The 144,179-nt window shown below is 40.6% G+C and overlaps 1 protein-coding gene across 2 annotated transcripts; it reads right to left on the bottom strand.

Annotated features, from left to right (window-relative positions):
* Positions 1-40,546: 40,546 nt before the first annotated feature.
* elfn1a (extracellular leucine-rich repeat and fibronectin type III domain containing 1a) lies at positions 40,547-109,505 on the bottom strand. Of its 2 annotated transcripts, XM_035179753.2 has the most exons (3): positions 108,895-109,505; positions 63,608-63,690; positions 40,547-43,934 (listed from the first exon to the last, which is right to left on the bottom strand). In XM_035179753.2, the coding sequence occupies exon 3, from the start codon at positions 43,553-43,555 to the stop codon at positions 41,183-41,185; it is 2,373 nt and encodes a 790-aa protein (XP_035035644.1). In that variant the 5' UTR covers positions 43,556-43,934; positions 63,608-63,690; positions 108,895-109,505; the 3' UTR covers positions 40,547-41,182. The 2 variants fall into 2 exon arrangements, with proteins under 2 accessions (XP_035035644.1, XP_035035645.1); XM_035179754.2 differs by lacking the exons at positions 63,608-63,690; positions 108,895-109,505 and adding an exon at positions 45,556-45,903.
* Positions 109,506-144,179: the final 34,674 nt, after the last annotated feature.

The raw sequence follows: 144,179 nt of genomic DNA, 5'->3' as shown, positions 1-144,179 counted from the left end.
TTACAGTAAATTCATCTCTGTAAATCTGGTAAATCCCTTTATTCTTGGCCCGAAGAATAAAACGTGTTATACCATGCATATGCTTCTTTAGCTCATTTGCCAGGCGCATTTTTCTTTTAAGAAGAAAGAAAGAATAAAAAATAAATGCTACAAGTGCACAAAGTGAGCTTAATCTGGTGCAGTAACACGAGTTATAAAACATTACAGAGCTGAATGTACCTCTCTGCTGGTTCCCTGTCTATCTGCTGTGGCCTCTCTGTAACTTTGTTCCACAGACAAGTGCGTATTTGTCCAGCCCACATCAGACTTGTTATTTCACTTGAGGGCCATACGCTCCCTTTAATTTGTAGAACTCCGGCAAACTATCAAACACATCTTGGTGTTATCTCTTTCCACTTCACGGAGCCCTCTCCTGTTGTGCCCATTGCAGTAAACATCTCTGAGCTGTAACTCCGAGTCTCTCCTCTAGTAATGTGCAACCAGGGAGCAACTCCAAATTGCAAAGCACACTTGTTTCTGCTGTTTTAATGTGATTTCCAGACGTTCTTTAGTAAGGATATACGAAACCAATAAAAGCAATGTCAACAAGAGGAATGGTGTTATTAAACGCTTATAAATATATAAACAGATGTTAGCCTTTGATTTATTCAAATAATTGTCTGGAGGCGATCTGTTCAACTTTAAATTACACGTGAAGAAATAGAAGTCAGGGCTCAGATGTGTCTTGGCTCCCAAATGAACTTTTTTTTACTCCACACACGATCATAACCTATATGTTGTGTGACCATAGACCTGTTGAAGCAGCAGAGCCTGTATTAACATGAGAGGAGCGTAAGCTGCCGAGCATATGTTGCGAGTACGTGCGTTGGACTATGATGTCCACAGGCCTTATTCCAAAAGATTTGAGCACCAGACAGCCATAGCGCCTCCGGCTGTGCTTTGCTTTTGGATCCAGCTCATGTGAAATTGATGTCTGGCGGACACTGATCCATGCTGAAATGGGACAACACCCGAAACAAATGTCAAATTCATTCTCATCCGTTCCTTCCCTCTAAGCACCACCATTCTTCTCGTCCATATCTCTGGTAGCGATGGGAGGTCAGGCATTCAAATTAAAGGGCCGCATGAAGAGTAAAGGGCCCCGTTTGTAAACAGCGTCACATGCTTCATGAATCAGGCGTATATGCCAAGCATGTACATGAAAGTGGTTGGCCTCCCTCCTTCAGGGGCATCTGGCGTGAATGTGCAGACATATCATTCTTCCTGGAGGACGCTCTCAGCTGCCGCATGAGTATTACAACACAGCTTAACGACAACACGACATATGATTTCCTCATCTAGAAGATCATGTCCTCATGTGGCCTCTTGTTTCACAGTGTCTCTGAAAGCACGAAACAAAAGTAGCCCTGTCACCAGCATCCATCTCTATAATAGCAGATGCGCCACATGTTTTTTTAATGGCCTTTTTTTTAAGGATATTAGGTTTGAACTAGGCTGAGCCGTCGTTCCCAGCATGGCCTCAGACATTTGAGGACATTCATTCTTTCCAGTGTACAGATTGTTTTGCCGTTCCGCATCAGAAATAGAGAGAGCTTTTTGTGCAACTCGTCAATGACCTGCAGGTGAATGCTTTTTCCAACTGGCAAATTCCAGTGTTTATATAATTTCTGAAATTACCTTGTGTACTGATTAGTTATGTGATGATGAATTCAGTCTGACACAAATAAAAAAACAGCCCTGAACTAAATCGTGACAGTTATTATCAGTTTTTGTAGAAATAATTTAAAACAGGTTGATTTGTCTATATGATCAATTTAAAGGCTGCAGTTTGTGGCGTTGTTGGATCATATTCCACTGTGCGAACAGGTGTTTCTACTATTTTGTGCAACTCATTTATATGAAGGAGTGTAGGTTATATAACAGGAAATTATCTCTGTATAATACAGTGTAGTTCCACAGTACCCTGACCTACATCCTCCCATCCCTCTCCCTTGTGTTTGACCTTTAACCTGGTCACCATCCAAACACCACAATTATTCGCTCTAACAGTCATATTTAATTGCTTTTAACACGTGTGTGCATGTTAAATAAGATAAACATAATTAGAAAGCTGTTGTGTCCTCTCTCACCCGGAGTTTCTTTGTGTTTTACTGTCTCACTGTCTTTCTGCACCTTCTGTTCGCACTCACTGACCCTCTGAGGCCCCCTCGTCCCTGCAGCTGAACTGAATCTTTACCACCTGACTCCTATTGTTTGACCTGGTCTCAATTTCACTGGTGCTTGGTATCACTTCATTTGATACTCCTGTCGCTGGCAAGTGCCAGGTGGATCATTGCGTAAAGCAACAAAAGATTTATGTCATCAATCCTTGGAAAAAATGTTCTTTTTGTTTTATCCCCCCTAGAGGCCAGAGGTCATGGTCAGGATCAGTTCTGAAATTCTGGACCGGGCAACAGAGCTGTTCTCAGTAACACTTGAGCTGTCTAGAGCTGCCACCAGTGGTATGTCTGTCCAAATGATCTTTTTTTTCTTTTTTTTAACTTTGTAGAAAAACATTGAAAAACACAGCCAGCAGTCATATTGACAAAATCATTTCTCTGGCTAACTTACTCTATGCATGTATGAATTATTCATTGTATGTAAATGAAAGCGATGACATTGATAGTGAGGACAGGCTTTAAGAAGCCAGGACCCCTGCTACAACAGTTGAGCTAGAGACAAAGCAGCGTTTCCAAAATGTGGCCTGCTGTGTGGAAGCATTATCACCTGCCATCTCAGTGCATGGCTGAGTCTTCTGATGAAGCTGCCATTGCCTGAGAGCAATGGAGCGGTTTGCTGGAAAGCAAGCTTTTATGTGATGGCCACTGCAATAGCGGGCAGCAGATGATAATCTTGCCGAGTCGATGATGAAAAGGATAATGATCTCGCTTATGGCCATCATGAGAGGAACAATGCACGGAGAGAGCCTTTTTAATTATTAATACTTTTCCATGTGGGCAGCGTTAACCTGCTGCTCGACCATTCACAGGCGGAAAGAAAACCATAGGAGGTTCTCGTGCACTAATGCGCTCCGCAAAGTGCCACTGCTCAGACCACAGAGGAAAACTCATCTTCATCATCATTATGACAGGACTCATGTAAAGTCTAGCTGGGGAAGATGGCCCCAGACACTTGTAAACTGCCATCTGGCCTAGTTGTCACTAACACAATGAATAAATAAGAAACCCATTCTGATTTCCTGTGTCCTTTGTTGTGGTCTCTTTGTTGCATTTTGTTTTGAAGCCTTTGACGCATCATCTTAGCAAGTCTACATATTTACATAATAATCACACTATTTACATAACCCATCTTTAGCGAGATCCTCTGCATTTGTATTTGTTGTTTTTTTTCAGTACAAAGACTTTTATTTAACCCACAAATTATTTTGAAGGAGCGACACGAAGCAGGTTGGCCTTAAATAAAAAAAGACACTTAATTTAACAGACAGAAAAAATCTAACTGGGTAGAAAATAAATAAAAAGGAATACATCAAGGCTAACGGATTGGTTAGGTAAGATGAGGCAAAAATGATTATGAACCAGGCTGATGGTGCAGAAGTGTACGTGTCACAAAAAGAGTGCAGAGTGCACCGAGCAAATACAGCTAAGAATGTAGTCAAATGAGCGGACTTGACATGAACGGCTGCCCTTAGAGGACAAGGAAGCAAAGAACAGAAGCAGCTTTTACAGATGACTGGATCTGCACATAAAGCACAACATCAGCAGAACCAATAAAATCCTACAACCGAGGAAAAGGTGATCAGTGGATATAAAACAACCCTGTGGTAAAACAGCAGGCGATGCTAAAGGAAGAAAAGAACATCGTTTTATCTAGTAAGAGAACACAAGCCAAATAGCATGATAAATACAAGTCTGTATTAGCTCCTAAAGGAATTATTCAGTATTTTAGAGAATATATGCTTATTCGCTTTCTTGCTGAAAGTTTGATTAAGCTTAATGAGCAAGCAGCCAATGAGCTTAGTTTTGCAGAAAGGCTGGGAACAGCAGCTGTGTCCCAGTTCAGGGGGTCACATCCTTTGGTGACTGCATTTGAAGACCACTGCGTTGTCACAGCGGTGCAACCGGGGCTGTCCCATGTCGAAGGCTCATTCAAACATGCCCCACAAATGCCAACCTGTCCCAGGATTCATTTATGCTGCTGAGGAAGCTATCGAGCTAGCTATGTGAGTGTCTAACATGAAGGAAGTGCAGTGGCAAGGGGCGGGATAAACTTGTGACACAAATATGTAAATCCTCCGTAGACCAGACCATCTCATTTTGGTTCATCCTTTGCTGCCTACTCGGTCTACGGAGGCCTGCCGTGAATTAGGGCACAGCTCCCAGAAAAAGCTAGCCTGGCTGTATCGTAGCTAACAATGTTTCCCCATAAGAACTTCTAAAGCTAACAAATTCATTTAGATCTATTTCACGCAAACACAAATTTGTAATTTCACGAGGATATGTACAAGACTAGTTCCTGGCCCGAACCTGATTGCCTGGCAACTACTCGAAGCAAAGAAGTTGTCCAGCGCATGAACATCAATTTCCATTTGTATGTTTTGTTTTTTAATGATCAACAAATGGGATACAGTGCAATGAGTCGAAGGGTTAAATGGCTCAGGATAGTTGATCACCCTGTTGCCAATCTTAATTCTAATCAAAGGTAAGTGGCTATATACCGTATTTACTGTACAGACTAGAGGGTGGTTTCAATCTCCAAGTAATTGTATCGTATTCACCAATAAGTAAAACTATTCCTTTAAGTTTAATTAACGCTTAAGGCCGAAAAAAACTCTTAGTGACACAACTATTTTACGACTTCAAGTTCGCTGCTTTACTAGTGAGAAGACTGGGGCGGTGAGACGGAGCCAGAGAAGAGTGTGTGACTGTGTAGTGTCAGGATGGAAGCAGCTGCCACACTGGCTGACCCTGCAGGGTAGCAGGAGGCCTGGCCCCTGAGGTTAATTAGCCCGGACAAGCTAGTGGTCTATCAAGCCCGGTGCTGGAGTTCACTTCTCTCCGTCTCCCTGACAGCGGTCTGGCAGAATATTGACATAAATATACATCAGGATGTCCTTTGTTGTAAATGGTGTTAAAGTAAAATACAATACAATTCCTAAAGTGTGGAACAAGCTGGAGGAGAAACATGAAAACCCTAGTGACAGCTCAATTATCCACACATCAATCAGTGGGGGTTGTGATTGGTTCTGTAAATGGAGCTGGACTGATGTGTTGTGCTAGATCGATTGCCCAGCAGTCTGCTTCTCAGACAAGTCCACCGCCATCATCATCACCTTCACCCCCCCACGGCTGCTTGCAACCTGTTCCTTAACATGCCGACATCTTAAAAAAGAATCCAGACTGTGCCGAGCGTGAAGCTTTGGTTGTATCGCTGTGTGTCAGAAGTTGATATGTGTGCGCATATTTCTTTAGTATCTTCATTGGAAAATGTGTTCAAGTGACAGATGCAGTACATGCTCTGAACCAGGAGTGGTGGCTTTAATTCATGTCGACTAGTCTATTAAATCTTCCCATAGCTCAATTTAAACCTGTTAGAACAGTTTGTTGGCCCCTTGACAGAAACACAACATCAACCTCTAATCACCTCTTAAGTTGACGCAGTGAACTTGTTAGCAAATTGCTTGCATTGATGACATTATGACTTGCTTTGCTTTGTGTTTGTGTCCATCGGATGAGTGTAAGTGCAATGGTCACTTGCTTTTAGCTCTGTTTTTGGTCTCTACCAGCTGCTGAGGGATATATCTGGCTCAGAATTGAATCTTATCATTTCAGTTTACATTTCTAATTCTGCATCATTAAAATCCATAAAGTCCATGTGATACAAATTGTTTTCTCTTCTTTGTACAGCATATTAGTAAATGAGAGATATTGATCTTCTGTTTGTTGTCAGAGCCCAATTGGTGACTAAAGGCTATCTTATATTTGCAGCACAGGCCCCCCCCATCTCTGTACTTTTTGTTTTACATAAATCTATAATCCCTGACTTGATATAAATCTATTTCATTCAATGTTTATTCAGTTCGATTGTTGTTTTATCCTTTTGTGTTTCACTTGTTTGTGCTGTACAAGTAAAGCTTATATTATTATTATTATTGTTATTATTATTATTATTGTCCACAACTTTAATAGTGATGGACATGAAGTTTACAGAGGCTCATTTCTTACTTCTCATCCTAACCTGGGAGATGCTCTGGGACCCTTCCGTGTTCTTTGGCTTCGCGTGTTCACTGTTTTGTTGAGAGGTTTTTCAGACAGCACAAATGTGACGGTAACTATTGCATAAAAGCCATAAAAGCCCAAAAGGGCATTCTTGATGGAGGCTATGAGTGTGATGTAGTGGAATTGAGAAGAGGCAGAGCTATACATATTAGTGATGGGAGGTTGGTAAAAGTGCCTTTATCTATAATGGCTGAGAATGGAGAGCTCTCACACCCATTTCTATCATCACCCCGCTCCCCTCTGAATCCTCAGCATCACTCTGATGTCCTCTCCTCCTGTACATCACAGAAGACAAGGGGGCTTTTAAGGTATAATTTGCTGCTTTCTTTTTTATAAAAATATATATATATATATCTTGGACTCTGCCTGTAGTGACCCCAGGGCCCGCGGCTCCTGTCATCCAAATTGTCTTCCTGTTCATGATCCGCTTTGATATTAGGGGGGCGCTGGCTTTTAATTTGAAACTGAACAAATAACTCACGTCTCCCCACATCAGCTATCATTCTCTTGCTTCGAATGCAGCTCCTCCCCGTTCCCCAACCTTGCTCATGCATGCGTGCCCATCACTCCCCTCAGATAGGGTGTGCAGAAAAATGGCCTCATTTAATTCCCGCTGCGGAAAAAAAACATCCACAACCAATTTGAACAACTTTGTTCCTGCTCCGGAGGAAACAGAGAACTTGTGATTCAAGTAATCAAAGAGTGTCTGTGGCTTATGGAGTTGTCACACATACTGTACCTGTTTGAAAAGTTTTCAAATTAGGATTTCCATTTGAAGTTCGGGGGGGTGTTTCCTGCCTTTCTGTCGCTGATAATCAAGTGCAGCAGGTGGCGAGGAAATGTGCATCTCAGCAATCATCTCCATTGACATGTGTTAATAGCTCATCAGACTAAATTGTACTAATAACTGCTTACAGGAATCGTGATTGCACATGCCTCTAGGTCCTGATGTCTAGTAGAGCCGCGTTTAATTCCCGAGCCGAGCATCTATAAAATACTGATGTCTGACAGATAATTGAAATGTAGTCAGATACAGTGATAAGTCACATCGATGCTATTTATCCTGAATTGTTACATCTCCTACTCTTTAGCTTCTTCTTTAGCTTCTACTGTTGCAGATGTAGACTCATGTCACACGCCCAGAGCTGTATTTTCATTCATCTCAGTGGCTGTTGCACCAAAATCAGAATTTGGCCTCAAGCTGGCAATCCTGGCCGCTGCTGCTGGCTTCTTGTGGTTACATGGCTCACAAACACACACACACACACACACACACCTGTGAGAGAGGAAGCAGAGCTGAGGCACCGCCACATCTTATCAGTCAGCTTCTCTGGTCATTTCTCCAGCAGAAATTGATGGTTGGGCACTGGTGGATTTCAGTTTTAAGGAGATGTAAAGCGTGCAGGCTGGAGAAAGTCTTTATTTATCGTCCTGTGGATTTCAAGAACACGAGAAGCTGAGTGAGGGAAGAGTGGGTGACTGCAAATCTGATATGAATTCAAACATCCATCCCAGTTGTGATCATATAAAAATACTTTGGTTTCTGCTTGACGGTAAGGGATATTTAGAGTTTTGTCATTGAGCACTGCAGTGATCAGTGCAGTGAGAATGTTATTGTTAAATTAAACAATGAGCTGAAACATAAAAAATATTATTTGTGTTTTTGGACCATGCAGATAATGAAGATAATGACAGAAATTGTTAGTTGCAGCCCAATGAGGGGCACTTGAATTATGTCATTATTATTATTATTATGTAATCATTTAATCTCCATGTAAAAAACACAGAGTGTTAAATATTCCTTTGAGCCTTTCAAAACCAAGACTCATTAAGGAAACACATCTATCTATCTTTCTTAAAGGATGCTCATTTCTTTCCCATTTTCTTTCTCTCTCCCTATAAGACACACATATCAAGAACACAGAAGATATTCCTGAAATACTCCTTTGACGGAGAAGAAGAGTATGTGTCTGAAATATTATGAATCCCCAAATATAATGATTCAATTATTCTCTTTGAATGCTTCACTATTCATCTGTATGTCAGCTTCAGCCTCAGTGTTTTCCCTTTAAGTCAGATGAGCACAGTCTCAGTCGACTCTGAGATCGCACTATACATCACAGTTTCAGATTATCTCTGGCGGCAGTTATGTACAGTTTGCACAACACACTACTTTATCACCTCCCCAACACCAGATTCCTTTTTTTATATCTGCAGCAGAGGCGAAGTGTTCAACTCCGCAGCCCATCTGCTTTCATTAAGACAGAGTGGTGCTCTCCCTTTTCTAAAGTAATTGACATGTGGGTGAGCAATGACTTACAGTGGAGAGTTGCGCAGACAGGCCAGCTGAAGGGAATATCAAGAGCCAATCAATATCGATAGCAAACATGCCAAATTAGCAGAGCAGACAGTGGGAGGAGGGGATGGTGGTGGGGGTGTTCCTGCTTAGCAGTCTGCAGGCGAGGCCTGAGAGACTAAGTGGGGAGCACTGGGAGTTTTAATAACGCGGAATCAATGTGTGCTGCCCACAAAACTTTCTCGGCAAAGTTATTAATTGGGGAGAATGAACAATGCAAAACTGTCACTGCAGAGTTGTGGACTTTGAGCACTTTAAACAGGCTCCATTTACCAGGTGCAGCAGAGCTCCCATCCTGCTTTGTATTTATGTTTTGTAGTACTTAGCTGGCCGCTGCCGCCGCCGCCGCCGCCGCCGCTCTCTCTCTCTCTCTGCCTCATCTCGAGTTAACGCCCATGGATTTGGAAGTGGTGAAAAAATTCAATCCAGGGTCTCCTGTGTAAAATGTTGCTGCGAGAGGCATCCTGCAGCATCTTGTTAGTGCTTTACATGATGTAGAGGTTACAGACTATGGGGGCTTTGTCCCCTGTTATTCTGTCAGCACAGCATTACTCACCAAACAAAGCTGCACGATTTATCTCAAAATCTATTATCAAAATGAGTAGGCAGAAACCATGGCTCATAATTCAATTGACACTTTATGGTGTTTGTTATGGGCGGCAGAGGAGTGGGAACACATGCGGATACTGAAATATGGCCGCTGACAGTGTCACTAATAGAACTACTAGCCTACAGAGTTTTTGAAAAAAAAGCAGAGTGCCCTCACTTTGGAAGTATCCAGCTGAGCGTGGTTGAATGTGACAATATAAATGAGCCACTCGGCGTGTTTAACAAAGCTGCAAAAAAGCAGCTGACATAGCTCTTGACGGACAGGCACTTGTGGATGTAAATGAGGACGGATGATATTTAGAGCAGCACCTTCATTCTGCGCTTGTCAGCTGATAATGCAGCTCAGCATAATGCTGAAGAAAAATGATTAGCTCCTGGCGTCTTATCATCACGTTCTTTATAGCAATCTGAGATACACATTTCTGCAGCATGGCTATTACAACCTGATGCTTAATCACAGTTACACTGCCGACACGCTGGTCTGACTGCGCCGCCGTTTGAAATACATGGTCAGTTCCTTGATGTGTTTCGGACCTGAACACACTGTACGATGACAAGATAACATGGCAGCCATGCGCAGCAAGGCACTTTCTGTCTTCTTCACTTGTGATGTGTGATGTCAAAAGTGTAAATCGCTCGGGCTTTCATATGATTATTATATAAAGTGAAATAATTATATTAAATGGCTTTATTAGGTTTCGTTTGTAAAATTGCGAAAACCACCTATTTATTTATTCTTTATTTGAAAAGGGACAATGTACATTAATCTACATTCATACAAATGTAAATGCACAGCAGGCATCCTGCTTTGGTAAGAAGAAAAGCATTCGTCATTATAATTAGACAACAGTCATTTGCAGCCAATACAGCTACATTCAGTCCTGGTAAAAAAAAACAAAACGATATGATGAGGACTCATCTCTCCTCAAGGGAAATGTGACGGGTGCAGTGGGTACACCTACAGTGTAGCTCAGGATGTTGAGTGGTTTGTCCACTAACCAGAAGGTCAGAGGTTCAATCCCTGGCTCCTCGAAGTGTCCTTGGGCAAGAAATTAAACCCATTGCCTGTGGCAGCTGGTGTAAATGATCGAGTGATATAAAAAAGTGCTCTCTTGTGCTTTAAATGGTCAATAACAAGAAAACTGTAACACAGTCCATTTCCATTTGTAATTGTGAGGAAAAAAATGTAATATACTGTTTAAATCCACTGGATTCAAAATGGCAAATTTTCACAATAATGCAAGATAAATGATCAGATGAAAGATAATTAGTTGGCTCGACTGTAGGAAATTCTCTTAAAAACGTAAGAGATTGAGTTGTCAAATCTAGTTTCCTTATTTTGCCCCTTGTGGTCTTTTGTGAGTAATGCAGTGTTAGTTTTTACCCACTGATTTCTTGTCATTGGTTATTTTAGTCATGTGACACAGCCAGGTCATAGTTGAAAGATGATAGACAGGAAATCCGAGTTAAGAAGTTACATGTGGTCATTGTGGAGCTCCAGCTCCTTTCCATCTTTTGTTTGTGTCTTGTAAGTACTTTTACAATTAAGCAGCACACAAGTGTCATGTGCTGATAGTGTCAGTGTCAAATCAAAATATAAAATTTTAATCTAAATGTTAAATGAAAATCTGAATTTAAATATTGCATCTGAATCTAAAGGTTAAATCTAAATATTACATGTATACGTGAAATGTTAAATATGAACATTTAGATGTAACCTTTAAATTTAGATACAACATTTAAGATTCAACATTGAACAATAATATTTAGCATTTATATTAAACATTTAACATTCAGGTTTAACTTTAACATTTTGATTTAACTTTGACATCTTTCATATATTTTGATTTACAAAAGTATATATACAACAAAGTAACAAATATTGCTACATTTAAAAATACACACCACTTGAATGTAGATTTTGTGTTGTAGCTGTTGTTTACATACTTTTATGTTTGGGTGTATAGTTTTTTCGTTGAAATAGCATTTACTAATCGTTATTTTCTTTTGTGTGATTTATAGTTTTACAGAAATCTCTTCATGAGAAAGATGACAACAGAAAGGAATTTGCAACTTTACTCCAGCCCCTGACTTACTCTTGACGCCTGTTAGCTGTCTGTCGATTCGTGTACAGACACACACAATAAGGACAAAACAAATTCCGTAAATTCCCTGAAATTTTTAGTTTTTCTAACCTTTTCTTTTTGCAGTGAAGATGCTCTCACCTCTAATTTCAAACACTAATTTTAGATGATTTGTCTCATGACGTTATCTGTTCAAAGGAAGCGTAGTGAGAGTTTTCTCTTAGTTTTGTGTTTATTTTATGCACTTTTGCTTAGTTTCCTTCGTGGATGTAAGGGGCACCATCGGGGCTGGAGCCATTAATCTTCTTGAGGGATGTAATGAAGGCAGCCTTGCCGGTCTTTACGGTTTGATGTTCAAGTAATGAGAAGAAACCCAAAGTGCACGGGGGCTTATGAGAACCATGATATTGACTACGCAGGAACCAATGCATTTTATGAACTCTGACACCTGGCATTTCGTCGGCGTGACACGATCCAATCTTGAGAGAGTGCAGGTGTTGCAGGAAAAGCCGCTGCGACGGCCGCCTTGGCCCAGCCGGCTGCAGCAGGAAGCCTGATAAACTAAATGGGCTTTGGGCTTAAGTCATTCGGCTGCGCTGTTGTTGAGAGAGAGAAAGCCAGCAGAGGTGAGAAGGGTTGCAATGAGTGTAAGCGAGTTCAAATCCCGAGCTTAAAATAGAGTTTCAGCATAAATTAATGCTACTGTGCTTGAGGGAATACTGTATAATATAAATGGTTTTCATAAGGGCTGAAAAGGTCAACGCGCAAAAAAAAAGTGGGCCAGCAGTGTGATGTTGAAACAACCTAGAGTGGTAATTTCCTGAGAGACACTGTACTTAAATGCAATGTGAATGTTCAGATAGTAAACATAATCGTATTGGCACATTTGAAATGACTCCTGTGTAACTCAGATGCCTCAAAGGTCCCAGGAAATGAAGAATGTCTTTCCTGCCGTGTTTCTTTGTGGCCCTGGGTGTGTTGTTCTGCTGTCTGTCAGGATATGCCAAGAACATATCCCCCCCACAAAACACGTGTGTGGCTTTTTATATCTAACATTTTTTTTTTTCCTCCTGATAACACGTTCAAGCAGTAAAACGTGGGTATAGATGACAAAACATCTGGAATTTTTTATGTGGAATCCAGCAACAACAGCAACATCATTTTGTTTTAGGAGCTTTATTGTATCTGTTTGGAAAATCATTGTTTTCATATAAGAATGATGGAGTATATCCAAGTGTTACTTTGTCCCTCCTACATTTGATGTCCTATTAATATTCCACTTGAGTGTCTTTGAAGATAAAGCTCTCACCAGAGACCATGTTTCATGTAGGAACACATCAAACCAGAGATAAAGATCTACTCTATCTATCCAAAACCCACTGCGTGGGATCTTTTAAAAGGCACAGCTTGATATGTGAAACATGAAAACATGTTGGATGTATTGAAAGACAAAAACTAATTTGACTGAATTTGCTCATTTGTTAGGGACTGTGTAGAAATTATTAGTGGGCGAGCGGGGAGGAGAGAAGGGGGTGTTTTTTTTCAGATTTTTGAGTAGGACAAGTCTTTTAACTTTTTTTTTTTACTTTTCTTCTCATCATTCATTCATTATATAGAATGAATATTTAATTGTGCACTCTTTGCCGGTTGTACATCATCTCAGGTGTCGTGCATTTTGATTTGACAAGTCAGACATCAGATCACGCATCAGCCCGAAGCATCATCTGATCTATTTCATACATATTTTAAATCAGTGGGAGGATGAAGGTTAAGCCAGAGAGCTGCTGTCTGTGCTTGTTCTGCTCATTCTGGGGCAGTGCTGTTCATCAGACATGACATTTGTAAACAACTAAATTGTGACAGCAAATGTTTTGGAGGAAAGTAATCTCTAGCTGGATTTCACTCAGAGGTGATATTTATTTTTGAATGGATGACATAGTTATTAGCAAGATTCAAGGAGGTGGTAGGGGGAGGATTTTGTGTTTGTATAAATGTTGCTGGTTTGGCAACAAGAGATATTTTGTGTAAATGGACTTTTCTTGCATTGAACCAGTCCACAATCTTTACCTAAACCTAACCCAGGGCTGTGAGTTCCAAAACATATGCATAAATATAAAATGTTGTCACGGAAATTTGAGAGTATGTGGAAGATAACAAATGCAACAAATACTCTCAGTATCAACATATTTGCCAAATATTTTATTTAAATAACTTATCCTCATTACCGTAATAGAACATCCAGCCACAGTTGTATTTCCTGTAGAATGTATTTGGCCTTTTGCAGGTTATAAAAACCTAATTGAATTTCTAAGAGACAGAAACGGTTGCCTTTGGCGGCAACTGTTTACTTATATTCACCATTTTGCAATCTTTGCTAACACAACAAATAGAGATATTGGAGGTTATTGCACTTGTGAAATGGGTCTAAACAAAATACATAAAATGCAGAGGAGGATCCTGCTGTACAATCCCTCATGCAAGTGTGATCATGTGTGTCAGTCCTTTTTTTAAAGTCGTATTTCAATTTCAGCTTGAGCTTGAGTTTGGTGTTGAAAGAGGCAGCCAGTGTCCTTTCTTTGAGCAGCATCGAGCTTCGGGTTTGCTACAAACTGCCACATCTGGGAGCTGCCTCAGAGAACCATTGTTTTCTTGTGTCTACTTTAGACCAATTAGCAGCTCCACTGGAGCAGTTAGTGATGCTAATACTTTGCTCAAGAAAACTTTGACAGCAGACGCAGAAGAAGAGGTGAGCGTGTCTCTTTTATAAGGCGGCGTGAGGATTTAAATTTGTACCTTTCTCTAGTCTGTAGCTTCCTTGTTCTTATTTGTTTATTTAAAGTTTGGAAATGACAAAACATTATATAGTGTGATTAGAAACCTATTTTCACAACATTTAAAACAATAAGGACTCTAGTAAAAACAATTCAAAAGCCCTGACTTTATTTTTTGTTCTTACAAGTTTGCACAGAAATGCATGTCTAAGGGGCCAAACCAGACATATTAAGTTCTAATGACTTTGATGAAAGATATAATAAAAGGCAACATTAATTTACAATGTGATAGTCATTGTTAAGAGTTAAAATGTAAAATCAAATAAACATGTACAAGGGAAAACTTCACAATAAATTGACATGAAAACCAACCCAACAACACAGTTACAGGTTATTGAGACCTTTAACATTGGCCTTCTGTAGCTTGGTCTAACAGTTGTTCTGTTGGACAGCAAAACTCAAAACCTTTGAAACAGCTCCAAATTTGATGAATACAGCTAAAATAGGTTATGACAAAGTTCTGTTAAATTAAATATTTGAGGGAATATTCATGATGGAGATATTCATTTCTTCCTGCGGGAATCAGGTCAGAGTTCATTTACAATAAAGTGGTGGAGGGTCTTGAGGAGAGAGGTGTGGATATGAGCCAAGTGACAGGCCCTAGATCAGACAATAGCTAGGGCAAAAAGGGGATGGAGGGGTTGTATCCCCCGCACTAATCAAAAGCAGCCTGTAAGACCCCCCCCACCCCCACCACTCATAAATCATGGAAAATATTGACTGTTACAAAACATGATAAAGTGGTTGGTTTTCTTTATTCAATTTAATTTTCAGCCCGAAGAAAGAACTTTTTTCACCTCAATGTTTATTGTACTACTTTCGCTACTAGCTAATTGGTATTATCTGGCAACTATGACACAGGAAATGATTATTTCTATGGTGTATAAGCAATTATTCACTGGTAAGAAATAGTAATTTAGGAATTATCCAGAGTATTTGACCATGCCATTTGACCTCAAACCCCCCCCCAGTGTTCAACCCAAAGTTATGCCCTTGGACTGACGCTATTGTTACGACAGGTTTACACTGTGGAGTTGGCTCCATCTTGGTAAAGGAGAATCCATTTGTGTTCCAAGTGCACTGTGTTGCCCGATGTGAGGCACTGGCCACAGCTGATGCATCGAAAGCTGTTCAAACAGATTTTTACAAGTGCGCAGTGAACTCAGTGTTTTACAAGCCCTTGGCGAGCATGACGAATGGTCTTCGTCAGCCGAGTTTCACCTCACGCAACAAGGACACGATGAGCCTAAAACAACAATGCACTGTGCCCTGGCTCTCTCTCTCTCTGGACAGTGGATACCACAAAGCTTTACTGGCCAACGATCATCATGGAGCAAAATGAAGCATACAGATTTACTGCCCTGACCTATACACCATCAGATAGCTGCTAGCAATGAACTGGCAAAATTTGTGTCAAAGAAATTTCAACATCCCACTGATGATTAAAAAGCCTCTGATCCAACCTAAACACACCCCAGGCCCTGAGGAACAGGACTCAAAGCTTGCGTTTGTTGACAATAACTTTAAAGGCATCAAAGTGATACAGGCTTCAGACATATTTGTGTGGACATTCAACACTAAGCAGAAGCAGTATATTAAACATCTCAGATGCTCTTGTGAAGATATTCCAGATAATAACCTGGATATCCTCGAGGAATTTGCAACCTTTGCCAAGAGGTTGGACGGTTTCAACTTTGCACAAGTAGCATGTAATGAGATGAATAATGGGCCAAGAGTGAACCCCTGGGGTACTCCACAGGTAATAAATAACACTTATTGGCAGATAGGGGAATTTTGTTATTCAGATTAGCATTGAACCAATGAAAATCAGTCCGTGTCAGTGTCCACATTCGTTATTCAGGGATTATATGCAGTGATCAAATGTGTTACAGGCATAAGTGAAGTCTGACAAAACAGAAACAGTAAAACCACCATCATATAAACTCAAATTTTATTAATAGCTCTTTAAAGTGCATTTTTGATGCTGTGGTAAGTTTTCAAAGTGATAATTCAGAAACAATATGCACTTTGTATAGGGCAGCTCCTCCAACACTTTAGCAAGAAGGAATGATTTATATATTGGTCTATAATGATTTAGCTTATCAGTGTCTACACTTTTTTATTAACTTATTGACCTGAATCTGAAATTAACAAGAGCTTGTGCAGTTGTGGTGGGACACTAAAACCGTATACCAAAACCTTTTCTAATAACTCAAGTTCAGACAATCAGGATGGAAGGCTACTTAAAAAAATATGTTTTTCCGGAAACAAAACCTATTGTTTCTTGGTTTTATTTCCTTGTGAAAAGCCAGCATTGGTCGTCTGTAGGAGACAAAGAGAGAAGTTTCTCCAGCTTCTAAATCACGTATTTCCACCCCGACATTCTCTCTAACAGTTGGTAGTGGCAGTGTATCACTGTCATGTTTTGCCTTTGTCCTCGTTGTCTCAAAAATATGACCAATACTTCTGTATCTCTGGAGAGGACATCCACACACACAAACATTGGGTCCCTTGCCAGGAAAACCTTGGTGTGTTCAAGCATTTAAACAAGAAGCCATGTCTTTTGAGGACAAGCTCCATCCGTGTAACTATTCTAAAAGTACACAGCATTCATCATACAAGGAAATATATGATTCTCTCAGTGAATACTGCTCAGTTGTGAGCCTGTGGCGCTTGTATTTTTTGGGTCTAGACTTTGGAAAGTGTTGACCCGAGGTCATCGGCTCAAATATGAGAATCAGACAACCCTGTAATTTTCTCTCCCCAGTCAGTTCTTATTCCTTGAAGTCAAGCTGCTAAGACTTCACAACAGAAAGGTTAAAACTAATTCAGTGAGACAAGGTCATAATTTTTGCCACACACGATTAAGCAGTTTGTTCTGTGCAGAGAAGAGCAAACACTGCTGGACCTTATTGCAGATCTGCTCGGGTATCTGTCTCAAAGCAAGTCCTGTTCACAGCCCATCTAACGCTGCTCCTGTATTTCCAACGATTCAATATCCAGGCGTTTTAATGTAGTGGGTGTTAGATTGTGGTACAAGAGCACAAGGGAGGTGTGGGAAGTGACCACAAAGAAAAAGTGAGGAACGAATGAAAAAAATAAAAAAAAGACAAGAGAGAGCTGTCCTCAGCTTCAACTCAGACAGATAACAACTTTGAATCTCTAAAACTGACTGTGGATGACATGTCGAGAGGAAAATATACAATTCCTCTGCTTTAAAAAATTGTATTTTTAGCTGTCTTTGTTAACAAGCATTTGTCCGAGACGTAAAATCTATAAAGGAAGCCCAACACACATCTTAAGATCTACTGTCGGTTTAATCACTCGCAAAACACAATATAAGTTGAGTGTTGGGTGGACACACTGTTGTGAAGAAACATGTTTTTTCTGTTATTAATGGACTTGCATTATAAAGTCATTAGTGCTTTGACCGTCCGGGAAACGTGCTGTGTGATTTCACGCTGGATATAAACCCCCATGTAGATCAGAGCCAAATGAACTAATGCATTTTCGCTTAATTACACTCTTATTTCCAATAACAAGACTTTTATATTCAGTGGAACTCACACAAACTTTGCTCACTAAGCCTTTTATAAGAAGTCTCTGCTGCTCAACCTTTAAATATTGAATGATAAACTCCAACATATGTCATTTTAATGACTAACAGAAACTTTCATATTCAGTATTTTAGATATTGAAGCCAGTAAATATTGAATATATAATATTATGATATTGAAGCTCTGTAAAGATAGTGTTTTTTTGTTTGTCTCATTTTGGTTTTGTTATAATATGCTGTTGTTTATTTTAGTCATCATAATGCTGATTCAATGCATTTCTATGCAGACGATGTTAACTTTATTGCCAAATGAATAGCTGTGATAAGTAATGTGCCATCACTTCACTGTGAGATGCAGTTTGTGTTATTCTTTTATCTTAGGCCTTGCACCTTTTATCATCCAGTATCTTAATGATCACAATTACTGTAAACTTAACTTCAATGTACATGAACCTGTGTCCCTCTCCTTTTTTCTTACCTGTCTTCTCTTTTCCTCTCTTTGTACCTGGTTCCGATCGAGGTTTCTGCCTCTTAAGATCACGTTTTTCTTGCCGGTGTCACAAACTGCTTGATCATGGTTGGAACTGTTGATGTGTATCATAAAGAGTTCGGTCCTGCTCTCTATGAAATGTTCCCTGAGTTAACTTCTGTCATGATTTCAAACTATATAAGAAAAACTGAAGTGGCTTGAATCAAAATGAAGATCTCTAATTTGTTTCTTGTTTCTTTTTTTGTTATGTGCACTGTGTTATTATTACACCCAGATCAAATCTACAAAATTGATTATTTTGCAGTAAAGTCCAGAAATGCCTTGGCCAACAGCTCTGTTAAAGGAGATGTTATCAAACTGAGGAGATATTGGGAGAGTTTGCAACCCAGCATTCATCTTTACTTTGCAGACGCTGTCAGCCGCTGCCAGTGACCATGAGACGATGATTCCCCTGGTTTCTGTGCTTGTTTTGAAACTGTGTTTACTGCTGCCCACCAGGGCTTGAAATTAGCACCTTCACCCCCACCTTCAAATATGGTTAAAAATTCATCAGAGCGAGTCATGTCGTCAGGTTACCAACCGACTTGGCTCGTGACAACTTAAATGCTGGTGCTCCTGTTTCAAACCGAGTAAACGAAATAAAGTGTGCACAAAATGTGTGAAATGACAAATAGTTGATTATAATGATAAATCCTCAGCTTGTGAGGGATTGGTCCTCTCTCACAGAATATCTGTATATTTGATAACTGGATATATGTTATTTTGATGATTTATTAATCTGCAAATAATTAATTTAACTAATAATTCAATGTTAAATTCAATTTAAAATAATGAAAAAAAATCGTCCAGAGAGTACAAAAACATTTTTTTTTTTTATTCAAAACCCATTGACATCTGTCCCACAGTGATATAAAATGAAGACAAAAAGAAAATATCAACATTTTTAGAAGCTGGATTAAGAGAATATGTCTTGGAAAAACTTCCAAAATCATCAGAATTTTTCAACTATGGATTTACTAATTAAACTACTTATCATTTCAGCTCTATAACTTTTAAATAAATATAATGACAGCCCAGGACCCCAACAATAACATGACAATGTGTGTTCTGTTGCATAGAAGTTATTATGCAAATATTTAAGTTTATATCAGAATATTTCTTTCATTGTGTAAACAGAAATCGTGAAGTTTGTGTACCTTTCATTAATGAGAGCAGGGTCCTGTCTCTCAACATTTATCATAGACAAGTGCTATGACACCGGAGACAGTGATTACATATGTAGCCTGTTGTGTTTATATTGAAATGTGAGATTGTGCAGCTCTGTCTTATCATAGGAAACATAATTGTTTTCCTCATTCATACATGACTTTGCAGCATGCTTACATCACTGTGGAGCATTAATATGAAACAGAGATAAGGTTACCCCATCAAAGGCGCATGGTCTTATCCGAAATCAATCAACACCCCTTGAGTCTTTCAGAATCGATTATTCATTGCTTCCATGGGGAGAAAGTGTAATGAAATTTATTAGATCTAAAATGGGTTTGACTCTATAAGGATAATAGCAGAATTATTGAGGTTTCAGAGGATACAGATAGTTTTCCTTCTACCGCAGACCTTTCAGTTCTATTCACTGCTGCGCCAGGGGCTTCAAGCTGACAGGTATTTATCCAATATCTCCCAGTTCCCACATGGTGCATTTGAAACATTTAGGAAATTTTGATTTTGTCAGAAGTTGGTTCTCTGGTTGAAAAATGCTTATTATTGCTGCTGCTTCACAAGAATATGATTTTTTTATTGCTGCATTTCACCTGCAAAAGAAGTTTTTTAAGAATCGAAAATTAAACTATTGTGTTCAGAGAGTTGATAAAACCAGGTCGACTCAATTCTCCTCAGTGACTGACACACTGACCTAAACAATGAATTCAAGGCAAATTTGGTTTCCATGGTTCTGATTTGGAGACAGTTGACACTGGTCATCATATTAGTAGAAGACTCAACTCTCTGTGTCATTATTATTAATTAGCAATGTATTGTGTCTTTTAGCCTTTGTAGCCAGAAGCAGGACATTGTTTTTGTCTTTGTCTGTGTGTGTGTGTGTGTTCAAAATAACTCAACAGTGCATTGACAGATTGTCACTAAACTTAGCAGAACTCTCACTTGGGTGTGTATCTCTAGATGATACAGTTTTGGAGCTGATCAGTGGTCAGAAAACCCCATTTTACGAGATACCTCCATAAATGTAGAAGCAATCCAAAGCATCTATTGATCAGAAATGACTCCCCATCATAAGATGCTGTATGATAAGTAGATTATATAGATCGTAAAATAAGCAATGTGCAGCTCATTTAGATCAATCAATCTTTTGTAATCATGTGATATAAATGGCATCAATATGGCATCATTATGAAATGGTATTGTGATGATATAAATCAGTTAGCTTTGCCTGATCGGGTACGATGCACACAGAGGGTTTATATTGTCTCTCCTTTTCTTATCAGCTGTTGTCATTGAAGTCGTGAGGCGCTCTGTGGCTGATCTTGTTTAAATGCACCACAGCGTTTGATCTGTGAACTTTGTTTAATGTTTTTTTTATGTTACTTGATGTTGGAGTCAAAGCTGTCATTGTGACAACATTATTCCCCATGCTAATTACTCCCAGTAATTGCCATAAACAGTTGGGGTTAAAAGTGTAAATGTAAATGTGATGTGTTTGGAGGTATGTTGAACACATGGGGGATTTTGGCCTGTAAGTCAGAGCTGAAGCTTCTAATCCATCTTCTAGCTCACAGATGTGAATCTGAGGCATTTGTCTTTGTTAGATCTGTGACAGACTGGCAACGTGTGACGAGTGTTTCCATCCTCTGGTCCACGTTGCACAGGTACCAGGTATAGATTTCTGTCAAAGGCTTAGCAAGAATATCATGAATTATTGTTTCACCTTTTGAGATTCTTTTTCTCTCAATCTGCGAACGATCTGCATGTTGAACACGACTGCTCTCAAAGTTTGGAGATTACCCGGAAGAGGTTACATGCCTCGAACTGCCCATATCCTGGATGAGAGGGGAAAAAGAAAAGTCCAATTACAACTCCTGGAGAAACCCCTTTGTGTATGACTTGAAGTCCTTGCTCGAAATATACATACAAAGATTTTTTTTTTTTTATTGAAGTCAAAGTTAAAACATGCATAGACTTAAGCGCGTCTTAAGTCTATGTGTTTATTTTGAATAATACAAGCAGCGGAACAAGTGTCTTTCATGATATTACATCTTTTAGCAGATACGCTCAGGGGGAAACAGACTGGCTTTGACTCTAATGCCTCCTGGCAATTTATCCACTGCTCTTCATTTGCTTTTCTTATCAGCATATGTCAGCTGTTTAGAAGTTTCATGACAGGTGGAAAAGAAAAAAACTGCAAGGGAAACGTTTATCTGAACCATATCGGTGAATATTACCTTCAAAATAATTCAAAACAATCAATTTATATTAAAATCTGGATATTTTCCTGGTGTTTCTGCTTTTTTTAAAAAACCTTACTGCAACAAACAAACAGCAGGTTTACACTTACTTAGAGTTATCGTACTCGGCTAATGATCCTTTTAATGAGGACTTTTATCACTTTTTCCATAATTTCCCTTCTGCTGAAGGGATTTGGGATTTTAGCGAATATATGAAAACAGTGGGACTCTGTGAGCTGCTGGAGGTAAATAAACCTGCAGAATATCAGACACAAGCAGACTGTTGCAGTACATTAATATAGGATTACATTTTGAGACTTTCATAAAACTAATGGGAAATAAATCTTAGCCAAGTGTTGAATACACTGTTTTTGCACATTCGGTAGTTGGTATATCAATATTTTCCAACTTTAAAAATATGTACGTGAATGTATTAAGGATGAACAGCAATAGTTTGTCATTATCATTGCGATAAGAGTCACAATTTGACTCTGAATGGTAACATATGCATTTCGTTTTCTCAGAAAAAAAAAAAAAAAAGTGATTTATGTTTCTGTACCAAGCAAACATGTTCCCCTGTGTCTGCCTATAGGATTTGTATGCGAGAGCATCTCTGTAGGAGCGCAGCGGTTCATTTATAATAGTATGTTGTGACACTTTTTACCTTTATCAAAAAACAACAACCCCTGCAGCTTCTGCGAATCACATATTGCACTTGGCCATATTGCAAATTCGATAATAGCCTAGTTCGATTAATTGTACGGCCCTGCTGAATGTTTTACACAACGCCCAGTGCAATGTGAACAGACCGGATTGAACAAGACGGATTAGCCACAGGAAAATATTTAAGTGCCTCTAGTCAAAGCAGGTCATTGAAAAATGGATAAATGTGAGACCGATGATCTGTGTTGAGTGCTGCTGCAGTGAAGGAGTCAAAGGTTAACATGGAATTCGTGTTTGAGTTGATTAATTGAAAAGGGACAATGCACATTAATTAAAATGTTAACTTAAGTCCAATGGGTAAATGTGCCAGATTTTTGATTTATTTGCTGGATAGTTTTCATCTGCAATCTCTGGCAGGTTGAAGATAATGCACAAACAAATAACATACAGAAGCATGTATACAAATATTTGTACATACAAAGACACAGCATAAACAATTAGAAAATGAATTGCCTATCTGTATCCCATTTAAAACACGGAATACAAGGTGACATATTTAATTAGTTTGTGTGGTTCAAACTAAATTCTAAAATCTAACTATTCATTTTATCATGATTTTTAAATATCATTGTTTGAATATATTATTTTTAAAGAAAAAAACAAGATGAACAGAATGAATTTCCCGTCTTTTCCTCTGACTTGTCTCCCTACGTAACACCAGCCACACTCGAGAGGGGATCAATCAATCAGTCAGTCTGGACTAACATATGCTGCATAACCTCGACTACCTGAGGGGAAAAACACACTTTTGTCAAACCCGTCTGCTGCTCAGTTAGAGAGTGATTTGCGCTGGGCCTCTGATCGCAGAGTGTGGTCTGGTTTGGGGAACATTAGGGACACAGGGGACGCTGGAGAACAGGTGGATCTAATTGTCTAAATGATATACAGCGCCATCCCGGCACACATGACATTGAACTGTTGAGATTGTTATTCTTACTTTCTCATTTACGTGACATAACTGCCGAAAGGAGCGATGGTTGTCATTAACTCGAGTTGTTTTACTTTTCTCACAGCCCTGCTCTGCTCGCCTATGGAAAAGATCAGAACAGGACTAAAAACATTAAGAAGTGTTCTGTTACATTTAATTTGTCCCAGGAAAGTGTCAGCGATGGAAGGGGAACGGGGAATTGATCCACCTCTATCGTTCCGACACTTTCAAATGTCTGGCCATTTTAATGTTTTCGACAGATTGAGGATTGTTATTGCACAGTTTACTCACTTTTGTTGCACGACTAGTAATCACTGTCACTCAAAACTGCACAGATGTCCCTGAAAACATAAATGATGGCTCTTTTATTTTGTTTTTGTCTGACGACCTGTTAGTGAAGACCGAAAATTACAATGATTCATTACTGCCCCCTCCCCCAAAAATCTAAATTAACTTCACACAAGAAGCAAACTTTTACATTATCTATTATATTTTATTACACATAGCCCATGACAGTGGGACAGCGTGCACGGTGTTAAAAAACCAAATCGGCTAAATGGAATTTAGGCCTCATTAATTCGATTATTTACGACTATGCTTTTCCTGCTGTGACGTTTCGAGAACTCTTTAATGACAAAAGGCAGTGAAGCGATGACACAACAACGTGGAGACAATCCAAGACGAGAGGCGGGGTACGAGACCAGGACAGGTCGCTGGACAGAGTCTCTCACAGAGCCGACATACAGAGACCAGCATCCAGTCAGGCTCCTGTTTAAATTTAGTGTCGCTAATTAATCCATAACATGCACGTCCTTAGACTGTGGGAGGAAGCCACAGCATTATATCGTATATTGTTTTATATTATGTCAAATCCAGTGTGACTCTTTTATTGAAACACCACAGTTGCATCGCCAGGTTTGAGTTTGATAGTATTTTGAGAACTTTACAACTTTCAGGAACTCGGCAAGAACTCCCACCATGGTTAACCCTGTGCTCATGGTTTATTTACCCAAACTGTACTTTCCTGTCTAGGTTTATTTATTTTTTTATTTTTTGGTAAGTGGGGGAGAATGTTCCCAAAAAACAAAACAACAACCCCTCCGACACATAGGTCTCTATTTTGACAATCTGAGCAGATGGTCTAAAGAGCATTTAGGGCGTGGCCATGTCCACCTTCCGTCGTTTGGCAGAAAATAAGGTTCCATCGCCGGGTGCGTGGTTCACAAAGATTTTTGCTGATCTCCCGTTCCCTTTAGAAGCCAGATGTGCCTGCAACTGGTGTATTACTGTTATAACGCTTCACACGTTTCAACTGTCACATGTTTATACAACAAGCAAAGTGTATGCACATTGTGCACGATCTATAAATGCATATTACTGTCTCGATAATGCACCCTCAAAATAATGGGCTTATGCATGAATGGATGAATGACTTAGGATCTGTGAGGTCCTTCTCATACAAAAGGTTGGATAGTGAGTAATTTGAATGGTTTTCTATAATATATTTAGAGCAAATAGCTTTTAATGTTTATTCACTAACCTATTTGAACCATGTTACTGGACTCATTCTGTCCTAGCAGCGCCTTTGTTACTCATTTTTTAAATTAGAAGAAGTAGTACTCTAAGTCAACCTTGGAAAACTGTATTTTATGAAACTTCTATTATGAAAGAAGAAAGTGGTTTAAAATGATATTTTCTCTGTATGAGTTCTTCACAGCTAAAGAGTGTACAAATATTTTAGATGTCTCACACCATCTGTCCATCTGTACACCCCCATGCTGCTCAGGGTCAGGTGGGGGGGGGGGGAGCTGAAGCCGATCGCAGCATGTACTGCAGGGTGATAGGTGGGGTACGCTGCAGGAGAGGTTGCCAGTTTATGGCAGGGCTAATACATACAGGCAGACAAGCACATTTCACACTCACGTTCACACCTACAGGCAATTTAGAGTTCTCTCACCTGACCGGCATGTCTTTGGACTGTGGAAGGAAATCGGAGCACGCAGAGGGAACACACGCAGAGAACATACAAACCGTCACACCAAAACAGGAAAAACTAAAATTCTCATTCTGAGACACTTTTCTCACATTTTTATTTTTGAAAACCCAAGAAATGGTGGAGGAAATTCACTTTTCCTTCTTTGATTTTACATAATCATTAAATAATAATCCTGTTGGACACGAAGCTGAGGGAGCTAATTTTCTTCACCGCAACAAGAACAAAAAGCTGGGATCTCTTTTCACGCCTGTTATTTTACTAAAAGCAAAGGATTTCTTCACAGCCACCTACAAGGAGCTATTTCCGTAGAATTCCGATTTCCCCCGCATGCCAAGGATGCAAAGCGGAGAACAAAGCTTAATTTCAGTCCCAATGCATACTAACACACCATCCCCTGGTCTGATGCATCTCATTATCTATTCAGCAAGGGCGCTGTTGTTGAGCAGAAGGCAGACAAGGTTCAGGTCCAAATTATCTCGTTTTCTTTCTCCACACTTCATCCTTCAAAAACAAGTTTCTGCTGTTGTGACGAAGCACCTTCTTTAGTGAAACCATGCAAATGCACAAAGTGTGATTTCTTAAAGGTCCAGTGTGTAGGATTTAGGTGAAAAGGATCTTTTTGCAGAAATTGAATATAAATTAGTGTTGTTTTCACTAGTGTGTAATCCTACGAATTGTTGTTTCTTGACCCTAGAATCTGCCCTTTATATTTAGATACTTTATATTTACATTTAGAGCGAGTTCTCTCTATGGAGGCCACCATGTTTTTTACGGTAGCCCAAACTATACAAACTAAACACCTTCTGAGTTTTTATAACAACTGAAGGCTACCACAAGTTCTCTTTCATGTTTTGAAGAGGAAGGTGAGGTGACGGGTATTCAGCTGCAACATGCAACTTCACCACTAGATGTCACTAAATTCTACACACTGAACCTTTAAATGTTGTGGCTACACGCTGAATATTTTCTTATATTTTTGGTTATAATATTCGACCATAGTGTGAACGCCATACATTTTTTTCACATCAGATTTCAATTCTTCCCAACTAAAGTACCCACAGGAAGGAATACAAGAACATCTATCTGAAACATAGTCTACATAAAGATGGCCGCCAATACAACTCCCCAAAAGTGAAGCCAAAGTGTCTCGATCACCCCCTGGTGGCTGGCTGCAGTATAGGTAATAAACTCTACATCCTGCATGTTTACAGGACACTGACCAAACTTAATTACATTTTGATGATGGTTTCTGTCATTATAGGTAGTTCTTATCACACTGATGTATGTTCAAGTGTTCAAGTATTTTCCAGTTTGACTTTAATTAGTTATTTGATGCTATGAAAATGGGGTGAAACATCATTCTTGACAGCTGAGATGGAGTCACAGATGGTGTCCAGCACGTGTAACATCTACTGTGCAGACTCTGGCTCCAAATAATGTCTTGGGCGTAAGATGGCGGCGTCTGTATCCAGGATATTTTGGCTATATTTCTGGATAGTGGGAGGAAGAGGAGGCGTTGTCTATCTTTATATACAGTGTATGGTCCAAAGTGGCTGTTAAAATGTCTGTAGGGAACTCAGACAAACAACCATAAAAAGACATAAAATGACTTTCAAATGATGGAAAAATACACTAAAGAGACACCGAACGACCACAAACAGACCCAGCGGGACCACAGAGGAATGTAAAATGACCACAATGTGATGCAAAGTGAACACAAAGAGACGTAGAGGGATTAGTGTTGTTTGGAAACTATTGCAGCTCAGGTGTCTTGCTACTGTGTAGAAGGCTGGAGGCTAGTTTGAGTTTGGAGACAATTGTTTATTTTGCATTAATTTATTAAAATGGATAAACAGTGTTACTATTAATAATGTGCAGTTTATTATTGCAATTGACGGTGGCTTTAAATGGGAAATAAAACATGCGTTTGAGTGCAAAATGGGCCCCAGCTTCTTTGAACCCGGGTCCCCCCTAAAGTTTCTAAACCCCTGCATACGAGCAATGGTCATTTTACTTGATTTCATTTTATCTGTTTGTCCTGTGACTGACCGGGAACCTGTCCGAGGTGTTTCTGGGCCCTCAGCCCAGTGCATGCTGGGATACGCTCTAACCCCCATTTGACCCGTGGGTCCGGAAAAATAAACGAGTGAATGACAATGTGCTAATACGAATTTAATTACAAAACAGCTGCATCACATCGCACACAGGTAGTGATTCTCCTTCAGTTTGACTCAGTGCAGATGTTCCATTCATGTTCGTCAGCCTCTTCACTTCCCAATGTCTGATTAATGCTCGGATTCATCTGTTACAAAGGAGGAAATGATAAACTGGAATGGTTAGTGTTCGGGCACAATAGGTCGCAGCCTGCAGAGCGAGAGAAAATCATGGCACGTCCTTACATTTCTGTGTGATTAGAGTCAATACAACTGGCATAATAAGGTATTGTTTTTCACTGAAGAGGTACAATAATACACCAAAGTGTTACGTATTCAGAGGATTCTAAAACTGTATGTAATGTACGACGGGAGGCGTCATTTGGCAAATCTGAGCTATTTAAAGTTGTGAAGCCTCCGCCTAATTGCTTTCTTCTCTGCACCACAGTCACGTCTCGTGTCAAAAGCTGCATTTCAGTGTTAATAATACCAAAAAAATGCCACATTATCACTTATATAAATAACAATTGACTTCCTGTGCTTTAAAACGTGAACATGAGCAACAGAAAATTCCAGCCATGCCCTGGAGAGCAGTGAAAACAAATTATATTTATGTTTATTGTAAATATACGGTTATTACCAAATCCATGGGGTGTTGTTGGACGTGAGTTGATAGTGGTTTTAAGTGGCGTTCAATGACAGCGACTGAATAATTCCATTTTTCACATGCCTTCTGAAATTATGTCACTATCAGGGCAATCAGTGACAGCATCCAGAGACTTTATGATTGCCGGACAGATTAGAGGACTGTAGTATGCACCAGAGCCTCATTCAGGAAATAACAAGTGCCGCCGCAATCAGAAAGGCGTCCTCCAGGAGAGAAAGAAAGTACGAATGAGAGAGGAAAAACTGTGATTGCAGTGTTGTGAGATTCAAAGATACCACACTGAGGACAAAGCTGTGGTGAATTCCCAGCCGGGACAAAAGCACCAACAAAGTGTGACAGAAGAAATCTCACAAAGTGGGGACATCATTGCTCAAGATCTTGCAGTGACACATTTAAAACAGAGCACAGCAGCAGGACATCATTTCATTCACACAAATGATTTACTCCCTGGGTGTAATCTGAAATGTTCCTGTACAGCAACATCTCCGAAAGCATTTTTCATACTATCTTTTATATATAAATGCAAAACTCCGTGAAATCCCAGTGAAACGGGCCAGATATTTTGTATTTATGTACATGTCAACATTTAATTTTTTAATATAATTTCATCCGACCAAAATACCCACTCTGTATCCCTGAGGCCTGGAAACAAGTGAAACGTTTGTGAGGTCCTTGCTTGTTAAATATTTGGAACACCAATATTTAAAATGCTGCGTTGCTTGAATCCGTAGTTAACTTCTGTTTCACTGTCTTTGCTGGAACTTTGCAGCATTACTTAGCTTGTTACAGCCACTTGTGGATCAGTGGCAGGACTGTTTCAAGAGACTTTGGGGGCCCCAGGCAAAAGGGACCTGGGGGGGGGCACAGTGAACCAAACCAAAACCCTCCACCTCCACCAGCTAAAACATGATAAGACAAGTGCATTCTGTGCACTTTACATAAAGTAAAGTAGCAAATCCCCACCACTATCTCAGGCACAGCATGCACACATTCAGACATCCTAGTTCTTGCATGGTGCCATGTTGGGTGGTTTCAGACCGTGTTGTCATTGCAGTCTCTTGTAGCATTGTAGCATCATAATATTTTCGTTGTCGTGGACCAAGATAATTAAAGATGTTCCGATAAAACTTGCATATTGGCCAATACAGGGTACAGATATGATAACTTCGCATTCAGAAAAGATCGACAGCAATTCACATTATGTATCGTAACAGCTGTGTGCTACTAACCATGTATGTAAGGCATGATTGCTCTCATTGTTGTGTGGCCTGGCTCGACTTTAAACCCTTTGATAATCAATGTGTTCAGGGAATGAATGCCACTGAACATCTCTTGTCCTAGTTTGACTAGTTTGACAGAACGGACAAAGAACACAAGCAACTAAATCCGGGGGCAACATTCTTCCTTTAAATAGCTCTAAACCGAAGTCTTGCATATGGTACACGTCAACGTTTTACTGGGGTACTTTCCAGTGTGAGCTCTGGCTGATGTCACATTACTGGGAATCATTTCCTCTTAGCCTCCCTGAGAACGGTACTTTCCACCGGCAGTACAGTGCAGCTTCTGTCATGGTGAGGCGAAGAAGTGATTTTTAGGGTGAAACTAACATACTTTAAGGACACGGTATCAGATCAGTACACTGATTTGTGTATTTGCCGATACGTCTGTAAGTGTAATAAGGGGTTCTCGTGGGTAATTGCCTGCTTTGCCTACCCTCTTGCAACAGCCCTGATCAGTGGGTTAGTTGAAACTACAGGCACGAGTATCTTCATGTTTTTTTCATATTAATGTCTGTGCATGAAAACAAACAAACCAAGGACCCGCTCATAAAATCAATACTTCTTAGTGGTACTTGAGGTCAAAGATTATGGACACGCACCAGTCTAATGATAAAGTTACTCGATGAATAAAACATTTAAGGTATTTTGAACCCCTACAGATAGTTTCACTTTTTCGGGAATAGTTGATATTTCAGCTCAGGTTGATGTTTGGCAGGGTTATGCAGGAATAACAAGTGGTGATCCAATTTCATGAACCAATATGAATAATAAATCCTTGTCACTAACGGGTGGAACAGGTCTAATCAAGCAAAATAGGAGAAATCACCTCCACGGTCCTTTTTAAATTGAACAAAAACAATCCCAAAACAATTTAAAGTCGGTGTGAAATGACTGTTGGAGCATCTTTACCTCCACTGATATCACGAACAGTATTTTTTCGAGTGAGACGAAAGGAGAGTATGTGGGTGGAGTATAATTACAGCTGGAGCTGAAGAGGACTGCTGGCCTGCACCCACACCTCCCTCACCTGCATTGTTAAATCAGGAGGAGGAGGATGACAGAGGAATGACTAAATTAGACCTCAGCTCCATATCTTTTGGGAATGTACACAAGGTTTTTGCCGACAGACCCGAACATGCACCTCTGCCCCCGACGATGCTCCGCTATAGCCACCGACGAGCCAACGGTCAAGAACTGTTATATATTTCCCCCCCGAACCACGTCTGATGGAAGAAATGTATGCACACACCCCCGCTGGTCAAGATGACTCATGAGGGTTCTGTAAATGTTTTACAGGAAGAGAAAAGAAATGACTTCAGACAAAAAACAAACAGTCTAAATATATGTTTTTTTTAATTTAATTTTAGATAAAACTAATTTGATGATTAGCACAGCGGGGCTCAGGGTTAGATTTTGTGCCTATGGTGTGCAAACATGTTTCTCTGAGAGATTACTTTCTTTAAAGATTGTTTTTGCACAATTTCAGAGACTTGACATTTCACCTCCACATAAGTAAGCGTGGATGGGACCATCAGCCAGTTGCAGTTAGGCTGAGTCAGTCTGATGTGTCATCTCCACGTATCAGCTCACACCCATTACCTTTATTTTAGGAGACACATCTAATAAACAGACATCAATGGTCTAATATGGGTGTCATATTTGATTCTGATATTTAATTTGATTCCACATCAGACATTTGACTCATGGTTGTAGTAGGAGAAGCCCAGGTGCAACCAACATTAACAATGTAGCGCTGCTTTATTCAGGTGTCTCAGAAAGTGATGTGACAGTCAGCCAGCATGAAAAAATACAAGAACCCTGAAACTGCTAAATGGAATTTATTCATCCATCAATCCGTTATCATTTATTCTTTGAGGGTCGCGTGGAGGCCGGCGCCGATCTCAGCTGACACTGGGCGAGAGGTGTGGTGCACCCTGAACAAGCTGTATCGCAGGGGTGAAACAACAATTCACACCCGCATTTACACCTACGGGCAATTTTAGAGTCTCCAATTAACCAAAGCCTCATGTCATTGCACCGTGGGAGGACGTCAGATTACCCAGGAACCTTCTTGCTATGCTGAACCACCATTCTGCCACGATGGCTACCCGGGCCCTCCTCTGTGGAGTTTGCATGTTTTCACTGTGGCATTGGTTTTTCTCTGTGTTCTACCGGCTTTAAGATGCATCATAGGTTTATTGGAGACGTTAAATTGTCCATAGATGAGAGTATACATGTTTTTTTGTCTCTGTCAGTCCTGTGATATGCTGGCGACCCCGCCTCTCATACAATGTCAGCTGAGAAGACCCTCAAAGGATGAGCAGGATAGAAAATGGATGGATGAATGATCACTGAGTTTTTTGCATCCAGATTTTCTCTTGCTTATTTAACGTTTCGTTATATTCAATTTTATTTAAATTTTAAGTTTCTTATCAATTATTAAGTTGTTTAAGAACAACAAATAATAAATATATACTTGAGGACTTTCGTTTTGTTTATGTCTCATGATATACGAGTTTGTGTCAAAACAGACTGCTCGTCTTTGATACAGACAAAATTAACATGGCACTTTTAATGTGGTGAAAGGAGATGATGTGATCCAGGCTGTTATAAGTGTGTTCAAGAGAGTCCTCACCTCTGAATCGAGTGGTAAGCAAATTCATAAAGCTACAAGAGGTTGTTAATTAAAGCCTAAAAGCCTTTTATCTTCCACAAGAATGGAACCATTGATTTTTTTTTCTCCCCCCTCTTTTTTTCATGCTCAGCCTCTTCTCGATAATACTTTGCGATGATCAGAGCCTTCTTTGTTTGGCTGGGGAAAAAAAGGAAGAGGACCAAAGATGTGGGGAAGAGACAGGCAGGCTCATTAACGCCAGAAGCAAAAGTTCCAGGAACAAAAGTCACGTGACCTGTGTGGGCACATGTCTTATATTTTCTAGTGTGTGAAGACGCTTTGATTTGCTCTCACTTTCATATCGTAATGAGCCATTCGGTGTCTCCTGCTCCAACATGCAGCGAGCTCAGTAGTTCTTCTTCTTCCTCTTCCTGCCAGTAGTGTTGACTGGTCCCTGTGACCTGCCTGTGCGCAGCCCTCATTTGAAGGATCATTCACTTGTTCTGCTCGCCGATCACCGGCGCTCTCAGCTCAGCCGCCGTTCCGTGTATTAATGAGGGGGTCCTCGGTCTTTGCGGCTCATCAGAAACATCCATCAGCATAAATCTCCTTTAACAAGACTGAAGAGTTTCAGCCCGTCAACATGAAGGTGCACATAGATCACAGGATTCAGCACCCCTCGTATATTCTCATATACTCATTCATAATGCTCTTTCTGTGGGGATGAGCCACCGCACCAAACACATCAGTCACTTAGCTCCATGTGATGGTGTTACTGTACTTTATTCAAGTAAAAGCACCGACACCGTGATGTTAAAATACTCTGTTACGAGACAACGATTTCCTGTGAGAGTACTGACTGTTACTGCAGAAACATCAAGCATCACTTTACCTTTTATTTTACTCATTGAAGTGAATCTAGTTTTGATCAAATTCAACAAGGTTACTTATAAATCAGTGGTTCCCAATCTGTGGATCTGGGCCCTTTCAAAGGGTCGCACAAAAATAATACATGCAAGCTGCAATAAAAATAAAAATGTTTGATCTATTGTCGAGTGACACAAAACTTGCATTGTATTAAATTGAATATCTTTGGGTTGTAGATTGTTGTTTTTCCAAAATTTGACAATTAGTGACATCATCTTTACAACATGCAAACAGCTATTTTGACAGTATTCTGATGTTTTTTTGTGAAAACATAGGATGAATTGAACAATTATTCAAAATTAAATTATAAAAAGTTTAGATGGGAACTGCTCACAACTGGATGTGGGGTCCCAACACTGAGTTTTGTAAAGGTTCAATCACCAGACACAGCAGTTTAATTTTTAGCAATGCATTGTAAATAACAAAGTATTAGTAACTGCCTGTCAAACAGTGGAGTCACAATTCAAATTTCCCTCTGACAGGTAGTTGAGTAAACGTATTAAGGAGAATAAAAGGGACCGATATTTGTATTATTCAATATTTAAATGTATGTATTGCATCCAAATATATTCAGAAATTGTATTCACAAAATGTATCTTCCCCTGAGAGCCGGCTGGTCACTGTCCACGCTGAAAATGCTATTACTTTATTTCATCACCGAGCAGCTTTATACGAGCTCAATATGTTCATTATCCCAGTGATTTGAGCTTTGATCTTTATGCAGATCTCATTTAAAGAATCCTCTGCGAATGCTCTGTTCTCCGTAGCTGATCACCCATATCCAATTAGACATTAAATTTGACAAGAGCTGGGGAAAATTCAGCCTTTTTCTCCTCTTAAGTATTCTAACTCGCAGCCTTAGTCATGCTCTGCTGACAGCTGATTAATGCACTCTGTGCCATGTCCGGGGATGGAGGGTCTCTATCCCTGAACTTTGCGGGTGGGATGGCCAGAGGGCTGTTTATGTGCAAAATTATCTTTTGTACAATGAAGGGGATATCTTTAAAAACACATCTGGAAATGTAATATTCAAGGCATGTTGCACCTCGATGATGGACATGATCTTTTGTCTTTTCCTGTTGTTGCTCTTCCAGGGAAGAAAACCAGAAACAACATAAACAACTGTGTTTGGGGATTAGCGTGACCTTCTTTTCTCATTATTATCTAGCTGTTATGCTGTGTCCCCCAAAATATTTGTTTGTTCAGTATCAACACAAACCCTTGGGTAAAGCCCCAGTTCTGTGATCAGTGTACTGAGCCCTGTTTTCTCAACCGTGACACGGCGGAGTCTGTAATCACTCACCGGGTTTTACATTCATTACATACATAATAAACGCTCAATGGGTTATTAAATGCAGGGCAGGGAGTTCGAGGACATTTATTAATCATCAGAAGCTGCTGTTCAGCAGTTGGGATTTTGGGTTTCGTAGGTGAAATCCGGAAATTCTGCTCTTGTTCCTCATGTCAAGGATCCGAGTTTACATTTGGTGTGTGAGTGCCGACTGAGCTGTTGTTTTCAAACGGAGTGAGAGAAGTGCCACCCGGCCAGGCAGTGAGCACCACTCATCCTTTAGAATAAATGGTATTACGATTCTTATCTTGTCTTGAGAATAAATCAGATTTCTCTCCGCGCTGACACTTCTCCATGGCAGATCCTATGTGGTGGGGCCGGTCTGCGTGATGGACGGTCATTGGATTCACCACTTTGTACCTGTTTGAAATAGTGTGAAGTGGTTTGCTGTGAAATTTTCAAGAAACTCGTGGTTCTCTACGGTTGAATCCAGTTGCAACCCACTGCGAGACATCACACCTTGGTTTGTGAACGGCCATTTCGAAGCCTCGAGTTTGGTGTTATGCCGCCTTCTTGGTTCTTTGAGACCAAAAGTAACATATCCTAATGCATATTGTACTTCATTGTCCCTTTTTTTTTTCTATAAATGGGAGTATGATTCATAAAATGAACCTCATGCTGTGTTGAAGAAGACTGGAAACTGGCAACTGAGGCCATCAACACCATATGAAAATGTTCAAGTGAGAAATAGGATCATTTTCTTAAAGAGTTCTATAGAAACAGTATTGTTATGCAACCAGTGGTGTCGCCCTCAGCTGGCCATTTGAAAGAAGACAGGTTTCAGCCAAATGAGCATTGGCCTACTCTCCGGACCGTACGTCCATTTTTATATCCATGTCAAAGGGATGAATCCTATAGTGACATTGATGATCCGCTGGCCACCAGCAGGTTAACATCACAAGCTTTTAGTGAAATGTCTTATCAGCTGCTGGATTGATTGCTTGAAATCATCCCCAAATATCTCAACAGTAAAAGTTTGTACATAGAAACTGATGATGTATCCTGACTCCGATAGTCACCACTTCCCATTATGCCGCTGTACAGCCTCACTTGTCCATCACTGTGTCTTTTTTCAAATCCCTCAGTCCCATTGGTCACTTTACTCGCTGTATAATAGACACTTCTCTCAGTAGTGAGCAGTAAATCCCCATTTTGGACACTGACCATCTTTAAATTCAGTCAATGAGAAAAATTATGGGCAGAAACCTGTTTGAGATACGAAGATCCATTACAGCAAACAACATTTGTTCTCTCTATCACAACTATTTCATCAGTATTAATATTATTATCATTAATAGTTCATTTTAACTCTGAAACCAGCAAATAAGAGTAAACATGGACATTTATAAACTGGGTATAACTGACACCTTTCCACTGCAGGTTCGTCCAGCATCGTGTCTGCCACACAAAAGATTAAGTTACTGGTTGAGTCAGAGTGTAATTTCTGCCTTATTGTGCTAACCTCTGTTGTTTAGGGACGTGAGTAACAAGAGCAAATCAAAGTCACTGCCTCTCACGTCTCTCCCCTTCATTCTCCCCCAGGCGAGCCGACCAGGCAAATTGCAATAGAAAGGTGGCAAAAGCAACAACAAGCCATCGATGACAGAGGGGATGTACATCTTTCTGTTTATTGCTTTGTTGTTGTTTTTTCGGAACGCGGTAATGAGAAGTTCCCAGGTACAGTATATGAAGTAAATAGCGTATTGATAAGACACCTTTTAGCTTCAGGTATTGAACTGTTTATCTGTAGATTTAACAGATGGCAAATGCACTAATTTGTAGTCTGTGGTAGACAGAAAATGAAAGAGAGCTATGTGAGATAGTCAGAACTTTAAGCAACATAAAAAACGAAGCAGCAGGCAAATGCCTTTGGCCCCACTCCTGTGATTTTGAATGCAGTCTGGACAGTCTTCTTGTTTACTTGCCTCTGCTAATAAGCAGCCCCCGCAGATATTTACAACTCATACTCTGCTTCAGAAGGCAGAAATGAAGATGAACTCAGTCGTAGAATCCTTAATATGATGATTCGGACTTTGTGAATGGGTTACAGATGGAACTATACAGTCTGGAGAATGATACAGCTCCTGCTACATGAGGCTGCATTATGCTATGCTCTATTGAAGTTACTTTGGTTGGAGAAAAATGTATATCTGCTCCTTTTCTCCAAGTACGATGAATGTAAGAAAGCACTGAGCGCTGAGCACTGTTCTTTGGTTTTGAGAGGATCTAGACTTTACATTTACTATTTTCTGGACCTGGAGGTTGGTTTGGTTTGATGTGGGGCCCCTCAGGTCCCTTTTGCCGAGGACCTCCAAAGTCTCTTGAAATGCTCCTGCTTCCAATATTTCCTACTTTGTCTCGTTACATTTTAATTTCCCTGGATCTCTCTTCTGGTCGTCCTCTGGCTCGGTCACGCCTCCATCACGACATACTGAACAAAACATTTACAGCTCATTTCCATGCACCAACAGATGTTTTTTTTACTGCCACCACTTGTTGTTTTTAAATGGCAAATATAACTTATCACACAGCACAGCTGTCATTAACCTGGCATCTGACACTGGACACCCTCATTTTTGTGTACAAGCCCCAGAATAATGTACTGCAAATAAAAAAGTAACTGTTCCTCATCAAGTTTGATTGCAGCCATAACCCTGGCCCCCCTCTGAAAGGTAACTCTTTAAATTTTACAACCAAAGATTCAGAATGAGTACGAGAGACACTGAATCAAAGTAGCAGAGACATTAGCACATTAGAAATGTTTTGGCATAAATAAAGGGAATATCGGGCCTGTGGTCGTAACTTTTGAGTTAAACATTTTGGAGTCGTAGCCACAACTCTGGCCCCCCCCCTTGTGTCAACAGCTGTTGCAGTTGATATATGGATCCTAAAATGCTTTGCACAGATGGAATCTGGAGACTCAGACCTGTCAAAACGTAAAAAAGACTGAGTCCAGACCAAAACACACTTAGAGCTGCACTGCCAAGGCCAATGTATCCCTGTGGTGGGACAATATATTTTGAAAAGGTTAAACCTGTATTTTTCTGTTTGTGTGATGCTGTCATGGTCATAAAATAATTATTCTATCTGCAGTGCTGCAGCTGGATTGTTAGTCAACATCAGATGTATGAGTCATGTCTGAATTCAATCCTCGTTGTTTTCTGACAGAAGAACAGAGAAATGTGAAAGTAAATGTAAATATGTTGTGAATCTAGTTGTTTATTATTTGTGATCAGAGAGTTGTCAGAACTATAATCTCTATAATATTTTGTTTTCTCTTTCTTCCTCACTGAGAACAAACATGACACATTCCTGTACATGTTTCAGGCAAAGTCAGTAGCAAATGCATTGCATCATAGAATACTAAATAAACTGGCTATAAAAGTATGAAATAATATACTTTTGTGAGCTAGAATGATATAAAATTGGCCAGATTGATACAGAGCAGAGAGTGTGCAGTGCGGGACAGCAACATTAAGGGTTTATAGTTTTAGATTAAAGCACTGTAAAATAATAATTAAAGTTTTAATAAAATATCGAGCCTCATCACAGTTCTTTAAAAAAATCAATATTAGGAACATTTGGCCACCTCACCATTAATAGATGTTTTTAAAACTCTTAAATATTAATATGTGTAAGAAAAAATACAGTGATCCAGTGAAACAAATGAAGCTGGATTTCTTTACCACTGGGGAGGGGGTCCCTCGAAATGCTCCTGCACATAAAATAACTCTGGTCATGGAGTCGTGGTGGACTTTGTTACACTGGTGACACTTCGCTCTCCGACACCTGCAACAGGCCTTGAACGTGGCGGAGCCAGATCCAGCGGACGGTGCCCGTTAGAGCAGCTTTAAAGTGATGAAGTCATAATAAAGAGTGTGTGCTGTATGTGCACCCTTAACTTTATTTCACAGTACTTTGTCTGAAAGCAGATAACATAGTATTTAAGAAATAATTACAAAATAAACACATTTTGTGCTCTTGTTTGTTTTTGATGCACTTGAACAACAACAGTTGATCTCTCTAAAGGTTTTTCTCAACACTTTAAACTCTTATTAGACACATAAGTGCTACAATATGCAGTATAAAAAACATGTCGCTAAATAGCTAAATGAACTAGAAACCTGACAGCTCTCAGAGGATACTGAAATACTTTTTATAAAAATAACAACAAATGGAGACTCATCAACGGTATCAACGTAAAACAAAAGGGATTTTACACTTGTACACGTATCCCAGAAATCTTAAGGCGGTTGAAATATTAAGTCAGACAACCAAGTTAACATTTTACAAGGTGCTTACATAACACATTCACATCAGGCTCATGAATGTTTCATTTCACATTAATGAATAATAACAGCATCGTGACACACTTTCACACAATGAACGTAATATGACAGGAAAAAATATGTCACAAGATAGATTCATTCCATAGGGTCAGCTCTGCTATCTCAATTCACAGCACATGCATAGCAATATATCATTAATGCTTTATTTTTTTTATTTTTATTAATTGATGAGGCGTGTTTAATATTTGTTGACACTCCAAGGGAAGAGAAATTTAGATGCAAGTCCTTATCTTGCATATATGTGCCTCAAAAAGTAGGTCGTAATCACACTATTGGAAATAACAATTATGGAAATGATGTTTGTGGTTTGTTTAAAGCACCACATGTATTACAGCTGTCCAACATAATGAAGTATGAATTATTGTTCATGGGCGTTTTCCGTTTGTGTGTAAAAGAACTTCAGTGGAATCACCCTGAAATTTGACAAGGAATTGAAATCTTTGAGGAAATACTTCGATGTATTGAACAAAAATATATTGTTTATCTCTGTTATGTTTTCAACTGCCTCTTCTTCTACAATGATTCAATGGCACCCAACTGGAGAATTAGCACCATCAACTGTTAAATGCTCTTAATATTCAGATAAAACACACACTCATCTCTATTTTCTCGAGCTGATTTGCTGGTTATTCTAATTCAAAATCTTCACGAAACTTAGACGCACGCTTGTCTAACAGAACTGTTAAAATAAAGAAGATCTGCTACTTGGGAAGTTTGTTTCCTTGAATTGGGACAAACATTTATGCATTGTGATTGTTATAACAATTTTCAACATCAGTCAATATTTCTTCTTACAATATCGCTTTAGCCCTGGACCTAACGATTTACTATACTAGTACAATATACTTTCAAATAAACTTTTTATTTATTTATTTAGGAAATTAAACACCTATCACTTGATCATAAACATGCAATGAATCATCATGAGCCTGTTTGGAATAAGTTATATAAACAACTTACAATGAAAAATCTAATCTTCTATTTCCTCGAAAAAACTAAATAAAAAAAATCATGATTTACAAATTCACAGCCAGTAAGTCAGAGGATTCAGTTTCACATTCTCAAATTTTACTCTAGCATGTTGATATTCGTCTGGTAAGTAGCTTTCACAATATACAAAAAGATTTTAACAGCCTAGCAGTTGGAAATAAAACAAAACCTTTCAGCAAGCAACAAGGCCCGGCCGAATGACAAACTACTTTCCTGCACGTATCGGATCAAACGTTATGCGATATAATACACTGGAAGAAATATTAAAGCAAAACAGAAACAAAAACGAAATAGAACAGTCGGCAAAAAACAGCAAATAAATATTTCCTTGAAAAAACACATAAAAGCTGCCATAGACAGATCAGAATAAGTATCTGTTACATTCATCCATCGGGCTCTCCTGCAGGGAGGAGCAGCTGTTTGTGTACCCAAACAACAGGTGATGGAGTACTGCTGCTTTCCCCTTTTGAAATGTTACTGATTAATACTCATTACCATCTCGTGTGTTGTGGAAATTGTTGTTTCCCAATGTTTTCACTTTTTAAGTAGTAACTGATACAGTAAAAAAAAAAAGAAAAAAGGAGAAGGAGTCAACATAGACCTACTGCTGTATGTTCATATGATTCCCAGACTGTGCAGAGATATTGTAAACATTTCAGCTTTTTCTACTTTGGTACTAAAGATACAAACGATGGTTCACGACACTGATAACCGAGCTCCAGTACAGCGTGTGATTTACTGCAGCTCATCACAAACCAGCCAGTGGAAATCTCGTCCTGTGATTTAAGGGGACTTGAAAACTGAAACCATCTGTATCATGTAAATGCATGTAAAAGCTTTAAGAAAGATGAGAATATATATATATATATATATATATATATATATATATATATATGTGTATGAAAAAAAACATCAGGCGGCAAAGGTTAAAATGACAAATGTCCTGACAAGTTTGAAGTGGGACATGCCGGTGTTTAGCAACAAGATAATCCAAATAAACAGCGCTCCGTTTGATAAACCCAGCTCATCCAGTAATACGTTTCCATTTACACAGCAAACATTGCAAATATAGAAACCCATATCTGTACATAGTTCTGTTAAATTAGATAAATTCAGGGAGGGGAAGGAAAACCGAAAAAGTTATTTTTCAATAAAAGGTCCAGATAGTTCTTCAAAAAATATTGAGGTTTCATTAAACATATCTTCATATAGTAGTTTCATATTACACAACAGCAAATCCACTGTCACAGGACTTGGCCATGCGATACCCAAAAAACCTATAATCCATTGTAACATATATGTCATTACTTTGCAATATATATTTTCTCTTTAATAGATAAAAGTTTTCCCGTTGGATGCTTTACATAATATGACAAATTTAAAGAATGTTTACCCCATTTTTGTCACAGTCGAAAACAGAATTTTATACACGCGAGTGAGTAGTTGATTATAATAATGGAAGTTTCCATTGATTCAATAGTCAGATGAAGTTCTTGTGTCATTTCTGCAACGTGTGGTCCATTTTAAAAACATCTAAAGTGGTTATGATTTCTGTTGGGCTGACACTCCTTTCCAGTAGTCTAAAATATCGTGCAGGTCCTCATCCTTTGCAAACTGGACTTTCTTCCGCAGTGCATGCCCTGCAGCCATGTACTCATCATCTTTGTGCCGTTTCCGGTGGAGTTTGAACCGCTCCCAGATGCTATGTGAAGGTTTGCAGTAGTACTCGGGACTGGAAGAATAGCTTAGATTGTGATATTGAGATGACAGCTGGGAGTACGCTAAGTCTCTGGAGCGGGTGTGAGTGAGCGGGTCCAGCATGGAGGACTTGTGGCCGTCGGGTCCTTCCAGCTCCTCTATCTGAGCATCGGGGTACGAGTGCCGGTGGTCACTGTAGTGGCGGATCTTCTCCGCCTCAGCCCTCAGGATGGTGGCAGCAGGTGTTACAGTGAGGATGGTCTCTCCCGTTGGGGAGGTTTTCTCTATGTACTTGGATTCAGTGCGATAAGGTCTGGGGCTTCGCATGGGCCCTCCTGTGGCAGTGCTGGGCCTCTTTGGTGAGACATCAGAGGTCCGATGCCTCTGCAGAGAATGATGGTAGCTGTCCGTGTACACTGGCGACAGCAGGCTGGACTTATTCTGTGGGTGTTCGGATATTAGTACGAGCTGAGGCTCTGCTGTCGACACGGCTCCGGATTTCACTCCTTGAAAAGAGGTGGATTCTGACTTTAGAGCATCTATACAGTTGTTAATTATCTGATTGACTTTATCCACCTCTTTTGCAATGGTGGAAATCTCTGCCACCGACCCCTGGCTGTTCCCGGGCATTCCCATGTCACACTCCCTGCGTTCATGGTGTTCCATACTCCGCACCTCCATGTAATTTCCCTTCATCATTTTAGGAGTATCACTTATCTCTTGAAATTTGTACTGCTCCATTTCAGCAGCAGATGGTAGGTACGGCATACGGGCCATGCTCTCCCCAGCCAACAGCTGCTTCTGCGACATTCGGGAAATAGTCCCCCCTTCCATTTCTTGTCCATACTTAAGTTCCATTATATTTTTCTTCAGGGTACCTGCTTTTTTGTGCTTTTCATCTTGCTGACGCTTTCTTCGCAAGCAATAGTAGACCACCCCAAGAAAAATGACCATGCTAAAGAGGCAGCCTAAAATTGTCATAATATAATGAGTGGCAGTTGCATTGTTTACAGCTCTGTCCTTCTCAGCCCGAGGGCCTGTGGTGACAGTCAGACAAGTGTGGTTGTGTCTAAGGGAGTTTCGTATTGAAGCCACACAGTATGTGTAGTTAGTGTGGGGTTTAAGGTTTTTCAGTTCGATATCCTCTGTGATATCTTTTAGATTTCGAATTTCTGTGAAGAAGCTGTTGTTGTACAGAATGAGGATGTACATCTTTTTGTAAGGATGGGGGATCTGAACTGTGATGGTGGCACCTGTATTCGTTACTTGCTTCACTTTCATCTGAGGGGTTACTTCCACGGTGCTGTAGGTCGCACTGATGGTAATGTCATCTGGTTCTGTGCCTGATGGACAGTCTTCCAGCCCGCAGAGTGTTGAGTCTGGTGGGGGCGTTGAAGAGTCAGTGGGCAAAGCAATAAATGGCGTCACATAGTCATCCGTGCACACAGTTTTGAGCATGTGGAGTGCGTTTCGATATGTCGGATTGTTCGGATTTTGGCTCAGTAAACTAAAACCGGAGACGCCGGGTGGGGAGTCGCAGACCATCCGCTCGTTCGTCCTGTTTGGGAAAACCGAGAGCCATTTGACAAAACCAAGTAATTCACATGAGCAGTTGAAAGGATTGGTGTACAGCTCGCAGGTGGTCAGTTTATTCAGACTGGTAAACGTGGACCCGTCTAACTGTTGGATTCGGTTCATGGAGAGGTCAATGTTCTCTATGTTGGGGCATTCCCAAAAGGCATTGGGTGTCACAGTCTCTATCAGGTTTGCCTGGAGGTAGAGGTATTGCAGCTTTCCTAAACCCCTGAGGATTCCCTCTGTCAGGTTGCGCAACTTGTTGAAGCCCATTTGCAGGACTTGTAAGTTAAACTGAGCAGAAAAGGCCCCGTCCTCGATGTAGGAGATTTCATTCTTTGTCAGGTTCAGGTAGGTCAAGTTGGCAAAGCGACTAAGAGCAGAATAATGGATGCTTTTGATTTTGTTTTCATTCAAACGAAGGTCCACAATGGTGCTGTTAATATGCTGGGGGATGGCCTCATAAGGTGGTTGGTTTTGGCTACAAATTGCAAGCCATACAAAGCCCTTTTCACCCTCAATCAACCAGCAGTCTCCACTGACTCTGCCAATGTGAGTCAAATATACAATGGCTACAGACCAAAACAAGGCACTCATCACCACGCCTAAGCCGCAGGCCATTGGTGCTTCTCTGAGAGTCATGTGCGGGGCCAGAAAATGATGAAAGGGGCGATACCACTGTGGTTTCAGCACGGCGGAGACGATCCTGTTGGAAATTCAGCTGGATGTTCAACTGTTCTCAGGGTCAGAAGCACTCCTTTTGTTTGTCTCCTCTTCATTGATGGATGGTGTTGTCCCCATGTACCAGTCGGAAAAAAGTCGAGTATCTGCCTTTATTCTGAGTTTCTTTCATCAGGGGTTTCCTGCAGGGAACTTGTGTCGGTGGTTTAAAAGAGAATTCACCACCTCGGGTCGGCTTGTGCTTTGCTCCTTAGAGGTTACCATCATTAAACGGTCTCATCTTATTGTTTCTGCCACGGCCTTCCTCCCTGTGTCTCTCTCGCGTGCTCGGAGGAATAACCTGCAGAATGGAGACACAAGAAGAGCACACAGGCGACATTAATTAGGCTACGTTTTATCAGGAGAGGAAATGCACATTTATTACATACGTTGGTGTTGAAATGTTGCTCTCAATTCCTGGCGTTCGTGTTTACTGCAAGCTCTCCTTGTTCATGCTCCAGCAATTATTTTGTACACAATTTAAGAGGTGTTTTCAGTCCCTGTGGCAGAATGCTAATAAAGGAAACCGTTGGCCAATTACCACTTGACAGGTGGGGAAAAGCAGGGTCCCTGTTTTCACACCATTAACCTGAGGGCTGTCAGACGCAACTGAGGGAGGCCAATGTTAAGAAGCTGCATTAAATCAATTATACAGCACCACATGAAGTGACGCTCCGGATCAATGTATTGAGGGTTTTTCTTCTGAAAACCTTTATGAATAAATTAAAAATAATTTTGAGCGCTGGATTATACAAGAGAAAAGACCGAATTTGTGTTCAAGGTGTGATAACCGGAACGTACCAAATTAAATTAAAGTTGTTTGAAAGGGGGAGATGAGCCATGGTGACAAATTAGGAAAAAAATAAAAACGATGCTCTGTGAACTGCAGAAGAAGCGGCTGTGGAAAGAAAATCTCTAACTTATACCTTTCATTCTTTCTTGACACTTCAAGTTAATCTTGTGTCTTTAGTACCACATTTGATATGCTCACAGCACTTGTTGTGCTCCATGTGGTTTTGCTTTTCGTGCAGTTTCTTACAGTAAGATAATACTGTTAATCCACTGTGTGATATCTATGTGACAGTTATAGGATAATGGTGAATAACCGTAACTATGGCACAAGTACAGAAAAGTCGGCAAACTGGCTGTTAAATGTCAGATCAAAATTGTTATTATCAAAGGTTAATTAACTAGTTAATTAGGCCCCTGTTATTGCAAATATCATATCAAATAAATTGTGAGTGTGACTGTTATCAATATGGATGACCATGAAGCCGGGTATAAATCACAGCTCTACAGTCCACATGACAAATCATATAAAAAACAGTCTGTCTGCATCGGTCCATCAACCTTATGTTTGAATGTGTCCGGCTGTGATTGGGATCATATTAGAATTGGCATAATATATTTGTAGTGTAAATATTAGTTTTAAATGATTTAACATAAAACCAATACTAGCTTTTTATTGTTTATTTATGATACTATGTGGCTGATTAAGTTAATCTAAAGATAATTTGTAGGGGAGTACGTTTTTCTCTTGGTGACTACACGAGAAATGTAATTTAACAGGCAGCATGGGGATGTTTATACTTTAATGAGAAAGGATTTCATATACATAGATATATGAAGATTAAGCAGTAAGTAATTTCAATACATTTATTTAGAAATGGAAACTTATCGAAATGAAGACACTGAAGAAATATTGAAAAATATAACCTCAGGTATTGATCTAGTCTTTTAGATCATCAGCTAATCGGACACGGGACCGGATTATTTGCCATGTGGAGACACAGGGGGTGTGAGGGGACTTTTGTGTTAGAGGACATGTCCCTACACAAAAAGAGATAATAGCACTGTTGAAACAGATTCAATGTGACAGTTCATGGCAGAGAGAATAGACTTCAAGTTGAAACCCCACCTACCATTGCAGACCTGAAGACCATTCCTGCTGTCGTTTGACCTTTTGTGAATAAGGTTTATCACGTTACAATCACACTAGTGTTGTGGTCCTGCTCATCATACATCAAGCTGGCGATGCAAATGTCCCTTTTGTTTTGCACTATGGGCACCAGATAGGGACCCACGCCAGTTATGACACCATTATCTTGGCTGAGGGTAATATCAGGTGTGTTACTTTGCAGATCTAATCGGTTTGGGTCCGAAACCGTACGTCACCACTCAATGATCCCGTCTTTTCGGTTATACTTTCTCAAAATACTCTTTCCATCTCTTTAGTTAGTCCCCAAGTGTTCGGTGTAGCGGCACTACAAAGCTCAGGACTTTGACACCAGAGACAATGGTTTGCATCCTGAGTGCGCTGTGGTCTGTGAAAGGGAAAGATTGGGGTTAAAATGTCAATAAAAAACAAGATTTAAATGCTGCCAAAGGAAGCCTAAATTAAGGACTAAACCCAGAGTGTTTATATTACCATAAACAAGTTGTTGCAAGGGCCTGAATACAACCATGAAAGATGTTAATCATTCTCTAGCTGCTACGAGCAGATATTTTTTGGGGTAAACAAATGATATATGTTGTCAGTGAAAATAATGAGATTTCAGATTGCATTACATTCATTAAACATGTTTCCTGACTATGAAGTAAACAAACTTAATTCAGGTAAGATTTGCTGTTGTAAGTTATATCAAAGATACAGCAGCAGTCAAAATGTCAATATTGCACAATTGTGGGAAAACCCTGGATTATTTACAGGGCTTTATTAAACATTCAGAGCCAACAGACATTCAGTGTCCCAAAAAATATGTGTGTAAGATTGTGTCAGATAAACCATAAGTGACATATGGCTGAAGTTTAACTATTTAAAACTTAGGTAATGGTTTAAAAAAAAATTGAAAACATAAATTGTAACGGTCGGCCATAAAAAGCAAACTCTGGTTTCCTTCACCTCCCAACCTGTACTTTTCTCTTTTCTACTCCTCAGGACAAAACTGAGGTTGGTGAATGTTTTAGTTTTCCCCCCAATTTGTGTTCAATCATAAAATTCTCCTTGCAGTGAGTTGACACTATCAAACGAGCCGGTACAAATCATTGTGTTCGCCACATTCAATATTTCTTAACACATTTCCAATACATCTACCGTACATAAGAGCTGCCGTCGTCACGATAACACAGCATAACATCTTTGACAGAATAATAATAATAGCTAAAACAGAATGATTCATTTGCATGTTATCTGGCAAAAAACATTCCAGTTCTGAACCGTGCCAGCAGTAAGCGCTGCACCGTCTGCTGATAAACTGATACACTGGAACATTGGTGAGATAATCTGAGGCGTTGAATGTTTCTCATAGATTTGAGTTGGGCCTAGAGGGTGAGATTATATGTGAATGTGCCGTGTTGCTCGTGCATTAGCCCTTCTGTGCTTTATGTTCCATAAATTGAGTGAAAATAAGGACGCTCGTACGGTATCTTTTCATTGCCAATTCGCTGTTTCCGCTTTTCCATTTCCACTCTTTACCAAATGCGTACTACAGCATGCCCGTATGCTACGCGGTGGCTGCAAAGACCATTTTCAATAAACTTGGATATTTTGTCTGGTGGCAGTTGGCATTAATATTTCATTGTCAATATGAATCTGGAAAAAAACGACAACTTAGGTCAGGCCCTTTTGCTGACCTGTGCAAGTATAACAATATGCTGTCCGTATATTCATATAAGTAGCCTACATGAGCTGAGAGTCATTGAAACGTGCACAAGAGGCGGCGTTGCATACACAAATGAAGGGCAAATTTTGCTGCGTAGAAACTGTTCTTAATTGTGCCCTTCCTTGGTTGACACAGTTCATAGACGTTATCTGCAACTGGGATGGGGTGATCAAGCAAAAGCGCTGGTCAGCTATTCAAGTCTAGATAAAGAGCAGGAATAAATGCTGTGGCGGCGCACCCTGCTACAGAATGCCAAAGGCTGCCATTACAACTCCACCTTCATGATGACAAAAGAGCAGCGGCGGAGGAGCAGAGAAGAAAAGAACACTCTCAAGGCCCCTGGGAGGAAAGAGGTTCCAAATCAAATGTTCCATGAAATGAATATGAAAAATACAGCTCTGCGGAATGTCTGGCAAGGCAAGAGATCTCTTAAAGAAAAACGGTGTCTTGTTATTATTCCCCAGTCTCTGACCTTTATCGCAAATACAGCATGGCAGAAACTGAGCTCATCTGACCCGACCTCCGCTTGCTCACAGCGTGGCACATGGTACAAGAGCCTTTAGCGGCTAAATGGAGGTTTAAGTAAAAGAGAAGTCTCCACTCATTTAGAATGCATTGGCTGTGTTTTGTTTGCCCACAGTGACTCACTCCTCCGACTGATTCACTGGCTCACCACTGAAACCCATGCATAAATTACAGCCAGATGACTTCCCTTTGTTAGAGTAAACACAGAAACACAAGGCACGCTCACACTGATGCCCGATACTGTATCTTTTCCTTTTTCCAGATTTTACATTAGGAAACTGCACCTTAACTCCTGCAACTATAGCGTCCCGATAAATCCACGGGCATGTGCCGACAAACTCAACGCCCGTAAAGAGTCGTAAATTGTTAAGGGACAAACAAAGCAACAACGTACAGTGAAATTGATTTTCAGTGGCTTAGTTTTATGCAAATCACACCATATTGTTCAGTCAAACCTTCAATCGGGCCTAAAGAAGCGAGCAGTGTGCGTCGCCTCGTGAGAGCTGAGGTCTGTTTGCCACCACACACCCACTTTCCATAATGGCAGCAATCTGTAAGGTCCAGCGCGAGCCCTGAGTGCAGCAGGCCAGAACACCCAAGGCATCAGAGCCGAGTCTATTCCCCTATCAGACACGGGCAGCCATTCCACAGTCTCTTTTCCATTTAGACTTTATGCGCTGGGTAATGAAGGCTTTTCTTTTTCTTGTGCTGGTCGGTGGATAACCTATTGAAACCCTGCTTTTGAAGAGGGATTCAAAAACAACCTCGTAAATTTCTGTTCCACTCGCTTGGGGCCCCGTCATACTTCACTTAGTAAACCATTGGCTCCTTTTTCCCCCCTTCTCTTTTCTTTTCTTTTTTTAGATTGACCGACTCACGGTTGAATACATCTGTCCACTGGTTACAGTTTTCATTCATGTTTGTGATGAACCGTGTAATAAACAGTATCTAGGGATTTAATAAAAGTAATTAAGTTCATCACTATCTGACTTTAAGATTTGTTGTTCTTGATCTGCTGCATATAAGTGGGCAAGTTCATTGAGACAAACAACTTATGACAAATTCTACAGGTTCACATGTTTTCTTGGTCAATAAATTATAATCATAATATCAATAAATTGATAACCAGTTAATGGCCAAAACAGCAAATTATGCTTAAATATGGATGTTGCTACACACACATCTTCAACCAGATGACACTGAAGATCTATACATTTTGTTCACAGTTTCAAAGTGGGCACCAACTTACTATCTGACCAAATCTGGAATATGCAACCTTCTGTTCTGTTCCTGAGCAATGGTTAAATTATTTGCAGATTTTCATTTTTTTTTGTTTTCCAGAAATTTGACTTTTTGGATGTAAAATGTCATCACTTCAATCAGCTCACCTACTGCAAGGTGACACTTTAAAGAAATTACCTCAAGGTGTTTCCTGACATATCACGTTCAGGAGAGCAGGACAAACATACGTACCAAAGAGTTTAAAAACACAAATTCCCTCTGGCCACAGCTGTGATCGGTGCGGAGGCGGGAAAAGGTTAGAAATGTGGCTGTAAATGTGGAGGATTACAATCACTAGTACAGGGCTCGTTCCAAACATGTCTGCATTGACTGTTTGCTTGGCCTGAGGTGATGCTGGTTCAAGCTTTTATTTCCATAACTGTAAAAGTGACCTGCAGTAATCTAGCTGCGCCACGGCAGTCAAAGACCAAGGTCAATGTGGCTATAAATCGAGAATTATTGCATTAATTATTATAAAATCCAAAAGATCAAAAGTTAAATTCACTGTGCTATTTTAATAGTGTACATATATGTTTTTTTATTAGATTCCAAGTCTTCGCTATATGTACTGTATATTATTGTGTAGATACATTTATGGAGAGCCATGGATGTGCACTGCAACTTGACTGGTTGGAAGAGACAAAACTCAATCTTGGTTGTTCTAGTTTAGCCGCACGTAATCAACAAAATTGGAGGTTCTGATTGTTTTAGAGCCATCTAGTGGGAAATCAGACAGGAGGTCAGATGCTGAGGCGAGGTTTGAAGTAGGTGCTGCAGTGGTAGTGACAGGCTGGGCAGCACTTTAAGAGAAATCGCTGGGCTGCAGTGGCTCTCTGTGCCTCGCTGGAGCCTTTATATGAGGAGCAGGAGAGTTGTCCACTCTCACACAACGCCTCGGGAGTGCTGCTCCACCACAAGAGCCAGTGCTTCAAGGCGAACTTTGACAGAAGCTCCAGACCATCACACTGAGAAAAAATAATAAAAGATCTTGAACTGAGTGTGTCTCCATCCACACAAAGACCCATGGTATCGTATGCACAGCCACCTGTCTGCAACACACCGTCCTCTCTGGCTCTCTCTGCTTCTCATTCTCCCCCTTTGTTCGTCACCGTGTCTGTCCAGACAATTTCACCGTGCATACTAAACGAGTATTTTTTTATCTGTTCTTCCTCCAAGTGGCTACAAAAGCCTGGTTTCAATGAATCTGTTTTTACAGTTTGAGGCCGTACTTTTTGTTGTTTCAGCCCCTGCTTCCTATCTGGTGCTTTGTGGCGGTGAAGGTGCCTCAATCTCTGAGGACGCTCCTCATCCATACCAATGACTGCCCTTTATTTGATGTCATTGAAAATGCATACGTTTCTTGCTGGCAAGAATGAAAAAAGTAAAGATGGGAAGCCAGAAGTGAAGAATCAATTGGGATGAAATGGAACTACTTCTCTTGGGGCGGGAAAACATCGTGCTCATTGAGGTACTGAATTGCTTTGGAGAGAGGGAGGACGATGGCACATATGCTTGGGTTATATAGAAAGGTATTAACGTCATACATTAGTTTGGTAAAAGTTTGGCACTTTGTATGTCTTTTTCTGTGGATGAGAACTCAGCAAATTTAATATTTTTAGTCAGTATAACCTAACTCCCCTTGCAATTGATTCGTATTGTGTACTACCTTAATGCATATTAGTTTTCTACACAAAGCCTTTTATCCCAACCTAACAACTGCCTCAACAATTGCGTTGCTTCTTTATTTACAGCCTTAGGAAGCTTTCAGCACATGATTTCTCAATGTGACCTCCTGAGGATGAAATAAAGTCAAAAATATGTTGATACCTCCTGGGTTTGGACTCATAAATATTTTGTGAAGAGCTGTTGATAATAAATGAGCTAAAGATCAATTTGAAAACAACAACACTCCTTGGGATTTTTGATTTAACAGCAGATTCCTTACACTGTAAAAAAGCACATTAGCTTGAAAGTTGGCTATATTGCTTTCTGTTATATCCGCTGTCAATTGTTAATGCAACACACTATAGGTGTGAGTCCAGTGTAAGGAACATTTTTACTACTTGACTTTATGTGCAACAATGGTCTTACCAACATTATAAGCAGACAAACATTCTTACATTTATTATTATTATTATTATTTTTCTTCATTATCACACATTTAAATAATAATTACAATACTCCTACACGATGAAGAGCACAATGTGTCGTTATTCAAGGTACAAGGATTAAGGACCATAAACACTGAGTTGTGATTTATCAATTATTCATAGTTTATTCGTAGTTTCATATGTGACCACCTCGCATGTTGCAATTTATTAAATGTGTTATGTGAAAAATATTCCACTGATGTTAAGATGGGGAAAGCAGCACATTTTAGAGAATGTTTGGATTTTTAAGGATAAAAAATAGTTTTCACTGTACATTTTCTTTTGATTGACTAATTGATTAAGCAATTCATAGACTAATGATTGCAGCTCTAAAAATAGAAAAAGCTGATAAACAAACACATCTTTCCAATATAAAACACTGTTGAAGCAAAAAGGTAAAAGAAAATATATAAACCTTAATTTTAGTGTCTTTGCTCTGTTATCTCACATCTCTGTTTTGCAGAGGTTAATAACGACAAATAATGATTTACTGCTGCCAGTAGGCGCAGGCCCACACTAATTAGCTGCAAATTAGCATCAGGATAATAAGTATAGCCAAAGTGTGGGTTGATTTCAGTTAATGCTGATGACACATTTGTGTTAAATGTCAAACAACAGATGCTTTCTGGATAATTAAGGCCATTGAGTGCAAAGGTTTGAATTTTGAAGCTGCCTCTTGTCATACTCCACAGTTACATTCAGCCCCACTCGCTGCTTGGTATTCCACACAGGTGTCATACTTTGTAAAACTTGAAATGACTTACTGCCCTGCCATCTCTTGTAAATTCCCAATATCTCACTCTATTGTTCTTCGGTGTATCCCGAGTCCTTCAGCAGGCTCATGACCTAGTGCGACTCGAGCTTAGGCGAGAACAAAAAATCTCATTACAAACTCAAAGCTCTCGTTTGGGTGACACCTCTTATAAAGATGATACGCTATGGAGAATGGCAAGGAATCAAACGGCGCTGATGGAAACAGATGCATCGGTGAAATGCTGGGGCGGAATTAATTTAGCCCCGCACAACAGTTAGCAGAAAGTTGCATCCTACTCAGCCCCATACAGCTTCTTGCTCAACATTAATGCTGTGATCGTCGTGCAGTAAACATAGAAAAAATACTATTCTATAACAAAATCATAACGGTTCAGCTCGACAGGAGGCACACTGAACCGGGCATGAAACAGCAACTGAGCTACAGAGAGAATTTATCAAAGCGAGAGGAGCACAGAAGAGTTTAATTTAATACTGTGCGTTTCAGAATGAGATACAACTTGGAATAACACCTGAAGGTTTAAACGCAATTTTCCAGGCCATCAACTGACCATTGACTCGGCACAGGGTTTTTTTTGCCCCTCCGAGCCAAAGAGTCTGCCCGCAATGTCCCTCGCTGCTGACTCATGACATGTTGAGCTAAAGTGGGAGCAATTGTGCAGCCCCAAACATGACCGCAACTTATGACGACGACTCACTATTCATGGATCGAGGGTTCTATCGAGCCGCTCGGTCAACTCTGTCACGTTTTCACGCTTTCATTAATATCTCATGTTTGGAGATAAATGAGAAATTGCAAAGTTCACATGTGCTGACAAAATCCCAGATAAGACATCTATCCTTATCTTTGTCAATTACCCCCACGTTGCTCGGCCAAGGTTTCCTCACCAATTAACCTTCACAGAGTGACAGGAGCTAATTCAATTATGCTGGACTGCAGGACCGTGCCTGGGACTGACGGCTCAACTTGCCTCGGTTTTCTGATTGACAAGCTGCAAACAAGAGCAGCCATTCCCCTTTGCTGGATGTTTCTATCTGTCCGGGCCTGATGGACCATCTGACACATTTCGGGAGAGGACATTATCACTTGGCGCTCCGCACAGAGGGCTGTGAGACAAGTTCAATCAAATAAATCTACATCTTGAAAAGTCTGTTTAGCTTTGGGGAATTGTACCTTCGTACACAGATTAAGGACACTCGCGTCAAAGTTTTGATCTTTTATTTGCATATGTATGCATTTTACTTTGGTAGTATGCCACCGCTCATTTGATGCTCTGGAACAAAAATCAGCAGCGACAGTGCCTGAATTCAGAAACACACTGCAGAGGCACTTTCAAATTCCCATACAGTACCAAAATGCTAATACAGGAAGAGACTGTAGTATGCAGCAAAATGGTGATGAAGACATGGAACTCAATGTTGCTGTTGGCAGATGTTTTATATTGACTGCCCATTGTGACAGATGGATCGTGATCGTTCACGATTTGAACATCCGACACAAATTACTCCATCTCCAGTTGCACTGAAAACTCTCCATGGCCTAACTGCTCCCTATTTTCAGTTTATCACTGCATGTTGTTTGAATGTATATAAAATATTCATTGACATCCATAAAATGCCACAGCGACACACACAAACATGAGCGTGAATGCACTCCAGGAAGTCCTTTCTTAACAGTTGGAAGCTGCTGTTGAGGGAAATGTCTTCACTGTGTCCAATTGTCCATAGCAACCAATAAAAATGATAATGTTTTCTGTTCATCATTTTTATTTTGTATCAGATTGATGTAATTAAAAAGGTCATTGGGAGAATGAGGTTGCTGATGCCAAATTTTCTGTTACATTTTCCTCATTGTTTGACTTTTCTTTCCTGGTCCAGACGTTGTTTTTGATGTTGACAGAAACTTAAAACTATAAATTGATGCAATCTGACTCAACACAATCCACTGTAGGAGCTGTAGAGTTAACTTATTGGAAAAGTTCTGACTTCAGAAACACATACATTTTCATCATGTAGCGTAGTCAGACCAGTCAACAGTCTTTAGAGGAGTTCAGTGATGGATTTCAGTGTTGTTTTCCCTGAGTTTTGAGCTGCGCTGCTTGGCTACAGATCCCATTGGCAAATCCACAAGTAAGCTCAATATTTGACACGATTTAACTGATTAAACTGCAGAGCTCAATAAACTGTGCCTACAAATTTAGACTCTGGGTAATAAATCCAACTGAGGAGCTAAACTAACAGGAAATATAGCTGTCTGAATAATTTCAGCTAGTTTAATTCCCCCCAATGGCACCTTGGCCAAGTGTGCTCTATATCGTCATGTGCATCATCACAATGATTTTGATGTTAATTAATTAGTATTCTCATTTCAGAACAGGAGTGTCATGTCTCGCAAAACAAATACCCGATCTTGATCTAACAAACAAAGCAGCGTGTTCAAATGCCTGGTGTGTCATACAATAACAATGACGTTCAACACTATTTCCAGCTGCAGAAAATAGTTCCCTTGTCTTTCGACTGTGGTGGAAATGTGGGGAAATGTTGATCTGCAGGAACCTTTTTAAAATACATGTATGTTGTGGGACTTAAAGTTTTAGGTTGAAACGTGTCTTTGCATGTCTCTGTTGCCATTTTGCATATTTTGTAATAGTTTGGTCTCTTTCTGCTCTCATTTCTTCCTTTACTGGTCATTTCATGCTTGGAAGTTGAATTGAGGTTACCATGGAACTTGGTGTTGTGGATGCGGAATAGATCAGAGAAGAAGCCATTATATTTTGATGTGGATCCAGATCAGGAGGTGGATCCAGGAAATGTTTTGCTTTCTTTAACATTGAGCGTATCTCAATATCTCAGTATCTCTTTGAGCGTAATAAACATGAATGGATCTTTATGAAAAAAATCTGACGTCTTTAGGGAACTGTGAATTTAAATATGGTTTCATAAGGTAGAGGTGTGCGCTCTAATGAGTGGTGTCATCAAAGTGTCCGCAAGCCCCGACTTTCATATTCGACTCGAAACGAGGACATTTCAACGGTGTTTTAAGCCTAAAAGTCAACCAGAAGTGGCTGAGCTAGCAGACGTTAGCATTTCCGAAGGTCGCTGAATGCAACTTATTGGAAGATATCAGTGGAGTCGAAATTTGAATGCTGGGGCTTCCGGACACTCGTATGACACCAGAGGAGCAGTTTGGAGGCATGTTAATTTTTTTTTACGTCTAAAGATAGTTCACTAATTTCTTCAATTGTATTGGATTTGCCTGCAACTCCCCTGTTTACCCCTGAAACTCCAACAGTGTTTTGTGGACTCAAACACACAATTTTCATTTCTGGGTGAACTATCCCTTTAAGCCCCCATACACGGGTCGCCACTGGTGTGAGTATCCTTGATGGACAGAAAACAACATGATTGTAGACTGTAGCCATGGAGCCGCACCCTGAGACCCTTGACCCCCAGGACTGGTGCCTATAGAAAGCCTGATTATTGATCCGTCCATCGGTGGTTGCATTTAAGATTGTGGTGGTCGCTGACATTAGAAATGAGCAGCAGTAGCAACAGATTCCAGAAGCAAGTCAGTCTGGTATATAAAAGTGTGTATAGATTTTACTCAAAAGGATCAAAGTGACAGGAGGGAAAATCAATTGTTGTTAGCAAAGATGTTGAAGAGGTCTTGTCTTTCCTGATGCAGAAATTTGATCCATCTATGAGAATTACAAGAATAAAAGGAAACAGGGGGAAGGTAAATGGAAACAACCACCTCGCGCGATGGTAATGTTGAGAAATAAAACTGTCTTTGCCTGGAAAGGAAAGTTATTGTTTCTGACAGGACAAATTCTCTCCGGCTCGACAACGGGGAGGTGGGGATGCAACAGAGGGATCGTTCTCGACTATCAAAGGAATGAAATGTTTCTTCGGTGCGTGAGATGACAGGTAGACCACTGGGAGGACTTCTATCCCAGTTAGGCTGGAGGATGCTACAAATAATGGCTTTGAATGCTGATGGACACTAGTGGAGATAAACGGACATAAACTGCCCTGATGGCATCGGCCAGAATTTGCATTTTTATTGCTGTTGTCCTTTTGAATTTACTTCCACAGTCGCACATGGGAAACACAGGAATCTTTTCCTTAGCTTATAGGAAGAATATTGTGGCAAGTCCTTATATTAATCAGTGGGAAATATGTCATACAGTCCAGTGCTCGAGCAGCTTTCACATGTGATTCCAACCTGGTCATCATCACAGGCCTCCTCTTTGGCAGGTAATTTATCAGAAAAGATTTCCCTTTCTAAGAAACACTTAAATGAGACTTTTAATAGCAGCGTCCACCACATTACAAACCCTCCTCAGGAAAACAACAGCCCCTCTTTCACAAATGCTCCTCATCCACATCTACTGCCTTTTCCACACTTACTGTAAAGTACCTGCACACGGGGCTGGCTTGTCAATAAATGTCATCTGTGTCCTAACCCACTAAGGAGATGAGCCAGAGGCAATTACCATTGTACAACATAGAAGAAAAGGTCATATGACACGGTATGTCACATGGACAGATGCCGTGTGTGATGTGATTAATCATTTCGCCATTCTTTGTGGAAATGACTGATTTCAGCCATTATGACACATTTATTCTGATTTCACTGTGCTTTTAAGTAAGTGCTTTAGTTGATAAAATTTGCACATTTGAGGGGGCTGTAAAAGTAAAAGCAAGGTAACTTTATTATAAGTTAGAGCATAAGTAACAGTATCTCCATGAAATGGTATAAATGTTGTGGTAAAAATATATACATTTTACACGTGTACAACTTAAAGAGAAGGCTACTTGGAAAGTGCCCCCTGAGAAGATATAAAGAGTATTACATCAAATTGATCAAAAATATATTAAAACATTTAACATGAAATGAAAGAAATTGTTATACCCACACACACTGTAAGCCTGTTTCAAATGTTATCATTACCTCTGCCAAAGATGTCATGTTTTCCTCTGTGTTGGTTTTTTATTTAGCAGGATGACGCAAAAATTAACCAAGTGATTTCCATGAAATTTTCTGCAAGGGTTGGGCATTACCCATGGAAGACGTATAAAATGATGGTGTGATATTTATAGGTGTGTGCCGTTTGGTCCAGATTCATACAAATTCTGGATGTAGTGAATTTAAATGTGATTTCATAAAGGGACTGCTGGGCCTTGCCCGGAGGTGTGCACTCTACTGAGTAACATCCCAGTTTAAATCGATTTTCAACAATTTGTATTTTAATTTAATCAATTATAGTGCACATTATTCCACCTTCTGCAATTGAGAGGAATGAGGCAATTAAAGCAACAGATTAAATAGTTTAGTCAGTGTAACACACCGATACCTGTAAACACTGTATAAGTAAATGCAGCTTCTGTACAGTTCACTTGGGTTTCGGCTGATTGTTGCTGGAGCACCGTCTGTGATATTGATGAATGAAACTTTATTGACTTGTTTACTCTTATCATTAATCTACTGTTCATTTTGTGGATTAATTGCACCTTCAGCCAGGTTTTCAAAACCCAGAGGATGAGTGATTCTTTGTTGTCGCCGGGCCTGTGCCACAATCCTGACACATTACCGCCCAAGTTGGACAGCCAGACACTGATACTAATCTATAATCCATTTGAGATGCAATTTTCATCTACCAAAGGGATGAAGGCATCAAGCAGCGCAGTGGGGATGTAAAACACATAAATCAAACCTGAAATGTTCCTGAAATGAGGTCACTTCCTGTAAAATGGAAATAACCAAACACAGCAAAGTTACGATGGAAATTATAGATAATGATGTTTTACTTATATTAAAAAGTGACGGCAATAAGAAGGTTGAATTAACATTGTGAAGGTGGAGGTGAGTCAGAGAGATTAAAAACTAATAAAAACAACCTGCAAATGGTTTCGTGAGTGGCCGGTTGTCGCCTATGCTGCTATCCTGTAATCTTTCAGAGCAAAAGAAAACTTCTTAAAATGCATTAAACTAGAGTAAATGTGCCATGAGAAGCTTATGCACTCGAGACACTTCCCACATCACTTTTATCTTTATATTATAATCACCTAAGAATGACCTAATTGGCACAGAAAACTGCGCATGCTTTTGATACGTCTATAAAGATTCAATTACCTCCATTTTTTGTTATGATATTAATAACCTATAAGAAATCTAATACTAGCTTGCAGGCGTAGAAACACAGTGTATTGGATAAAGTCTCAAAAGAAATTAGTAGATTAACGCTGCACTGAGACATTTCAAAGGATTTCTTTTCTCTTAAAGGACAGCATTTGACAAGAGGAAATCTAAAAGCAGATGGCCAGAGATCCTTCTTTAAAGGTGAGTGGACTCACGTTTTAATCCCACTCTAAGGGCGATAAACCCTGAGCCTCAATTATCTTCTCTTTTCTCACTGCAGATCATGGCCGAGTCTGTGTTTTCAGAATAACGAATGCATTAAACATGCCGGCGCTACTTGTCATTGCTTCAGTCTGACGAGCTAAATTCGCATCCAGACACGGGGCCTTCGTCTTCTGCGGCGCGACCGAATGAATGGCACGTAATAAGGAGGGAGGAATTGAGGTGTCATGATTTGAGAAAAGTCCCCGTCATGCAGAGTAGAGGTGCCAAAGCGTTTTATCAGCCATGTGGAGAGAAATCATTAGAGAGTCTGTAATGAATGGCCGACATCTGTCTGTCAAAACCGCGTAGTACAGTTTTGACTTCCATTCATTTTCTACATGATTGCCTTTCTCATTGCAGAGTCACAGCCGGGTTGGCTGTGCACGTCTTTATTAACAAAATTCCATGAAAGTAATGGAGTTGATATCATAAGAACTGCTCTTCTGTTGACTGAGTCTTATTTAGGCCTTTCCAGTGTTTGTTGTGTGGATACACTGTGGACTCCTTTTAGTTTTTTAACGGAACCGGTTTGTGGCTCTGGATTTTCAAACTCTTAAGAAACAGTCTTTCATCTTTTCACCTTGATATTTTATGATGTTTACGACTTTTATGAGAATTACCTATAAACCTGATTTGAAACTGATGGCTTCAATTTGTCTGCTACAGAAAATGGAATATCCCATCTTTTTAAATGAGTTGAAGTGCAGTAACATTATCGTGTGAAATAACACTTTACTTTATTTGCCCGTGAATTACCTTTCAGTAAATTAAATGAACATGCGATATGTATTTGTTCAGGCATAACCCACACAACATTTGCAATATTCCTTTTATTATTGTTTGGTTAAATAAAAATGCTTTATGGTTATTTCTTTATTTTGCTACTTTCATTAAAATGCGGCAGCCCATTTCTAATAAAGAGGAGGGGTCATCACTTCAACACTTTTATGCATATCGTGTTAGAACGAAAAGACAAATAAAGTTTGGTTCTGCAATAATATTTATTATTTTTACACATACACTCGTCAGGTCTGGGACCAAAATCAAAAGGGAAGCGAAGCCAGGGTAAATTTATCATGCAGGCGTCTAAACCTGTTTATTTAGGTTGACTGAAGTTTAAGATATTGCAGCTTTAACACTGATGAACTCAGAATGCACAGGATGTTTACTGAATGCATGATCAGATATGGATCCTTCCATATTTTCCATGGCAAATCCTTTAATCTTACACGGGCCATAATTCTGATAGATGTAGTTCTCATCAAAAAATATTAATGGACTCACGAAGCGTGAAGTGGTAAAAGTGATCACGAAAAAAATTACACTACATTAGCGCTGATGACAGCCCAGGCAAGGCAAGTGGATGAGGTGGATTCTGGGAAACGCACCAACGTAGAGGCACAGCAGAAAAACTGAGGAGGCAGGACTGCGTGTCAGATTTTCTTTTATCCTGATTGAGTGCTGTAGTGTCCAGTAATGATATCAACATGAATCATGAGCTGTAAACTGGCCACTTAGTCTTTTAAATATGAATTTTGCTGCGACAGAGAGGGCGGCACGTCGCATCGATGTCAAAGAGCAAAGTGTCTTTTTATGCAGTCGCCATGTGTAACCAGCCTGACGTCCTAGTGACTAAGTCATGCAACAACATGAACCAATGCTGTATTTACAACAACTTGTGATCGAATCCCAGAGGCATTGATCACATCATAGCGTGCACTGTTTGGGCACTAACCAACACAAGTGCAGCCAACATGCACATGAGGAAGAACAGGTCAGAGTGATATTGATGCACCGAGCAAACGAGGAAGGGTTAAATTGCTTTGATGGGGGGGGGGCTCAATAATAGGTAGCCATACGGATGTTTTATAATCACTTTATGTGACCAATTTAAGGCTCCCACGGGATCTTTGCTCTCACAGGCTAATCCATGATGCTCTTTGCGGTAATCCATTCAAATAACTCTTCTGTGGAGCCATCAATTAGGAATCCAGGCTGACGGAGGACCTGGCACCAGATAGCTTGATGGGGCTAAAGCGTAATGCTGTCGGGACCTGGACGGGAGAATGAACATTACAGTGATCAATGAATTTTTGTTATCGTGAGTTCCGTGCCAAATATCATAAAGTTTTTTTTAGGGAAAACGCTGATGCAACTAGAGGATGAAAAGACAAACGCAAAACAAAACACTTAATCCTTCAACTAGAGGCACATGATGGTGTGAACAACACACTTACAATAAAATATTGCTGCCAGGATTTTCACATTTCCTGTTGGGCACAGTGTGCATCATGTACAAATCAGTGAAGTAAAGGCATATAGCTCTGCAGGGATACGAGGAAATATAGGTCCCCTAAAAGGATATTGCTCTGGACACTCTCTTTTAAAATAAAATAATTAAACTGGGAGTTTTGTGGTCCCTCTCCTGCTCTGGACCAACAGTCTTCATCCTCTGTAGCAATGGCAGTATATCCTCAGTTTAATGATAGTGGTTAAAACCGAGCTGCACCACACTTCAATCTGCTGCTAAACTTGTTGTTCAGGATGACAATAAATCATATGTATTGGATAAATTTGCTCATTGCATTCATTATACACAATGTGGTTTATTATTTATACCATAAGATTCGGCAAAGCAGGAATTTTGCTGGACGGTTTGACGTAAGAAATCCCTCTGGCCGCACTTGAAAGGCAGCAAGGATTAAATCAAAGCCATTCATCCAGCTCTGGATTGTTCATTTGACGTATCCAACAGTGTTTGGATGTTTGAAGTCCGTCCAAACATTAACTTTCCTTATATGACAATATGCACAAAGGCTCATTGTCACTCAAACTTCTGGTTTCAATAAAAAACGCCACAAACAGCTGCTCTCATTTGGAAGAAAAACACTGAACATGACATAAACATAAAAGTCAAAGGGTTAAAAAACAAACCCCCTTTTAAAGAAACACATGAATAATACAATAAAGAGGTTTTCTTTGGTCAGCGATGACACTAAAACAGCAGATTCAATTTCCATTTCGGAGCTTTCTGGCTGATCAGCTCATACACCGAAGATCTTGTTAAGCAGATTTAGATGATGATACAAGTCCATTATTTCTACACAACTTTGTGCACTATAATCATTATTATCACTCTTTAATATTGTATCTCTCCATCTGTTCTCCAACATTGGCCTGCATATTTTACACACACATTAACAAGTTAGAAATTACATAAAAAAGAGATCAAGAAAAAGGATGCATCGTTTACTGCACCAGCACTTCTTCTTTCTTAAGTTCACCAGTAATAAGCTCTTATCGTTGTACCCAAGTTTTCTGTTTTTAAATGTTTGACTGATGTGCGGAGAACAACATTTCCCTCCCGTATGTGGGGGTTATAAAATACACTGTAAAAAGTAACATGCCTACTTACACTTCATTGGTGTACTTATTTGTCACTGTCCAGATCATTTAAGTCATGAAATGGGAGTATTGTACTAAAACTAAAGAAGTCCGTAAACTGGACTTTAACTTGATTCAGTGATGCACATGAAAAGTAGCTTTCCAGGATGCTCTGAGACAATGTTGTAGACTTAAGTTTAGTTGTGTTCTGGGACATTAAACATTACTTGGCACATATTTCCGTTCTATACTTTATTGTAGGTACAGTTGCCATTGTATAGGATGCTTTTTGGTAGCATGAATGAAGCTACATGCACAGCTAACAACTAGAATCGATGTGAGAAGTTACCAATATAGTTCCTACCAGTAAAATTGAGATATTCTTGTGAGACAAATCTCTCGTCTTAATTCTTGACTTTGTGAAATCTTACCAATAATTACTGATTCATGGATGACAATGGAAACCATGCTCAAATATCCACCTAGTCTGATTATCTTTACATTTGTTTAGACTGAGTAAACAAAAATATCCACTTAGGTCAAACTAATCAAAAAGTTAAGTTTAGTCTTAATCTTAATCTTACTTTGTACTAATTGACCAAATTAATGATTTTAACTATGGTTTAAGTGAAATCAAGAAGTAGATATAATGTAATCATAACATGAGACTAATAGCTATACTTACTCACCTTTTTTGATGCAATTAGTTTCCTAGATTTTTTTCAAGTAAAATCAACTTCACGAATTCTACAGTGTATTTAGAATTCGTGAAGTTGATGATATAATTCGTGAAGTTGATGATATATCTTCTTCTATTGGATAAGTGGAAATCTTTTTTTTTTTACCTGCAATGAATTTCATGTGGATATATTTAGGAAATAATGGACTAAAGATTGAATTTAACTTATTTCTCCTCTTTTCTTAAAACGACGTAAACAAAGATATCTTGGCAGCGACCCCAGCTGAAACAGAGATGTTAATGGTTACCATCTTTCAACCTGGTATTTTACAGGGTCCACCTTCAGCTACAGTTGAATAAATGTCAGAGGGAAAGTGTTCAATTTAGAAAAACTCTGTGGTTTCTGTTGAATCAGATGACATGTGCCTTAATGTAGCCATAGGCCAGTGCCCATCTGCTCTGCTTTACATGACAGACTAGTTCAGCCACTGGTGAGTCAGTTAAGAAGAAAGGGTTGTGGGGGCTATTAAAGTATGTATGCATGGAAAGTGGGACAGCGATGATTCAGATTTCAAGGCCACATGTCTTGTGAAAAGCCGAGCAATTAGCAATAATGGTTCAGAGTGCACATACACCTACAGTATATGGCAACTTTTCCCTGTTATTATTGTAAGCTGTTGAAATAATTCTCCGTTACTGTCATAGGTCTTGAAAGCAGATTTAAAAATTTAATACCAAATAAATGACTGGTATTTGTAGATATTTAACTGTAACGTTTCTTCCAAAAGGTTATACATATATATTCAACACTACCCAATTTAACTTTAAGCATCCATCCTATAATACATCCTACAGTAAACACTCCAGGTTCTGGTGCTCGTGTAAAAAAGCAGAGGTAGCAACAGGAAAACATGAAGGTGTCATATATCCACCTTGATATTCTACTCTCAGTTTGACACGTCCTTTGAGTGACTTGTGTTTGCCTCTGTACTGTACTTATCTTGTGTATTGACCAGTGGATTAGCAATGGATTCCCTGTGATCCTCTTACCGTCCTGTTTGCTTATGTGGAGCTGCCACCAGTGTGACCATTACAAATACACAATTACAAACTCACCTCTATACTCTGGGTTGAAGTATTCAGCGAGAGAGATCATCCCTGGCGTCCTACAGCTGTACAGATGAATCTCCTCTTGAACTCTGGGAAAAATAAACAAAATGGCATATATTAACACGTCATTCCCGATCAAGGTGTTTTTTTTTTCAAGCAAAATAGCACAAAGTACTTAACCTTTTCATTTAACATGGTATAACAAGGATGTATTTGTCCAGTGTGGAGGATTTAAATGTACAATATGTAACTTAGGCTACTAGGGGTCTCTCAGACAAGACAACAAAAGACCTAGTTTGATGAAGCAGCATGGGATCATGGGAGTTGTGGTCCTCACCAGCATTACTGATGAAATTTTACCTGACGTGACAAATCATGTCCATGTATGAGGTCATGTATTAACGTTTTATTCACGTTATGCAGCAAACTGTAATTAATAATCGTGATCCATTAAAAAGTGACCAAAACAAACAGTGGAAGGAGAAAACAGCTGACTGGCTAAGTAGCTAATGGGCTAACAGTGTGTTCCTCCTTTAACCTAGAAATAATAGCAGAGACAGTCAAAGCCATGGGTAAGGTAGATATGATGCAATTAAAAGGCGACCAAAATAAAATGGCCTGTTACCTTGAATAAAATTGTGGATTTCTCATTTTGGATAATGTACATAGCCAACAAAATATTTAACAAGAGCCTAGGGCTTTTTTTACATTTTAAATGAAGAATTGTTATCATATCATTTTCTAGTGAAATAATAATACTATAATAATTATGTTTTAAGTTATCACTATCTCTTGGTGTATTGGTACCTGAAACTAAGAGTTGTTGTATTCTTGTGACGAGAGTGAACCCTTTTTATCTACTTTGGTCCTTTTCATGAAGTCCGCCATGTTGCACAGCCATATTTCTACAGTCGCCCAAAAACGAACAAGCCAAAACTGGCTCTGGAAAAAAACCTTCTGCGTTTTTATGTTTCCTGCAAGCCACCGTAGATGGAAGGGAAGGGTTGGGGAGCTGTGTTCTGTTGATGACATGAGAAACATCACCACCAGATGCCACTAAATCCTCCACACTGAACCTTGAGTTCAACGGCTCAGACCAGTTGAGTCCACTGAGGCCAGCCTTAACGTGGCATGTAATAAAACGCTGCTTGTTCAGAGCATAACCCTCTTCTGGCACCGAAGTCGCCAAAATGAATCCGGCAGCATTTTATTAATGTTCTTTTTCATTTCTTCTTCTTCTGTTTCGTCTCACCCAACATTCAGCAGCACCTCATTAACCTTATCTAACAAGCACAAGGTAATGAAATCCTCTGTTTCAGTCCCCGGTCTTGCCCAAGTTAGTTTCACTAATTCATTATTTTTTTTCATTAATCAAACATCAATCCACCCCCCCCTCCTCCCGCCATCATTGGAATGTGCTGCTCACGTCGCTCAGGGGGAGGCTGCATCGGCACATGTTCATGCATTTTTATTGGAAGTTAAAAAAAGGAGAGAGATAGAAAAGCTCGGTAATAGAAAGAGATGAATGTTTTGTATGCACCACAGTAAGTGAAATAGAAAAGTAACAAGATTCCTCACTTTTGTACCCGTGCTTCATCTGTGCTTTAATGATTCTGTTTTCTCTGTTTCTACAGCATGCAGTGATACAAAAGGCTGCAATTTTCCTACCTGCATACATATTAATGTGTGCAGAAGACTGCACAATCAGTATTCATATTACTGCTCCGGGTTTAATGAAACAATTCTGTGGTATGGTCCCCCGTGATTCAGAGTGTATGACATACTGTATCAGATGGAAAAGCACGGGCGAAAGTCGGTCTCCAACAATCTGTAATGGAAATCTGCAAAATGGCTGGATTTACAGTAAATGAGAGGACAATAGATAATGCCATTCAATTAGCCGCTAAGGCTGCTATTTGCATTCCAGTGAAAGGGGTGATAGTTTAAGTGGCCCCGAGGCAGCTGTCTTTCTGCAAAGGCCGGTGAAAACTCAAAAAAAGCAGCGGAACCAAGAGAAAAGGGCGAGTTTGGGAGTCTTCGGCAGTTTTCTTTTAATTACTCATCATAATGACTCCATTTAGCTGTTCAATGACCCATTTTGGGGCATTGAAGAAGCATGGGAAGCTCTCTGTCCTTGGCAGGGTCAGTCCTGCAGCTGCCCCTGCTGCCATGCATCACCCAAGAAGGAACCTTTTTTTTTTTTTTCTTGCTTTCCCCCCACTGGGCTTTAAAAGACCACAACACACCCACACATGTCCAGCATGGCGGCATCCACACGAGTTGAGTAGAGAGTTAAAGTCACTCTAATTAGGTAGAAGCAGAGCTCATTTTGTGAAGGGAAAATAAGTTCTTCATTAATGAATCAATAATGTTTCACTGATGTTCTTAGATCTTTAAAGGCTTCAAATTAATAAATGTGTTTGCACATGATATGCAAATTATTTGGAGCAAAATCAACTTTTGAGGTAGAAAACAAAAATCTAAAATCATCTTAGAGTCAAAATGTCACTGCCTTTGCGATCCCTTTTTACATGGTGTGCATCTTGTTTACATTTTTTATTTTATATTTCCCTATGTTTATATTGCATGTTTGCTTTTCAACTATTGCATTTTATCTTTACTCTCATCTTTGCTGCTGCAACACATTTCCCTGTTATGGGACTAATATATTGTACTTTTTGCTATAACGATTTGATTGGATAGTGCCAATGAAAAGGAGAGGCAGCTAATGGGCGTATGGGACCTAACCATTCGGCTGTCAGCTCAACCCTTATACAATCTAAATTTGTTATTCAAGACAAAAAATAATTTGGAAAATGTCATAATTTTTTTGTCCTCGCAGGTTGATTTGCATCATTAGCTCATTTATTATATACTTATAGAATCATTTGCCCGCGAAAATAAAGCCTTGGCTCATGATCATATAAGCACATGACTTAAAATAGAATTCACTGTCCCCGTGAGGCTACAACAACAAACTTAAATTTGCTCAGCCACAGCGGTGAAGTTTCTGCTTTGACTGCCTGCTTGTTATCCTGCAGCAGTATTGATTTTGGATGCAGTTGCTGCTTTATATTTACTGTGGTTATACTGTAGGTGAATATGGGGGAAGGGTCCTTTCTCCTTGGCCGCTCTTCTGGCCTATGCCCTTCAGCTCAAGTCTGTTGTAAGCTGTCACAGGCCGTACTGTTCTCCGAGTGAACTCCCAGGTCACAGGTACCGGTTGGAGAGAAGCAAACGGTATAAAGAGCAGCTCGGATGATAATAATGTTATTTTCCTGTTTCTAGCATGTGTATTTTTTAATGGATATGGAGAGGATTTCCATTAGTATGTGAACTGTCTTGAATTTCTTGAGATTTCTTGTTTCTTGGAACAGGTACTTAAGAGCAAGTCTACCATATCCTCCATTTCTGAGAAATAAAGAGTGTTCTTTTGGGAGAAGGTGGGAAAATACATCTCACTTGTGCTGTTGAAAGCCTCTCATTGTGCTTTTTCCTGAGACACGGTGTACACGTGAGGATTGGAGAGGTTGCAACCCCGGAGGAAGGGATGCTGAGAGGAGCAGAGTGGAGGTGTGGAAGAGAAACAGACCCCATACGGTCTTGAGGAGCTGGGATCTCTGTCACGTATTCCAAGATGCTGACCGAGAGCATTGAAAGGTTGAGCACCAGCACTTATCTGACTGATACTGCTCGGCTGCTGACGTGCACAGAAGCGCTCATGGACATGAGGACAAAAATAGCTTGCCGTGGTCCACTGCTTGACGCAACTCTTCCGAATATTAATCAATTTCCTCTGTCCCACGTCAACTCCCCGTCACAATTTGACGGTTTTTATTGGAAGCTTTGAATCCAATTGATGGGAGGGGGATTTCCGACTTGCTATTCAAGTGACACATATTTAAACTAGAGTAGCACTGAGAGACACCAAGGTCCAACAGTCCTCTTGAATTCAATCAAGCTGCACCAAATTTCATTCAGTCATAAATATCCATTTCCTGGCTATGTCTGATTATTTCACCAAGACCCATGAATTATTCCCTGGGAAAGTGGTGAAAATATAAAAAAACGTTACAATTTTGATGAAAGTGGAAAAAAATATCCCGGATTGCCCAAAGTTTTGTGATAATCACTCCATTAGATTTCGTGTCATCTTGCTTACAAACAAACAAATCAACGCATCGAGAAACGCACAAGAGTGAAAACGAAAGCATGTTCAAAGAATTCCATAAAGAAGTAAACCCGAGTCAAATGATCTATATGTGTTAAAACGGTCAAACATCTTGTGCTTGTTTGTCAATTGAAGCGAAAAGTGTTGTGTGCAGAAGCAGGAACCGTGCAAGGAAGATTTATTCTCCTGTTGTCCAGCAGTAAGAGATGTTGTGCGCCCCTGCACCATAAAGTTGGCATTTATTGAGACCAGCACAAATATCTTATCCTAACCTTGATTGTTAGCGGAACCAATGAGGGCTATTAGTATTTATGACCATCATTAGCATAAGTCAGCTTTATGTCATGTGCTTTGTTGCAGGTGGAAGCTGCCATGTGTTGCACGCTGCTCAGAGGAGGTGTCGCAAGTTTTACTGCTTGACTTCAATGGTCCTAGATGATGAGATCTCCCAAGAGTGAATACCACCATTAAGTGACTCTGGGTGGAGTTTTGACCATAAACACAATAAACCAATCGAGAGAACTATCTCCTATTGTCTTTTTAAAGGTTTGATGTGTTTGCATCTTGTTTTGTAATTATTATTAAGAATGATGATTTGCCAGGTGGTAAAAACACCTCACTTCAGGGGAAATGGACCTGCTCTTGCATGTTTATGCACTCACCTGTAGAGACATATTACTTTGTTGATAATGACACTAGAACAGGTTTTTGTTGGTCAAAAGTGTAAATTTGTCGTGCTGCACGTAAGTGAGTTGCAGGGGTGCAAGTGCTTTTGTATTTTAGTAACGTTGGTGCTGGACAAGAAAAAGACAACTGCATCAATCTGAAACCAGCACCTGCATCACACTTTCCACTGCTTTGTACCGGGGGTGTAAGATAAGGCTCTAGGTGTCTACTGTACTGAAGAATGGTGAATAATCGCACTCACACCCAAACAAACACAAGGTGAAGACAGTCAATCTCAGTCTACAACTTTTTACTGACAAAAGTTTGGCTTTCCAAACACCGTACACATCGTTTGCTCGTGGCCTCGTATACTTTTAGAGTCAGAGTAATTTGCCTTAAGTTAAACAGCGTTTGATTTTGACATTGTTTCGCTGTTGAATAAATCTCCCCTAAGGCACCTCATTGATCAGAAGCTGTCAATCTAAGAGCGACTCACTTTGAACTACCTGAAAGTGTGGCAGAGCAAAGGAGGCTGCACAAAAGAAGAATAAATCTTTGTAGCACGCTGCACAGTCACAAGCAACCGAGCGGAGACAAGTATCAGCGGCATTTGAAAAGTCTTTTCTGATGTCAGAGTGTGAGATAGGAGGAATGACACTGGGTCACTTGGGTTAAGCTTGCTGACTGAACCTGCGATGGCACCAATCGTATAATTGCAAATAGTAAAAATGGCAGTGCAGGAAACCACAGCCGTGTCGGGGTATGATCTGCACACAGCCGGGCTTTCTGACTGACCATGAAATAACTGAACCAGGGGATGAAGTTATTAGGTTTACAACTTGTCTGCTAATACTCAAGATGTGAAGTTCTGGATTTTAGATTTGAGTGGCTCGGGCCTCAGGAGCCTGGAGGTATGGAGCTAGAGAGCAACACAGCTGGTTTCCCCTGTGGAGAATAACATGTGGAGTATGTGCTGCCTCTTGAACTCACAAACAACAAGCCTTAAGCAAAGCAATGCACACACACACACACACACACACACATACTCACTCAAGAATTCTTCCATTTAAACACTTGCCTGTGTGCATGCGTACAGTAAACTTTGAAATTGCCTTTCTAAAAATAGACCCGCAGAAATACTTACTGTACCCTCAACCATTGAAAGTGCTATCTACCAGATACACAAAAAAAACGCATTTAGAGGCAGAATGGGTTTTCTGATAGCTTCATGAAGGCAACATAGTGGTGTGCTACTTCTTCACTCATTCAATATTAAAGTAGCATGGAATGCTTCCTAGGGCACGCATAATGATGCTGTAATGGCTCCATGGGAAAAAGAAAAAAAACAGAAAACGGGGCTGGTTGTAGACGTTACTGCTGGAGAACACAGTGATCGCAGAGACTTCTTGTTTTACACAGGAGTACGAAGAGATTTGTTTATGTGAGAGATTGCAACTTTGACATGTATTTGTAAATGTGTCATACATATACCGGTAAAATTTTACATGCTACCTTATCAAAATGAAAAGGAATTGATAAAATATTCAGATCAAGGTGCAGGTGCAGGAGAATTAAAGGGATTTCTTTGGGATTTTGATTGCATCATTTAGCCAATAACATACCTACTAATAATGTAGTGTACAAAATAACATTGCACAATGGTTAATAGTCTCTTTATTTCAACTAGAAGTATTTGAATTTAGTTACACGCTTTCCTTAATTAGAAATAATTAATGGAGGGCCTAAAATTGATTTGCTGAATCTTCCATTTAAATCCTTTTTTCTTTGCATTGAATTAAATATCCCTTATTTTTGTTATAAAATAAATAAATTTAATATTTCCTTTCAACGAATGAAGCAAATTTAGGAAATGTTGTACTTCTAATATTTCAAATATAATAATACATCTACTGGGAATATAACAAGATGTTAGCAAATATTTTCACCGTACCTCAAACCAAACCAACCTCGATGCCTCACTTAATAACCAACAGAAATATATAGGGAGGAAAAAGATAAATAAATAAAGGACTTTTCATTGCTAAACAAAACCTTAGCCTGCCTTACCTTCGGCAAAAAGAAAACAATTTTAATTATTTTGTTCATGTAAACCCTCAAAGCTATTTTCTCATCTAATTGTGCTGTTGGTCTGAATTTAGAAGCTCCGCGTCTCATACGAGCTTTATTAGTTTCATTTCATCACATTAACCTCCAGTTTACTGTTGTGTTTAATCTACAACATGTTCAAATGTGAGATGACAACAAGCTGTTACAAGCACCCACACTGAACTTGGGAGCAGCTCATTGAGCAAATCTGAAAAATAAAAAACTATACCCTTTCAGGATAGATCCATTTAATGCGACCCCTGCTCTCACATATTTTCTGAATGTATGTTTGGCATTGTTGTTTATCAACGGCGGTGTCTCTTTTCATGTTATTATGTAATATTCTCTTACAGAACATGGCACGTTACATGTAAACCATGTAAAAGCACTGCACTTAACCTTTGCCAAGTTGAAGAAGAACATGCTGTTAACGCCTAATTTCAGAGGTGCTTTCATAGTCTGTTGTTTGTGAGCAGACGGGACACTTGGGTGCATCAGCAGAGGAGCCTGAGTGGCACTAACTTTGTTTTGCCTGGGGAATCATTCATTTAGATCCTGATGTTTGCCTCTTGATTTCTTCTTCCCTGCCTCCGGGGCAGCTCTGAATAATCTGCGAGCGAGAGTGGCCTCGCATACATGCATGTGACAAAGACACTGATGTCCTCCCATGTCTGCTTTTGCCTTTGAGGATTATTCCTCGGGAACATCTTTTGATGCACCATAATGATTTCTATCCTCGGTCAAAGTCAGACCTCTTGAGTGACACAGGGTGTAATTTCTTATTATCTGGAATAAGTGGGGTAGAATTGTAAGGATGACAAGTATAACAGGGGCTGCGCGTGGTTTTACTCCACTGCCTTTATTACTTAGAGCAGATTTTCTTCGGGGCAGGACCAACTAGAGAGGGCATTGTGCACTGGTGCTCTAGGACTGCCTGAGAAGAACAGTACGGAGCATGATGAGAACAGACTCATGCACAGAGGCTCTTTTCAGGGAAAATAAAGGATTCATGCCACGTTGTGCACTTTGAATGTAGAGATGCATCAAGTCAAGCACGTACTGTATTCATTTTTAGCACTAATAACACTCTATATTTCTGATTATTTGAAATAGAGGCAATTAATAAACTGGTGCCAACATGACAACCTACAGAATGTAGTGGTTTAACACATTAATTGGTCTTTGAGTCTGTTGTGTAACCACAAAGTGTATTGGAAATCACTTGATAGAGCATTTACAAAGACCACACAGAGGTTGCTCGACATTCGTGTGCAACATGTTTCTCTCTCGTCCCAAATAAAGATCTTATCTAGAAAAAGTCACACCGCTGCCACGACTCAGTTTAGACCTGAAGAGGAGCAAACTTTCACCGACAGCTTCATTAATTTAGAATGAGCACTGTCACCGGTGCCATTATTAGACCTGGATTCAAACTGTGATTCTGGGGCTTGCAAAGGACGCCCATGACACGTCCCAGCACTTTACAACCTAACTGATATCTTCAATGGAAAACCTTGAAAAGACATTGACTAAATTACCAGTTTTCATCTTTAAACTGATTTATTCCAGAGTTGTCATGGCACCTAGTTCATAATCATAATTTACTTCCTTTTATCTTGAAATCCAGTAGTGGCCACACATTATAGGCAATGCTATACAATTCAAACTGACACACTTATGTCAGTTTGCTGAGATTGACTAAGTCATAGTCGGGCTTTAGTGGATAGCTTTAAACCCAGAGGTTGACTGTGTTGAGGACAAAAGGTATAATCCCTCCATAAAGGGGAGCTTGCAGTTTAATTGATGGGATCAGAGGAGACTTAGAGGACTGTGAAATGTAAAAGCCTGGACTCGCTGCATCCCTGTCGAGCCCCCTTAAGGCCCTCGAGTTGTTTGCAGACGTTGTCAAAATGACAGAGTGCTGCACTCGGTTAAGTTTATTATTACTATACCTGCGCCGATTCAGAAACGTTCACTCGAGGGCCTCCAAATGCTAGAATTCATGATACGGGGAAAACACTGTTACTGGTAGGTGGTGCAGATCTGGGAAACGTATCAGGGTGGAACGAGTTAGTTCGCCCTCCTGTGAAGCCACGGGGCTGCGGCTGAACATATGTTAACACGGAAACCTGCGAGGCCACAAACACGGGGACGACGGGGTGCGCAGAGTGCCCTCGCACCGTGAGTGTGTTCAAGCAGTTTGCAGGGTCGTGTCCCGGCCACTCAACTGGACGTGCAGACGAGAGAAGGACGGTACACACGTTCCAGCTATGTTCATTATTTAGAGCAGGAGGTGATCGCCGCAACCTCCCGCGCGCTCGCTCCCGTCCTTCTCACATTCAGCACTGATAAACGTCGAGAATCACTTTGGCTCGGCGGAAATGATTCCCCGCGACCGTCCATTAAATCCACTCATGAATATGGAAGCGTTCAGAGCTCATCGGCTCTTTTTACAGTAAGGTGAGGAGTGAAGCGTCAGAAAATCTCTCCTGACCACAGCGAGCTTGGCTTTCCAGGTGAGAGCACTTTATTCCCCCTGCCTCCCTCTGCAGTGGGCCCACTCAATAAATCACAGTGCAGCACTCCGCCTTTACTCGCCAGGCGCTAAGACACCAATGTCAGCGCTTCGGATAAATTGTCATGACTCAGCAAAAGTTTTGGCTGAAAAGGGTGCGCTTTGGCTTTCTATTTTGAGAAGTCTGAAACGCACATGTAAAAATATCTATCGAAAGCTCAATACAGAGAATGGTCACAGATGCTGAATTTGACCGGCGGCTCCTCCGAGATGAGTGATGATTAATGTAACTGCCTCCTTCGAATTGAATAATTAAAAAGGGAAAATGAACAGACATCATCTATAATACAAAGAGTAGAAAGTAACTCGAGATGCATGTACAAGTATTGTCGTCTGTGAGAGGCCCGGTGTAACATTACAAGGTTCAATTTGCAGTGAACTATGGGACAGAAAAAATACAAGTGTTGCAAAAACATTTCATGCAAATAACCACACGTCATCAGAACACTAACAATATCTCGGTTCAGAAATGAATCAATTGGAGGATAATGCATTTAAAGTTGACACCATAAATGAGAGCAATCTGTGCACCGCTGCTATTTTCCCACTGTTTCCTCAATCAGCACTCATAGAATGGATAGTGTCTCCACTAAAGGCATTATTCAGTGTCTTCATTTGATAAGCCGTGCCAGAGTTGATTCATTAAGGAGTTTAAGTGGAGCTGGTAATGCAGTTTGGGGTCTGATGAAGCGTCCGTGTCGACACTGAAGCCAAGGCTCTGATTCAAAGTCTTTGCATAACAAACAAATTGCACAACCGCAACATGGATAAAGGAACATTTCTACAATTTTTCAGGCAGAATAATGTATTGTTTTGTCTATGATCTGCAGTGCAATGGAAAATACTTTTTCAAAGGTCAGAATAGCCTCCTACCCTTATTTTCTAAAGGCTTCATGCCTGGCATTTTCCATACGTCTCAATGGAAATGTCATGTACATATACAATAAGAACATAATGTTAGTTTTAGATTTACTGAACCCAGTCTTAACGTTAAGAAAGTGAAAAGTGAACAGTAATAAAACAAAACTGGAGCTGGCTTAAATTACCTTCAGCATGTGAGTCACCCACATGTTCAAGTTGGTATTAAATTCTGAGCAGCAGCCAGAATTATTCTGTAAATTATTCAAGCACAATTTCTTTGAATACTTTAACCTCTTGGTAAGTGCTAATTGTAGTGCATTAAGTTTTATACCCTTTGTAATTACTTTGTGTTGTGCTTGTCATTAATTTAGTGACAACACGATCATTAGTCGAACCTGGTCGCTGGGAGCTAACACCAGTAAAAATAAGCCTCATTAAGCCTCATTTAAATAAAACTTCCAAACAAGTTTAATAGTTTTACAGTGAATTAACTAACTTGATGAGTGGCTCAAGCCAAATTGTAATATTCAATAGTATCTAACTGAAATAGCGTATATTTATAATAATATAATAATATCAAAATATGCTGAATCCTCAGTTTCGCCGTTACGCTGATGATGCCCTAATTTAATTTAGTAACTAAAGGATTTGTGTGCTGTTAGAATTTGTGTTTAACACACTGTAGCTCAGCAAACTGTGTCAGTTTAAACTTTTTGCTGAATGCTGAGAAAACTAAACTTTCGGTGCTTTCTAATTCTGGAAATGGGTCACTAAATCTTTCTTCCATTATTTCCAGGGTAATGTAATTGGATCTGTTCCGCGGTACAAATAGATGGATGGCGGTCTTTTGAACTGCATATTTAGCCCCTCATCAAAAAATTTAAACTGCTGTTGGTCTTTCTTTTTTTTAACCTATAATGAGACTCACCACTTGATTGAATAGCAGCATTTTTTTTTTTTACATAAGCACAGATCAGTCGGGTGACACAAATCCACACAAAAGTGCCTGAAATCTTTTAACAATTCTTGATAAATAAAGTTTAGAAAGGGACAATGTGATAATGTGCCAACTGCATTAGTCTGCAGTAATGCAAGCAATAAAGTTAATATGACAGAAGAAAAGGTGATATGTCCTTGCTGTGTTTTATTCCTACTTTGCACAAGAGATTTGTCACCACTATGTAGGTGGTTTTGTAAGTTTTGCAGAAATTAATGTAAATCTTAGCATTCGTAGTTTTCCGTTCACCCATTAATTACTTCAGAGCCGTTCACTGTGGCCAATGTCTCATCACTAATGCTGAGGCTCAGAAGCAGACCCAGTTTCATCTGTTCCTGATCTTGTTTTCCCTCAAAAAAGGTTTTAATTATTTAATAGGACTTCAGTGATGGTGAGAAGAGGTTGAACAGACTTACGACATTTTGGGACCCATCTTGACCTTTGGACGATTTACCTAAATACTTAAGTCATGTTAACAGGACAGACTTGTGTAGCATTTCAGGTTGTTTGAAAGCAGCAGAGTGGCTTGCAAAAGCTTAGCTTTTTGTCCACCATGAATTTGATGTGTTCCGTTCAATATCTTGCCTTGTGCTAATCGGACAAGCTCTCATTGCGACGATAAGAAAAAAACAACATGTCACGCGGCCTCATTGAGCAGCTTGTGCTGTCAGCTGCTTTAATGCATTGAGATTTGACAAAATCTCAGTGGGAAACATCATGTGCTCTTTTTTCCTGTTTGGTATCATCCGGCTTCTTCAGCTAAACACGCGTTCTGGCATTTCCTTTCATCACGCACAGCATCCGTGCACCGCAGTTCATCATCATGTGTTGCTTTTTTGTCCTTTATGATCCTTCATGATCCTTCACTCTGTAATCCTGCTCTTATCTTTGGTAGCCTTTGGATGATCGGGTTTCCGATGCACAGCCTACAGAGTGGAAATCTGCCTTTGTTAGTTCACACATGGTACTTCAGACACTCTACTTTCTAGAATTGCTTGTCGTGAGAATATGTTATTGTGTGAAACATTATGTTTTCTCTGAATGTTAATGTTGCTTGGAAAAAATTGCTCAGTACAATCCAACAACTTGGAACTGTCTGAGTGTTTAGTTTGATTAAATCAGCCAACTTTTGAGCTTTTAGTGCAGGATAATATGCTTCATATTGACATTTCATTAATTTTCTATTTTGAATTTAATAATCAGACTTTATTTAAAACCTTTATTTGTGCTATTTCGTTATACGTCCTGTTCTCTCACTTTGCAGTTGCAAATTATTTCCTCTTAAGCCACAACAAAGATTTAGTTGATCCGTGGTGGCCGAATTCTTTCTCAGTGATTTATCAGCAATTTTCACATTTCTTGCATTTTTATTCAGCCTCCCACCTCCATGCTGTAGTGCTGTATTTTTCCAACACCCTTTGTGCTGGCTGTATTCCTGGGCTTTGCCTTTCCCTCCCTGCCTCCAGAACTCCCCTGGGCTGGCTGCTGATGGGAAATGTCTTGTCCGTTGCACGCTTGCACCTACTCCTGTTGTGTGGCATCCGATCATTGGTGTGTCATCAGCTACACATTAGACCATTATTGCCTTGCGTTAAATGCCCAGGACAAGCTCTTCCTTGTTAGTCTTACAGATCTGATTGAGTATTACATGTGTCATGTTATCTGAATCATCTAATATTACATTAAAGGCACATCAGAAATACCACAATATGACAATAATAATATTTAATATGCTCGTTGCAACAACTTTCCTCCATTTATGTGGATAGTTTCCTGTCTCATACATAGTTTAAAGGCCTTAAGTGAAAAACTATCTCGGTGCTTAATGCCCCCTAAAGGTCTCTGGCATGGGCCAACAACAAAATAGCAACATCAATGAATGAATAATCCAGCTCAATACAGGAGGGGGCCAATAGAAATGTGTTTTGATGAGGTCATGCATCACAATGCTAAATCCTGCAGTAACAATGCTGCTACTCTCATTTGTTTTCTTGGCTTTCGATCAAAAACAGGAAGGTGTGTGTCATGCTGCTCATTGAGTTATTGAGCAAATAGAAAACAAAAGGTGGGGTGTGGGGTGAGGTCTTTTATTGCAATTGACTGCAATCAGGAAAGTAAATTGTGAAAACAAGAAATCTCATTTGGTAAAAAAAGAATAAACTGCAACCTTTAACTCAAAAAACCTTTAATACTATTATGGTCAATGGATTTTCTATATGAGAAAATGACATCCAGAGGGTTTTAATGAAGGACTGTCTTGAATCTGTTTTCTATAATGGTTGTCCGTCTACTCGATAATCCTGGTTTTCTGGATGTTTTAGCAGCCCCCCCCCAGTCCAATTAAAGCCTTTTGTCTCACTGGTCAATAGTCAATAGATGGCAGAGTGTTCATGTTTCTAGAATGATTATTATTATTAATAAGATAGATAAGAAAATCCTTTATTAGTCCTACAATGGGGACATTTGCAATTAAGGTAAAATTGATGAAAATCCCCAAATTCTACTACCTTTGTTGGTAATATAAAGATGTATCATTATGTGTATCACTTTCTGTAAATCAGTTTGTTTGTATCTTTGCTCCTTAGAGGGATAAATAAACCTGTGAATAGTAAACCAACCCGAACTATTGAGATTTAACCAAAAATATCTCGTAAACTACCATGTTTACCGTTATTTAGAAGATATTTGGTAGATCTGAGAATATCAAAGTGTAATTGAGGACAACACTTGACATGTGTTCATGGGAGAGATGAAAGCTGCCCATGGCTGCCCTGACACCACACTTCACAACAGCCTCTCAGCGCTGCAGCTGCCTCTTCTCTACCAGGGTTAACGGCTTTGGAAGCACCACTAACAGCCGCCACAATGCAAACCTCTCACAGTTTGCATGAATAGCGCCGGCCCTCGATATTTCTCCCCGCTCACCTTCGTAAAGTATGATAAAAGTGAAACGTTCCCCAGAACACCCCATTAGTAAACCTTATCTTTTCACAGCCTCCTACAGCCAGCAGCTATCACACAAAAGCCAAGCTGTCTGAGGCAGGAAAGCCTCTCCTCTTATTTCGCTCTCTCCCTCCCTTTCACTTTTGCTCTCGCATTTATCCATTGACTTGTTTCCTGTGCTGCACCATGAGCGTATGCAGCTCCTTCCCCCAAAAACCCAACACATCTAATCCAGATCCAGACATGTGAACAAAGTCAGCTGTGTTTGTTCCTTTAAATACAAGTTTTTTCTTGGATTACTCGTATTCTTAAACGGTTTTGTTGTACCATAGTGCCTTTTTTTTTTTCTGTGTCTTTGTTGGCTTGTTTCTGTGTTATTCTGGATTGTTACTTGCTTTTGCTGCCACTGGGCTTTCTGCTTTTGTGACCTACTCATGCCTTATTGAGGTTCTTTCAGTGTCACTGCCTTTTGAAGTCTGCTCTCCGCCCTGAAGTCAGGCTCAAGGAAATACTTGAGGGAACCGGAGGCATTCATATCCTCAGGGTTTCTCTTTGGCTCTTTCACACGCACAGCATTTAAGTGTTCCACCCCCTGCAGCAAGGAACAACTATAGAAAACATTTTCTCACCTGAAACGGAGGGGTGCCATCATTTCACTTTTCACAAAGTCTCGTTCAAAGCATGGTTGTAGTATTCACATTCAAAACACCAAAACGCAGTTCTAAAGAATTCATGAGCCATATTGTAGCTTCCTTTTTTTCAAATCCTAACCCTCTCAGCAGACATACGGTCACTCTGTTTCTAACAATAACTACAAAACAGACTGAATTCTTCTCACGCTGCTTTCCACACTATCGTATCACCTGAAACTCAGTATACCACTCACTGTGCAGTAGTTATCAGTATAGACTATTTCAAGAATGTGAATTATTGAGAACAAAATGCTCAATGGAGACTGTAGCAGAGATGATTGCTTGCTTGCTGCTTTCAGACATGCACTGAACTCTGGAAATGCTTCAAAGATTTTCTGAAGGGGCTGAAAGTGAGAACGCAAATGTCTGTGTCAGTTTCTGCGGACATTATTCTCCAGAGTTTCTCCCTCCAGACCCCCTAGGAAAATGTACGGAGAATGTCTGAAAGAGCCCACGTGAGATCACAGCGGTAAAACGTCTGATGAATTCACAATGAGCGAGTGATCGTGTTGATGATGTTTCTAACACGTGATGGACGCAAAACTGGGAAATGAACAAACAGATCACAAATATCTCAAGAGGAAAAAGAGGAGAAGACACCGACCTTGGAAAGACAACGAGATTCGAGAGCTTTTGGCGATAAGGACATTGTTGATTGTAGATGCGTCCTGAATACTCATCCCAGGCGCCACCCCTTGACTGGGCGATCCACAAATGTTCCTGTTGTTGTCAACACGCCCGACGCGGACAATCTCATTCTTCATAAGTGAAAGGCAACGTCTGGACATTCTGAAAGTCTGTCTGACTACACCTGGACAGACGTCACTCTGTCTGGACATGCCTCTGCTCAACTCCCAGGCCTGCCTTTGCTTGGTTTTCTTGCATGTGCCAAAATAGACAGTGTTTTTCAGGTCAAAATTAATGAGTCAAGTGGCTTTTTTCAGGCTACTGTGGCTATAAATATTTAGTCGACGAGAATCTACCACTTCCTTAAAAAAAAAACAAGGCCACTTATAAGTGGGATTTAAAAGGTATTTGTCTTTGCATCTGGATGTTTTCCTTTGCCCACAGTGCATTATTTATGAAACCTAAAAGTCAAGGCAGAGATTGTGTTCACCTAAGTGTGATTTGCAGCGCATTGCTCATTCCTCCTTGCCATATGTCATTCTACCTGGCTGCACACCAGCCACCTAAAAGCCTGCCTGCTTACATCATCGCGCTACTGGGAAGAGTTGTTTGCCTAAATGTACCGAAGCATCCAATTCAGAGGACCTCGGAGGGTAGGGCTGAAAATCGCCGGCTGTGTGACTGCAGACTGTAACCTAAACTACAGACACATTATCCAGGGCATGTGACATAAAGGATACACATTACACTCCCTTAATGAAACGGCTGATGTTTCCAGCCGGACAGCTCATGGAGACTGAGTGCCCTTGTGGAGCAAAGTGAAAGTATTTTTGTGGTAATATCAAAGTTGTGCTTTCAGTGGTTGGTTTAAAGTCTTAAGAGAACCTATGCAGGATCACTGAAGCATTTAACAACATGTTGCAACAAACCTGCCTTTCCTCGCTTGGGGGTTTTGAGGAATCCACCTCATGTAACCTCTATTTTAGCAATGTTACAGTCAGTTTTTTACAGTGCTAATAGAGTCATATTTGAAACATCAGTAAAACTTTTTTTCTTCAGTCAGGGTAAACTATTTTCCTACATGCGCTCTGTTTAATAGCTATAGGAGGTAGTGCGACACGCCATCATATGCTGAAGGTAAATACTCCAGCAACATTGTTTTGTTTGAACTTCCTGTCTTATCGTGTTAATAAACTTAAAATACATAAAGGACGCATCATGGATTTAAAAATAGCCACGCAGACGCTGTTATGTTTTGAATAATTGTGACTCAACTGTCAAGCATCTCCAACTGTAGCAGACGTTGCCAGGTGAAATATGTGGCCTTTAAAAACAAGAGACTTGATTTACTCAAATATACAAAAATAAAAAGCCACGGGTTGTAGGTGTGTTATTGAAACTAACACTGATATCACTCATATTGTGCTGTCAGGTTGGTTACTTTAACTGTACCTGAGTGCTTCCTGTGTGTTGTCCAGCACAGTGGGACTCCAGAGCAATGACTGTAGTCTATATAAAGATGGGAGACGCGTCACCATCTCCTCCCACTGTACAAAATTTAAAATTGCACACATAGTGATGTCATTTGGAGCCTGAGTCCAGCTGCAGTATCGAGGTCATACACCAAATTCAAGTCCATCTCAGCTGTCAGTCACAAGGTCCCTGCACGTTTTTATGGCATCAAATGACAACTTAAAACCAAGCATATTATGAAAAAAAAGCACTTTAAAGTACATTAGCATGATAACGACTAATTAAAGTGACAGAAACCCTTTTTTGACGTTGACATTTTACTTTGGCCAATGTCCCATTTGTCAACATGGAGCGGGCAGGGTTTTTTGACCCGTACTGCAGCCAGCCACCAGGAGGCGATCGATTCACTATTTCAAGCTGTCATGCCATCCGTCTTGGTTTACAGTCAATGATTCAGACCCGCATGTAGAGAGTTACATCAGGCCAACCCTCAACGTCTGGACAAAGACGAGACGTGTTGGATTGTTCCTGTCTCGCTTGTCAGGCAGTCGTCTGCTGTCAGTCTTGACAGAACGATGCTTCAGAAGAGATGGGGGCTGGCAGACTATCCCTGCTGTCCTTTATTTTACAAGAGTCAAACAATCAGAGTTACATTGGGCCAACTTCACACGTAATTATGTCGCTGTATCAGTGTCAGCACAAAGGACACGTTTAATTAAAGTTTACTGCACAAACCTCGGAGGGGCGGGGGTGTTGCCCGCCTCTGTACGGCTGAGTTGGATCTTCTTCACTGGTTAAACATTCACATTTTTACGAAGTGGAGATTCACAGATTTAAGAGCTCTGACAGTGATTGTAGCTATAATACGTAACGATCATCACCATGGCCTTGTTTAATCGGTCCGTTCGATAGAGGTTTACTTAATGGATCCTTAAGAACAATGAAATCTCAAGTGCTGTCAAAGTCAGCAGGACGCACGCTTTCAAATCACTCGCTGCCTAATGGCTGCCCATTTGGTGGCTTTCAGCTCATGATGTTCCAATCGGTAAATAAGCCTGAAATTTACCAACTAAGCTAATGATGAGCACTAAGTGTCCCCGACCATTGATGAATATTGATGTTTGCTTTACACAATGGCTGTTAGTGTTAAGGATGAGATGTCGACCAAATGTCAACACGTTGAAAAAAAAACAGCAAATCTGTGGTATTATAATCACCGACAGAAGGGATGGGAGTTGATAGATTTTATTAATAACAATGCCATTATCGATTCTGCTCCCTGAAGGATTACTGATGTAATTTGTTTGCGGAGAAAAGTAGATCTACACAAAGTGTGTTTGTAAAGAATCATTTTGTTTCCCATTTGGTTTCCCTCAGTCTATTCTAATCCACTGAACCTGCCTGCATGCCGCTAATGTTGTTTTAACCTCACAAGATATTTACCCTGGGTAATGAACATGCTGTTGTTGTGAAGCAGCGCAAGTGTCATACACATCATTAGTGGAAATGAAACCAATGCTGTGTAAATGTTTCAGCCTGTTGCTGGTGTTTGCACTTGCAATTATTATTTCATAGAAATTACACAACCACTGTCGTCACCTTTCTTTTTGAAATTAAAGCTATTGTTTTACAATGTACAAAGTTGTCCAATGGTTTAGACAAATTAGATTCAAACGATTCATTTTTGTTCAATAAACTTGAAACATTAAATTAAGGTATTTAACATAAATAGTTTCCAGTGTTGTTTTCAAATTCCTTGTTTTACCTGAAAAATGTACTTGACAAATCCTCATCTTTATAATCGTAATGAAACCAAGAGAGGAAAATGATTGAAACAATTAATTGATTGTAAAAAGTATTTGATAAAACGTTTGATTAAACAACATATAATTTCACTTCAAAATTAAGGATTGGCATTGTGTTTATTTATTTGAACTAGTTCTTGCTATATGTATATATCATCTATATACAAAACCTCTTCCATATCTATCAAACGTCTGTTGGTGCCTTGCTCATAGGCCGACCTTGCCTTACCTACAACGGCAACAAAGTGGGTTTCTACTGAACACACAAATTGTAGGAACACTTGTTTCTCTGCGGCAGTTTTGTAGAAGGAGCTTTTCTCTCCAAACCAATAGAAGACAAAGAATTCCCCAGACCAAACAGACGACTTACTCGGAGGAATATTGTACAAGAAACTGTTTCTAAAATGGAAAGATTTCACACCAGGCAGACGCAGGCTGCAGCTTCTTTGAGGAAGAAAAGAAGCAGCAGTCAGTGGGTTTAACAGCTGATCTGTAAGAAGAGGGTCTGTCTTCTCCAAGTGAAGAGAGCTGCACTTTATTTACGCCTCTCGCTCTCTCCCTCTAAATGAACCCGTTAGACTGACAAAATGTAAGGCAGCCAGTAGTTGGTGTGACTCTTCTCTGACATACGTCCGTCAATGTGATGTGTTGAAGGGGCTCAGGGGCTAAAGGACCTGCAGGGAGACGTCCTGTGTTTTGAGTTGTGATTGACTCATGCCTCAGTGTGAAGGGTAGGGCAGTGCAAGTTTGCTAGTTTTAAGTGCGCTGCTTAATGTATGACTCAGGCATCATTAAGTTCACCTCATCAATCTCCTACCTTCCGCTGCGACGTTGCACTTGGCACAACACTTATGTGCAGGACATTAGGAATCTGCATCTCTCGATCTATTCGTTTGTTTTGAGGCGCTTGCTTTGGTCATATGCGTTCAGGACTGCTATAGTGAAACTAATAAACGATGATTGGTCAAATTTGCAGGAAGGTTTGCGGTGATTGGACAAAATTGCAAGGTCAGGCAGAGTTCAGGGATTAGTCGCGTTTGGATTAATTCTAGAGGGAACATGTAGAAAAACATCTAAATGTTCAATTATATGTTACTAAATTACACACTGCAAAACAATGATAAAATCAAATTGATCTCATGTATTACTTTAGTTTTTAGTTACATGAAATAAGACTCATTAGGTTACTTACCACCTCATGCATATCAGTTTGTCTGCCTACAGAGCACAGAGAACCCTAAATACTCTGAAGGACTGTGCCGTCGCCTTTCTTCAGAATTCACTCATTAAACTTCCTCAAAGTCTTCGATGAATCCTCTACTTTTGGACACGATTCTAAGGGAGAGTTCCCTCAGCTGTAACTCTACGTCAGAGGCCGACTGTCCTCCAAAGAAAAACAGCATCAGTCGTTCCTACACATTACACCTCCACATCCAGGCAAAAGACACCATTGGGTGACTTTATTATAAAGGGGCTGAATGGATGGGTCCCGAAACACCAAATTGTAACTGCTATGCTGCTATTTGTTTACCTCCATAATCAAGTAGTTGTAATCGTAGCCTTGACAATGAAACGATAAGCCCAACCCTAACAGTGAACTAGTTACAATCAGAACCATGATCTTACCCTGACCCATTAGTTTGTACCTAATCCAAACCAAACGTTAGCCATAGTGTTATCAGATCGTAGGTATTTCTGATCACTTGCACGTGTCGTTCTATGAGACACTGATCATTTGGAGGAGTTGCTGCTTGTACGTGGATTCATATCCCATCTAGACTTGTTATAGGAACATCGTGACATGTTTACCCCACCCTGCTATATTCCATTCTTATTTATTTCTTCATTTAAGTTTTGTTTTAGTAATTCTTTCTCAACCTTTGCTCGTCTTATTGATGCTCTTCCTATGTCCAAACACAGAGACCGAGCCACCGCCAGCCCTGAACAGGCAGAGTGAGTAGGTGGGAATGGAACAGTGTGACAAGAACAAGTGAATTGTTTTTCTTAAGAGGCTCAGACTCGATGCATGTAACAGACTATTGAACATTCCCTCAGACAGTGGTGATCAGGGCACAAGTCTCTGTGGTGTGAATCTGTGGAGGCAGGCAGGATAAACAAACAGCAAGAAAGAGATGCTGGGTTTTTTTTTTTTTTATGTTGCTGAAGCTGGACAGCCTGGAGGCAGCAGCAGAGCGGAGACAGAGGTCTAAACTGAATCTTAGACAACACCTGGTGAGCATATGCAGCTGCAGAGCAACTTCAGCCTCTGGCTCAGAACCCCCCCGACGTGCTTTATCGAGCTCTGAAGGCTCTCGGCAATCATCATGCTTTATCTCAGCTCTTTTGACACCTTGCTTGTCTCCATTTTCAAATTCGGGTGGAAGTTCTGCGCGAAGAGAAACCTCATGCTGTTCACGATCCCGAGGACACAATACAGAGATTTAGCTCTGCTTTGTTGTGGATTTGTTTTGTAATCCTCGACACCAGGCTGTAAGACATGGTAAACAGGACTTTACCACAGAATCTCAGTGTTATTCTGAATGACATCTTCGAAATTGATTTGCAGGATTCAGTTTACCGAAGAGAGTTTACTCTGCTCATCACCTGTTTGTTTTAACTCTCTGCTCCTATATCGCAAGAAAAAAATGAAAAAAACAAGAAAAAAACCTGAATCTGTTCAAGCAAAATATCAAATGCTATACTAGTTTTCCTTCTTAATTTAAATGAGAAAACGGAAACCACTCTTATATCTGCACGGTCAATTTTTAATTAGAGCCAACAGCTGTTTGGGTCAGCAAAAAGGTGGGAAACAGAAGGAGGCAGTTCACCTGGCTCTGTGAGAAGTTATCAAAATCTGCTTATAAGCACATCTAAAGCTCAGAAATTAACATTTTATAACTCTGTGGTTTAATCGACACAAAAAGGTGTAAATTTAACATTTCCTAGTTTTACGTGCCAGTCTATTTCTTGACACAGAGCGGTTTCTTAGTAACTAGCTGAAGCTCAGCTTGCTGAACTCATATTTTCGGGGGATTTTGTTCCCTCGGCCAGGCTTTTCGGTTTTCCCTCATTTCCAGTCCTCATCCTTAGCTATGCTAACCAAATATAAATTTGTATTTGTATCTACCTCTCAACGAGAATGCAAGTACGCAAACCAAGCAAAATGTTGTAGTTTACCTCGGAAGCACTTGGTTTTGATCAGCATAGTCCAATTAGAGTACTTTTAAAAATGGAAAAAATAAGAATAATGATTTTGACCATCGAAACTATGCAAGATAAACATTTGGGTCATGATTAAATTTTGATATCTAAAGAAAGTGGATTCACAATGTGTGAAAGCCTTGAACCACAAGGCCAGGCCAGGCAGTTTTATTTATAAAGCACCTTTCATACACAGAGGTGCTTGTGCAGTGACATTAAAAAACAACAAAGAGAGAAAATGAAAAGAAAAGAAATTAAAATCTGAAAGCAATTTTTAAAAACATTTCCATCAAAATAAAAGATTTAAGAGTACAATATAAGAGGTAAAGAAATAGATTTATTTCAAAAGGGTGAATCTGTATGAAAATGTAAAAGAGAGAGGAGAGGGGAAATTTATACAAATAAAATAGAACTGTGTAGAATAATAAAATGGAATGAAATTGATGGTATAACCCTATAAAAGCTTACTTGAAGGCGCTTGTGAATAAAACAGTTTAAAATAAAGTTGACCTGTCTAAGGTTATTTTCATCTCCGTCTGGATAAAGTCCTCTATAAGATGTTGGCTGGTTTGGACTTAGGTTTTTGATCATTGTGGTGTTTTCTGTGACAGTGGGACTGTGCTATAAAATGCTGTCTGTACAGATGGCTCACGCGCCGGCCCTCAGAGTGAGCCTGACCACATTAGATCGGTGATGGCACCAAAGAAATTGTGTCAACCTCGGCGCGGGTCGTGCCCAAGGCGCTTTCGAGTATCAGCTGATAAGGATAGCTTCAAGTCCTTGTCGGTAGCGTTCGATAATACAGAAGTTCAAACACGGGGAGCGTGTTCCGAGCATGACAAATAATGGATTAGGAGGATTAGATGCGAGCAAACATGAAATAAAAAAAAATAATCACATGTTTTGAATTTCCTCATGACCTACATGGATACTCTTACAAAGGACTGGATGGGGTCCAGTGTGGCGGTTTGTGTGCAACGTGACACATCGTGAGAGAAAAACAGTTCAGGACAGAATCGTTTTCACCTGCGGTCGTGTGTGTGTTTGATTTGCAACTGGGCGTATGGCAGAAATCAATTTAACGGAAGATAATGGTTCATTTCCAAGGGGAGAGGAGGAGGAGGCGATGAAGAATTGAGTCGACATCATCGTACACAAATGGCACTAATGGGGACAATGATAATCTCCGAATGAAGCCAATTAGAGGGCCGTTATTCTCCCACCTCACGAGTCTTCGCGTCTTCATATGGGCGCAGTTATTCCGCCCGAGAACGCCGATAAAAAGTTGTTGACCACATCACACCTTGCTCATAAAACTCGTATCTGTCCCGACAGTTTGCCAGTTAAATAGAAACAGATGACAGCTGCTCGGGAAGGCTCAAGCAGGGAGGTTGTAGCTGCAGTAAAGTTGATGGGATTACCTGGGGGATTAGGAACTGTAAGTACAATAACAAAATGGCTTGACGATGACACAATTACTCTGCCATGTTTGAGACGAGCTGATAAAGGCCATGCATGTGGATGTGAGGGCCTAATTCACTGTCGCTTTTGAAAGCGGGCTCCTGCAGCCCGCTGACTGAAGGGTGCAAACCGAAGTCAGAAAGGGATTTAACCAAATTCACTGAAAATATTTTTGCTGGGTTCATTTTTTACCAAGTACCAATGAGTTGTTTTGACCTAATGTAGGTTATGTTTTTCATTGCTGTTTGTCTGACTGACAGATTCTCTTCAAACATGATGGAAGGTTGGGCTATGAGCAGAAGAGAAGATTGTTTTTCCCACTTCCTTTAACATTGCAAGATCCAATGTTTTTCATCATTTTTGTGACAAAGAAAAAATACAGAGATCCTAGTGAAAAAAATCAGGCATGTACAGAGGCCTAATATCTATGAAGTAGTGAATTTTTGTGCAGATCCAGATAATAATCCGGATATGTCTGACCTCTCTACATGTTTATGCAATATGGTGACAATGTGGCCAATCAGCTTTGGCAGAGGTATGTGCTCCCTTCTAGTATTCCCTTCTAGAATACTGGTATTCTAGTATTCTCTAAGATTATTCATCATAACCGATATATGGTTACTTCAGATCAGTGTTCAAGTTTAACCTTAACACAATCATAAAAATCAAAGAATTACAATCAGCAAACAACACCAAACACTAAATGTTCCAGATCACATGAGACATTTTTCCCCCCAGGTAGCGTTAATCTTTAAAAACGTGCATTTAAGAATCAGCTTTTATTCCCAATTAAATCAAATTTGTCTTTTGAGGCGCACGTCACAAATTCCCATCTAATTTCTTCTGGCGTCGAAAAGTGCTATCACTGTTTGTAAAATTGAAATCCTTCTGGAAAACCCCCCGAAAAAAATGATTTTCTCAGTATCTACTTAACCCAACATATTGAAAAGTCTGCACACAATTTAGAGTGTAATCAGCCCTCTGCTCAAATGACATTAGATTCCTGACCGCCGTCCACGGAACTCTCATCAAGTTAACATTAGGCTGGAAGCTGGGCAAATTATGGAAAGCGCCTGCTTAAAGGCCGGCTTCTCTCCCCCTGATGAAACCTTAAGCGGTGGTTTGGGGAACGCTTCAAAGTCACATATCATTTTCTTGGGGTATTAGAAAGTCTAATCAGAATCTATAAAGATGTAAAAAAAAAAACACTTTTCAAAGCCAGAGAACCAATTCTAAATTCCACTGTCATAAGATGCACAGTGTGGAGCCCCTCCATTGGTAATGAATGGGAAATGGACTTGGATGACTCCTAAATAGTTTCCCCTAAACCACAGCACAAGGAGCTTTACATTATCCTGTTTGTAAGAAAAGATGGGATTTGTTTTTCTATCCTTTCTCGATCAAGCTGTGAATGTATTAGTGAATCAAACTGGAGATCAGAGTAGATTTAAGGAAAATGTTATTTTTCCCCAGTTAAATTAGTTTAACAATATAATTTTTGAAACTGGTCAAAGCCCTGGAAAGATATTGTAGAACTGCTCTCTTGTCTGTGGCAGTTTCAAGCAGAGATATCTGTCGGACTGCAGGAAACTCTGGTGTGTGTGTGTGTGAGTGTTAAACTGAGACAAATTGTAAATCCTGGAGCACAAATTATATATTTTCCAGAAGTTTCATCTCACCGCCTTATTACTAACACATTTTTTGGCTCCTGTCAGAGCTGCTGCAGCAAATGAGCAGGGGGCTGCATTTGAGGCATTTAGGGAACCATAGCAGCCGTAGAAAACAACACTCTACTCTTTCCCTCTAAATTGCGTGAGTCTCTGCATGTTCATCAGTCATATTCACCAAACCACCCACCACCTTGAGTGAATTCTCAACCTGGGAAACAATGCATCCAACCAGAGAGAAACATTTTTGTTTTTCTAGCACTGATTACCTTCGCAAAATAAGGATCAATATGCATCAACTTGTTGCCATTTTTTGGTGAAACATGCAGAAGAGGTGAATGAATTTTTATGAATTTATTGAGCAAATGATGCTAAAACCCCATCACAACTAATATGAACGGATGTTTTGATATTAAAAAGACAGACTTACATTGTGAGTGTCACATCGATTGTTTTCATGAGACATGGTGGATACTGTTGTGCACCCTAACGATCGGGAAACGGCTGATTTGAATTTCCAATTTCACAAACTAAATGAGCAGAATGTTTTGTCTCTGCTTGGATAACAGCAGAAATGGGACATTCTCTTTGGAATTCGCTGTCAACGAGGTGTGGCGAGAGAGACGAGGTTGAATAAGAGCAGACAGGCAGCTTAGCGAGAGGGGTTAGAGAAGAGAGGGGAGAAAAACAAGCACTGAAGGCAAAGGTGAGGAGAGACGAGGGGACGGGGGAGAGTGGGAGAAATGAACAGATGAGGACAGCGAGTGCGGCCAGCTCGGCGTGAGTGCATGTGTGTGCAGCTGCGGGGTAATATGGCCGCCGAGGCAGAACACACATCTCGCGTCGCGCTCAACAGGTGGGTCAACAAGGGGCATCTCAAACAGGCAGGCAGGAGCTTATCTTAATTCTGAGAGAGAGAAAATCCAAGATCCCATCCACACTCACTCTCTGTAATCGATGCTGACAGGTAATTCAGAGGAGTGCATGGGATAGCTTACAGCTCGCAGGAGTGGCAGGGCATTTGTGTGGCCCTCGGCTGCGGCACCCCCGTGCAATCAAAGTGCTTGGCAGTTCTAATACGCGTCCAGATAAACACATATTTTGGAGGTGAAGAACGATTCGGCGGAGAGATAATGATGCTCGGCGAGAGAGGAAAGTAAATCTTCACCAGTTGTTTGCTCATATCTCGCCGACTTCCACATGACCCTCAGTGTTTCTTGTTCAAAAGAAACACTAAATCTAAATGGACATTGCTGCAATATACAACAGTAGAGGTGCGAGAGACGCTTAAATATTTCATTTGCTGACTTTCATATCAAAGACATGTGGTATTATAATTATCACAGATGGGAATCACAATAAAACATAATAAGCTGTTTGAACAGACACTAGTCGCTCTAGATATACTGATTGCAACTAAAAAACTGTGATAATAATGTAATTTGACTTTTTTTTCCTTATGTTTGTGGATCTCCAATGCTTTTGGAATAAATAAACAGGAAGTATAATGTCACCATGGTTTCATTGAGTTACACTGTGGGCGCCAAGTTGTAATATTTGGCAAATTAGCATAATTAAAAGTATGTTAGCTATTTACCATGCATGTTAGCAGTGTACACATTGATGGATTGGTGGATTTATTTAATGTTGAAGAAAACTTAAAATGATTCGCAGGCAGGTTACAGAGTTTTAAGGGGCGACAATTTTTCTATGATTCCAAGTGGATTTGTTTGTGGAGATTCACACTGAAAGTAAAATGTGTCTTGTCTATGTATTCAGATTTAGTTGAGTTATGGCTTTGAGAAGAAAAAGTCTTATTTTTGACGAAAACATTTGCATTTGTTGATTATGTGTCAGGTTTTGTAATGACAAGAAAATGGTTAATTGTAATGTGTGCAACACTTATTCCATTATTTGATATGCAAAGCTGCACAAATGTATTGTGTTGCATTTACATTGGTACTGGATAAATAATACTTCTGTTTTGCAGATTTCAGTCATCCAGCCCTAAACAGCTGGAGCTACAGTACAACACTGCATCATCACCAGCTCTGTCTGTGTTTCCTCTCCAAGTCTCACTCTATGGATTTCAACAGTCCGGGTCAGTAAATACAATACAGGAAGGTGAGTGGCCCTCACACTTGCCTATTCAAAACCCATGCTGATGTTAAGGGGTAAAGTTGAACAGTGCAGGATATAGAGGCCAAACCCAGAGTGCAAGAAGAAACAAGGAGGAGAAAGTATGTATGTAGGCTAGCAGGGGAAGTGCGATGGCTCATGGCTGCGTATCCAGAGCACATTAAAAAGAGAAGAGAAGCTCGGTCTAGCTGCTCCCTCAAAGCTGCCATTGGCACCTCTCCAGTTTTGTGAGAGGACTTGTTATGTAATTCCACAAGAGTGTGTGTTTTCTCATTCTTCAGTTACCAAAACCAACACAGCTGCGGTTCACAAAAATCTAGGACCTGAATGGAAGAAAAATGACTTCGAAAAATTGTGCAGATACAAAGATTTTTTTTGTGAATGTGAACCCGTGGGATAAGATGTTAATACAACTAAATCCTCTGTGTCTGTTTCGCAAACACTAGCATTCATGTCCATGAATTGAGTAACACAAATACACAATCTCGGAGCAGCGTAGCTGAGATCCCATGCATTAAATACTCTGCACTTGCTATATTTTACTACAAGCATAAATAAATGAAAAGACTCATGAAAAATACATTTTATGGCACATTACAACCTGTTATTGTTCATACAATCACAAATACTGGAATCTCCTCTTCGATTGTTGTGCTTAAATGTTAATGTTTCTAGAGGTTTCAGGCAGCAACAAAAACCAAAATCAATGTGCTGCCTGTTTAAGATCAATGTGGTTTGTTTTTGACGTCAATAAAGTATCACACTGTACTATCATTGAATGTTGCACAGCAGCAACCACCACTCGCTGTGTCCTTGAAAAGGTGGAGGCAACTGAAAAAAATCCTATTATTATTCATATGATTATTTTTATTATTGTTATTATTGTTTTTTATTCCATTAAGTTCAAGGATGTGAAAAAGTAAACATTATGACAATATATAGTATAAAAAAATCTATGCAGAAGTTACTGCTTGCAACTTTTAAGCAGATTAATGCTCTGATAGTGAAACGGATTATGAGACACTGAGGGTTGTAATGAGCTCAAGATAGTTAAACAGAAATACTTAATCTGTTGTTGTTCCTTTCACACGGATTACAAATGCATTTAACAGCGGAATTATTTAAGAAACAAACACGTAAACAGTGAAATGATCAAAACATTGCCACGGGCCATAACCTCTTTTATGCTACATTACAAAATGAGCATAAAAACAAAACAAAACAGAAGCTAAATCTTTTTAATCTTTTCTTTACAGCTCAAACAGGCTCATTAGTCCAGTGGGACCAGCAGGAGTTTGGAAAAAGCTTCTTTAGAAATTGTTGACCTTCTCAAAAACAGCTTGCCTCTTTTGTTTATATACATTTCATAGGTGAAGCTAATCTGACTCGATGAGGATTTAATTCACTGAAGTAATTTACTATTCGACTGTTGCACAAAAACGAGAACTTGTGAATTGAGGTTGAAAATGTTTCTGGGGGGAAAACTTCAGACGAACGCTGGGACACGAGGTCAAAGCCGTTTAGTGTCGGGGAGTTAATTCTCACAGAGAACTCAACTTCGGTGAAACAGAATTGCATCCAAAGTTCAAACGTCTCTCTCTCTCCTATGCGTGGTCCCGCCTCGGTTCAAACCCTGGCTGCGGTCCTAGTTGCAGGGACGGCCGCCAAGTTCGCCCGCACATTACCCTGCCATCCATCAGGCAGCTATAGATATCAACCCAGCCTTTTACCCACTGATGTATCCACACACACACACACAAAAAAAACTTTAAAAGCTTTGATGTATACGGCGGCCAACAGTGAGTGACATACTTTATGTACTTTAGGCTATGTTTTAATTTTTAACGACCGAATCATCCTGGGCTCTTTGTATGATGGGCGCTACAGTGGCGTCGCTTTGAACGGCGTCCACATGAAAGATTTATGCATCGCGACACATTCCCCCCCTCCTCATCTCCATCAGGCAGGTTTCACACGCCCAGTGGTAATGAATGTGGAAAAGATAAGTGCGCTGTGAATTACGCGTTATCTATACCCCGAGAAGCCGTGAATGTGTCCACTTTGCATATTAGTCTTATTATGAAGTGTTGCAAAGCTGTTGGCTACAAGATTATTTAGTAAATCATGCAAGTTATCATTGGTTCCCGTGTCACCGGAAAAAAGACAGAGTGCAGTGCTTGTGGGTCCTCGAGTCCCAGGCACTTGTCAATGTCATTTACACTGTAGAATTTTTTTTATAATCAGATCACATAAAGAAAAAAACCTTAAAGCTAAAAAATAATCCAACGTGAAAGCCTGTAATAGATTTAATTAAAAGTAAAGTGACACTGGCACGTATAGCACTACATATGAGCATTTAACTGTGCAAATCAGATTAGACAGAAACAGATACAGTTAGTCAGGCCTGAACCTCTAATAACAGGATGCAGGGCCCAACATTCCCAACATCCGCTCTCGACTTCTCCTCGTGGACAAATCCACTTCCTCTGATGTGGATTTACACGCCGGTGAAAATGGATTATACTTTTTTCATTTTAATCAGGCCCATATCTGAGAAGACTATCAAGGGAACTTAATTGAAATTTCCACCTCTTTCATGCCTGATTAATGTAATCATAATAAACCCAATTTTCGCATTACGTCCCGCATTGACGGGTCATTCCGAAGAATATGTTTTTCCGCCCTAATGAAATGAATGATAGTGTTGCTAAATGCATAATTACTGTGGAAAGGTTGAGTTTATTATTGATTCATGGGAAGACCTTTCAGCTCCCGAGCGACTACGTGTAGTTGTTCATCTCAAATTCACACATAATATTATTAGAATTGAAGAAATTATCACACTCGTGCTTCAGTTTGATGTGAAAGTAAAGAAAAAACAAAAAAAACGGCGCTTGATCGTTTAAAAGGATTGAACATCGTCATACTATCAGTAGCATTACTTGGAGATAACAGATGTAGCTCTTTGAAAAACCTCCCCCGGGGGAAGGACTGGAGGCGCAGCACTGAGGAATTGACATCGGGACTGAGCCGGCGGCAGACAGGATTGAAGTCTGAGCAGGCGCACCACCCGCAGGGCTAATAGGCACTCCGGCCGTCGAGGGAGGCCCTGCCTGTCCTTGAATAAAACGCACTGTATATAATGTAGTAATATTCACCGCTCGGGCTTTTTCAGCTCATCCAGCACTGCATGAAGCACTCGAGGAGCCTGAGTGTATTGTTTTTTTTCGGCTCTTTTAATGGTGCGGGGAGTTATATGTGCGGCCCCTGTACATTCAGCCCGTCGAACATCATGCTGTAAAACTATTAGCCGAAGCCCAGCTGGCTACAGAGCACACACTCCTTTACTGATATCCCCTTAAACACTCCACATTTTCCCCCGGAGGTGAGCTCATGTGCAGCACTGCACCGTGATGTACTGTGTGTGTCTGCTTTTAGGAATTTTTCCTCGCTGTGACACCATCGCTTTATACTCTATTCCCACAGAGGAGGGCACCACAGAGAGAGAGAGGGCACGCGTCCTGCTATTCGTCACACTCAGTTCGCAAGGTGCATCTGTCTCCGCATCAAATCAGTGAGAGGAGATTCAAGCCAAGCAAAGAAGAAGTAAACACTCCTCTTTTACATAATACATGCTTTTTACCTGTGCCGTGCAAGGATGCTGCATTTTATGCCGAGAATTTCCCTGATGGAAATCCTCGACACTGAGTGCCACTCAGCAGAGACCCGGCTGCATTATACCAGGAGGTGAGGACTCTGCTCCAATCTTCATTTGCAGGGTTATTTCTGTGAAGCACTTCATCAACTCCCTATATAAACCTCCGACCTCCGACCCTACGTCATCAGGTTCTCGGTGTATTCGCTGTAAATAAACACTTTTCCTGTGTCACCGTCAACCACTCAAGCCTCACTTTAGTCAAACCGGGTTTAAACATCTGTGTTGGTCTCACACCAAAGTCTTTGCAAGTGTTGACCCCTTTGAACGCATTTATACTTGTGTGTGTGTGTGTGTGTGTGTGTGTGTGTGTGTGTGTGTGTGTGTGTGTGTGAAATTAAATGTATTGTGTTGGAATGGAACATGCTGGAGGAGATGATTATTATAACTATAGAATTGATTGAGGCAGTTGCGACGCCACAAGGTGTATTTACATCTGTAGGGAGGTGCAGGTCAGCCGGTGGCAGAGGAAGCATATAGCTACTCTGTCCCTACTGCGTTGATACAATGCAGAGGTATAAAGTACCTGGTGAACCATGGTTGACCACAGATTGGTTTTCCAAGCACGTCTTTGCATACACAATGGTGACAATGTCCCAGCCTCTTGATACAACCACAATATTCCCCTCAAACACTCAACGAGCAGGAAATACAAAGGTGAGCACCGCCAATGATCCATTATGTTCCGCTATGACACTCTATGCTATATAGGCTGAGGCTATAGATATGCTGCAGTACAGACTATAATTTAAAGTCTGACCAGCATTTAGTGAAATCACACACACGCATGTTAGTCAAACCACAGACACACACACACACACACACCAGCATTATAAATCCTATGTGTTATTTTAAAGAATCCCTCAAAATGCTTCATTTCTTCCTCTCAGGTGTTTTTGGCAGCTGGTTGTATTTTGTCTAAAGCGGATGGGCCGATTTTAAATCCTGACAGGTTGTGGAGTGCATCCAATTTTTATATTTATTCCTTTTTTTGGCACTTCCAACATCAGGTCTCGTCCTACGCTCCATCTAAACGGCTCCATTATTATTTATTTTAAAGTGTTTGACCGTACTAGTATGGTTGCAGCCCTTCCTGCTTCAGCTTCTGATCGGTGTTGGTTTACTGACAGGAGAGGAATGCTGTGTCTAAATCCAGAGGACTCCGGGGTCACTTCTAATATTGACTCAGCCGCAGGCTAAAAAGTGGACTTGTCCTTTAAAGAGTAACTTTAAGTCTGACAGGCTCACCTGAGTTTTTGGACACACTCACAGTGATGTCGGGGGCGTCAGAGGTCAGACAGTGTTTCAGTTACTTCTTATAATCTGTGGAATTCATCACCTCCGCCAAGGAGCTTATGTTTTTAACACTGTCCATTTCACTTCTGGTTTGTTTGTTTGTTTGTCAGTAGACTTACGCAAAAGCTGCTTAACAGATTTACAAGCAACTGGGAAAGTTACTGTGAGCAGCACATCAAGTCGAAACAGCAACTCGGAAAGTAACCCTAAAATTTGATTTACGAGTTGCCGTGCTGTTGGCGTCGTCACTCATGAACCAATTAACACAATTTAAATTTTTGTGTCAACTTGTCAAATTGTGAAAATTGTACGTCCATCCCTCACAAACACCTGACACCAGACCTTTTTGTGATCAATGTGCATTTATATGACATCTGATCCTTTTTCTTAGCTCTTCGTTATTATACAAATATTGGAAAGACGTGTCGAGGTGTTGTTTATATTCTCTAAACACAAAACACTTAAACAACGTCCATGTTTTCACCTCATTCCGACTTCAAAGCACATGAACACACCGAGGTCGGAACAACAGCTTCAACAGCTCGGGAGACGGGACCTTCCGAGGAGCACGTGGACGCAGAGTTTGAATTCATGATCTGCATTTTTGTGTTGGCTTGGCATTAAGGCTGGGTTTTAATTTAAATGGGCCTTTGCTAGTTTTATTTTAGAAGCCAGACTCTCTGTGTTGAAGCGGTCAAATAATACATGGGGACAGTATTTGTAGAGATCTGTGTATGGGCTTGTCTTTGGAATTCAAACCAGAGAGCCCGTGAGCCACAATTCATGAGAAAACACCGTGCTTGATGTTTGAATATGCATCAAGTAAAAACCCCTTGAATATTCAGCGATGTAGCAGCGCATAAAAGGTTTTGCAGGCTCAGTCGAAATGACTAGTCAATGTACCTTGAACCACGACTGAAACAAACCCACTGCTTAGCAACAGAAAATAATATTTCATTTTATCAAGGCACCATATGAAATGGTATCTTGACGGTGAAGTAGTACACAGATACATATACCTGTGTGTGAAATAGGCATTATCTGCCCATGGAAAAGGACAGTCTGCCCTGACATGAGAAGAAAACATTGATTGTTCCTCAGGCTTTGACACTTCAGCGGTGGGTGTGCAGAAGGATCAACACACTTCCTGTTTTTTTTTTAACAGACAAGAACCCACTGAAAGAACCAGATCTTTTCCCTCCAGCTCCTGTTCATTTTATACTTTGGACATACACCATATCACAGGGGACTCCAACTTTGGCCACAGCATGACACGCAATTCCAAGTGTCTTACTAAGGAAGTGGGAACGCATAATTGGCACACAGGCTTTACACATAATCTCCCTATTTATTTGAGGAACAACACCTCACAGGCCTGAAAATCTGGCACCGCAGATCCCTTCTCTCTCTCTCTCTCTGCGCTCTGGTCTCACAGTGGGCAATCACCAAGCCGAGCTGATTCGGCCTGAAAGGCAGCGCTGTTTAATGAGCAATGGAAGGCGTGAGCGAGGAGACAACAGGTGGAGCGTCAGATTGATGCACCGCAGCTGGGGACGGGCCACTTTTCTCGCCAGCTGTCGGCCCGGATGATGCTCATTTTGAAAAGTATGTTTGCAAAAGTGTTCCGTCCTCCAAAGACGTTCGCCCGTGGTTTTCATCTGCTGTTGGGGGAAATAAGTTATATTCATGAGATGTTATTCATCTGGCTGTTGTTCAGAGACTCCGGCTCTCTCAGCGTGGCAGTTATCCAGGTAAATATTGATACGTTTCTGATTTGCTGCTGTAAGCAGAAAGGAAGCTGCCAAGAAAGGTCCTGCATCCCATCCGAATCATGATCTGTTGTATTTGGTAGCGGCATTCTCGAAACTTGGCACAGGGCAGCCCTGACTTCATAGCTCTGGGCCACATAGTGATTTTTTTTTTTTTGTTGTTGTTGATGTGGCTCAGTTCAGTTATTGCTTTGAAAGTCCAGCATTCTGCCTCGCTTTGTTTCCCTGCAATCAATCTTCTCTGTAAAGGACACATTTAAAATGTAAAAAATAAAAAAAACGTATATTGTCACAGAAATTGAAACGTGTGTAACTGACAAACATGGTGAGTCTTAATTAAGGTAATGTGTTAGTTGTTTCAGGGTCTATTATGCAAGTGATTGGGTGAAGCACCAAGGCCTTTATTAGAGACATTGTTAAATGACTGTGTAGAAATCAGGCTCTTTGAATAATCTGCATCGTATTAAAACCTTGCGATGGTGTGGATGAACAGTAAATCAAGTATGCAGCGACGCTCTCCAACATGATGTGTTATGGTACACTGTGGCCTGCTGATGGTGTGAAGGCTGGATGCTGGTATGTTTGCTCCAAGTTTGGAGGCAGTTTCTATGGTAACGAGGTCCTGTCTTCACTTTCTCACTGACAGGCTGTAGATTTAGCCAGTATTACTGATTAAAAATGAATAAACTCTGTTCTGGCCTGTGACGCGCCGTAGCACGGCCGCAGTTTGCAACATGAGGCACTCTTTAATCATGACAAGACACGGGTGCTTAGGTAAGCGAAGCTGCTGGCCGGCCAAAACTTGAAAGCTATACACCATCCTGACAGAAGCCCTTAAGGGCTTTTAAGTTGAGATGTAGAGATGCATTATGGGTATTCTGGCAGCTTGCACACTCTGGGAGTCAATAGCGATCAAAAGGCGTTTTTACTTAATTATTTCCTCACAAAACTCACCTTTGTTCCCCACAACAACACAAACAAGGTCGTGTGCAGGCTGCAAAGGCTGGACATATGGATGATGGAAATTATTGATGAGTCAGTCACCCTTATCATTCACACCCTGCCCTCCTCTGCTGGTCGTTAAAGCAGTCATGTTCTTACTCAGCGTAGCTTGACTTGCTTTTAGCTTTGCTCAAACCTCATTCACTAGAGAATCAATGGTCTTGAAATAACGGAACTGTTAAAACAATATGCAGTGGAGAGACTTGGTTTTGTTCCCCCAGCATCTTTCAGGAGGCAGAGAACTTCAGCGGTAAAGCAGATGCTGGGATTGTTGTGAGATAAGAGCCTTCTGTTTCAACAGCCACACACTGAGTCAAGAGGCTGTTACTGCAGGAAGTGGAAATTGTCCCTCGCAATCACTCGTGCAGCCTTTTCGTTATGAATGGGACTAAAATGTAGACGCCACAATGCGTCTCTGATTCCATCTATAGGAAAAAAACGTTTTGTATAAATAGCAGTGCCAAGCTGTGAAAATACACCATAACACATTATGGCTCATATTAATCATTATAATAAGTGTATTTCAGTTTAGCTGATTTAAAAAAATAAACTTGGTGTTTTACTTAAAACGATCTTTCATATTTAAGTTAGCATATATTCAATGGAAATATGGATATATTGCTATTGCAAAAAGAAAGTATGGAAAAATATGGAAATATATATATACACTGTATAAGAAAAAATACATATTACAGATGTAACGTATTCCAAAATGTCATGGTGTATAGTATGAAATGTACTCAAGTAAGTTTGTATTGAATCGCAATACTTAAATAAATGTACATTCCACCACTGGAAAAGTAAAGTGGTTCAAAACACCAATGGAAATTTATGTATATTAATTTAAAGTCATTATTCTATTCATTTTTTATGTGTTTGAAATGTCCTTTATCCACAACCAAAAATAAATCAAATGTCTAATGATATTTTGATTAAGTGATTTTTATTCTTGGAATCCTCCTGCAAAGGCGTTTTGTAGGTTTAGGTCTAAAAGTTTCTATGATCACATACGAGTCACAGTCTGATGTTGACCAATAACCTTGTTACCCGGGTCAACTGGGGGTCGCCCATCACCCACAAGGCGCTGCTGTATGTCATCTGTATGGCTTGTATAGGGTTGTCTCATTGGGAAGCAATCACCTCGCTCCAGCGGTTTAAACCACATTGTAGTAGAAACCGCAGTTTGAGGAAAGATTAAGGGATGACCTTCACACAGCACCAAAGTGTAGATGAGTCCTGCACTGATCAGCTGATTGCTCCTTGTCTTCGTGGCTTTCACTTCAGATGATTGTAACTTGAAAGAAATGTTTGTTCAGCCGGTGAGGGCCAATTGAGTGCACAGCAAAACACAGCTCTACATCGGTAGAGACATTACTGGGCAACGTTAGGAGTTGACTATGAGTGGCAGAGGTCTTTAAGTTTGTGTCGAACAGTGACAAGACAATTCTGGCATTACAGATTTCTCTTTTTTCACAGTTTCCTATAGTCTGTTTAACTGGTATCGAAAGTTACCAGAAAAAGTTGTGATATAAGTTTGAGAACAACCGGTGTAGGTGTTCACTGCTTCATATACTGGAGGTGGATTTGAGTGGCTGCTCGCTATACACTGTCCTTTCCTCTCACTTGCTCTTGATCTCTAGTTCGAATCCATACGAAAGCATGAAAGAGTCTGTACAGTGCTGATCTGGGATGGAGCCACATTAGCGAGGTCCTGTCGATGCAGATTCTCGGTCTCAGCTGTCAATCATGCAGCTTTTCCCCGTTTCTATAGAATCAAATAGCTAATTATAGCCAAACCTTCCAGGAAAATTAGCATTTGGACAAGCAGTGTAATAAGAACTAACTAAAATGACAGAAAACATCTTTTGACGTGTGTTTTGACTTTATAGGTTGGGTCTTTTCCCATCTGCTAACATGGAGGATGTGGGTTTAATGACCTATACTGCAGCCAGCCACCAGGTGGAGGAGGTAGATACACTTTGGCTTCACGTTTGGGGGGCCATCATGTCGTCCATCTTTATGAACATTGTATAGGACTGATCAAGAACAGGCAATTACTGCTATAGGTTAAGTAAAGATTAATATATAAAATTGTATATTTAATGTTCATTTATTAGTTATTTTTGTATTCACCAAATGTATCCATGTAGCCATTCTTCGAATATGTGGCCCACTCATCCTGTAAACCCACTTCGGGTCCAGAGTTCACTTCTACTGAAGAAAAGTCAAGTTGTGTTTTCTAAATCCAAGTAATATTACCTGCTCAGTTTCAGAGCAGGCACAATAGACTCCTCAAACAAACCACAGAGTCAGCTTTTTTGTTGTCGCTCTGAAAGGTTTACCTCTGACAAAAAGGCCTCTCTAACATTAGCACAAAAATGTGTTGGCTGAATGATTCATTTTGGACACAAAGACGCTGAAATGGGACACATCTGGGAGCGGTGCGAGAATCCGGGAAATGTTATTCATGTGCATGAGAGGATAAACTACAAAAGTGTGAAAAATGTAGAAAGAAAAGGATTACCATTTAACAGCATCAGGGATAATAGACATCTTTGTCTATGAAGAGGCGGAGGAATAGCTGATACTCGACAAGTGTTCGTCAAAGAGTGCAGGACGGAAAGACTGAGGGTCAAAGCGTTTAAAGACCCACACTGTTGCCTGCTGGCAGCGCTGACGAAAAATAAAAACAAGTTAATTAGCGCTTCATGTTTACAGAAGTCATTGAACAGGTTGATATCCTCAGTAGAGCATTAGTGTACTCGACGTGTACAAACAAAGACTGAAGTTACTTAACATTCACAGGGCGGGGAGTTTGGTATTGATTATAATGATGCCCCTTTTGACCTGAAAGAATCTTTATTTCCTTGTGTTGATGGAAAGTGTTTCCTTCAGCGTAGCACGTGGGAGGGGCTTCATTCACAGAGCATCTGTCGTCTTTAAAGGATGCTGCTCTGAAATGCATAATTGGAAGGAAACTGCAAAGTGACTAATCACACCAGTCGAGAGCGAGATATAGCAAGTCGGCTGACTTTAATTTGATTGACTGACGGCTCAGTTAATCAAATTTTAAATGTACCTTATTTTATTTCGGTGGACTTTTTAACGCCTTGGACTTTGCAGACCTGCTTGTTGAGTTTTTATATTTGCCAGAGGAACCAATTAATGTGATTGGTGTCGTGTCTTTTCAAAGAGAGAGAGAGAGAGAGAGAGAGAGAGTGTGTTCACGTGTTATCACGTGTTTGCTTCTTTGTGTGTCGTGATACAGGAAGAGTACGAGAACTTCCCTGTAGTCATTACCTGTCTGTTCATTGTTAAATAATTAAAGCACACTTACATGTGTTTTTTTAACTAAATAATATGATACTCTTTTATTGAAAGCACATTAATGCTGGATTTATTATCAAATGTAAAAAATATAAACATTTATGGTTTGAACATGGCTCACAACTTAACTTATTATTACGTTTTATTTTGAGTTTTGTTTTATAACGCCGCCAAGTGTTTCAAACTGTCTTGGACCTTGCAGGACCAACACTTGCATAGAGACAAATAATTGGGACCTTTCTACGTACTTACACATGTACATGTTTGAAAAAGTTAACACCCTCTAATCAAAGGTGGGCAGCCCTCCACCACAACTAACCACTCATGAGTGGGGATCTGGAAAGCTGCACTTGTTTTAATATTCATGCTGAAACTAAACCCCTGAAGCTACCACATCATATCCTGTCCTGCCCCTCTCCTGCTCTCGCGCACATACTTTTGCGACAGACATTTTGTATGAAGTAGAGGCCTTCTCGCCTCCGGAGTCTATTGATGATGAAGACCAGCTCGGGACATTGGTTAAGCCCCGCCTCCAAGCATTGTGTTCTAAAGGCATTTTTTTTTCATTTCCAGGGAGGAACATTTCAGCCAAAACTTAGGGGGTAGAGTTTCACTTTAACATCCACTAAGCTGTAAACTAAATTACATTTCCAGTTTCAGAAAATCACCTATTTCCGATGAATGAATAACGTCATTTTGGCACATTGTCATCACCTGACGTTACATTCACACCGAACCTGTTGGGTTTAATTCAAGAAAACTCTTCTTTACCGGCAGGTGTGACTTCAGTGACATCAGTGTTGTTTCAAAGTCAAGATTGCACCAGATAAAAATGCACCAAAGCTCTTAAGAATGAACCCGGGGCCTCCGTCCCATCAGCTGCAGCTTGTTTGTGTTGGGAAGTGAAATGACAGGGCCGTGTATTATGATTCATCATTTCCCTCAACACGCTGCAGTATAGGATCGGTCGTGTCTTTATTTTGACAGCATCCCTTCTATGATCAATGAAGAGCAGTCGCAGTCTAGACAGTAGAGTCTGTGAGACTAATTCTGATTTTCAGCTATTTATTCATCATCTCTTTTGTTGTCAGACAAACGCAAAGGGTAAAGCCGGCGCAGTCGCCAGATCCCTTTTGTTTTCATTCCTTTCTGGCATCATTTGGACCAAAGGAAAATGAATAATAGACCTAATTACACCCGTATATTCGACCGACATTAACGGCGACTAAATATGGCCTTCGTGACTGCTACCACTTCCTAATTGGCACCTCAGAGTATGTGACTGTATAGAGTGATGATGTTTGACAAAGCTGTAATTTCATTTAAAGGCAGATGTTGAAACAAAGGACAAGGGACTTACAGCAAAATATGCTTTGATCATAGTAATTTCTGTGTAACCAATACAGATTGTGCAAAAAGAATGTGCTCAGGACAAATTCAAAAATCCTCACGCCAAAATAGAAAAACTAAATCTGTTTTCTATCATTGTAATATTTATGATTTTTATCATTCTGTCAGCTAAAGCTAAATAACTTTGATAATATGTCAAAACCACGGCTGTTGAATCTGAATCAATATTTTTGCCACATGCAACAATAATTGGTACAGATACAGACAGATAGTAGGCCTGTCTATGAAGTGTCATAACAATACAGTTTTTAACAGTGTATCCTGTTTTTCTTCTTGATTTCTACTTAGAGATGCAAATGTATTTATTAGTGATAGTTTATGATATTTATTACTCCAATGTACAAATTATGTGCCATGGCCCTTAAACTAATGAACAATAGATAAGAGTAGAGGAGTTATCTGAGGCCTTGCTGTGCTTGGTGTGTGTTAATGTACAGCGTATTGGTTTGTGCTGTTGAGTGCACAATGCACAGAGGAAATATGTTGCATACTCGCCACGTAGAGCTGCAGCAGCCCTGCACATTTTTGGACCATCTCTATGTTCCTGTATCTCTAAACTCTTTGCAGCTATAATTTATTGTTTTAAGTCCCCCGGCCTGATCCGCTGCTCTCCGTCCATAATTACACGGTGACCAACACACCATAAGGTTGGTCTCATTATACTGCAGTAATCATTATACGCATTATTTGACATTACAAAATGCGTGAATTGAGCGAAAGCAGCCGGACATAAACAAATCCGGCTTCTGAAGTGAGCTTTGACAGAACCGCTATGTATCGCCGGCTTTAATGGGCTCTCCTTGTGCACGATATTCATCAAGTGGAGCAGGTGCCTGCAGATACACTGCCACGGTGTTTTGCATCCAAGCATCTAATTACTTTTTGCCGAGAAGATGGCAAGGAAGAGACAGAGCAACGTTCAGTCCGCCTCACTCTGCCATTTCGTGATGCTTGTTTACTAAAGGTTTTCGTCTATCATAAGGCAGCCAGCAGGTGGCTGGGGAAACTACACAGAAACGTTTCTGGCACTCTCGGGTGGATTAATTTTTGTGCTCTCCTAAATTAATTATGACTGATTCACACCCTCCAGTGAATCCCTGCTTCTGCGGGTTGATCCTCACAATCTGTGGTGCAGTCGCTCCTTCCAGCCTGTCACCAGATTTCTTCTCGCGTACAGTCTTTCATCGAATATGCAACAGAACATGCACCATATAAGTGGCAGTCATCTCATTTTCTACTCAACTGTAATCAGCGCATGAGATGTGAATTGAAGAAATGAAAGCACTCAGCAATAATGGTTACACCTACCTACCATGTTTTCTTTCCTCGGAACGCGCCTGGAATCCAAAGGGCCATCACGGCCACTTTCATTAAATAAACTCCCCTGAGTCAACTCAAATACATTCTGTCTCGAGATGGGAGCAGGCCACAGCTCTGCGAATGCAATATGCAGCTAACGACTCATGAGCTGCCGATTCAAGGTGCAGTGTGCTCATGTTTTTTTTTTTCTTGCATGCATTCTAGGAGATATCATCTCAGCGAAGGTGCATCTTTGTTTTGCAGTAGCTAAACGAAATGTGTCGGAGGACGGCTGCAGTTTTTTTTTGTTTGTATTTCCAGCCTTATCTTCTAGTTCCAGCCTGTATTAGATATTGGAAACCCTCAACAAATTGCCTTTCTTTGCTGAATGTTAAGTTACTTTCAATAACGTTTACTTTTCAGGACTCTTGTCCTGAGGCGTCACTCTGACAAATGGCATTGATGGTGATGTCCTTTTACTGTGCTGTCCTCCTGCCACTGAATTTTAAATGCTGAGACATAAACATTCAACCTTAAGTGTGTTTCTACAGCATTTATTATGCATTCATCGCCGCATGTTGTCAGAGTTAATTAATGAGGGTGTTTAGCTCCGGTAAGAGACGACATCGTAAAAAACCAAGGAATGAAGGTTAACCTTTTTATGTGAAGACTGAAAGCTCTCATCTGTTAAATTGTGATAGTATAGTGTATAATTAAGTTATCGCTATCCTTAAGAGGTAAGTTTAAATAGAAGTTATCCTCATCCTTAAGATTTCAGACATGGCTGCTATGGTGACACCTGTGGTTACGGGTGGTAATGACCCATAGAGCTGCTCAATCCAACAGCAACAACACCTGTAGAGCTGCTAATTCCTCCTATACGAGGGGAGAGCTAATGCATGTGTTTACAGTGTCTCAAATAGATTTAATGCAAAATTTCGCCCCAAAATTATTCCAACTTGGTATTTCTTGTGAGCACCTCACAACAAAAGCCTCCACTTGTTTTATGCATTTCATGTGAAGCAGTGACAGTGTCTTCATTAAACTCTGATACAGTTATGGGACGGTGAAGAGAGTAAACCGTGAAGTGAGTTATTAATGCGATGACATAGAATAGTTCCAGCACATCCCACATGAAGGGAAGTTGAATCCAGACCAGAAATCACAGACTCCTCCACTAACAGACTAAGACTAATATACTTACAGCTACAGATTGTAAAAAATACATTTAATCTAACTGCTGCATATGGGCTTTTTCTTCATCAGTCCAAACATTAAACACCTACTATAGAAGATGGAAGAAATTACACATTTTCTCTCTCCTCTCTTTTATTCCCCCCCCTCCATGAATAATTTCACAATAATAACAATCTTATTGAGGTAAAACAGCCCATTTTCATTTTAAACAGCTCCGAGCTCGATGTCACATGAGACGCCCGAGACTGAGGTGGTGCAACAGCTCTTGTAAAACGCCACTCGCTACTCATGGCGCAGGAAGTCGCCGCTTGAGTTCAACGGCTGTGGAGAGCCGTGGAAGTGAAATACACCGTGCTGTCGTACCATATGTTTCACAGTCTCTGCCTACAAACCCTGACTGGTCCCTTTGATTACACTTTACACATTGTTAACCATACAACCAGAGCGTCACCGCCCCAAAGTGCCCCTGGCCAAGCCTCGGTAAGTTTGCAAAAAATAAACATGCTCTTTTAGAGTTTTCTCTCATTTTTCACTGATGCAGCAAACAACATCTATATAAATGTAACTGTTACCACAAGAAACAAGCACGTTGCCCTTACACACAGGATAAAGGCATGAAGATGATTTCATCTGATGTCAGTATAGCAACAAAAAAACTGAGGTGTGGAAGGGAGCAACGGTTTAAGTCCGTGACTGGATTCAGTGTTAAAGGTTTGCCGCTATTTAAATTTAAGGATTTTTTGGTGCTTAAAACAGGAATCCATGCTTTATACAATCATCTCCATAACACTACATAAATATGTATACCCACACACAATATAAAATGAGTCAGCTCTGCAATCCTTATCGATTCAAACGATAGGCTTATATCAGACAAACTTGGTAAGAGAGCATTTTGGGTGCTTGAGTTTAAATCATTTGCAGTGTGGAGCTGGGGTACACTATAATTTGTGCTGCCATTTCCATTTAGAGAGGGTTAGTAACATTTCCAAAACCGCTGTCCCCATAGGATGTCTGTCTCTCTCAAACAGCAATTTATCGTACAGGGCAGCCTCGTCTTTTCCACTCCACACCATCATGAGAAGCTGTAATTCTCTCTCAGTATCCTCAGCACGATCTCTCTGTCTCTCTCTCCCTCTCTTGCCATCTCTCTCTCTCTCTCTCTCTCTCTCTCTCTCTCTCTCTCTCTCTCTCTCCCCCCCCCTCCACAAAGAACCAAGCTAAAGCAACTTGCATACAAAATAGCTGACTCAATCATCCAGCTGCATAATCAAGATAAGGGAGACGGGGACAGAGGGAGAAGGAAGATGTGAGGGCTAATGCAAGAGGCAGCTTTAGCAACAGCAGCAAAATGAAGACGTTTTCAAACACTTACAACTCGAGACATTCAAAAGTTGGAGGGATGTTGATTCACTAAGCTGGGGACTAAGATGGGGCTGATCTTTTGTTTGAAATAACCGGAACAAGGGCAACTTCTGATAGTTAATACAATGCAGGCAGTTCAGCGACGTAAGACAGATTGTTTGAGATTTTCTTTTTAAAACGCTTCCCTGCTCTGAATGTCGCCGAGGCAGTGAGACATTATTTAAGCAGAAGAGGTGATGCCGCACTCGCACACCTACGTCCTGTGCAGCTGAGAGGAATAAGCCACAGGAACGCTCCCTTCGCTTGTCATTTCTTTGGCTGGGACCGCAGGTGTAGGTTATATTAAACCTGGCATCGTTTCAGCTTTTTTTCCGCCCCGTGTGCTTTGGACCACTGAACACCCCCACCCCCCACCCACATAACCACCCACCCTCTACCACCACCTCCTCCTCCTCCTTCAGGGAAATCTTCATTTGTGTGAAAAGGGGTTGGCTGAACATCTTTAGAAATTAGCCCTTTTTCGAAAAAGAAAAGAGATCAATCCATATGAAGCCTCTGTGCAAGTCAAATGCATGGAGATGTCTAGCGTGTAGTTTGTACTATGCTTTCCCCAGACAGATGGCACATACGCAGCAAAATCCTCAGCTAATCTGAGTGAGACTGCACAACTGTAGCCTGCTGTAAGTACAAGACTGTGTAATCACAACATAAAAGGTTGTGCATTAATCACGTTAAAGTTGCGCTTCAAATTGCAATGAGTCATGTAGTGTGCCATGACTTAATGCAAGGTTTTATGATACAGAGATTTGTGAAACGGGCTGTCATGTTGTGACTGTGTGGGCTGGGTTCAAGCCCATAGCAAGCCCAGCAGTGCAGGGACCACACTTTTTATTTAACTTATAAAAAAGGGTCTTATTAATATTAATCCTTCTTGTTCGTGTTTAAGTCTCATTCGCATTTTAAAAAATATGAGTTTACGTGTGTGAGGGTGAAGTGGAGCTGTCCGTGGTGCTGAAGCGACATGTCATGCGGGCGGAGTTGGTCGAGGTTTACACTTGTGAAGTTCTTTAACTGGAGCTGTATCTGGTGGACGCAAATCTTATATTGTCATAAAATCGACCAGCATGTAGGTTCATTAATATAAATATAATATATGTTGATGAAATTTAGCAAAAGGGGGAACTTGTATCATACATGAAGCCAAACAAAGTCCCGTTCACACATCAGCGTGTCATCTTGCAAAGCTCTGACCGAACCGAGCACGAAATGCACCGGCTTCTGCTCACAAGTTGAGCCGTGCGTTGTTGTGTACGGTTTGCGTTCACTTTGCTACACGCACACACACACGCACGCGCACACACACACACACACACACACACACGACACTGTTCAAATCCTCGTCTTAACCTTAAAGATTTACAGCCACACACTCCCCTCATGCGCACGCACGACCAACTATAAAGTACAGAAAGCCTCACGTCTCTTATAAAACTATGCTGCGACATTAAAGTGTAAATACACCGACTTACCTGCTGGACGATTGCGGAGCAGAGAGCTTCTTCCTCCCGGTGCAAAGCTGGCGGCTCAGCGTATGTCACCACGAAGACATTCTCAAAGAGACAGCATATGTTTTCTGTTTTTTCTGTTGATAGTGGAGGGAAAAAATGAAAGGAAGAAAGAATCCCAGTTTTGTAGTTTTCTGTTTGGAGGCGCGCAGAGCGGCGGCTGCCTGCGTCAGGGGAGAGTCTCAAAGATCCATTTTGCCGTGAGTGATTTAATTCGAGGCTGAGCTCCTTTCAGCGCTTGTTCTATATGTAGCCTGTGCCGAACAGACCCGCTTTGCCTCTGGTTCACCGAGCGCTGACTCCGGCGTCTAACCACAACCAACGGAGGCGGGTTAGGTGGATGTGGTGCTGGGTGGGTGGAGGTATTACTGTATCAGTTGGACAAGTGCGAGGAGCGCGTGTTGATCCTCCAGTCTAGCCGAGGCAAAGTTTAAATCTCATAATAAGATTGTTTGTCAGCGCGAGGCTATAAATGGTGGCGGCTTCGACACGCAGCGCTTGTGGCGCGTCAAGGGAAGTGGGAGCGCGCCATGGCCGGTGTCCCGGTAAATAGACGGGGACCAGTTTCAGGTTAATGAAGATAGGTCGGAGTGAAAAGTGTCAGCGACGTCACGGGGGTTTATCCGTGAGCAAACTTTTACTCCCACCCCCCCATCTCTCTCTCTCTCTCTCTCTCTCTCTCTCTCTCTCTCTCTCTATCCCTCCCCCCCTCGCTCTCTCTCTCTCCCCCTCGCTCTCTCCCTCTCCCTGTGGATGTGCATGTGCTGCTCCACGAAGCTACAGCAATGCCTTTGAATTGCTCAATTACACAGTCCGGTTGGGGGGTATGTTTAATGTGTCATTGCATGACAGGAGATAATTTTGTTCCCCCTCACGCAAACTCGCATTCGTTCGACCAGCAGGGGGCCCCTTGATATTCAAAAGAAGTGTTTAATGTGTCCATTTAATACTATTTAGTAATTAAATGATGCCCCAATTGAAATATAATGTCTGAAAATATTGTGTATTCGTATATGCAGATGCTGTTTTATTATCTTTATGTATGGTAACGAATAGGTTAACAGGCATGTGCCCTGGTCCTACACAGACCCTTTAGACAGGGCGCTGCCTGTAAATTTCAGGGTTAAATGGAGTGGGCGTGGCCTGAGGGCGGAGCCAGGGCTGCTATTGAAGTGTAGACCATACTTCACTGAAGAGGTCAAGCTTCGGTCCCTGTGATAGTAAATCAATACATATCAATGATAAATTATTGAACACGAGAACCTCCAGAATACAAATTCCCACCCATGAAGAAATGGACCCGCACAGTGCGATACAGGGAGGTGCTTACATGAAGCAGGGGGGAGGATGAAAAGATGTTTAAATGCAGGTATGTTTCAATTTGTGGTAACCCAAGTGTTTCCTTTTTCTCCGCCTAAACAAAATCCAAATTATGCAAAACTTAATACACAAATGTGATCACAACATGGTCCAATCTGCTGTGGAATTAACAGCGAGTTGGATTGAAACCTTACATGAACACACTATCGGTGCAAACAAAGCTGAGAACCTGCAAGCAAACATCGAGGTAAAGCTGATCCGAACCCTCAAGGGTTAAAGCCAGATTGTCTGTCCCTGTGTAAATGCAGTCCCAGATTTAATTTATGGAGAGTGCAGCCTGATGTGCTCTGTAATGACGTATTCTGGGGGATGACCCGAGCAAGTCGGGAAGCGGCGGCCAGGCTGCAGATGCTCCTCTCTGAGAGGGAGCAAGTGGTTGTGTGAGGACTTGGCACAGATGCTGCAACGTCTTGTCTCATTGCAGCAGTCACATTGGAGCTGTGAAATGTGGACAGAGATGGCCCGGCCCAGGAAGTCAGAGCGTTGCAGCTGCAGCACTGAGAAATACACACACACACACACAACACACAAACACAACACACAAACACACACACACACACAAATACTCTATGATGCCCCCATATTCCTCAATGACAGTGGGCCGAGCCTGAAACATGACCCCATGATGACACAGAAGCCTTTGTGCCCGGTGCTGCCACTGCACAACAGCCTGATTTCACAAAATAAGAGTGGGAATATTTTAAGACCCACAGCAGGCACATTCTTATTCTTCTTTCCAGCAGGGAGAGCAAAATGAATTCTGACGAACGCCAGCGTCTCTGCTTCAGTTCTGACACCTCACATGCTAAATATTTCCCAGGATGCACTGCAGAAGGCTTTCTTTTCTTCATTGGCTCCTCGTTTTGTTTATTTTTTTATTCAGACACGACATGAGGACTCTGCCGCTTTCAGAGTGCAGCAGATGGTATGGGCTTAATGGAGTTTTATAATGAACCTTCCCAGCTGAATTTACCTTGAGGCCACAGTTGCTTTAATGTGGTCCAGGTATGAGCTTTGATTCCCGATGGACAGAGCTGTCATTGTTCACATGATACCAAGGATTTATTGTGCACAGAGGTGGGTGGGCGTGTGAAGGGGAATATATTTCTTAAGGTGTAATACCGTGGTCGTTCATCACTCTTTTAGCAAGTTTTAGGGATGTGGTAGGTTTGTGGGTTTTGAGGTGCAGAAGGATGACATATGAGATGAAAAACACTTTGCATATAACCCAAGGTGCAATCAGTTTGTTTGCATTTTAATATTTAACCTTCTTCTTCTGTCACTTTGCGTCCAGGTGGCACATGTTCAGCTAAACTGATGTTTTCAGGAGTTTCAAGGTGAAGCTCCGCATTATGTTAAACTTGACTGTTGGTTGTCCTTTCGGAACAAGTAAGCACAGCGATTAATTTCTTATTTCATAATTATCTATACATGCTTTAAGCTGCATTTCACAACTACCCCAGCAAATGCCAAAATCAAACAGTGGTCTCAATTATTGTGCCTCTGATTTTTGAGTCTATTTCACGAAGGGTTGCGCAAAGTCTGGATATTGCATTATATGCAACAAAATATTCAATTTTCTCATTGATATGCATCTTGTTTATTTTGTACTTTTTCATGCATATCCAATATTTACATTTTGGAATGTTTAGGTTTAATACCATATAGAATATGAAATTGCCCTCAAGATCTCAGAAACAATAACAAATATTTCATCATTAGTTAAACTTCAATGGAAATAGATTAAACCATTACAGACTTTGATACTGTTTTACTCTGGTTTTTTCTCAAGCACCATGCAGTGTGTTATAGAACAAGGAGGCTAAAACTGCATCTACAAGTTAAATCGTTTTTTTGTTATACTTAAATCTGAGAGAAGCCAGGGAATTCCTGAAGACAAAAATCACAGAAATCCTCCTTTCGTTATCAGACAGTTTGACTTGTTCTGCTCTGGAGGAGCCTGGTAATGCTTCACGTGAATCCGCAGAAACTGCTGCAAATGAAAAGATTATATTATTACATTAAGTCACTAAATGAAGTCCAGTCAGTCCGGGTGCAGAGGAAAAGATAGGTGGAATGTATTATTCAAATCCTTCATTTACTGGCTAAGCCAATTTGGTGCCGAGGCAAGTAACAGGGCTGGCAGTAATTCACGGGAGTCGACAGTGACTGCTGGTTGATATAATGGAATATCTGCTGTCGGTGGAGTTCAGGAGATCCATCTTACTAGTGAGACGCAGTGTTATGTGGGAGCAATGGGGAGCTGCACTCAGAGGTGCTTGTTGCCATTTCGCAGCACGCACGGCGCTACATGCCTTGTTATTGTCATCACAGCAACACACAAACACAGGAAACACACAGAAGTGCTGCAGCCATGTGGAGAGCTTGCACTAAAACACCGAAATAAAACAAAACCAACTACAAAATAAAGTCAATGGTAATGTAGTAAACAGCCACACTCACCCGGTACTGATAAAATAAAATGGAATTAAATATAATAAAATTACGAGTTACCCAGTGACAAAATGTAATTAAACTTAAATAGTTGCGTGCACCTTTTTGAACAAACAATAAAATTTAATCTGGTCCACAAATGTGAGAAGCATTGGAGAAAGTATTTCAGTAAAAGTAATAATAGTAACCACACTGTAGTAATAATACCAAGTCATTTCATGTTTTAAGAGTAATAGTCTGAGACAAAGAATTTGAATTTTTATCACAATCTGTTCATTATACATACATGAGGTTGCATGATTAATCATTGACCCTCCTCACATAGACAGTGACCATCTATCAAACACATCATCCCCAGCAGTCACGCTGACTACCAGTAAACACAAAACTTAACTTAAAACTGATGAACATACAAACCTCATAAACTAAGTCAGAACACTAACACATGACTAAAACAGTTATATTTAATTAGGACACTTAACAGTCCCATGAGCCTTTCCTCATGGGACTGTTGTTACAAAATTACACCTGATTATAACTATTTAAGCAGATTTATAGGTGGGGATTATTTTTAACATTTTGGAAAAGGACAACTCTCGATAATCTACTGTTTATTTTCCTCATAATTGTTCGTAAAGTGTAAGAAAATAGTAATAAAGACCCATCATATTCACCCAGTCCTCAAAGTAGCAACCTTAGATGTCTTTTGGGTCCAATATGCAATTATGTGGAAAAACCATGGAGGTTTTTGGATTTGCTCTTTATTGGCTTCATCTAAAATTCTGTCGAGTAGACAAAAAACAAGTGGTCATACAAGAACAAATCCAAGCAATAAAAAAGCAAGAAAAATATCTCTGTAGACACCAGTGTAACCTGCTCCGCACTAGCTGCACTGAGCAAACTAATGCTGGAGCATCATTTGCATAAACGCTAGGTAGAGCACTGAGTGGGACTAGGTTGAGATCCCCTGCCATGAGCCTTCGTGGGAGTACCATTTGCATTCATTTAAATATTTAATCAGGACTGATAAACTGTGATAATGAATCATCTTACATGTCAAGGTGTATGTTCCCGAAAAAGTTTTAAACGGCTCTCGAAAAAGGGATTTGCAGTCGTCATTGTGTGAGGGGTCGGTTTCCATTCACGTACGTTTTGATCTGGTCTTTTGCTTTGCTGAAGCATCAAACATCCCTCGACTAAGACGGGGAGTCCACCTGGAGATTTTATCCTCTTATCCTCTTGTCGGCTCTGCAGGGTGAAATGTTGCTTTAGTCGAGATATTATATTTAGAGGTTTACTGTAGGTTGACTCTCTGCTTCACCTGTGTCTAAATCACCAAGCAGTCATGTTGTCAGATTTATAATTTCTCCAAAAGCCAAAAAGAAAAAGAAAAAAAAGCAGCGCGAGGGTCATACTTTCTTTGCAGTTTAGTGGAAATTATTATTATGTTCCATCCGATTGGCCCTCCTCCTCCTCCTCTATGTTCCCTGTGAAAATATCTGACAGCCTGGTCACCAGGAGAGACAGACAGCTTCGCGCCGGAGAGCCGAGCGTGGGCAACCAAAGGCAACACTTAGCGAGGAGGGCCGGGGCCCCATGGTAGCTGCCTCAGCGTGACCGGTGGGATAAACACACCACCCACACTCCGAGCCTTACAAAAGAGACACGGCTATTCCAACAGCTGTGACATGCAGCTTGTACCCCGTGACTCTGTTTTGAAATGAGGTTTATTTCTGGTGAGGTTGGAGGAGAGGCTGAAAAAACCCGATGCTGGTACTTTCAGCTCTCCCAGCTGAGCTACTCTGGTTCGGGGCTGGCCGCTCCTGCCCCGACCGAGAGAATGGAGCTGCGTGTCTGTAAATAGTGTCCAGCTCATACCAATACTCTTACAGGGGAATACACGGCAGGGCTATTTTGACAGGCAATGCAAGACATGTATAATTAAAATGTGTAAGTGCCTGAGTGGCTGCTTTGGTCATTTTTGTACCTACTACTCCTTCGCTGTCCATTAGCTGGCAGGCAAGAGAGGAAACAAGGTCCTACCTATATTTTACACGTAGTGGAGGACTGCACATGCATGATTCAGAGGCTTGTCGGCTCAATTTGTCGACTGTCAGCAAGTACAATGATCTGACTCGTCCTGTGACGGACTGATTTTAATTCGAACACCACAGTGATTTGACAAAGCAAGTTGCTTGCTCTGCAGGTTCTGTTTCAAACAAGCCGATGTCAATACGTTCGCCTGCCATGCTGACTTCTTTATCAGGAACCCAACAATGAGGATTCTGCTTTATTCTCCTGTGTAATGATCAAGATGAATGGCACCTTTGAGTTTCAAGAACATATTTGCAAATGAACCGTTTCTTATGAGCAGAAAATGAAGACTATAATATAATATATGTCTATGATAAGTTTTTGCAAACATTAGTTCAGCTTTTTGTGTTTTTCTTTCAGTATTGGCGTCCCCTTTGGAGCCCTACTTGGTTTTAGTATGCAGCTGATAGTTTCGGCTGAAACCACCACGCCAGATTGCTCCAGGTCAGCCCGGAGCTCTCTAGATGTGCTGTTTTTCAACAATTCAAACCAACTCATCGCGTTTCATCGCAACAACAACTGTGAAACTTCTAAATAACTTTACAAACTGTTGAAACTGGGATTTCAAGAGCTTAGGTTATAACTTTTTCCCGATAATAGCACCTCTGATGCAGACAGATCTCTTGTCGTTCTAATCGGCAAAACAAACCATCTGCTCCTTATTTATGCAGAAAAAAACATCATTCAATAATTACTTCAGGTCATAGGACTCTATAGGCTCCATAGGACCGCTAAGCACAAGTGAGCGTTAAGCCCCTTTCACACTGGACAAAAACTTCACTACAACATATGGCTTTTGTCTTCATGTAAATTACTTTGCAGAGGTCATGGGTGTTTATTGGCTCCAACTCCAATCGGGACAGTGATGGAAACATGACACTCAAGTAGAATGCTAACTTTCGTGCAAACCCCGAAATAAGTTTTGCCGACCAAGGAATCTCAGACGGAGGCTTGGGCGCAGACAGAATCATAGACCTGTGGATGAGACGCAGCGGCTCCCTCTTTATCCGTCTGCCCAGTGGCGAGCAGCTCGCTCTCTGTCTATTTTTTCTCAGAAAGTCATGCTTGCCAGAAACTCTCGGCCCACTGTAGCCTGCAGAATAATCGAATGTCATCCATCGCTGTAGCTGTAGTCTGCAGTGTGAGAGAAATAACTGGGATGAGAGGCAGAGTCAGCTGCTGGCAATGGGAAAGCGTTCAATCGCCTTTTATCAGGGGGTTCACCAGCGTTTAGAAAACACGCTAATGCTAATTTTGATATAAAAAGGAAACTAATTTAAATGCATCAAGAGGGTGCCAATAATTGTTCGCGGCACACATTTTGTGTTTGTATTATTTTACTATTATGCTTCTTTTTTTTTTCATTCTCTTTTGTTGAGCATCCTGGGAGATTTTATAAAAAATATTCCGGGAAAATACAAAATTGGTTCATTTGCATTTGTCTCTGAAGATGTTCTGAACGATGTAGTTGAAATTCAGGGGCGCCGATGATTTTGACAGGACCGTAGATAGAACAGCAGCACAAGATGTTGGACACCCACTGTACAATACCTCTATATTTGAATTATTCAAATTTCAGAGCACTTTGAATGCAGAGCAATCCGCTGCTCGGGACTTTTATTAAGCCTGGCTGCATGCCTGTGAAACCATGAGATCCTCTGACTCAATGCCATCGTTCATAGAGTCAGCAATCCCCTCACCTGTCGGCACTCACTCTGGCAGCGGCTTCATGCCCCAGAGGGGTAAAAATAACCGCTTAATTATTCATTTTGTGGAATTGACGCCATCTTTCATCACTTGAAACGTCTGGAGAAACATCTCAACTAGACAGCACAGACATACAGTATATCAACAGAGACGCCGCAGTGTGGAGACCCTCTCGGCCATGAAGCATGTGCTGCTCAGTCAGGTTCTTTTTAATCTTCTTCAGTAGTAATTATGGGAGCTGCTGTAAAGACGGTGCTGATAATATTAGCTGATATGTTATGTCAGAGCCATATTTTCTAGGAAAAAATGCTGCAGGTGTAGAAAATGGAAAATCTGCTGACACCTTCTCATTTACTTTCTGAGCTTCACGTACTTTATTAACACATGAATAATATTAAGAGAAAATCCGTCAATAGATATTAATAGGAAAGTATTTGTGCTGACAAGATTTTGATAAAATTGCAGGTTCCCCTTTTTGACCAGATGCAAAATACTACCAAATTGTATTTACTACTTAAATTCCACCTGCATTAATGGGGCATATTATTCTTGAAGCCAATGTATCTTGTTTCCTTGTCTCTTTTTAACCAGATTTGTATTTTACTTTTTTCACAACACAAACGTTTTCTTTTATTTGTCTTATTATGACATGATGTAAGTGTAAACAAATTGTTATGACCAGCTTTTCGTTGTATTAAATCATTTGGCTTTTGGGGACATATGCCACTTTGATATTTGAATGCTAAATATGAAGCTGTAATCAGCATGTTGTGGTTTTACAAAGAGGTGATGCATCTGATGAATCTTGATTTCCAGCCTTTGTGCGAAGCTAAGCAGGCAGGCTGCTGCCTGTCGCTTCATATTTACATAACAGATGAGAGAGTGATAGTAATATATTTCATTTAACTCTAAAGTTTATAAGCACACTTCCCTAAAAGTCAAATTTCAAAAATAGTTTGACCCTCTTTTTTGTCTGTGTAGTTTTACGAAGCTGAACCAGATCAAATCGCAACTAAATGCTTCATGGCAAATATATATTAATTCTGATAAAACAGAGCTCATCCTACATGGTTTTTTATTTTTTTACTCACAACATCTGAGTCATGCTCTGGGATGTAAACAGTCTGATGTTGGGTCAGAGGCCAGGGAAGTGGACTGAGGCGCCCATGTGCTCTGCATGCACGTCAGTCTCACTGTCGTTTCAAACCGTGTCCTTACATTGTAGCTGCTGCTTGTGTGTCTGTCTGCAGGCAGTTATCACGGAGGCGCCCACCAGTCTGCAGCTGTCTTACCGCAGCCGGGGAGCCTGGGCCTTCCAGTGCCCTATCCATAAGAGAGCCGAGCCCAGCGGGCAGCCCACACAGATGCTGTGCATACCGACAAAAGGACATCCGCCTACACCATGTTGTCTAAATGATTCCCGAGCTCACGTAACAGCAGAAAAAAAAACCCAGAGCAGATTGTGAAGTGTGTGATCAGTGGAGGTTGGAAAGTGTTTAGAGAAATACTTGCCTCAGTTCCCGTGAAACTTTTCATTACTGCAAAGCGGAGTCGCTTGAATGAAAAGAGGAGGGCCAAAGGTGGCGAGCTGGTCTTTGATTTCTGACAGACGGTGCAGGGAAAGGGATTGTTTTGATAAACTCGGTCTAAAAGTCCCTCTGCCTCGAACGCCACTGCAGCAGTGAAGGTGAGAGGGGGGGGGGCAAGTGAAGTGCACTCAGACACAGCTGGCACATGTTCAGCTATTATTGCAGATAGTGGTATTGAAGCTATAAAGCAATAAAAGCACGACACTCACACACAAACACACCCGCACATGGACATATACACAATGATGCACACATTTCTGAGAAGTCGGCCGCCAGGTACGGCTTCTTTCTCCGTTGAGAATTTCTTGCAGATTTTAATTTCCACACCAAATATCTCAAAATCGTGTGAATTGCTGCTCAGTAACTCTGGATTTCCCAATTCCCAATAACATCGATCATTTCAAGTTACCAGTTTGCAAGAGGACACCAGGGATGCTGTTAATAAACTATCACACAAACATAACTGATATTCAATCTTATTTCCAACTATTGTCCATTAGTGATAACTGTGGGGGACTGGGTGGGAGGACTATCCCATCGGACTTTATGTAAGAGGCAGGACTGGTTAGCAGTTAATCCACTCACTGACACTTAGACAAATTATTCATGCTTATGTCGGCAGTGGAGAGTCGCCTCCGCGCTGCCAGAGTACACTAGGACGGCACTCCGCCAAGTTTTGTGTCTATGTGAGAAAGAATATTAGTGGTTGACCTAATTTGGTTGATATGTATTATTTCTTTTCAAATGTTTGAAGATCCAGTCATCACTCAAGCACATATCATTCAAGAGAGCTGTAACAATGGGATAATCTAAATTCATTATATTAACGATGACATCAACTTCTGCACTGAGCAACGTGTGAGTTCCAATTCCACCTTCAGAGTTACTGACACAGGGAATCACCTCATGTTTTCTATCTATCTCACATCAACTGCTAAAGATGAAAAAGCAGCAGAACATCTCTTCATTCATTATTCACTCTTGTGATGATTTCCTTATTTGTGACACATTTGCAAAGAAGCATTATAAAGCCAGTATATTAAAACGTGGACAGTTTGTGCTGCAGCCTCAGTACCTGCTGGATACCAAAGTCTGCTTTGCTGCGTTTTCATATTAGATTAGATTGTCCCGTGCCTGCTCGGCGACTTCTCCTCAGGATCGATGTTTTCAAATGCGACTTCATTAAGTAAATGAAATCATTAAAAACACAAACTACTTCATTCACCTATTGCTTGATGTCTAATACTACTTAACTGGATGTCTGGCCCACTGTTGCATAAAATTTTCAAAATGAGGAAAATATTCATAAAGTCAGTCTAACATTTGAATGTGTGGTCAGTTATAGTTGACTAAGTAATAATTGATGGCAGAACCTTCAATTAAACTTAAGCATGCATGTCATAGATGCTCATCCCTACATGTCTGGCCACCAGTTAAATTAATGTAGCCTGCAGTTCTGCAATCTTTGGACAGTGAGAGGAAAATGCAGAACATGGAGGAAACACACACAGCAGAACGTGCACACTTCACTTAGAAAGGCTCCTGCAGGCCCGGGAGGTTAGAACCTTGTTGAAATGAGGTGACACTGCTCACCACTGCACCACAACACTCAACATCCACAGGCCAGTTTTGATTGAAAGTGCAAAAAGTAAAAAAAAAAGTAGTTACCAACGCAGCTGCAAACTAAACTCATCTACATTTAGTGCTGGCCAAGTCATCCCAAATGTTCAGAGCAACCATTTGCTGTGCTTTCTTCTAAAGTTGCCAACTTTGTACACTGGAGAATTTCTTTTTGTCTTAAAAAGCTGTTTGTTTTAACTTGAATGAATAAATTAATTTCATTTAATTAAACACAGAACACAAGAAACTGGTTTATACTGCAGTATAAGTCTAGTTCTTACTGAGATTTCTCTCATTCTCTCCCATTTCTTAGTGAATATTTTACTGCTGCATCCATCTATCTATCTATCTATCTACCCATCTACCCATATATCCATCCATCCATCCATCCATCCATCCATCCATCCATCCATCCATCCACCCATCCACTGTCTTTGCCACTTATGCCTTAAGGGTTTAGGGCTGGTTCCAATCCCAGCGGCCATTGGCTGAGAGGCGGGGTACATCACAGGGCCGACAAATAACTGTTTGCAGTCTTCATGAAATATTGATCACATCTCAGGTCCCGGCTGTTTAATTTTTGGATTATTTAATGATGCATTTACTGCTCTGTCACTATTATCCTGCTGGTGTTTCGGAAAAACCTGCACATAGACACTGAACACTGTTAAAACATAGCAGCAGCTGGACAGATGTTCCTCTGCCGCTACTAAAAGACAAACTCTCAGGCCTTCTACCTCGCATGAAAATCTTCAAATTTCCAACCGCTTTCCTGCACGTCGGAGTGGCACCTGACTCTCAGATTGTAACCAGCAGAGATAATCACACATCAGTTTCGGAGAGAGCTGCTTCCGGAGGAAAACACTTTGAATCAGGGTGACTGTGGCACCGCGGGGTCCCTTAAAGGAGTCTGTAAAGAAGCCAAATGAAAAATAAATCACAACATCTCCCCTGGCTTTCATGAAAGGCTTAATGTCGAGGAAATCCAAAAGCGGCTAACTGTAAGCTCGCGAATGGAGCGTCTTTAATAATTACTGTACATTTTTTAAAACTGATGCAACTCACTATTACTATTCAGTGTTCCAGGAAGAGCTATGAATACTACCACTTGCAGTATTTACAAAGGTGTCGAACGCGCAGATCAGCAAGTATAAGGGCAGCAGCTGGTATCGCTGTAATGATCCAGTGAATAATTTGCTGTCGGCTAAAAGCGAGTTGCTCGTTACGTCAGAGCGGAATAGAGACATCTTCTTTTTTTTTCCCAGCGCAGTTCTGAGAGGAAGACCGAAGATGAGCTTAGTGAATTAAGACTAATTCATTCTTGTTAAATGCATTGTCTTGTCACAGAAAGCAGCTGGAGAATATACGGGATTTTTATATGGAACAGAGCAAGGGGTTTTTAATGCTGTATGAGTCTGGTCCCACAAACGCAGAAACCAGAGAGCCCGTGAGACAGCAAGCAGCATGTAGGAGGGACCGCTGAGAACAGCTCCTGCCTTGTTTCCGGCCTGCAGCTTTCATGTGTGAGGCATGCAGCATATGGAGGCAGTCAGCTGAAAAGCCCACCGGCTCCATCAGCAAATTAAACATAAAGCCCGGTTGTAGTCTGCGCGCACCTTCTTCTACTTTAATTGGATGTAAAATAACTTAAAGGAAAGGTTGGTAACTCTGGAAATGCTGTGCATGTATTTAATTTCTCAAGTTAAAAGGAAAGATCAATTATAGATTTTGTCTATTAAATATACAGATACAGCCAGAGGTTGGTAAGCTTAGCAGAAAAAGACTGGGAACAGGGGGGGGGGAAATAGCCACATAGCTCTGTCCATATAAGTAACTAAATCAATGGATCAATCAGCACCTCTAGAGCTCGCTGGGAAAAAGCCAGGCTATTGTTGTGTCTCTGAACTGAAATGAGATGGCCTGGTCTCCAGAGGATTTCTGTACCAGCTCATCTCGTAACAGAACTGAAGTTGGACACGGAGAGAAACTTAATTATGTGTTCTGTTGTATTGAAACGTAATACATTGGTATTCAATGTCTCGTTGCCTGCCTCGTTGAAAAACAGTTTGTCACTGAAGCGCAATGAATTCTGGGATAGGTTGGGCCGGGAAGGATCCACCCTTTGGAGCCTTTTGTTTCTCTGGGATGGAATTAAGGAGGAATTTGTTGGTGGAATTTGAAGGAGCATTTGAAATAGGACTTTCCAGTTGCACCGCTGTGATGCAATCGGTCTTCAAATGCAGCCTCTGAAGGACACAGCCAATATGTTTCCCTGTATTTCCAGTCGTAATCATATTTACTGCACAGCCTTGAGATTTGCTATTTTACCAGTGAACAATAAACCGAGATTTGAATTATATAAACTTTTCACACATTCTTTGCCCTAAATATAATTCCGGTGAGACTTTACCTCAAACTCTCAACATGAAATTTCTTTACAGCTCAGATTCGCAGGAGAGACTGAAACCCTGTGAACGCCAAAGAGACCTTGACTCTCTCTGGACCGCAGGTTTATTTTTTTTTGTAGGTTTGTTAAAAATCCACCGCCACCGCGGCTTCTTCAATCACAGCCGCGCGTGACCCTGTGATGCCACCACGCAGACGGATTTCACCAGAGCGAGACACGTGCAATCCCAGCGATCCTTCCTTTTTGCCTCTGTATGATGAAGCCATTAAAATGATTCAGGTGTCTGTGCGGCTCGGGAGCAGGTCAGAGCGGAACGACGGAGACCACGGTGACTCTGACCTCTGGAGATGAAGTCGTCTGCTTGTTGCCCACCCACAGCTGACATCCGAATGTATGTGTGTGCAGCTCTTTACTGAATATTTCATTCAGGTGAAGGGTAAAAAAAAACACCGCCAACACAGTGAATAACCGATATGATAATGGCAGGCACATGGTGCATGTTTTTTTTGTTGAAAAATAACACGAGTGGCTTTTAAACTGCTATTCAACATTTAGATACACTTTCAATTTATTGCAAGGATATCATTTTGCTGTCCCCTGAGCAGACAGCCCAGTACACAAATAAACCCATTTCACAAGTAAACGATGGGTAATGTTCTCTCTGCCATTAACAAATGTTGCTCCCACATATTTTACACTCAATGACACTACAGGGGAACAGATGTGTTCAAATGAACTTACAGAGAACTCTGATGTGAGAGAGATGGTGTTTCATTATATTGCTGTCACTCCGCTCCGTGCAAAGTCATCAGCGGTACACCGGAGAGGTTTAGAGCCCAGGAACAAACTATTTCAAAGTCTTTTCACAGTTAAACAGCATGTGACAGAATGCACAATAACACACCAGTATTCATTATTATGCAAATTGCTGTGGTCTCTTTAGGGGGGCTTCATGATTTCATTTTCAATTATACAGTTTTCTCTGTTACCTCACAAGTTTCCATTCCTTCGCTCATTGTTTTGTTTTTTGTTTGTTTTTTTTCCACATTAAATCCTTAACAGCCTGGGCATTAAATTGAAGACGAAATGGAAGTTTCAGAGGTTGCCTCAGAGTGTTTGGTTCTGCTAGGTCACACCAAATGAAAAAAAAATTCTCATTAAAGGATTTATAAAAACCTGAGTGCAAATGAGGAAGCTGCTGGTCTTTTTATTCACAGTGTAAAACTCACGGGCGTGATTTGATCCCGTTCGGTTCGCTAAATGAAATCCTCCTGCAGTAAGTTTCTTTGTTTATGAGGTAACAGAAATACACAATCACAAATATAAACGAGGACACTTCCGTCCCAAACTTTGTATAAATTCATTGCAACGGCAGCACAAACATCATTAACCCCCTCGCAGCAGCTGATTGGTCCCAGGTCCTCAGTTATGCAGCGAGCTGCCGCCAACTGAGCGGATCTGACTCATCCCTGGCTTTGACATGATCTGTGAGGCCTGATACAAGCTAAACACCACTACCTAGTTAGCTGACTATACAAGAAGTGCCAACATAATTACTCCAAACACTGTTGGCTACGTGTCCTGGCAAACGTGTTTACAGCTTTCATAAATACTGACTGTGTTACTGTCTGTCCGACCATACTGAGGCATGTGGGGCGTTTAAATCTAACAATAAAGTTCAGATTTTATTGTTGCTGGTAGAATTCGTCCCAGAGGTTCAGAAGAATAAATTAAGCAAAGTTATATTACCTTTTTAGCTAGTATTATTTGTAACCAATTTCGAGTTGAAGTTGTAAATATGTCATCGATATTGTGCACTTATTTCTAAGATAAGATAATATAAGAAGACAAAAGAGCAAGTAATAAATACAAAATAGGAACAATATAAAAAAAATGCAGAGATATAATATACAACTTTCACTACAGACAGATAATGGATAGAGAAAATACAGGAAAGGGCAGTGGCACTGGATGATTGCACTTCAAGCATTATATTGAACGGTTTAACTAGAATTGCACAGATTTAACAAATATGTTATTTATACAACGTGCCTGCACCAGGGTTAGGATCACTTTAATGTTCAGTTTAGTGTTTTATGAGTTGCAAGATTTGGACCAGCAGAGTTTGAACAACCGAACTAGAAGACATTACACAGGTCTAACTTAAGGTTTCCTGCACATCAAACATCTGTACAGCTGTGAGGTCTCACTACTGGGATGTAAGTACAAAAAAACATTGGTATAATGTACAAGCAAGTATGCTTCACTTGTATCCTCAACCACCGTGCCTGTCGTTTTGATGAAGAGGAGTAATATCAGAGTAAATGTTATTAGAAGTAGGATTATAGTCCAGTCTGTGTCATATTAGGTTTTAAAAGGAGGATAGGACATGAAGACAGTATTATACCAACAGTATATTAGTTTCTCTAATTGGCTGATGAGGTCAGTCTTGAGGATGAGCAGGAAATTGTCAGAGCGGCTCGTACAGACAGTGGATATGTATCTGAATATGAAAGAATAACCCGGAATGACAGCACACCGTCCAGAGGGCAAGTTGAATGAATCACATTCTCATCCTTCTGGAAAATGCCAGACGCACCTCTTCACAGTTTCTGTTTCCATTAGGGCAGTAAACCTGCACAGCTCGTGGCCCCCCTGTCGCGGGAGCATCATGACGGCAGCATGAACGGCAGTTAACCTCTGGTGACTGAAATCACGTAATGAGGAGGCAGCGGCGTCGGTTGTGTGAGCCCAAAGTGATGCTGAGAGGAAGCTGTAGCTCAGCGAGTGAGAGCGGAGACATGAGCCGCAAGAGGAGAGCGGTTTGTCCCATTGTTCATTCACAATAGCTCCACTACATCACTGTAAAAGTTCTACCACCTTTTTTTATGAACAACAGTGATTCATTTTGTAAATTGATCGCCATTACGTATACCAGTGTTATGTAGAACATGCTCCTGTGCAGTAATCAATAACAGCATGCATGGAACAATAATTAGCTGTACGCGAACGACAAACTACCATAAATAAAGCTAAAATGTATGTCCATCTCACACACGAACATGTTAAGTTTCATTAACTTATCGAGTGATTAACATCAGTGTCGATAAATAGGATCCCTGGGGAAGCAGCGATGCAGAGTCTATGTACAGTGAGTGGGGGGGGATCATTTTATTTAGAGAACAACGGAAGGTGAAAGGGGAGAAAAGATGGACCAACATATGCAGCGGCAATTTAGCACAACACAGGCTGTGAACCCTCTGCGACACATCCACTAACTTGCAACATCGCATGGAAACTGTGCAGCCACTTCACAACACAGGGTTTTTTTCCGTGTTGTGGAGGAAAATTACCCATGAGTGCTGTCTAAAATCCACTCACAGTGACGGTAAGCTTTATGTGCGACTGTGCCGCGCCGCGAGTGTCACAAGTGTTTTGCATTTAGGTGTTTCATATTTTTATGGGTGTATGTGAGTGAGTACAGTGTGTGCTGCATGTCTGAGTAGTGCTCAGTGTCTAAATCCAGACTGTTTGAGGTGTGGCAGGGTTTACGCTAAAACACTTCTTAAGCTGTTGAATTGGTTTGGTCAGTGAAATATTTCATCAGTGTGTTGTCGGGAAAGAGACGTTCATGGTCCCAGGAGGATCAGCTCCTCTGACAAGGGGGTTTTCACCCAAGTTGGTTTGTTGTTTGTTTTGTCTGACAGCAGGTTTATGCAAAAAAATTACTAACGTGATGTCTTGACAGAGTCTGGTGGCCCATTCAATTTTGGTGAGATCGCAAATAACAATTTAAATATTGTTTACTTTCTTCCCCCTGCAGTGAAAGTCAACATGCCCCTCCGTGCCTTTTATACCATAAGACATATTTTGAGAAAAATAAGAAGCCAGTGTCACTCTGACAGGTTTGTGACATCGCAAACCTAATAAACCAATTCTATCAACTTGTGGGTAAGTAATTGTAAGTAATTAGAAAAAAGGCTCCTCAAAGCCAGATTTATGCTTCTGCGTCGAAGCTACGCCGTAGCCTACGCCATGGACGTGTTCCCTACGCAGAGCCCTACGCCGTACCCTGACGTGCACCTCCCCCCTCCCCCAGTCGAGGCAACGCAGGCCATAAGAGCTGTGATTGGTCCGCCTCGTAGCATCGCATTTGCGTTGAAGGAACGAACACGGACGACGTCTTTCTTTTCTTAGTTGCAGTTCTTTAAGAAAAGTAATTGCTCTTCAACATCTGTCGGCTCCAACTCCAATACGATCCGCTTAATAACCCCTCGCCATTGTTCTGAAGTAAACAGAGACATCTGAGAATTTGTAAATAAGCGGACCAGAAACCGGAAAACACTCAACACCAGCATAGGAACTCTATCGCCACTAGCATTTCGGCGGCGCAATGGCAGCGCTTCTCACACACACACCTGCGCACAACTATGAATGCTCGGCCCCGTGCGTAGGCTACATGTGGACATATGGCGTAGCGTCACTGCAGAAGCATGAATTGCGCTTAACTGCAGGTGGCGTTGTGGGGGTGGAGAGACTGGGAGCAGGGGCGGGGCAAAATTGGCATATTCATAGATTAATCATGAAATGAAGGAGGAAGGAGTAGTTACATTTAAGCCATAAAGGCCACATGGGAAAATTGTTCCCTGTTGAATACGTATTTACGAGGAACACAGAATAATTGTGGGGGTGTAATAAGCTACGGTATTTTCTACGGTAAATTTTTTGAAGTAAAAAAGCAAAGATCTTTTTTTATGTTCCTATAAGTAGAAAATCATGTGCAGTATTGTTCGGCCTCGCTGGAGGAATGTGCTCGACTGAGTGTCCTTCTATTTCTTGATGAATTTGATGGTTCACATCTGTGATTCTGTAAGAAATATATAACAACTTGCACACACATTACCGTGCATCTCAAAACGGACCGATCTTGTCATTTAGCATCATCATCAGGTTCAAATTTTCATCTCTCCAGTATTTTTTTCCACTAACGACTTCCACGTCATTATTTCCTGGATTTTGTTTTTAGAGATAATCATCAGTTGTTTTGGTTCTTGACAATTTTGCGTAAAACCTGGAAAAAACACAACTATCAAGCTCTTATGAGAACCGAGCAGATATTGATCAGTGACACTTTTTTAATGTTCACTCATTAAAATCCAACAAGAACCTAATTAAAGGCTGACTATCTTCACTTTTAGATACAAGTGAAGGCAGTCTCATTAAATCAGCCATCGGCAATTCATTAGTGCTATTGTTCAGTCTTTAAAAGCACGATGCCAGGAGGCTCTTTTTATTTAATACCCCGCAAGAGTTGCATTCTGACCTCCAGCGTCTGACTTTCTTTGGAAATAGAAAATAAAATACCTATTAACCTTTTATGTTCCCGGTGCGTGTGTAAGAGTCGGAGTCCCAGAAATGATTAATAAGTCACCCTCAAGTGGTCTAAGACCCTCAGGTTATGCATATGTGCACCGAAACGGACTTCATCACGTCCCCTCATCTACATATACTCAATCTGTGCAGCATGGAGGATGAGGTCAAGGTGGACGACTTATGATGGAGTCTATATTGTCTTCACCAACAAAGGCAGGAAATGAATCAGTCAGTCAGTGAGCTGCCTGTTGGTCGGAGCCTCCCTCTCTCTGTTCAGGCTGCTGCCAGCATCAGGCAGGTTCAGACCGGATCTCTGTCTGGAAACCTCAGGCTGTGGCATGTTTACACGGACACTAATATTTCCACTATCGACCTTGGCCCGATTACGACTCATGTCACAATTAAGTGCGATGTTATTCCACCAGTTTTAAGAAACCCAAATTGAAATAGTTTAATGTACCGTTTACCCTTTTGGGTGTTTTCTTTCAAATTATGCAAAAGCCACAGCTCCTCTTTATTCTTCCATCTTGTTTACACCCCGGGCATCATCAAGCAGTTGGTAGCTGCTGTGTGTGGATGTTGCAAAATACTTTGAAATATGTAATAGGACCTTTATAATGCGATTAAGACATGTACAGTATGTGTACATAAGTAAAGAATACTCCACATGTTTTAAAGTGCTTGTTGCTTATTCTGAGTACGACCTTATCTGGGTTAAAGGGATAGTTCACCCAAAAATGAAAGTTCACTCATCATCTACTCACCACTATGCCGATGGAGGGGTGGGTGAAGTGGTTGAGTCCACGAAACCCTTTAGGAGTCTCAGGGGTAAACAGCGTTGCAGCCAAATCCAATACAACAGAAAAACACATAAGATGCCTCCATAAAACTCGAAACTAAATAATTTACACCATGTTTTCAGCCGAAATGATCTTGTTGTCCATAGCCACGTTCGCCTATGCGAACATTTAAGCTAAAAACATGGTGTAAATGACCTAGTTTGCAGTAGAACTTGATTGTCGGTGGCTTACGGACACTTGGACGAGTGTGGAGGCATTTTATGCTTTTTTCTGTTGTTTTTTTAAGTTTGAAGAAGTGGTCACCAGTTACTTCAATTGTATTGGATCTGGCTCCAACGCTGTTTACCCCTGAAACTCCCAAAGTTTTTTGTGGACTCAAACACTTCACCCACCCCCCCCCATCGGCATAGCGGTGGGTATAGTGGATTTTCATTTTTGGGTGAACTATCCCTTTAAGGCAATCAGCAATTGCTGTTTACATGGCAGTGTCTTATTAATGACTATTGCCTTAATTTGGTTAGTAAGGGAGTATCGGTGTCCATTTCCACCCCCCCCGTAGTCAGTGTCTGACTGGAAACACGTGGAAACTGAGGCTGGAGCTTCCAGCGTCTGGAGACGATTGATAATCTTCTCGTAAAAGAAAAACTGACTCATTATTTTGATGAGAAACAGCTGGTGTGCTGCCAATTAGGTGCTGAATTTACATTATTTGTAAAAATTTGCTGCCGGCAGTGATGAAGAAAATTGGCTCCGGACAAGAGGCGGTCGTCCCCGTCCACTCCGTGCCACTGAGAGATATTACTTTGGCAAAAACCTTTGCACGACAAGATGTATGCTGAAAAAAAAAAGAAAAGAAAAGTTGTAAATAAAAAAGTTGTATGAAAAGCTGGCAAATCCACATGGCAGATGGAGTGAAAACTATGGGATGTGATTGGGATCCTCAAAGACGTTGTAACCATTTTTTTTTCCTTTTCTTACATCAACAAATCCTGAAGAGTTTGTCGCACAGATGGCATTTTCATTCCGTTCAAAGTAGATCGCACATTTCAATGAATCCTTAAAGTCTCATGTCACCGGCGCTCTCTGCACGGAGCCCACAGCGGACCTTCAAAGTTGGTTTGCTAATAATAACAAGGACGTGAGTGACAGTCTCAAAGGCTAAACGAGAAATGAGACCTCCTGACCTTTTCCGCAACAAGGAACTTTATATTGCTCATTTAAAATTCAGAGGACATTTCCACTCTTTGGGGGAGGTCAAGCAGGTGAGAGGGGCACTGAATAGCAAGGCATTTGAAATGATAATTGTATCTGCCCCCCAAAAAAATATTGTTCTCATTTAAATTCATTGTGATGATAAACTCTGCTCAATTAGCATTCACCCTGTGTCAGAAAGCGATAAGCATATTTTCTTAGCATGTTTTATTCGTCGTATTTACATTCACATGTTATCAGATGTTCAGTCAAGGGGGGAAACAAGTGACAGAATCGTTTTGTTCGTGCTCTGCCTGCCTGGGAAGTCTGTGACCTTTTTTGAAGCTGAGCCGGCGAATGGAGTCAAAAGTAACCAACAAAATCTAAATATATTTATTAATTCTACTGTGTAAACACCAGTTTTAATTATTTATAATGGGGGACAGGACTTCCTGTGGATTTCATTTAATTTTGATCTGCATGTTTCTCTGCAGCAGCCCGGTCGTGCAGTGCAGGGGGGGGCCGCCAGGGTTATATTTCATATGCACAAGAACCTCCCACTTTTGTGTTTTGTTTTCGTGTTTGGTTAAGTTGAGGTTTAGTTTAGGGCACCCGCGCAACTTGTAGTGATGCACAATAAACAAAGCTAAAAAAGGTTGTTATTTGAAACTTTAAACTTAAACTGAATATAGCCCAGAGAAACATAAAAAAATCAAGATACAGTGACCAAGCAAAAAGCTAAATGCGTCATAACGATGAGCAAAGAAGCTCCACAGAGTCTTTGGTTCTGAGACACATTGGACGAAGCCTGAGGAAGGCATCATATTCTCAGGGACATTGTTCAGTAAAATAGAATCCAAAGACATGATCTGCTGTTATCACAATATTATTTTAAAGATGTGAAAGTATCTCAAAAATAAAGAACAAAAATGCACCAGTGATGCTGTGGTTTGCACTTGCACATCACTGAAAGACTGTTCCGGGTTTGGACCTCTGGACGACCAGGGATGGCCTTTGTGTTTGTCTCAGCCCTAAGATGGACTGGCGACCTGCACAGGGTGCACACTGCCTCATGCCCAATGTCGGCTGGGATTGACTCCAGCCCTCCTGTGACCCTCAAATGACAAGTAGTATAATGGATAGATGGATGTTTATCTGCATCAAGCTCTTACAAGCTGTAGTCGTTGTCACAGTGACAGTTGCTTAATCTTCATCTCCTAAAGTCCCTATAATATTGTTTTAATGTTATCACTACAGGGCAGAAAGTCAATCAATTTCACAAAGACAATTTTAGTTTGTAACTCTGTAGTTCTTTTCAGGTCGTGGTGAGGGGCAGTGCATATAGAGGGTACATTTTAATCGATTGGTACTGAGTCTCTACAGAGACCAGACTGTTTGTGTTTGCCTGGATAATTAAATCATTGAGCTTTAGATGGAGTCTGGACCTGCAGAAGCATCTTTGCTTCCTTCTTGCAACTGGTTTTCTCTGTTTTTACAGGTGGTCATATACCAGACATTTGTTTTGGCTGAGTTGAAGTCTCTTTCTGTCATCCCGAGGTTGCCAGGCAACCACGCGCAGAAAGCATATTTCCCAAAAATGCCGCATTTACAGTTAACTTTCAGGACTTTTGCTGCTGAACATTCAACACCGGCTTGTTTTTCATGAAATATTCCCACAGCAATTTCCTTCCTTCCTTCCATCGAGGATGGTTGGACATAAAATTCTGGGTGAAACATGTGTCACGGTTTGAAACGAGGACCATTCACAGCCAGTCTCGTGAATAGTTCTCAGCGTTTCGATGTTCATCACATCAAAACGGAAATTGTGGGAGCAGTAAATCTTTACTGTGCCATAACATCATATTATGTAATGGTTCCTCCAGCCTGTTGCTCATAAAATTCTTGATAGGTTGTTCCTCCTGGAACAATGAGCCCATTTCACAACGTGTGCTCCTGATCTATGACCTGTGCTGTGAGTTCTCTCCTCATCTCTTCTGGCTGTTACTCACACTACATGTGTCCCTGGTCACTGCTCTGGTGGGAAATGTATTTAAATGATATTGGCTTATCGCTCCTGTGTGTATAAAGTACACAGCTGCCCAAATATTCATCTGTTTAAATTTTAATATGTGACATTAAGAGAAAAAAAAACTCCAGTTTTAAAGAAATGAAAAAAAACAATAAACGGACTTTTTATGCCTTATGATTCCGGTTCGTCCACCCGTCCATCTGCAGGTCTGTCTCAATGTCTCTTATTCCAATAGAAAACCTTGAGGGAATTTTATCAAAAATGAAATGGTTAGATCTGGTGATAGAAGGTCAAAGGACAAGGTCACATTTCCCTCGTGTTCTTGAGAACGTGATATATCAGGAACACTCGTAGGGAGTTTCATGACATCTGGCACAAACATTCACTTGGACCCCAGGAGGACTAGATTAGAAATGTCAAAGTCAACGGGACCTTACAAAACGTTTCCCTATGTCAAGAACACTGAGAGAATCCTTTCAAAATTTGGCATAAATGTCACTTAGACTCACATTGTAAGTTTAGGTGGTCGAAGGTCAGAGGTCACAGTGGTCTCACAAAACACTTTGTGGCCTCATGAACATATCTCAAGTCTGCCTTAAGGCAATTCTTCCAGCTTTGACGTGTTTTCACTTGGACTCAATGAGGAATTGATTAGAGCTCAGTGGTCGAAGGTCAAAGGTCACATTGACCTGTCACGAGTCTGGAAAATATATGCAGACAGGAACTGCACTGGCTGGTGGATGCATACAACCTCAGGGAGGTAATTTTTTTCGTTTTATTCTTCCTTTCTTATTCCAAGTTCAGAATCATAACCTTCACAATACTTCAGGTCTGTCTGCAATAGAAGCTGCTCAGCATTGGATTGATTGATGTGCCGAGAAACCAGTGATGGACACTTTTTTTCAAAGGGGCCACGGAGTCTCCCTCTTCTTAAGGATGTTCTGGCTCTGTATCGTCACATATATAAATATATACCTTGCCGCTGGTAAGAAAAAAGATAACACACTGGTCCGTGGAGCCTCAGCTTCATTTATATTCTGCGTGTAAGAGCCATGCAGATTCAGATCTCATGAGGCGTGAGGCCTTTGGTGTTTGCTGGAACTGCCAAGATTCATTTTGCATCAAATAGTTCAATATCGCCAGATTACACTTAAAAGAATAAAACCCTCCTTATCTCTTACTGAAATTTGTTCACATGACACATGATGCACACCTATGTTTCATCCACCTGCGACCCAGTGCATGCTTTTCTTCCAGTGCTTTTCTCTGGGAAATATCTACACGGAGAGTTTGCCCCAAACTTTGAGTGTCCGTCAGCTCTGACGTTGTGAACACCTCGTCCACAGTGCAGCACTGACAGTGCAGCACTGACACTGGCTCCCTGTCTGCTATGACATGGTCATATTCAATTCCCTCCATGGTCTTGGACTTACCTGATTCACCTGACCTCATCCAACCCCACACACTTCACTCCCCCCACACACTCTCTGCTCCTGTCTGCCCTCCCTGATAAACTCTGCTCTGATGTGGTCGTGGGGATTTTAGGGTTGCCGCCCAGCAAGTCCAGCGCCGTCCTCACTTAATTTAAAAACCTCACTTTTGAACCGCATGCTCCACCTATGTTTGAAACTTTTAAATGAGTTCCTGCTTTTCAATCGAGAATTCATTTTTTTGTTGACGGGTGAAAGAAGCGACATGCATTATTCTCTGTCTCAGTCTCAGTCCTCTCATTTTGATCCTGATCCAGTCTCCTGTCTTCTTTGCAGATGGGCTTCCCTGCAACTCTGCAGCAATATGTTCTGGTTCAGTGGGAGGATTTGCCAAACCCTGCCAACATTTGTGTAATAAATACAGAATATTTGACTAAAAGTTTTCTAAAAGGAACTCCTACACACAAGTTGCCTTCTAAGCTAAATATGTAACTAAATCCTAAATAAAGGGTAAGTTAAATGTTGAAATTCCCCAATCAAATATTTTACCGGCAGTTTCTCTCGCTCAATATTACAGAAAGAAAAAAGGTTTCAGGTACTTCCACTGCGGTGGGTAAATTCTTACTGTCCCAAAAAAAGAGTAAAGCTGTTTGCAATGGAAAGGTGAACACTGTTGAGTGAGTGAAGCAGAGCTGAATAAAGCAATTAGTCAGCAGTTAACATAAAAAGCTCCATTGAGTTCCCCACTCAGTGACATCAGACAAACTTCAAGGTTTTTTTCATTACATCTGAGAATAAAGTCAAATAAAAAAATCCCCATTTGAAAACATGAAGAAGCGACATCCGTTTTGCGGGTCTTTGATTTCGATAGGAAACCTTTGCACAGAATTAACATTTGACCGGAAAATAACATATTCCTATCCTCAACAACATGCTGCTTTGAGATTAGAAGCCGCCTCAGGCATTTCGAAAGCACTTTAATAAATAAAAAAACACTCATATGCAGTTTTTTTTTTTCTCCCACTGATGATTGTGGCAGTCAAAAGAACTGAGCCGCTTTGGTAACCACATTAGAAACATTCAATAATGAATATGAATACACTTACGATTTCACAACACAGTCTAAGATGAAAACAGAAAGGGGATGAAATCCTTAAACGCTACACAATATTCAATATAGTTTATTTCTTTGAAATTTTGGGCTAATTTTGAACTTTTCTATTTTCTGTTTTATCCATTGAATTTTCATCCCAGTCGTCATTTGAAGAAGTATAAAATACTCGTAGTCACTGCAAGAGTAACACTGTGAGTCCCTACTTTACCTTTGTGCATTATGCAAATTGTCCGTTTGAGTAATGATGCACTTTTTAAAACAAAAAACACCATTGTGTTGTTGAAAAACAATATAATTATCCCACAATAGGTGTGGCGTTTGTTTAGTGAAATGATAGTGCTGCTTTAAAATGTGGCAGCACAGATGGTGCCACAGAGCCTGAATATTTATGTTCAGTCAGCGTCCATCAACTCGGGCCCGAATTTCTGAGAGTACAACAGTTCGGCCCGGGCGTCCCTAACGAAGAACAAAGACAATACACAGGCGAGAACAGCACTCCCACGTGTTACATTACGCTTTTAACTGATTCCAAAAAAACGACATTGTCTATATGAGACAAAGAACCTGCAGGAAAAAAGTGAGCGTTGGTTCAGAGCTCTGTCAAATCTCACCTTTTGTATTGCAGCTACATAAACTTGAATATAAAACAGGGGTCATGAACGGAGACTTGTGTATTCAAAAGAGTAGAAACCACCTTTTTTTCCTGACACCTGGGTTTCTGTAGCTGTAACCTGTGGTGTGTGTGTGTGTGTGTGTGTGTGTGTGTGCTGTTTTTGGCAGCAAACCAAAGGTCTTTCAAAAGAAGGTTGTAAGTCTGCAGACAGACTGCAACCCAAACTTTCTCCTACAGGGCTTTAAAACCCTGATACCTCTTATATTTTGTATCTTTGTAGAAATACTTGTTTTTTACAAATAAATAAGTGCTTTAGAAAAATAGAAAAAGGACACAGTCCAATACCTTTGCACTATGAAGTGAGCTCCACTGCTCCTACAACATTATTTGTATCAAAATCAATGCAGTAGACTACAAAAAGACATTAATATAACTTTTTTTTCCCATTATGCTGCCTTTATGTACGAAAACAAATACATCCTTTTCCTCTCATGCGTCCAAATGGTGATGGTCCAATTTGAGTCTCCTCAAGAAGTTCAGCCATTATTAAAACTTCTTCCTTGTATCCCGTGTCTCCTTTGATCTACTAGCAACACTGCCACCCGACGATTTCCAGTGGTACTGCTCCGTTTTGTCTGTTTCGTCCTTATCTGTTAGCTTCCAGAAGACGTGCACTGATTCAGACAAAATGAACGAAGGTAGCGACAGAAGGCTCCCATCCCTTTTCGTACACATATCTAACATTGAGCATAAATGAGCCGTTACTCACCAAAACCTGTTAAAGCAGTTCCCCTTTAAATGTATTATTATGAAAACATGAATGTGTAGTCTGTAACTTGTAGTCCATTTATTTGTCTGCATATTATAAGGATTTTAAACACAAATGGTTCCCTGATATAAGTGTAATTGTACATCAGGTGGCAAAAAAAGAAAAAGTCCACAAAGTAGATATCTGATGTGTCTCTTCACCTGACCCCTGCCTGGGTTCTCTGCCAACAGCTGCAACTTGCTCCTTTAAAAAAAGGGACAAAATTCATGAGGAATGTGAAAACAGATGATGGTGTTGATACAACAACTACAGCTATCGACAAAAGTTTGCCAGATATGACGTCTAGACTGTGCCAGCAAACCCGTGTTTAGTATATCCTGTGAACCCTCTGATCATCAAGGAAACAACAAACTTCAGAACAGAAAGTAACAGCGTTACTTCATCAAAATAACTTGTGCAGCTCTGTATGATGTTTCAGGTTTCGCTCATCACAGTGTAAAACAGCGCATTTGCTGTAACCCAGATGAAAGAGTATAATCTTCAGCATATTCGTTTTATCCTTTGTTTTGCAGTGATGGATCACCTTCCCCAGCACTGTGAGCACACACACACACACACACACACACACACACACACACACACACACACACACACACACACACACACACATTGTTCTTTATTAGTTTCTCTTACACAGCAGGAGAAGCTGGGGACTGCAACACAGACAGAGACTCTGTGTTCATGACAGTCGGTAATGAGCCAGAAATTAACTTATACACTTTCTCAGCTTCTTTCCTTCACTTTTGTACTGTGAGTTTTATCAGATACATTTCAGGACATTAAGGTTAATGTAGTCATGTATAGATATGTTATGGGGATTTTTCTTTTGGTGGGACAGTGGTCAGAGGGAGAGAGTTGGGGGAGGAACACATGAAAAGGGCAGAGTTCTAAGCGAACCTGCTGGCGCCCTGCATGCGGAGACTTGAGTCCTCCGCTGGCTAAGAGGGGAGCGAGTGGGTGCCCCAGCAGTGATGCAACGGCCCCTTGTTGTTTCTTTGTCCGTTTACAAATCCATTATCCTTAAAAAGTTGACATTGACTCCATGCCCCTGACAAATTTGTTTCATTTAATGGGTGCAAATGCTGACAGAACCTTTGCAGAACTGGCATCTATGATATAAATATACAGCATTAGATCATCCATTCAAAAGACAAAAAAAAAACCATATATTCTGTCCTTTAAACACTTTTATTTGATTTAATTCTAATTGCATAATGTAGAGTGTGCATGTATTTTGAGCCTTCACTTAAGCTACTACTTCAAATGTGTACACTTCTAAAAATATTTCTGTATATAAACCGTTTTGTCTCAAGAGCTCAGATAGAGTCTTTATTTTAAGTACTGATGGGATTTTTCAAGGTTGATGGTTTATGTAAGAATTTCTGCCAAAGTGAAGGTAACACGAAAAATTTAATTTTCCTAGACAAATAATAAAAAGCACTCTAAAATGCCCAAAGCTCTTTAAATCCATTACCATATTTCTCAGCTTCTCCTCGTGATAGAACGCAGTGGAAGCAGGAATCCAAAAGAACAACAACATGTCTCAAACTAAAATTACAAAATAACAACCGTGCTCTTTATAAATGTACTCCAAATGAAATCGAGGGACCACTGTTGTTATGTCGTGTTGAATTCTGTGCATCAGCCCACACAGAGCGTCGCGTCACAGTTGATAAACACAACAGACATAATGCAGCCACGTACAATAGGCTACCTTACAAGAACCTATCTGCTGTTTTTTTTGTTTTTTAGTTAAGGAGGGTTAATTCAGGATAAGCATGCAGCAGATTAACAAAGGCCACATGTGTGGGATGAATTTCTCTTTAGCAACCCGACAGTTCTTCCAGCTTTCATTGACGGAATGGGGATCTTGACAACTTGATGTGCCTCCAGTAATTTGCCTAAATTGTCCTTTTGGATTAAGCCCAAGACTGAAGCCCCGTAATGCCCGAACTACATTAAAACTGGGCTTTAACCCCTTGGCACGGTTTCAGGTTATGCAATAGCTAATCATTGTAAGTGCTTAAGAGTTTATTAGGATGCGTCCATACTTAAAATAGCATGAGGGGGCTGCGCTGATGTGCATGACTGGTTTACCATTAATTCCTGCCTTTTTATATGTTTGCTAATCTTTGGTCGTAGCTGGTTGATGACACACTCGTCACGTCAGAACATCCACACACAACAGCTGCAAAGTACTTCTGTTAATTGAATCCCTGTTACGGGGGTAAGACACAGAAGTCGTAAATCTACGTCACACGCGTTGAAGAATCAGAGCAGTTTTTCGACGTAACGGGTGTGCGGATAAAGCGATGACTCTATCGTTTTAATTTTCACCCGACTCTGAGGAACGGCAGCAGAAGGGAGGCATTATGGAGAAGGAAGCCGTACAGTGTCTGCGGCAACCAATCAGTGAAAGTGAGAGTGAAACTACAGTATTGTGCTGCAATTTGCCACCTTTGATGCAGTGCACTTCTGTAATTGCCCACATACAATATATTCATGAATGCTCACATGCATTGAATTTCACGTCACACTGAGGCATTGCATTCCCTCTGCTCCCGAATCAGCTTCTGTCCACGCAGCCAGCGGCATGTACTCCATACTATGTGATATATACCTATATACATCGCCTACCTTGTGTACAAAGTGATCTAAAGAAATATAATAAAAGAAAGATGAACGAATCTACTTACACTAGCACTGCCTCTAACTGTGATTTACTTACCTGTCAAATTAACGTTTTACCATTTATCCAGTCAAATAGCAAACATCCCCCATCACTTTGAAATAGTTTTATTTTCTTCGCTCCTGTTTTTAGTTCACATGCATTTTCTTTTATCAGTCACTTTTGGGAGTGTTGAGAACAGTCAGAGGAGTCAAACGATATATCTGCTGGGTACATTCTCAGGTGTTGCTCCTAAATAAAAGCGTTACTTGCAAACACACACAGTTTTGGAGGCAGAGAGGGCAAACAATTTGTGAACTGAGGCTGAGTCACGTCTCGTACTCACTCTGTATACCAGCCCCTGTGTTCAACCCACCGAGATGCCCTGTCTGAAAAAACACAAGGAATTCATGCTATTTGTGTGTGTTTATTTCCCTTACCTGAACCTGCTTCATCACCCATCCAGTGGGGGACATGCTTCTCCAGTGAGGGCATAACAAATAGTCTGTTTTTTTCCCCCCTCCGGTGGTCCCAACAGAGTCGCTTTTCACAACTCATTGTGTTTCGGATCGTGCCCCCGGTGCTCACAGATGACATTGCAGTGTGTAAACTCCAGCAGAGTGTTGTCTGGAATCTTGCTCCCCTCACTCTCCATCTGGAATCACAACACAATAGGCATCATTGATCTATCCTTGCATCAAATCAATAATCAACCCTTCTAAGTAATAGCGAAACACAACGACTCATATATTGCAATTCATTGTTTTTTTATTGATGTTGTTTAAATACCTTTGCAATGTAAACAACTGGTGCATCTTTGTAACCCAGCCGGTCGGGGATCCTCTCATACATCTTGTCTGCACTGCAGAATTACATTTCAAGGTTGGAAAGGAATAGGACAAAGTATTCACAAAGAAGCAATATATAAACTTGTTAAAACTGGGTTGCGCCGTTCGATATTGGATGCTTTTAGATTCTTAAAAGAGTGCAGGCCTATATTTCCGAAATATAGGGCTGTCCTCTATTAGAATTCCAAAATGTGTGAACCAATTACAAGGGAATATATAGAGCAGTGCCACGGGACGCATTTGATCTCAGAAGATGTTATTCTGGCCTCCAAACTAACAAAACAACCAGAGAACCATTGCCGACAATTTAGCCCCATTTCTGTGGAGAGAAAAAAAAGAGCATTGATTTAGTCTAATTCTCGCAGTTTCATTACTGCAAACACTGCTCTCATTTCTCCCGAGACATTATATTTTAGATCAAATAAAGCTCGGAGAAACGCGGTTTGAGCTCGGCAGTCGGATGGATGACAGCTGCACAGACTTTGCCCACGCAAGTTTGAGATCCTTCAAACATAAAGAGTACTTTCAAGTCCGACGCCATAGCAACACGTCTGCTTCTGCATATACCTGTTCTACCCATACATGACTCAGTCCCTGTAATCTACAGCAGTAATCCTCCCAGTGATTTTCATGCAGAGCTCATCATGTGAAAATCAAGGTGGATAAATGTAAGACAGGACCAGTTCCTTATCTAATGTTTCACTTAACTCATATTGGCAGCCGTTGATCTGACAAACAGCAGGGTATTGAATCAGTTAAAATAAGTTAACCTATAGATCCGAAAATAGATAAAGGACATTTGAAATAGATTTTAGAAAAATCCAGTATCTTTGAATATAAACACGGGGGGGTTACTACACCGATCAATCGAGAATTAAAAGGCGAGATAAAAAAGGAGACATAGGAATATCATCATACCTCACTAAAATCGCAGGAACACAAGACTTTTGGCTAAACTTTTAATTTTTGCATGACCTGAGTCTTGAAATCTCCCGGATGCCAAAATATGTTATGAGAAGGTGCTGTCGATTGCAAAGGTTAATATGTACTGGCTCAAGAAATAAATAAATGAAATAAGATTGATAACAATAACGATGAAACAGGCTCCTGTGGTTCGAGACATTGGATTATTTATAACTATGGTCCGATCATTGGAAATCTCTAATTAATTGTAGTAGGAGCTGCGGCTCCTCAACTCCATTTCAGCCGGGGCAGAGTTAACATTTTCCTACAGCTTCCCTGTGATGAAGAGTTGTGAAGAGGAGTTAGAGAAATGGTTGGCATTTGCATTTGGTGGCTCTGAAGCCATTATTTGGAGTTTTTTTTAAAACATAAAACAGTAATTTGGTTGGTCAAAAATCTTACCACACAGACCAGTGATGATGATGATGATGATGATGATGATGATGATGATGATGATGATGATGATGATGATGATGATGATGATGATATTGATAAATCTTGAGAAACATTCAAAGCCAACTTCTTTAGCAGTTACTTCTACAGTATTTGTAGTATTTCTACAATATTTAAGTCGATAGCTGAACACTGATTTCTCATCATAAATAAAATATTTGCAAATATTATATTTCCATATTCCATGTTGTAAATGATTGTACAGTACGGACAACATGTTAAGAAAGATGACATGACAACGCCCCAAAATGAAGCCAAACCATCTTAATTGCCCCCTGGTGGCTGCCTGCAGTAAAGGTCATAAACCCCATCTCCTCCATGTTATCGCACAGATGTTTTTTTTTTTTTTTAATTATTTGATGCTATTGGGTGATCAGATTGAAACATCACGAGTTGAGACTGGGATTGGTCGAGTGCAAGTATAGGCAGGACCTTAAAACTGTGCCTCCCCTCCACGATCAGCACTGCACAGACAAGACAGCAGCACCTTTATCTGGGATATTTTAGCTTCATTTTTGTACAGTGAGAGGAGGTTGAGGAGTGTAACTCATATTTAATTATGGTCTATGCTCTGATCTTCTAAGACAAACACAGATGTTGCATCGTGGTTCCAGTCTTCTGCTGTTTGGCTCACTGCAGCCAACTTCACAGATCACCCAAGTGACAGCAACAGGTAACTGTTTTAAAAAACCTTTAGGGAAATTTGATGTGCTGGTCTGTCATATGAGGTTTTACAGAAGGACTGAAATCTATTCAGTTTCTCCCTAAGCTAACAGCTAGTAGACCTAATAAAAAAGTATTTTTGAGGCAGTACTTTTAATGAATGAATCAAGATCAAGCTGCAGGGTACTTTTAAATGAATTAATGGATAATGTATTTTGTGCCTTAAAGTGATACTCCAAAATGTGCCCTGTATACAACTTCCATAGAAAATTGTAGTACCATCCATCATGCAGTTTGCAAATATCACTAAAATATGCTGCTTTCATTTATTTATAGCTTTCATGTTGTGATATATATAGATATTTCCTATATACATAACCTAACTCTGACGGCCCTGATTAAACTGTGATATGCTGATGTAAATATTTATAATGTTGGGTTTTAAGTCTTTATTCATCGGTTCCTGATGTGTGGAAAATCCTCCACATGACAGAATGAGTCTGTTTACTCTCCTCCTCGCACTGCATGTGGTTAAAGGGCTCTTGGTTAAAACGATATGAAATAGTGAGAAACCATTATTGCCTGCAGTGGAATAATAAGGCAGTGTATTCCGTACAGTATGGCAGTCATTTCAATAAAATAATAACAAAAAGGCCTTTCAGTGGAGAGTAAATTAGAATGTGAGAGGGAAACTACCAAGGGGCAGATAAGAACAGTCAAAGTCAAACCCAATGTTCCTGTTCAGTGAGCACATTAAACTGGCAGATTCCTGCTCTGTGTGCCTGACGAGCCCCGGACACTCAGAGAAACACAGCCCTGAACAGTCAAGGCTTTGCCGGGAGTCTTTTCAAAACAGATTGTCGACCAAAGCCAACACCACAGAGAGCCGCAGAGGTACACACCACCCTCACCTCATTAGCTACTAACCTCTCAATCCTCACACCTCCGAACACACACACACAGGCTCTCACACACTCCCAATGATGCTCTGATGCCTTTGTGAATGATGACAGGCAGAGCACTCTCACTCCAAATTGCTCCTGTCATGTTAATTTAGCGGAGCGCTGCCGGAGAATTAAAAAAAAAGGCCGGGGTGGGGAGCTTGATTTGCTGAGTAACATAAAAATCATAGCATCCATAAAGATGACTTGAATGTAGGTTAGTGTTTATTCAAGAAGTTCATGAATGGCAATGAGCCATGAGATTCACAGTTGTATTTTGTTAACTTTTGTGTAAAAAAAAAACCGGGGAATTGTAAATTCGATTTTAAAGGGCACACTGATTAATTATTTACCTCATAGTGTCAGAGAGTTGTTTGGAGTGAGTCCAGGGGTCCGGGATGGCTGGACACCTTTTGTTTTTTTAAACCCAGAATTCTTGAGTAAAAAAAAATAACATCATCATTACTCATCCAAATTGAAAAGCAAATAGAAGGCTTTGAAACAGCTGTGCACATTTTGACAAATATCACATTTTCTTCACGGTGAATAATGATATTGGTATCATACATGTGCAATCACAGTCAAGTCAATTGTATTTATATAGTAGCTGCATGTTTGTTACGGCAGGTTAAACAGTGAGAACTTGTGGCATCATAGTAAGGCCTCATCAACTGAGAAAAACACATGGAGAATGGACTGGACGGATGTGAAATAACTGTCATAGCGACTGAAATTGCCGGAGAAAGGGAGTAGCAGTGAAATAACCACAAATATGAGCTGTGTCCTTCTGAGGCTGTGTTTGAAGACCGATGATACTGAAGGATCCTTCAGACATGGCCGACACATTCCACCTGTGTCTTTTCGGCTTGGCCTTCGCAGACTACGAAGACGTGGCCTTTGAGTCCTACAACAGATGCAGCCACTGAATTGGGACACATCTACAGTATCTATCTCTAATCATTTCCTCAGAAGATTTTTTTGCAGTACACATACATATTTAATCAACAGAAGAATTCCTCACTATATTAAATATGACAATATTAAATGTTTAAATGAATCATTTTTGAATGTTGTGCATTACTGCAGCTTTAAAGAGAGTCCACATTCACAGTTCAGATGATTGGATCAGTTGCAAACCACAGCAGTGAGAGGGGAGGGATATTCATCTTTGTGATTGCAAAATCTCATTAATAATTTACCATACTTTTTTCCATCGGCAACTTGAGAATTGTTGAAATGCAAAAACAATAAATTCATAGCCTAATTACTTAACAGGGAAGAAAAATAACAGCCTTAAAGTCTAAACACACATCACTGGTCCTCATTCATGTTCATAAATGTCACTTCCAATATTACAAAACCCGCAATTATCAATATAACCAGAACCTGAATGTGAGGTAATCACTTAATCAAACATTAAACGAGTTGTATAAATAATTCCACGGCCGCCTACTGCTCCGATTTCCCCCGAGGAGCCAAAACAAAGACTTTGTTGACAAGTAGAAAACACCCGGGCCAGATTGATGTGACGCAGTCGGAGTTCTCATCCCAAGTCAGAGCCCATAGTTCACGTCGGCCCTCCAGTGTGGCAGTGTGGATAACATATTGCTGTAACAGAGAACAGTAATGGGATGGAGAGGCAATTTGCCACTGTTCTCCATCTTTCCCGGTGACCTTTTCTCAGGTGTGTGCAATGTATCTGTGAGTCTCCTGCTGTTCTAAATAACGCCAAGGGACAATCACGGACCTGCCAGCGTACCTGCACTCAGTCTTCACCAAATGCCACCCAGTCATCAAACACAGCGAGCCGGATTGATGAATGAATTTAGGGTGGGCCGCCTACAAAGACATTGCCATGTCACTGTAAAAAATGTTGCCCATTATGTCTCATGAAAAACAATAGCCAGATGGTCTCATATTCATCAAACTACAAACTGATTACCAGCCAAATGGGAGATTAATCCTGCCGCTGGAATCCGTGACGACGGGCAAAATGTAATAGGTTTATTAAAGGACATTTCAAAATGTGTATCTTCATTTTAAAGCACTGCAGCCACATCGCCTCCAACTGGTGACTCCTTCA

The sequence above is a fragment of the Hippoglossus stenolepis genome, chromosome 16 (genome assembly GCF_022539355.2).
Source record: "Hippoglossus stenolepis isolate QCI-W04-F060 chromosome 16, HSTE1.2, whole genome shotgun sequence".
Lineage (NCBI taxonomy): Eukaryota > Metazoa > Chordata > Actinopteri > Pleuronectiformes > Pleuronectidae > Hippoglossus > Hippoglossus stenolepis.
The sequence above is the reverse complement of the archived record's forward strand: the minus strand, read 5'-3'. Positions and strand labels throughout refer to the sequence as shown.

What these genes read in the sequence shown, in the direction of transcription:
- elfn1a (XM_035179753.2), bottom strand. Translation starts at nt 43,555, where the DNA reads ATGACTCTCAGAGAAGCACCAATGGCCTGCGGCTTAGGCGTGGTGATG.